General features: G+C 40.4%; 2 protein-coding genes across 3 annotated transcripts; both read right to left on the bottom strand.

The window, feature by feature from the left end:
• Nucleotides 1–9904: 9904 nt before the first annotated feature.
• Nucleotides 9905–12014, bottom strand: GPHB5 (glycoprotein hormone subunit beta 5). Its single transcript, XM_058027011.1, has 2 exons — nucleotides 11805–12014; nucleotides 9905–10093 (listed from the first exon to the last, which is right to left on the bottom strand). The coding sequence occupies exons 1-2, from the start codon at nucleotides 12012–12014 to the stop codon at nucleotides 9905–9907; spliced, it is 399 nt and encodes a 132-aa protein (XP_057882994.1).
• Nucleotides 12015–27748: 15734 nt separating this feature from the next.
• Nucleotides 27749–101224, bottom strand: PPP2R5E (protein phosphatase 2 regulatory subunit B'epsilon). 2 transcript variants are annotated; one of them, XM_058027357.1, is made up of 14 exons: nucleotides 101118–101224; nucleotides 98371–98534; nucleotides 59895–60091; nucleotides 47695–47796; nucleotides 45002–45094; nucleotides 40941–41071; nucleotides 40797–40856; nucleotides 40032–40140; nucleotides 39010–39063; nucleotides 38860–38910; nucleotides 37910–38029; nucleotides 36729–36856; nucleotides 34847–34948; nucleotides 27749–32222 (listed from the first exon to the last, which is right to left on the bottom strand). In XM_058027357.1, exons 2-14 carry the CDS (start codon nucleotides 98525–98527, stop codon nucleotides 32123–32125), a joined length of 1404 nt encoding a protein of 467 aa, XP_057883340.1. In that variant the 5' UTR covers nucleotides 98528–98534; nucleotides 101118–101224; the 3' UTR covers nucleotides 27749–32122. The 2 variants fall into 2 exon arrangements, with proteins under 2 accessions (XP_057883340.1, XP_057883341.1); XM_058027358.1 differs by having other exon boundaries at nucleotides 98371–98531.
• Between the last annotated feature and the right edge of the window lie 3340 nt (nucleotides 101225–104564).

The raw sequence follows: 104564 nt of genomic DNA, 5'->3' as shown, positions 1-104564 counted from the left end.
AAAGATCATCTAATTCCAACCCCAGTTTACCATGGACAGCCACAGAAACCAGCTCTGACACCCCAGAACATTTCCAGGTAGAAATCAACAGTTCTCTCTGACCAAAGCCATCAGACTCGAGGCAAATGCTTTGCTCTTTTTTTACCCAGTGGCTTCCACTCACCATCCCTTTCCCCTTGCACAGAAACATGGATGAAAACACAGTTGAGCCATACCTGAAACAGACAAGTTCCCCTCATTGCTGGTGACTTTTTTGTGCATATCTTCTGTTTGGTTTTAATACTTCAGAGGCCCTGGCTGCTAAATCCCAGCTCATGCCATGCCACAGAGTTTGTGTCCATCCCCAGGCAGAGCAGTGAGTGTTGTCACCTCAACAGGACACTGTCTATCAGCTGAACTATAATGTGTAAAAATATATTAGAGTATGAGGAGAACTAAGCATGGATTAAAAAAATTAATATTTAGGCTTACAACATGACTAGAAGTCCAGTGAAACAACAACAACAAAAAGGCCTTAAACAGATTTCAGGGAAATTATATCTGCACAGTGCTGCCTTTCACTTCAGTGGAAATTAATTAGGATGATTGGTTTAGCTCATGTAGGTTGCTGGAGAGTGATGTATGAGTCTCTGGTGGAAGAAGGTGAAGTCTGGTTTAGCTGAAGCACAATGCAAGGGCTCAGGTTGAAGCTGCCTGGTTTTCTTAGAGCTTCAAAAAATGTGGAAATAGAGGAAATAGAAGATCCAGAGTGACAGCTGAGCTCATCCTAACATAACAAGCACATAACAAGCACACTGGAAAAGTGAAATGGAGCACCCTGGCATGCAGCAGGGAATGCCACAAATAATTAAATTGGGGTTTTTTGCCTGCCACTGAGTACCAGGGGTGATTGTTAATCTTAATAGAATGGCATGGGATCAGCAGTAAAATCAAAAATCAAGTGAGAAGTTGCAGCATTGATGTAACTGCAGTGGTTTGAGGGAAATAACCTACAAAACATATGGTGAGGGAGAAGCTGAAATGCTGCTGCCCTAATGTGTTAAACTGCAGCAACCTGAACAAATCCTTGCATAGAGGAAGCAGATAGAAAAGTGTTAATATATATACAAAAAATGTTAAGGCTAAGCAGGGGTTTCTTTGCACTTACAAAATGGAGCATGTCAAGCTTGTGAGACAGTAAAATTTCAAGTTTTGCAAACTGATTTTGACCAAAATTTGAATTCTGGGAGCTGCAAAAGAGGGACATTAGTTACAATCCACTGAGAAATGGCCTCTGCACTTCATTTATTTTAATTTTTCTTCAAGCAAAAACAAATGTTTTTTGAAAAGCCATGTGTAATGCAGGTCCCATAAACATTCTTATGTTAGGTTATGTACACACACCTGTCCATGAAATGTGGCAAATTCTCCAGGATCTGCCCTGTTACACTATTTTTTTGGGGGGAGGCAGGGGCAGCACAGGCCAAGAGGCTTTAGAAAGGGTTGCAGGCAGATGTAAGGAGAGTCATTGACTATCTGGCAAGTCATATCTAATGCCTTTTTTAAAAGCAGCAGATGGTGTGCAAAAGGCAGTAAAGTTTATTTTCAGAAAAACCACAACAGCAGACATAGTGCAAGTGCAGGCATAAGGCTACAGATATAAACTTCAAGTTATTTTTCAAGCACCATTAGTAATAAGGAAAGAAAATCAATAAAGGACTGCCAGGTGAAAGGGGATGGGTTTACTCACTGTGAGATGAGCTAGAAATCAGATCCCAATTTCACCTTAAAGAAACACTGTTAAGGAGAGTCATAAAGGTTAGAAACCATCCCTGCAACTTATTTGACAACGTCCCCTAAATGCAGCTGATGTCAAAGCCTTTCCTGACAGAGCTGCCTTTGCTAATAGTCTGCTGTCATTTCAAAAGCACTCACAACTTACAGAAAACTTGCTGGATCCTGTAAAACTCATCTCCTTTGGCCTCTTCTGAAACCTTCCTGTTCTACCCAGAGTTCTTAACCTGAAGCTGCTGTTTCAAACAGAGTTCCCAAAGTATTTTCATGCAAACCCCTGCAAGGAGAGATCAGAGGTATTTGAGAGAGATCTCAATTCATCAGAGAGTTGTTATCACATTAAAACCACCTACAGATGCCTCTGCCCTTCAGAGCCCTGTGAAAACACCAGGACAGTCCTGCCACTTCCAGCATGACTTGAAGGACGTCCCACAAAAACTCACAAAGTTTGTCCTGTGCCTCCCAGAGCTCTGAAAAGTTGGGGAGAAGGCAGAAACAAGGCTCTAACCCCACTCAGGTCCATTCCCATTTGTTCAACTGGATATCTACCCTGTGTAGGTACAGAATTCACCCCAAGTCCAGTATGAAAATCAAAACAATCATTTCAGCAGCTGACATTGATATTTGTCATCTTATTTTCTCTTTAAAGCATTCAAAATAGACAAAGAATTAGATATTGTACTTATTGCATCTTAATATGAAATAAAGTTATTCCAAATACTTTTACTAAAGGGACAGATTTTGGCAGTCCTCCTCCTACTGAAGAGAATCTCTTCACAAGGAGCTGTCTCCAAGTTGTTCATGTCTCATTCCATCCCACTGGCACTGCTCAGGTCATGAGGGAGGCTGATTGGTGATCTGTCCTTGCAGTTTAATTACCAGAAAATCTCTGCCAGCTGCTCTAGTGGTGGTGGCCTGTGTTCTTTTGAATCCCTTCAGGATTGGTGACCCAATCACTCCCCTGGGCAGCCTATCTCTGCCTTTCATTCATGTAGGAAAGTTGCCCATCTGCTTTTATACCTTGCTCTGAGCCTTTGACCTTTTCCTGCACCTTTTTTCCCCAAGTGACACAGCAAATTCCTCTTGACTCACCACACAGAAACCTCACCTGGATTAAAAATAATTTGCAGTGGCATCAATCTGTCTCAGGCCAGGATTGTCTAAAAGCACATTTGTCTTCTCCCACAAAGTAATCCATATGCTCACGATGGCCCAGGGACCATTTGAGGGGTCAAAGAGGGAAACATGTAGGAATGTGGGTGCACATGCCTTTCTCCATGGATTTTCTTTTTCCCTGAGGAGGACCTGTGATGTTGTTTTATCCTACATTAAAAAAGGAAAATCTGGAAATAACAGAACATTTTGTTGGTTCACAACTCTATAGGACTGGAGGAGCATCTGCTGTGACAGGAGGTGAGCATGGAGTGACCTACGTCAGATAACTTCTAGTCACATTTGAGCTCTTTGCAAAAATGAAGACAAATTTCCACTGTGAATGTTTATTTTCCTCCTCTTGAATAAAGACCATCTGAAAGCAGGAAAAAGCCTCCCACTGATTTCGGTAGTGGCTTGTGATCTCAGCTATCTTCACCTATCAAAACAAAACAGGAATAGAAATATTTTTGCATCAAAAAGTCAGGACAAAAATCACCAAGTCATGAATGCAACAGAATCACTTCTGCTTCGGGGGAGAGCTGCAAAATCAGGGCCGTGAGCCACAGTTAGTCAGTTTGATCCTGAACCTTGAATTTCATTTTAAGATGTTAAGGGGACACCCATAACTAGAACAGCAACAACAAAAAAATCTTCAAATTCTCTTTTCTTTGTTTCAGTTAAAGCTTTCAGAAACATGGGAACAAAAATCTGTTCTCTTGGGCAGTTCCAGGAGCCACACCATAACAGCAAAAAGAGTCAGAAGCTCATTGTAAGGAGGAAAATTACTTCAGAAACCCAGAGCAACAAGCAAAAACTCATGTGAATTGCTGTCAGTGGTGAAAAATCTCTTCAACTTTTAAAATATGGATCCCCATCCCTTTTCAGATTGTGCAGACCATAATGCAGTGTTTGGCTGCTGCTAACTATAATGGTAGGGTGGGATTTTCAGAGATGCTCTATGTTGACTTCATTTCAATTCTCATTAAGGCAATGGAAAATTTCAATGGGGTTTTCCACATGACTAATGTGGAAAATGCTTGAGAATTTTTATGTTTCCTCCTTTTCTGACCTTTTATTTTGGCTGACCAAGCCTTGAGCACACAGATACACTGAGCCAGGTCCAAGAATCCTCTATACCTTCTGGCTGCTGGTTAAGGACTCCTGAAAGGAGTTGGGGCATCCAAAGACTTTGCTGATGTCACCTTTGGAGGCTGGAGCTGAAATGCCTCAGTTCAACCACTACTGAGCTGAAGATGAAAGTTGCATTTTATTAACAGTGTAATATTCAAGACATATGGTTATCTTTGCTTAAAGACCCTAAACTCATTGCTGTCACTTAATTTCATCTCATGCCGTTCAGAACAACAAGTTTGATGTGGTTTTGGTGAAGACCAGTTTGAACTCTCACTGATACCAACTCTGGTGAACTTTGGTTGGAAGTTAATGAATTCAGAGTAAACAGTTGTCACCAGCCTACAGTTTCCAGATCTTCCAACACAGCATTTTTTTGTATTGATAACATGAAAACTTGGTCTGATGTCTGTCAAAGTAGTTTGTGGGTAAATCATGTCCAGAGTGTGGCTATCATGTTGTCCCTCTCAGTATTTTTTCCCTGAATAGGCAGCTGCTCTGACTGCATCACAGACCTGGCAGGCACTGAACTGCCCCGTCAGCATGGAGATAATGAGCCAAAACTCCCCCCAAGTCTGTAAATATTAATTCCCTGATAAGCAATAACAAAAAGTTATGTGTGAAGGGAAAGACACTGGCAAAGTCTTCTTCACTCACAAGTAGAAGTGACCCAAGCCCAGGGTGCCAGCTGGGAAACGCGACAGAGCAGGACATGGTGTGGTGGCAATGATGCCCCAAAAAATATGGACTGAGGCTGGTGAATGGGCTGGGAGATGCCTCTGTGGAGTCACACCTGGGTACCCGGGGCTCAGCAGCACCTTGAGACTGGGAGGATTCAAAGAAGGCTGCAGAGAGGAGCAGGGAGATGGAGTGTGAGGACAACTGAATCCAGCTTAATGTGTCATGATGTTGATGCACTTCTACAAATACAAGAATTTCACTGCACAGAGATTCTCTGCTACCCCAAGAACACAAAGACAAGGACATTTCATTCCTTTATTTTCATGCTTAATAGTTATACTTAAAATTAATTCTTAAGAAATATTTAAAACTAACAGTTCAACAAGTTATTCTGATTGAATTTGTTAAGCAGATGCAATGACCTCAACACAAATCAGAACCTAACTCATCACCAGTCAGGTCTCAGCTGGTTAGGAGACAGTCACTTACTTGATGTGAGCAACTGAATTTTTCTCAAAAGTTGCTGTGTGCAATATTGCTGGAATATGGGGTTGGTGAAACCAAAGGATGGGCACTAAAGCAGTATGTCTGACTTTTGAGTGGCATGCCTTTTTTCCAAAGATTAACCAAATCTTCAGAATTCAAAGCAAAACAATTTCAAACCAAGGAAATTCAGTTTTTAAGCAAATGTGTTCTGCATAGTTTAAAAATCATGTAAACACTATTAATTTCCTATTTACAGCACATAATTCTGTACTCTTTTGTTTATCATCTTTTAAACATGTAATTATTGTATATTGTAATGCACATTAATAATGCACATTAATATCTTTTATTGTACATAGTTTATTTTAACAAAATAAATGTATTTCAAAGTATTTTGACAGCATCCTTTTGGGGAGGTGTGCTGCTGTGTTTATTTTCCCAGATGCTCATCACATGCACCTTGCAGGACTTTTCAGGTAGGAAAAACACCTACCAACATATTGGCAAGGAAGATGATGAGCTGTGCACCCTGTGGTCCAGCAGCCAGGGCAGGGAGGGTCAGGAGGGAAAGTGAAAGGCTTATGGTGATGAAGAATTTACATGAGGAATGACAGCCCTGCTGGTGTGGAAATAAGAATATGACTGGCTCCAGTCTTCCAGTGCAGCGATGTGGGTATGTTTTTTAAAAAAATAACAAAATTACCAAAAAAAATTTTTTTAAGTGCCTTTGTTACCCAGCTGTTCATTAAAATTCATTTCAAGGCCAGAAGCAATCTCATTGACCAGCTGGTCTGGTCTTCAAGTTAAGCCTAGAAATGCCACCATTCCTGAACATCATCCCTCATCTTGGTTGAACCAAAGCAAGTTTCTCAAGGGGAAGCCTCTTTTCATCTTCCTGCAGCTTGTGAACCTCAGCTTGTGAACCTCAGCCCTGCCTGCAGCACTTGCAGAGAAAAGGCAAAGCATATCAAGGTTTATTCCAAATAAAGAGGCACTACAGCCCAAATCCCTGGCTGCTGTAAATGGATACATCCTCAGAGGAGCCAGGACAATCCAAGAGGGCACAGCATATAGCCTGGAATATATTTTATTCACCTTCCCCAGAGGAAGGTGGCATTACTCACCAGACTTTCCATGGCCTGGTTTTATCTGGGAAGAAGTGGCACGGAGAACCCACATGTTTGGAGTTAACAGCAATGTGCCAAAGGAATCCCCCAGAGCAGAAAATTCCCAAATTGCTGCCAGATAAGGTTGGGTGGATGTAGCCAAGGGAATAATGGAGCCATTAATTTCTACAATAAACCTAATAATTTCTATTTATCCAGCAGGCACTGAGTGCACTGCAGGATACAGATGTGACTGGGCACAAGGTGCCTCACAGCCCATACACTGCAGAACACAATGTAGAGAGGAAAAAAACACCTGTAACATCATTCCCAGCGTCCAAAAGGGAAACTGAGGCACAAAGAAATCCACTGCTTTTTGTGGGAGAGAGAATACCTGAGGTGTCACTGCCCTTGTGACAAAAAAAAAGAAAAACCACTCCTTGCAAACATATACCAAAGACAGACAAGCTGTTCAACTGCTTTGGACAGGTTGGGTGGTGACATCTAAATCCATGGCTTTAAAAAGCATTAAAATGCTCCCAAGGAGGTGACATTTGCCTGGGAAGAAGCTTCTCATGTGGGCTGTATTGACTGCCTACAAATTCTGGGCAGGATGTACCATCCCAGCTGCAGCATTAAGGATGTGAAAACTAAAGACCTGGTCACAGGTTGTGACAGGACAAGGAGCAATGGTTTTAAACAAAAAGAGAGTTGATTTCTACAAGTGTTTTACAGTAAGGATGGTGAAACACTGGCTAGAGAGGTGGTGGATGCCCCATCCCTGGGAACATTCTAGATGAGGTTGGACAGGGCTTTGAGGATTTGGTCTAGTGGAAGATTCTCCTGATCTTTTCAGGCAGGCTGGACTAGAAACAACTCAAACTATTCTGTGATTTTAAGTATAAAAATTGATATGAATTTAACAGAATTAAGACCTACTAGTGTAATAACTTCTGGGGGTAAAGTTCCACATTTACAATATGGTATTGATTGGATTTCTGTCACTCAGGGCATCACACAGCATCTCTTTTTCTCTCCTCCTTGAAAGATCACCATAAAGCATTCTTCTGATTTGGTTGCAGTCAGTACATCCTTCCCACCTCCCCCTTCTGTTCCTCAGGCTGGCTGCATCAGTCAAACCCCTTTTCCCACCCTGCAGTGTTTTGTTCTGATCACTTGCTGAGGTTTCTACTGTCCCACTGTGTCCGGGTACAGCCCTGATTTCCTGCTGGCTGCAAAGGAAGGAAGTTTGCCACTTTCTAACCCTGCCTCTAATCCTGACACTGCAGCACAGCCAGACTCCATCAGAGAAATTCAGTGAAGGAAATGACTTCACACCAAGGAGATGTTTTGCAGGTGTTCACAGCTCTGGCAAAGAGTTTGTAGGAGCTTATAGATATTCTACGTGAGAAATCTCTACACACGGAAAAGGAGGGACACATTGCTTGAAATTGCTTTCATACTACAGCTTTGAGGTTTATTAAGGACACAAAACAATTTGCAGCTTTCCCATAATAACTGTAATGCCAATTGACAATATCAGAGGGATTGTGAGGTGCAATTTGAAACTAAACATGAGGAGTTTTTAAAGGGTAGTTAAACTCTCCATCAGCACAAAAACTGCTCCTGATGCTGTTGGACAGGGCAGTCTCTATTCAGAATTACAGAATGGGTGATCTTCTTAGCCAGTCATAGTACAGCTTTTACAGATAAAAAATATTATATCAGCCAATAAATTAGTGGTTAAATTAAATCTGTCTCAGTGTGGACAGGACACCTGGGGTAGTTTCAAGCATGCATCCCTGTAAATGAAGGTGACTGCATCCAGGAGACAAGGCACTGAGTGGGGGGAGACAGGTGCAGGTATTGCCCTGAGCAGCAATTCTCTCCTAATGGCTATCTGAGAAGGTGTCTTTGTTTTGTGAGCTCCTTTGGGCCTCTCCCACTTGGCAAATCTTCCTTCGTTGGCTGAATTTTCCATTTTGCTCAGGGGAGAAATGAGGGATGAATGTGAGTGTGTCCTCCTGCAGGTGGGAACGAGGGAACAGGGGGCTCCTGTGGCAGCCCCCAGGTGTCCCCCTGGTTTGTAAGGAGTGGGTCTGGGGAGGTGTGAAGTGTCCTGTGGAACATCTGCTCTCTTTCCTGTGCTGGACATGTCTCACCCACCATTATGGACACTGCACAGCTTTCCTGCAGGCACATCTGGCTGTCCCCCAGCCCTGTGTGCACCCTCAGAGGAGCAGGTCTCATGGAGCTGTGGGAACACCCTTCCTTAGCTCCCTCTTTCCCACCACCTCAGCCAGGGGCTTGCAGAAACCAAACCATGATCATTGCATTTTGGCTTGGTCCCTCTGACTCTGGAGATTGTCAGGAGAGATGCCTTGGGCTCTGCAGAGTCTCACTGATTCCACGTGAAGCCATTTCCCCTCCAAATCCCTGGACAAAAGCAGATGGTTCTGCACATAATGTGAATCTCTCTGGTTTTCTCTTTTTTTCAGGAATTGTCCCTTGTGAGGCAATATTTTTTTTTTCAACAAAATAGCTCCAATAAAGAAAAGCACTGAAATACATGCTTAACTGTAAAAGTCCACTGATATTAGGCAAAACACTTAATCATGAGCTTAAGTCCTTGGCTGAGTCAGGGCTGAGTATGCATTCTCCCTAATTTCAAGGTAGTGATCTGAATACTTATTTCCATTTCATTGGCCTTGAGACCTTTTTCTTCGACTGTTACTCCTGAATGACTGCAGGGTAAGATTAACTAATGGAGCTGGGAGGGGGATGTGGTGGAAGTGTTGGTAGCTGCATTTATGTTACTGGGAAGAAGCTAAACCCCAGATGAATCAGGCTGTTGTGGAGGAGGCAATGTTTTTGTGGGGTATTTCCACACCCCAGTGGCTGTTCAGTCCATGTGCAGGGAGAAAGGTCACACAGAGGGAAGGGAAACTGCAACATTTCTTTTTATGGGATTTGCTATTGTAAAGCTGTGGGTTTCTACAGCAATAATGCTTTGAGCAGCATGAGGAGAGTGTGACTGTGTTCACAGGCGTCTTATGTTGAGGGAAGAGACATAGATCTGACTCCATGTTTCAGAAGGCTTCATTTATTATTTTATGACATATATTATATTAAAATTATGCTAAAAGAATAGAAAAAAAGGTTTCATCTCAGAAGGTTAGCTGAGAATAGAATAGAAAGGAATGAATAACAAAGGCAGCTGTCCCAGACTCTGTCCGAGCCAGCTGACTGTGATTGGCCATTAATTAGAAACAACCACATGAGACCAATCACAGATGCACCTGTTGCATCCCACAGCAGCAGATAATCATTGTTTACATTTTGTTCCTGAGGCCTCTCAGCTTCTCAGGAGGAAAAATCCTAAGGAAAGGATTTTCATAAAAAGATGTCTGCGACAAGGGGAGGAGATTAAGCCTCATCTGCCCAGAAAAGTCAGTGAGCAGCAGCATTACAGGAAGAGATCAAATTCTGGGCTGCTTCAGGATGCTGGAGGCACCAAGGGTGTGAAGCTGGGTGAGAATTCATCCCCTGCTTGCCCAGGCTGGGAGGGGAGGTCAGTAGGTCTCACACTCGGTGGTGGCAGTGGAGCAGATGTCACAGTCACAGCGGATGGCCACCGGGTAGGTGTAGAAGGGATCCACGTCAGGGGCACACCTGGGCAGCTTCACCGTCACCATCCTGGTCTCGTTGTAGGTGCAGATCCTGTGGTGGGACTCGATGTAAGGAGGCTCCAGGATTGGTTTCTGCAGGGGAGAAATGCTGGCCTCAGGCAAAAAGCAAGACAAACATCTGGAGCCCCAGTTTCCTCAAGGGGATTTTGTGTGAATAGAGGAGCTACTGGATCAGGTGGAAGGGGCTGTGGAAATAAATTTTAGGCCGCATCCTTCAACACTTGCCTCTTGGAGCCCTGCCATGGAGGGGAGTGGGTGCATGTATGTGTTTCAGTTTGCTTAAAGCATACAGCTCCAATTAAAACCTGCTTGAAGGAAAACAAAAGATTATCCCAAAAGTGGTTTTTAGCAGAGTATGAGTATTTCGACCAAACACTGCCAAAAGCAGCTGCCTTCTTCCAAGAGCATTGATTTTCCATTAAACACATTCTGCTGGAAACTCTTCGCGTGCACAAGCTGCCTAAGAGCAGGGATGCATCCAAGTGCCAAGGGCTGGGTTTTTTCTCAGCCAGACCAGTCCTCCCTGTCAGGCTGCACTTCCCACAAATCCCAATGGCTGCACACTGTGGGGAAAGCTCTCAGCACAGCAGCCAGCAGAGAAGTCTGCAATTCCTCTGGAGAAAATCAGCTTGGCCAGAGACCTCAGCCATCAGAAGATGATGGGAGCCTGAAGGCCTTGAAACCCACCCTGCCATGTGGTGTCACAGTGGCATTGGTTTTGCTGAAATATCAGTTTCTCCTTAACAGGGGCACCCATTTTCCAAAGACTCCAGGAATGGGCAGCACACACAGGAATGGGAGCCCACTGCCTTATACCTCCCAGCCAGGAGACATTTTAATTTCTTTCTTTGCCTCTGTGCTGTACAGAGAGCCCTTCCTGGGAAACAAAAAAGTGGGAGAGAACAAATACAACATTTCAGCAAGAAGATGTGCAAAAACCTTCCCTCTTACAAAGGCCCATCCAAACACATTGTGGTGCCTTCTGGAAGCTGTTGAACCCACAGCCAGGTGTATTCAGCAGGAGAGGCTGCAAGGTCTGATCTTGGGAACAGGGGGAAGCAGGAGTCAAGAGATCCCTCCCAGGCACCTTATGGAATCTGCCACCGGTGGCCTTTTCCCTCATCCCAAAAAGTTTAGAAGAAGGGGAGTCAGGGTTGGCACACAGAGCCTGTTCCATCTCTGGTCACTTATGTAGAGTCCTTGTCTTCATGTGGACAAAATCCCTCTGAGTCACTCGAGGTTTTCTGAATAAATTAAACTGGGATTGGCCCCTTGAGCTCTCCAGTTGCTGAATGGCAAAGACAGTCAGAAAGTTGTTCTCTGTGTGTGGATGAACTTATGCTCCTTCTTTCTCCCTCTGTACACCTCTAAAACTTAAGCACTTCATATTTATACAGGGCTGTGACTTAAAACGGGACCAAATTAGAAACAGAGATTATCTTTGGGATCTGCTTTTTGGAACAAAATATATTACCCATTAATTGGGGCCTCCATCCTAATCTCCAAGGAATACTTTTTTTTTCAAGCAAAGTAATAAAGTCCCCCTCTCCTTAAGTGTTCAAGCTGTAAGAGGCTTTCAGACTGCGTATTAAGAGCATTACATAAGTACTTCATTAATATCATCACACGGCTTCCATTGCCCTCTGGGGCAGGGGCAGGAGGGAGGGGACAACAAACGCTGACAGCGCAGCCAGGGGGCCATGGGCACTGGGGGTGGGTGTCTTCAGAGGGATTTTTTGAGGTACAAACACCAGCCAGGGGTGTCCCTGGGTCACAGCCTCACCTCCCAGGTCTCGCAGCGGCCCCAGCAGGCGTCGGTGGTGACCCGGAGGCCGCGGCAGCCGCGTTTCCTGGCCATGAAGGTGAACTCCCTCACGGCGCAGCCCACGAACGTCCGCAGGTCCGGCGCCGAGGCCGCGGCGGCAGCGGCAGCGGCGGGGCCGGGCGGCAGCAGCACCAGGAGAGCTCCGGGGATCAGCCAGGGCAGCTTCATGCTGAGGGCACAGGGGACGGGAGGGCAGGGCTGGGAGAGCCAGCACAGCCCAGCAGCAAGAAGGGCGAGTGGATGGGCTCGGATGAGGCAGGGGTAGCCCTTCCTCCCTTCAAACCTCATCCTCACTCGGCCTGGGAAAGAGGGGTCGGGGGAGGAATGAGGGCCACTACTCCCAGAAGTGGAAAATCTCAGTAAAAAGGTCTGTCACAGAATGCAGCAGTGTGAAGGCTTTCCCTGCAGAGCAGTGAGAGTTTGCCTGGAGGACATAAAGTCACCAGCCCATGCTTCATCCCCACCCCATATTCTCACACTCCCAATCTCCACTGCACATTTGTTTTGCAGCATATGCCTTTCTACCACCCTGTCCTGAGCTCACAAAAACCCAAGAGCTGCACAGCTGGGAGCCAAGCATCCCTGAATTTATGCTACAATCTCAGCATCTCCCAGAAGTATTACTGGAGAGTAATTGAGTGAAAATAAAGGAGAGTAAAAATCCTGGAGTATTACCAGCACCTAGTGCACTGGCCTGGTGCCATTCCCCTCCCAGGGCTGCAGCCAGAGGGGCTTGGCTGAACCTTCAGCACAGCTCACACCCAGCCCAGGCTGCCAAGGCAGTGACCAGAGCTGGGCAGACGGGGGACATGGCCAGGGTGGCCACAGGAACCCTCAACTCCTCACACCTGAGCAGCCCAGCGCCCACCAAGATCCTCTGATACCTGTTGACCTTCTGTCTCAGCAAAGAACACGGGCAACTTCTCTAGAACAGCTCCTCTATCAAAAAAAAAGAGAGCTAGAAAGTAGCTTTAAGCCATGAGGTCCATTTTACAATTCACATTTTACAATTCACATACTATCATTGCATTTAAACACATCTGTCTTAGAAATCCCAGATTTGACACTGAATTTTGAGAAAGTCATCTACTTCATGGGGCACAGACTAGTGTGTGCTGGGGTCTGTCCTCAGCTGGACAGACCAAAATTAAGTGAGCTGGGACTGCCATTTGCCTGGCTGATGCTTGAGTTTCTAGGCTCCTCTTAAACAAAATGATTTAAATTTGCTAAATCAGAGCTTTATATCAGGACATGGTGTTTGCATCATATATGTCAGCATGTATACACTAGAGTCTTACATGTGATTAGAGTATGATTATATATAACCTTCAACTGGATTTAAAAAAAAGGCTAAAACTCCTTATTTTTAAAAAATATATGTAGAGCAAAATAGACAAACTTCAGAACAAATCAAACATTTATCCTTTGCCACTTCAGCAAATCCTGCTGCTTTATTCATGAGCCAGAGCCATGATAGGGAGCAAACACAGACATGCACTCACCTAACTCGTTGGAGTCAGAATTCCTTTTGCAGTTTTAAATTGCAGATGGTGTTTCAGGGTGTCAGAGTGAGCAGCAGGAGACCTGCACTGCAATCTCTGTCAGCTTTGTGACCAGTAGATCTCCCCAGCAGCTGCTACTGGGATGTCTAATTGCTCAAATTTATAGAAAGGGTCTTGTCAATCAAGGCAGATCCTTACTTGAACCACCCAAGGCATCAAAGCCATTGACTGTAAAGTAAGGCTCCCCTTTCCAGCAGTGATTAGCTTCAAGGGAATTGTTGTTTTTGCAGGTTATTGTTTCATTACCTGATCAAAAAAGGAGTATCTTGGTGAGTGAAATTATGAGCATGCACTGGGGCAAAATGGATCTTCTTTTCCATAATGGAATATCAACACCTTTGTGAAGGAATTGGAAGCTGGCTCTGAAATATTCATTACCTCTAATTTACAAGCCCTAAGTAAACATCCTCAAGGGAGACTTGTCAGATACTTGTACAAAAACTTGTCTGGATTTTTGTCAACTGCAGAAGATCTTTTTTACTTGAGTTCTGTGTACAAGCAAGGGCAAAGGATGGGGGGAGGAGATGTGAAGAAAAGAAAGTGTTCTTCTCTTGGCAAGGCAGGCAGCTGAAACACAGGTGAGCTCCACTGTGAAAGGAAATTTAGAAGTCATTGTCTACTACCTCCACTGTGCAAACCCAATTCTCAGCTGTCCACAGGACAGGGAGCAGCTGAGGAAGTTGGTTCTGTGAAAAACTTGCTGGTCAGTGGGTTCATAAAAGAAGAGTGGGAGAAAGAAGTGAAGCCACAAGCTCACACAGTGGCCTGGAGAAAGTCACCTCCTTTCCTTTCCACCCTGGATGGACAGTGACCTCCCAGCTCCAGAACAATCCAGAAATACAGGGCAAGTGTCAGGGATTATGGACCCCTCAGGATGATGCTGTCAGAGGCAGCCACAGCAATAGAACCCAGCCATGAGAATAGAAAGCACAGGGGAAACCTTGATTCAAACAAAATCCATGCTACAATGTCTTAGAGGGAAAAACAAAATTAGTAGAAATCATAAAAAGAGTAGAGGAAAAAAAACACAACAACCAAGCAAAACAGCATCTGTTGATGTCCAGAAGATGCATCTTATCAAATATGAAGCAGTGATCACTATGAGCTTGTTAATTTACCTTACAAATATCCCATACATACATCTGATGGATTGCATTTCAGCTTTCTGCATCATGAGCTATGGAAAACACAAACTGCCATTGAGGAAATGAGATACTGAACCATTCAGAACCAAACAAGGTACACCACAATGTTGCTCTCCCTTTTTCAGGGTAAATAACCCATGGCTGGAGGTCCTTGTTTCACTGCCAGGGCCAGCAGCCCACATTTGGTGCAGCAGCAGAGCTCCCTCTTGTTCTCAGAGCCCTGGGAACCCCAGAGCACTTGCTGGGTTCCATTGTTCAGCTTGGAGCAGCCACACAAGCTGGAATGCAAAAGGCTGGTTATTTACTCTCAAGGTCTACCTTTTCTGTCTAAATTAGGAAACAGTGATTGGAACAAGTGAAAGAGCGAAGGGACTGTCTGAAAAACACAAAAGCAGCAGGCATTTAGTGCTGTTGCCATATTGCCATCATGACATGGGAAACAACTGCTTCAAACAATTCACTTAACAGACACCAAAAGAATAAAAAAAGAAAGAAGGAAAAGAATTTTTAATAATAAATTTGAAAAGTTAGGAGAGAGGAGTTGTTTAAAATCCATCCCAGTATTCTCCCTCATTATTGTTCCCAGTCTCACTGGCAGTAAATGACTCCAGGTTCAAGTGAAGGATGAGATTTGGAGGTGGAATGTTGAATGGAGGTGTTGTGAATGTCTCCATCAGATCACCAGACAATGTCCCAGACACCTTTTTCCCCCATTGAAACCAAGAGGGAAAAGCAGAAATTCAAAGACAAATGAAATCACAGGGAAGTCAAGAGGATCAGCCAAAGTCCTATCACTGGTCTAAAATGATCACTTTCCACTAAAATAACCCTAAAAGTACTTCTCTGTGATTTTCACTGACCAAAAATAAAGCTAGAAAATAAACTTCTAAAGCTTTTTCAAAAATATACACTTTAAAAGTTCCTGACTTATGGGGAAAGCATGTAAAAGTAAAAATACTGAGCTTAAGTCCCCTTTATTTGATTCTGGAAATGTACCAGCAAAAATGAGCCTGAGATTAGAGGCAGGTACAGGAAATACGTGCCAGATGGCAGATGAACCAGCTTTGACAGATCCCTCTTCTTCTGTGGATTAAAAAACCAGGTGCTGGAGTTTTTGTGTAATTCAGCTTGGTTTCAGTGACTCCAAGCTAAGTAAGATCCTGTTCTCTCATCTCCATTTGTACTGAATGGCCTCTTAGAGTGAAACAAAAGAGAAATTGCAGACTCTCACTTATTCTGTCTCTAGAAAATCCTGTCTGTTTGTGGGACAGACACCAATTCCTGAAGGATTTGCATTGTGTTGTGTGAAAAGCCTGAGTGCTGCCTTTTTCCCACACAGAGTTTTTGCTATCGTACTGTTCTGTGAGTTTATCTCCTTTAAGTTAATCAATAAATACACCAGTAGGATTTCAGATTGGGTTGATCATGAGAAAGGAGCTGAGATGAGCTATTTAATGAGACAGAGCAAGGGAAATACCAATGCTGCACACACAGTAAGCACTGCACAGTGCCATGTAGGCTGTGGCAGGCCAAAAGAACCTGGTGACCATTCAGGCAAGAAAAGTCAGTGACTGGACAGGAGATATTTAATGCACTGCACACAGCAGGGCTTTGGAAAGGTGGGTGTTAGTTCAAAAGCACCACAGAAGGAGAAATGGGTGAGGAATCCAGGTGGTGTGGGATGGCTGGCCAAGTTCACAGGAGGTGGCACCCAAGAGAGATTAGGGTTCAGTTTAGAACAGAGTCATAAAACTATCAGGTAGGATACATAGCTATAAATGTTAGATGTAATTTGATGAACTCACAGAAAAAAATAGCACTAGAATCACTTTTGGAGTCACAAGTTAACATCAGACTTTATGTCAATAGGTTGTTTACTCTTTGCTAGTAGTTTTGAAAAAAAGATAACCTTTATGTCCTGAAAAGCATTTGAAACAAGTGCATTATGATTATTTGATCCCCACAGCTGCTGTGTGTTTGTCTTGGAGAGTGACTTTCTGTCATTTTCTACATTCTGAAAGAATGCAGAGTTGGTTTGTAAAGGGACAGACAAAGCAGGTTTAACCTTGAGAGGGCATGGCTGATCTGTAAATGAAAATCAAAGGCAGCAAGTAAAGCTCCTTGAAAGGCTCTGATAGAAACTGTGCCAAGTGCAAGCAGAGGGAGCAAAATGCAGCCATCAGGAATTGTGTTCCTGGGCAGGAATGAGATAAATGTGGGCTCTCCCTGCTGACAATGGGACACCAGTCCTTGCTGAAGGTCTTGGGCACACAAAGCCACTTCTGCTTTAAAAGACTTTCTGCTCATTTTGCTTCTTGGGCTTAACACAACACGAGCTGGCACCGGCTGAATGAGCATTAGGGGGACAAGAATGCAGTGAGGAAAGAGGATTTCTTGAGGCTGCTGTGGCAGTAAATCACACCACACTCAGTCCTCAGGGGAATGAGCCCTCTTACAGAGGAGATAAACACTTTTTGCAGCTTGTGTGGGTACCTGTGTTAGAAATGGCAGAACAACCCAGTGAGCACACCTGTAAAATCCAGCCCTGCAGATCTGAAGTGCTGGGGAAGAGCTCTGTGCTGACTACAGCAGAATCCCACCTGCTTGAGCACAGACACTGCCTCAGCAGCACAGCTGTTATAAGGAATCTGTCAGACACCATTCTTCTCTTCCTTTTCCATCAGACTTGGAAAATGAAGTCCAAGGGTGAGGCTTAACAGTAACAAAAAACACTAATCCACAGTTTGCTAGAGGCACATCTCTCCCAGAGAGATAACACTCTTCTGCTAAAAAAGGCCTGTAGCTATGATGGATTCAATCCAGAAGAGAACTAATGAAGGTCCTGTCCTGCAGACACTGGAAGAGCTGAAGCTTCTAAAATTTGGCAGTGCACATCTCTAACATACAGGTATTGCACCCTAAACAAGGTAATTCCAATAAATCAATGGCAGAACTGCAGGTTCAGTTCAGAAACTGATCATAACCTGATTTGAAACTATATGGACAAAAACCTGATTTGTTACTATGTGGACAAAAACTATGGTTTGAACACATTTACTAAAATTACTTTTTTTATATGTTTATATACAGGGTACCTCAGAAAAGCTGGTTTCTCAACCCTTAAACTTTGAACAAAATGCTTCGCAAGTAGAAATCAGAAGGAAAAATATAAAGGCAGAAAAGGAAGTAAAGACTCTCCATTGTCAAGAAAATATCCGGTTTGAACAAAATTAATCCTGGCCCCATGGCAAAGAATAGCAAAATTTAAAATAAAAGATGTTTAAAAAAATTAAAATAAAAGATAGACCAGACAGTTTGTCTGATATCTGTCCCAGTCAAACTAGTGCAAATATTGATTCCAGAGTCCTACTCCACATGTGGCTGTAAGTTACATGTTGCAAAGATTAACAGCTGCTGAAGACACATTTCTCAAAAACTGAGTGGCAGGACGGATTTACCTGCAACAGGGGCATTCCTGGGGAGTTCCCTGAGGGTTCAGGGGGTGTGATATACACAATGGTGAGGGGACAAACACAAACCCACATATCCAGAATGGATGAGGAGGAGAGTAAAGGTTCAGCACTGAGCCCAGGCTGTGGAACTCTTTGGCGTGGTCCTTAGGAAAGTAAGGAGACTCTTTTTAAAAGCTGCTCTTGAAAGGTGTATTTGTCAAGCATAGCTCCTGATAGTAAGCAATCAAACACCACTTCACCACACTGTTGTAACATTCTTCTCAGTTTTCTCAGGCACTTTGAGACAACGTGCACCCTCACATTGTCATCAAACACAGCCACATTTTCTTCCCTATGAAACTGTCCCTTCATGGTGATGATGCTCATCACATTCAGCCCAGAATCTGGGTTCAAGAATTCAAATCTAATGGAATTGGCTGAATATTGATGGGAGAGAGAACTGAGGTCTCTAATTGTACACCAGGGAATTGCCTGGAGATTTGATCTGAATTCATTGCAATGTGGAAAAGATTTTTCTAACAAATACAGATGCCATGCAAACTTTATGTGGCTGACAATAACCACTTAACTCAAGTCCCTTCTGCACTCCATAGCTTTCCTTTAATTGTCTTTTTAGAAAAGACATTTTAGTCTTTTAGGACAGACTAATGAGCAATGACACAGCTGCTCTGGGCTCAGAATTTGAAGATGAAGCTTCTTAATCAAAACGACGGAAGTTCAAAGATCCATTACCTTAATTCAATAATTTCCCTACTGTTCAAAGCCAGAACAGACACCTTGTGTGACTCACATCACCCCCAGTGCTAATGCTCCCCTTTTAACATTGCCTTTGTGATGAGTGAAGTTTGCAGATTGGACAAAGCTGGAAATGAAACAAAGCTACTGTGTCTTCCTGTGAATCCTGTCAGAATAACCTGATAGAACTGTTGAACTAATCCTAATCCAGCCAGGGAAACAAACAGGATGAGAGTCCCAAACCCCAGAGAGGCACCTGGCCAAGTCAAACCTCAGCACAGCACAGACACAGACAGTAACAGGCAAAAAGTGTCAGATGTAAATAGAACCAAATCTTCCAGCCTGAACTCTTTTTACCCCCTGGGGAAATGTGGACCTCAGACAACACTTTGAGTCCTCCTATTTCCAGTTCTTCATCCCATTCCCACTGATTTTTACAAGTTCCTTGTGGGTGCAGATTCACCCCATGTCGTGGGACCAGCAGGACTCACAGAGGCCAGGAAGAAAAATATGTTCCAGCAGGCCAGAAACAAATCCCATCACCCTGCAGAGAGAGCTGAGGTACCAGAGGCTGCCCAGGTTTCTCTTGTCTATCTTGAGTCACCAACTTATCAGCAACTGAAGAATTACCAGGGGAGGAAGACAAGAAGAGTGAGAGATAACAAAGATCCGTTTTTCACCTCTGAGCATCACTGCCACAGGCACATCACACTGTAACTGCCTCACCACCCTCTCAGGGAAGAATTTCTTCCCGATTAACATCACTCATTATAGTTTACAGCTTATTTACAAATTCTGATATCACAGTAGTAACGATTTCACCTGAGCTGAAAGTTCAGATCAGAGCCTGCACTCTCCTGCATATGGATTAATCAATAGAGATTAACTGAGAAAAGTACCACAAATTCAATTTTATGGTGCTGATGCTACACACCTCTGCCTTTCTTCAAGCATGCTTTTTATTCTGCAGTCTTTGTAAGCTATGTCTACTTTAATTAGATCAGACAGATAAATCCTGATAAAAACAAAGCACTTTTGTCATTTAAAGACACTTTCAAACCAGACATTAATTTATAAAGATCAGACAAGTCTAACAAGACAAATTTCATGTTTCACAGAGCTTCACACAGTATTTGACTCTGACAATGTCAGCTATTCTCTGGAGTTCAAAGGTCAAATATGTAAATCATGGCTAAGTATAATAATTTCTTGCTTTGCTTGCAGCTGGCATGTGGCAAATAGATGTTGAAATCCAGCTGCTTAAATCCTCCATCATCCATTAAGGTTTTAAGCTAGCAGTAAATGACTAAAAGGTATGTTTGCAGAGGTGTGTGCCAAGCTGTACCCCAGGGATTCCCACTCGACTCAAAGCACTAAAAGACTCTGAACTTCTTGGACATGTAAAGAATACAACATACAGATGTTGCTTTATAAGGAAAATGCATTACAAATGACTCACAGATTAAGCTGAAATGATAATAAAATGCTGGGTTTGAACTCAAAACATAAGGCCAGAAAATTAAATTTAGGTTTTCCCTCTTTAATTAGCAGGAAGGATCAGGTGTCCTGCAGGCTCTAGTTTCTGAACACTTTATAAAGCATCACCCAAGAGCAACAAGCACTGTAGGTTAAATTTACCAGGGTTAGCAATGGCCAAATCTCCCCTGACACTGGAAGGGGAAAACTGCTGGTCTGTATTTCCTATAGAAATCCCTCCTCACAGAGGCTGGCCACAGAATGCCACGAAGACACAGAGCAAACTCCAGAGCCACAACCCAACATTTACTGATCTTCCTGCTTCGGGTGGCATTCCCTGCACAGCATGGAGAGCACTGGTGGAACTGTAATGTGTCTCTAAAGAGACTGGTACCAGTGGCAGTTTCAGGACATTGCACAGCCTTTTTCAACTGAGAAATTGCCTTTTTTTTTTAATCCAAGGACACAGAGTGTTTACAGATAGATTAAAATTATCTAATCTGCTCTCTTCCCCCATTTAAGTTGTTTGAGTGCATGCACAGGACCATGTCCAGGCAAAGGTTTTCCAAACCTTCTAATTAATATATAAGAACAGACAGTGGCTGCAGGCTGAGCAACACAGATTTTGCCTGACCGAAGGGGAATTCTGGAATAAAAAGGATTCTCCTTGTCACAGGAAAGTGAGAACTTCAAAACATGATCCAAGGATGGTTCCCTGCTTTAAGGGTGGTCTTCTTGACATCATTGTCAAGGGGTTTTTATCACCAAAGCCATGGGACACTGAATTTTCATACATTTTTTTAAAAGGCTCAGGGTGTTTCATGCAGACATGGTGTTATTCTGAATCTCTCCTCTGCCAAACCTGTTTGGCACATGTAAATAGGAAATTACTGGAGGCACTGAATACAGCTCCCAACTCCTGTTGCCCTCTCCTCAACACTTGAAGAGAAGGACAACCTCTCTAAGCCCCACACAGAGGTCAGCCTAAAATAGTCACATACAAGGACAGGTAAAATCACAGAATCATTAAGGATGGAAAGATCACTGAGTCCAGCTGTTAATCCAGCACTGCCAAGCCCACCACTAAACCATCTCCCCAAGTGCCACATCTGCAAATCTTTTAAACACCTCCAGGAATGGTGATTTGATGTCCCCAAGCAGCCTCTGCCAATCCTTGACCACTTTTGAGGTGAAGAAATTTTCCCTAATGCCCAATCTAAATGTCCTTTGGCACAACTTGAGGTGGCTTCTCTTGTCCTATTCTTTGTAACTTGGGAAAACAGACTCATCCCCACCTGGCTACAACTTTCCTTCAGGGAATTGTAGAGTGAGAAGGTCTTCCCTGAGCCTCCTTTTCTCCAGGCTGAGCCCCCCCAGCTCCCTCAGATGCTCCTCACAGGACTTGTGCTCCAGACCCTTCTCCAGCTCTGCTGTCCTTCTCTGGACCTGTTCCAACCCCTCAATGTCATTCTTGTGGTGAGGGGCCCAAGACTGAGCCCAGGATCTGAGGTGCAGCCTCAGCAGTGCCCAGCACAGGGGACAGTCACTGCCCTGCTCCTGCTGGCCACACTGCTGCTCACACAGGCCAGGGTTCATTGGCCTTTTTGGCCACCTGGGCACCCCTGGCTCATGCACAGCCATTGTTAACCAGCACCCCCTGGCAGTGAAGAGATCCAGACTGAGCTTTTCACTGACATGGATGAGACGACCCCATCCTGTGAAATCTTCAAAAATGCCTTGTCTCCTTAATTCCTTAAACATCTGATCATCTTTCAAGGCAGATAAATGCTTGAACAGATTTTGACTGGTCTTTTCACCTCACTGTAACACCTCCAGCTTTAAAACTTCATTCCAAACCCACTTTTTTCCTTCTTCTCTCAGGTCAGGGGCAGAGCAGCACATTCCCTGCAATGTCCCTTTTCCCACAGTCTACAAAGTGCTGGTCCACTTCCATTGCAGGGTGCCAAAACAGATGGTACACACCTTGCTTCTCAGCATCTCAGTGACACTTACTGCAGTCCATACAAACACCTCTCCTGGATGCATTTCTCCAAACAAAGCAAGTGAAATTATACTGCTTACTTCCCATTTTTTTTCTCATGTCAAAGAATAGGTTAGCACATTTTTTTTGCAAGACAGTATGTTTTACGTAATTAATAATAATGGAGAGTCTCAGAGGAGAAAATTTTTAGTAACACCATTTATGAAATGACAACTGCACCAGGAAAGGGCAGTTCCCTGCTCCTGAAAGAAAAAAAAATCTTTTCCATTTCCCCAGCAGCAGAATAACATCTTTTGAACAATGAGGCCCTGTTCATAACCAAATTCTTTTGTAGGCAGACATTGTGTCTAGACAGCCTCAGAAAAGCTGCCTCACTTAACATCCCAGGGCTGGGTTCATTACATGTGCTGAAGTGTTTACCTGAATGCCCAGGTACAGATCACAAATTATGCAGCTGACATTTATTCAGGTTTTTTTCTGGAGCTGATGGCTGTCATTGTGAAACAGGCAGGAAGCAAACTGGGATCACCCATTCCCTCTGGAGCTCATATCCATAACAGCTTTCTGGAGGTCACACAGGCAATGTGCACACAATAGTGGGTGATGTGAATGGGATCCATTTACTGCAGGAAGAGGAAATGAGTCCATGTCACCCCTGTTAGTACTGACCACTTTCCCACATAGACACAGCAGATTTGTCCAATCTCCTCACAGATCTTTATTTTACTTTTGGTGACAGCAACGGGGCTTCCATCATTGACTCTGGCAGGAAGAGAATTAAGTCCTGCAGTTTACAGAAGAGCAGTACTTAATCTGTCTCACCCTGTTTCTGTACTTGGAAGAGGCAAGATCTCCATCATTCATGCTCATATTAGTGCAGTCATGGTAAAAATAATGACAATAATCTTTAAAAAGACCCCAAACCTTAGCCTTGGATAGAAAACATCTGATTTATCTTTGAGATTTAAACAAAATCCCCTTCTGCAGAGGGACAAACTCTATTCCAGACTAACACAAACCTTTTTTCTGCATATCCTCCCCTCCAGGCATCTGATCCTCAGGGAAATGTGTGGTGGGATGGAAAACCTAAGGAATGGGGATCCAATGGAGAGTGGGTGAGGGTTCCCCCACAGCCCTCTCCCCTCAGGGAAGGGAAGAACCACACAGGGATGGGGATGTCCTCCCTGCATTGCTCACACTCCCATCCCACTGGCACAGGGATGCCAGAAACCTCCTCCTCCTCCTGTCACCTCCTCAGTCATGGTTCTGAGGGTAAAGAGAGAACAGCCCCAGCTCTGCAGAGAGACACTTCCAGAAGGTGAGACTCTGCTTGGAAAATGTATTAGCATGAATGGCCTGATGGGGAAAATGGATGGGAATGAGAGAATGTGAACACATGGAAAACAATTCAAGGTTTCAGTAAAGGAAAAAACATTTTAAAGCTGTGTTTTAGGGAGTTCATCTGCTGCCAAGTCAGGCAGCACAGAAGGAGACAAGCCAGTGTGGAAGTAAGGTCACCGAAGTTTAACTACCAGCATTTCCATGGCAAGCTTGAAATCACTGCTGCTAAGCCTGACCTGTATTTTGCCCACTCTGGCTACTGAAAAAGAATGTTGTGGTAGAAATGCTTTCTTTTCATCTGATTTTTCTCTTTCTGGTCAATAAAGCACTGGAATATAAAACTGAATCAGTTTTTTCTTTGAACCACACTGCCACAATGAATGAAGGTTGGCCCAGTAGCAATCCAATGACATCAGGCTTATGTTGAAGCAACAACTTAAGCATTGGAAATCAAGTTTTATTTATTGCTGCAAGATTTGGATTCCATGCCCACACTCCCTGCTGCACTGATGATGCAATCAAAACAGGATATTCTACATCAGTGACTAATTGACACCCAAAAAACCACCAAAAAGCCACTATGACATTAAATGGCTTATTTATAGATTCTGTGTTCCTAGACAATTTATTCAAGCATATAAATTTAATTATTAGATTTTAAGTCCTAGTAATAGATTGGATATTGTCCCATGAAATTATGTACAGCATACATATCATTGTCAATGATTTTAGAGGGGATTGGTAAATTAGAATAGGAAGTGAGAAGCTCGATTTTGGATTTAACAGAAATATAAATTATAGAAATTATTATTGGAAGGGGATAGGAAAAATAGTGTGTGTGTGTGTGTATGTTTTTACAGTTTAATTTAGTTAATCTCTTTTCCAAGCAACTGAAATCATAGGTTAAAGGGTGCATTCTGGGCACAGCTGATTCCTGCTGGAAGAATGTTCTCTTGCACCTGAATGCCAGGTTTGGTAAGTCTGAAGCACCTGATGTAAACCAGGGGGATTTTTGTCACTAAAGTGTATTTGAACTGCAGAGAGAGTCACCAACTCACACCCAGTGCAAGAAATCCAGATGAAATGTTCAGAGGGGGGGAAAAACAGCTGAAAAAGTTGGAAGTTGAGGGACTAAAATTCCTTGGGACAGGTGGCCACCTCTGCTCTCTCAAATTCAGACAAAAATCAAGCAAGCAAGGACTCCTGCACATGCTTGGCCTGTCTAAACCATATTAGCAGAAAAATCCAAAATGTTTGTGCAGCCTGTGAGCTTGGGATCTTTGCAGACATTGATCAGAGGACATTTTACAATGCTGTGTAGTGAGAGGACAAGGGGGGATGGCTTCAAACTGATGGGAGGGCATGGTTAGGCAGGATATTGGGAAAAATTCTTTATTGTGAGGGTGCTGAGGCCCTGGCACAGGCTGCCCAGAGCTGTTGTGGCTGCCCCATCCCTGGGAGTGTTCAAGCCAGATTGGATGGGGCTTGGAACAACCTGATCTGGTGGAAGGACCCCTAAAAAAAATCCCATTTCTTTAGCTGACCTCTTGGAAAGGCATTTGCTTGAAAAAGGCTGAAATGCCTCCTGGTCTGTAGTTATGCTCCCCTTATGACAATCTCAACTAGAACAGCACATTTTGCTTAAATTCAGCCCAATACAACTCCTTACCACTTGTGTTTGCAGAACCTAGTGGAGCATAGGAGAAAGTGGGGCCGGAGGCATCACACTGCAGTTGGAAATATTATTTTCTTTGTATTCCTGAGTCATTTTTGTCTGGCCAGAAGTGATGTTTGAAATGTGCATAACCACTAACCGTGACAATTACTGTCTGATGAGTGTCATGGAGAGAAAACAGCAATAATATCCCCTTGTGCTTGTGAAATAGTCTGTGGGCTAACAAACTAATTACCACTGTCTGAGTTCCACATTTCCTTCCTCCAGAAATCAAGAGTGCCCTTCGCCAAGTTGCAGTTTACTCCAAGATCTGGCACCTGCAGACTTGAGCCTGGTGCCTCCAAGATATCTGAAAAGGAAGATTATGTAACACAGATGCCCATGTTGGTTGGAGACAGTTAAATAAATATACAGTGATTTTCCACTCATGCACATCATAAACATTGCCAAATATCTAAAAAAGCAGGGGAGTTGCTGCACAGCCTTTGGGATGAGCATAAGCTGCAACTCCACTCAGCACACTTTGCAGAATTAATAAAAAAACCTAAAACTGAATCAGTTGTCCAGTTTGCTCACTCACATGTGCTGAAGGTTCAAAAGGCAAAGACTCAAACCTGACCCAAGCCTGCTCAGTTCACAAAGGTTTGCAGGTAAGCTCTGCCTTTCCTGAGGGCTGCACAAATCCCTGTGCAAGCACAAGATCTTTCCTCCCTGGCTGTCAGAGCCACTCTGTCCCCAGTGTGCTCGTGCTGTGGCTGGGGCTCCAGGAATATTCACTGCTGGGACACTGCTGCCTCTGCCACGGAAGTGCACAGGCTTCTCACACACAAGGAAAAGCTTGCCAAGTAAGGATTTTGACAAGATTCAGGTGGTGTGTAGAATATTTCAGTTGGTGTGTAGAATATTCTTTTCTCATTCTCTTTTTGGAAGCCCTTCCCAGATGCAGGGATAATGCCAAGTTCCCAGGCACTTTCAGTATGTATGGAAGAATGAACCACTGAATAAAAAACCAGACATTTCTTTAAATGCATCTCAAGCTTTCCAGCCTTCCTGAGTGACCTCCAGCTTCTCACACCTTCACTGACTGAAGGGGGGATGATAATACTGAATAGACAAGATGGACAGGGGAGAAACAAAAACAAACAAACATTAAATATTGCAAAATAAAGTTTTTGTATTACCTATTTTCATGTCATGGAAGCTCCCAGAAGAGCCTGTGGTCACTGCTCACAGTGGGTTGGTACATTTGTTTTCAAGGTATTTACTAACAAATTCAGGGTATTTGCTTCATCTTCAGCTCCAATGTTGAATCTTTAAAACCACAGATCATAATTTGAGACTTTGTATCAGTGTCCAGTTTAAATCCCAAGCTATTCCTTCAGAGAACTGAGGCACTAATTAATGCAGCCTTGGGACCAGCCTGTACCTGCACACAAAACTGCTTTTGTAGGCTACACACTTGTGATCTGAAGTCCAAACTTAATATAAGATAAACCAGACATTCTGCTGCTGCAGGAGAAACCAAAACATCCCTGAGAAGGAAAGACCAAGATGAAAAATTAGCAAAGCAATTATCATTACTGAAAGTAGGAAACTAATTTAAGTTTTTAATTCCAATCCTGTAAAGGTTGATTTCTAACTTGCAAGTAAGAAGACAAATCCTACCCTGGAGGCCAACTTAGTGCATGTTCTCTTTATTTTTTTAACTTCTTTAGAAAATACTTGCCTTGCAATAAGAAAGTGGAGAGACATGGAGTTGTTAAGCTGAATTGCTCTGAATATTGTCTTACAAGTATTTAAAGAGATTTGTGATAATGAGCTCTTCTAACAAAGGCAAGATCCAACTGATTAAAATTAAAGTTGGAAAAAAAAATTGGAAAGAATTAAGGATTAGACTATTGGAACAAATAATGTTAAAAACATGGTATTTAAAAATCAGATGTTTAATAAATATTTCTCATTTTATGGAAGCAACCAGCTCTCCTACACTGCTGCTAAAGCCATCCACCTGCAGTGCCCCTTTCCAGGCTCTCTCCAGAGGTTTCCCCTGATGACCTCCAGCCTTTCCCTTCACCTCCAAACTGCAAGGAGAGCAGCACGAGCACTGAAACTCTGGAATGCTGCCAGAAAGGAACAAATCCCTTCACCAGCTGCACAGGGGAAGGCTCAGAGGGTTCCCAAAGAACTCTGAGTGGCTTTAATGCCTCTTTCCTGCATCCTGACCTCCCTCACAGGGGGGTTGTGGGAGGAACAAGGATACTCACCATCATCAGAAAAAAATTAACTTAATGAAAACCTAGTGTTTGCTATGGTAATTATGGCTGTAATTTAAAATTACCACCTCATTGCTTCATTTTTGGGGATTTCTTCTTCCAGACAAGATTCCTTACATTTGATACATGCAGATGGGCACCTGACTGCTCCAAGTTCACTGCTGAAAAGGTTCATGAAGTTTAGATGGGAGGAGGTGGAAAAAAAAGCCAAGCACCTGGAAAACACTTCATTGCTTCTTTATTTAGATGCACCCACAGTACAGAGCCTCTTGAGCATGTGCAAAAGAGGAAGATAACACATTTATAGCTGGGAGCACCATTGAGTTTGAGTTTCTTTGATACCACTTTTAAGAAAGTAAACTGTTTCCAAAGAATGACATTTGAATCCAAGAGTTTAAGACCTGCTTGTACTTTATCCAGAGGTGGAAGATATTTTTTTTTATTATTGGATGTAGAGTAGAAGACATTTTCACAGTCTGGTTGGACCAGTCTATATATTTTCATATGCACCTTTTAATATATATAAAAAAGTTTCATTTTCCCCCGTACCCACAGATAGTTAGATGCACCTAAGTTTAAAAACAGTAATGGGACCAGAGCATTCCTATGGGGAAAAATGAACTTTTGCTGCCCTCTCCTGCTTAAACAATGAAATGCTAAAATATTAAGATCTATGAATCTAATGCTAACCTTGAAACAAAAAGCATGACAGGTCATTCGCTATACTACAATCAAAAATAGGACAACAACAAGAAATGTATTGGTACTATTTATATTTGAAAACTCCTCATGGCTCCATGAGGTTATGAATACAACATATTTACAGCAGGTGATCCAAGTAACAAAAACTCTTACTCAGAGAGGTTGTGATAAAAAGCACACGCTTCTGTGGATGGGAAGCAACACTTGGATAAAAGTTTTCTACCAAAAGTAGTTCCATTCTCTTTCAAGATGTTGTTTCATAGAGTTCAAAATGGAAAACTGGGCTACATAAAATCTGCTGCACATACCAACTAGGAAGAAGTAATTCATGGCTCACTCCAGAGCTGCTAAGGGAAGCACAGGAGCCAAATTTAAAAAGCTGTAAGTAAATAAAAACATTCTTCAACCTTGAGCATCATCACTCTTGTTTTCTTTAAGGGCAACTGCTTTGGGATAGTGGTGTCACGCAATTAAGAGAAAAGGGCATCTTTGTTTTCAAAGACAGAACTAAAAGGAAATTATGTCAGTTTTACTTGGAGGGAGAAGAATCTCATCCTTCCCACTCCTCACAAAACAATAAAGAGCTTTTTAGAGCTCCTAATGTATTTTCTTTTCCATCGAGTGAGAGAGCCTAAGGCTGCACTTACGCACGTATAATGCAAGTACAGCTGCTGCATTTCTTACTCAAGCAATTCTTGGCTTCAACACCCTCCATTTTTCCATATATGAGAACAGATTAAAAAAAATAAATTAAACCCTTTTACTTATGCTAACAAAACCAAGATTAAATTTACTATAACCCTGCTAGCAAAACGCTCCAATGGCATTAGAATACCTTTATTTAAAGCATTCCAACCTTTGGAAGAGAGACAAAAAACACTCGAAAGCAACGAAAGGAAAACAGTACAGGAGACGTGCAAGATGAAGAAAGCAACATGTGGTCAATTCAGAGTGTATGAGAGGAACTTTACTTGCACAGTTGTTACATCCCCATGCCCCAATGCCCTCGCAGCTCCTTCCCGTGAGCAGCAGTGCCCAACCCTTCCCCTGAGACCAATGTGGCCCAGGACACGCAGGACCACCCAACGCTGCTGCACGAGCAGTCACCAACACTGACACCAACCAAGGTGGCTTGTGGAACTCAAGAAGCAAACAAACAAAAGTGTAATTTATGATGCACTGATCACACTCGGGCCCTCGGGCTGCCTTCCTCTTCCTCCTGGTGCAGCTCCAGCCCTGCGGGGCCGGGCGCGGCGCTGGGGCTGCGGCACACGCGGGGTCCTGGCTGCAGGTGCATCTTCAGGTGCTTCACCCAGCCTTTAGAGTCAAGTGACTTCATGCAACAGCCCATCACCTCCTCCTCCTTGAAGGAACATTCCTTCTCAGAAGTGATAAATCATCTAGGAACAGCAGACACTCCCCGCTGTCCCTGCGGCAGAGGCCACGAAATATTGCAACCCACCAGGGTCTGGTCAGTTTTGTATGATCAAGAGTAGAATGACATGGCAAAACCAAAAATAGTTATGAACAAACAACACTCACCTAAACTCTAAGTACAGGACAAGGTGCTTTTTCTAATTTCACATTGTTGTGTTTTACTCCACCAGGTGAAGAACATCAAGTTTTATTCCTCCGTTCTTTCTCAGTTTTTCACAATGGAACATAGTCTTTGAGCATGAGTTTGAGTCCACCCTCTTGTACTGTGAAATGATCATTTCACACAGAAATCACACTAGCAAGTTTGCTTTCTTGGTAACAGAAATAAAAGACTGTCAAAATCAATGGGCTAAGGGACATGATTTGTTATAAATTTATTTAATCTTCAGTATTTCAGCTTGCACCTTTGCTTCAGCACTTTAAAATAAAATGTTTCAACTATGACAGTAACTGCCTAATTTACATTGAGTCCCAGTCAATGTTCTTAAAAGAAGCTCATAGTAATCCCATTAAATCATGTTGTGTTTGGTGTTGCATATGACTAGTTCCACTTTTTTTTTCTTTCCAGAATTAACAGTGTCAAGTTCTTACAAAGCCTTGAGTTTACAACATTTGTGTGTGCAGACCCAGGAGTACAAACTGTGACCTGATAATCCTGAAACAGTCAGTAGTCTAGGAGGGAATTCTTTTTTACTTTTTTTTTTTTTCCGTGCCTGAAAACAAGAAAACTTCAAATCCTACTGTATATTTAAATGGTAGGAAGAAAAATATACAAGCTTGTATTTATACTGTATTTCTATCAATGGCAACAGGTCATAAATTCATGTTTGCAACTATCACAAAGACTCATGAACACCAATTCATTTTTATACTGTAAATACTGCTGGATTGATGGTTTAGGATTATCAATTCACTGTTGTCATATGTCTATAACAGTTCAAAAGCATCCTGGAGAAAAATCCTGAAACACATACCTTCCGGTATAGAATAATGCAACTGCATTAGCTAAATATATACTGTACAGAAGTCTTATCAGCATTTTACCTACCAAAGATGTAAGATTCCACTTTCAAATACAAAGCAGATAGCCAATAATGTATACTTATAATACAGCCCTCTTCTTTGTTTTTGTATTTTTTTTTCCTCTTTTGTTTTAAACAATTTGGTCACAATGCACCTTTGATATAAAAGCATTTTAAACTTTATTATTAATACTCAGAACATTAGGATTTCCAGAATTTTTTTTCTCAGTAGCATTTGTAGAACCACTTTTGGTAACAAATACAGTAGTTAGGAATGAGCATCCAGATGAGAATGCAGAAGTGTATTATCCAGAATCCTTTCCAGCTAAGACCATAGGGCTGGTACTGTGATGAGTAATAGTACTAGAACCACAAAAACACTAGAGTATGTTTCTTAGAGGCTACATCCTCTTTTGCTGGAACACTTTATAAATACATATTAAAAAGTAAGGCAACAACTCCAAACTGTCCAAACTGCTATCTCAACTCAATTTCCAATTAGATCCATGACCACTGGAGATCAATTTCATGCTTGTGTTGTTTTATTCTTTCAGAATGGTCCAATAAGAACATACTGTAATAATTTAGCAATTGGTGTTTCTAAACCAACTCTGGTTCGTGTGTCCAATGCTGCATCACTAATACTGGTTAGGTACTGAAGTCCAGGGTGTTACCACTGCCCTTTTTTTTATTTTTCCATGGATTGTGGACAGTAATTTGGATTTGCAATAAATAGGTGCACGAATCCAAAGCTCCCTTTCCTACTATGTTTATCACCTACTCATCTTTTAATTCCTAATGTTCAAATTAAGGAAGCACCAGAGACAGCCTGGTACTGAAAAAATGCTCACACCAGTAAACAAAACTTTTATTCAGGACCAATGTTTTTCATGGCCCTGATCTGAATGGACATTCAACTTATGAAGATATGCAAAAGGAAAAGAAAGTCAAATTACAGTAAAGTTATCCAGAGAAGGAGGATGTTACACAAACTCATAAGGAAATGACAGTCTTTTTTTCTCTTTTACTATAAATACACGTAACAGTTTAGCAGAAAGACAAGCTAAATTTTAAGATTGTTCACATTTGAAAGTTGTATTATACTCTCTGCTAACGATAAATAAGGAACAGGTCCTGACAATGGAATCTGACATTGCAATTTTCATCAACAGATCTTTGAAGACTGGTTTTAAAGAAGGGTTAAAACAATGATTATGTTTGCAAAGTTCTGAGAAGTCCATCTGTTGTCCAAACTTTGGATTAAAGTCCTTATTTTTTTCCTTTACTTAGAGACAGGTATATACAGTGCTGTTGTAATAATGAAACAAATGTGAAATCTACTGTAAAGTTGCACAATACAGAAAACTGTTGCTCCATCTTCTACTACATAAATGTGTGACTCCACAGGTTAATAATGCTGTTTTGTATTTTTGTTAAGTTGGAATTATTCCATCACGTCTAAGACCTCTCTTTAATTCCAAATCCTCCAGTTTTTTCCACAGTTCTTCACGCTCTTTCTCTTTCTTCTTCTCACTGACAGATGAAATAAAACAAAGAGTTAGCAGGAGAGAAGACTGAAGATAAATAATATTTATGTTAAAAATATATAGCTGACATTAAATAGCTGCACTAATTTTTGTAAGCACAACTGCAATTTCCCTAATGCATATTTAATTTTTTAAAATATTTTCTTTTTTTTTTTTTTTTTGTTACCTACATAAATTTAATGAAACAAAGCAGTATGTGAAGAGCATAAAATGTAAGCTGAGCAAAGTGACAGTGTTCACAGGCACTAATTTTCAATGAGGAATTAAAAAATGCTGTGGGAACTTTTACTACAGAACTGATCTGTCAAAATTATAAAAATTAACATTTTGGACTAAGTTAGGTAATTATTTTCATGTTTATTTATTTAAGATATGAATAATTTTGTAAATCAGAGCAACTTTCTAGAAAGCATTCCTTGATTCTTTTAGAATCACTGTTTTTACTTACATGACTGCTGGCTTCCCTATAGCTTAGGCACCAGCCAAGGCAAAGTCCAACCTACAAGATCTGCCTTTTGTGCAGTGAGTTACTCTTTTTCCACACCAAATTCCTGCAAGATCTGTGTAGCATTTGCTTTAAAAACAGACTTTAGTGGCTGATTTGAGAAAATTATACAGCAAACCTAACATTTACTTTACCTGCATTGTTTGCTTTCTAAATTTCCTGTCTCTGCCTCAGCTTACTGAGAATAAATCTCCTTGAGACTGCAAGGCACAAAATGCTCTCAAGTTCTATGACATCACCTTGCAGGTTTAGATGAAATGGAAATCTAACAATGACAGAGACACAGATTCTCTGCCAGTCACATTAGAGAAGTTTTGAGAAGTATTTCAAGGGATTAGAAACCTTCCTATACACTTTGATTCACTCAACATATCAACATCTGGCTCATTTGTTGGGAAATTCTGATTTCCCAAGAGGATTTTAAACATATTAAAAAAAAATACAAACAACTTTCAGATAAATCCCTGAAGAACAGTAAAGGGAAAAAAAAGAGCCTTATTGTTACTGGAGAGTATTTAAAATTAAATATAAGAATAAGTGAAATAGCCTTATATTTTCAGGCTACTTACCAATATTTATCTTCTAATCATTAGGAAATACATGCCTGCTTTCCTAAAGGTCTGTTAGAGGATGATCACCTCATCCAACTTACCTATTTGACCTATCCTAGCCATTAATATTGAACATATTTCTCCTCAAGCTTTAAGTGGTATCAAAGCTACCCTCCTTAAAATGTGGTTTTACTAAGATGCTGAAGATTTTCTGAAAACCTAAAGGTAAATATCCTGGGTTTATACATTCAGGTTTAAAATGATAAGAAGCAAATAAAAATGGTGACATGGTTAGCACCAGTCTTGGTAAGAAATACAATGTCAGCAGGTGCAAAAGAAATTCTTTGTGCAGTTCAGCCACTAAAGCTCCCCCATTACCCAGACATGGGACACACCACTACAGTGTCTGCTGCTGTTCAGAGCAAAAGTTCTCATCTTAGGGGCAAAGTGCAACCACAAATGGATTCAGGTCACCAAGCTGCCTCAGTGAATATCTGGATTGGATCATCAGTCCTAAAACTCTCTGCCTTTTTGCTGGGAAACCACAGTTTGTCTCAACTGCACTACATGATTGGCACTTATTTATCAATACATATCAAGAATATCTGGATTCTTAGTTCAAATCTATCTCTAAACAAGTCTCTACTATTAAAATACCCTATTAATGAACTAGCCTGTTATGTGCAGATTTTTTTGGCTATAAAACAAAGAGGAATGAAAGGCCAGTGACTCCAGAAGCCAAAAAACTACAACAGCCAAGAGACTTTCAAGGTTGGACTACCCTAAAAACCTCTGCTGACATGCAGTGCCCTTTGTATTGCCTGGGGGAACCCTGAGTCACAGCCAAAGTATGGCTTAAATGAAGCTGCAACCTGTTCAAAGTTTCTGAAATTTGCTCATTTTTTCACCTAATCTTTGCATAAGGTGAAACTTTAGAGAAAAGATGCTGCACTGTAATGGAGAAATAAAGATTAGGGAAAATGGCAGAAAAGACAGGAAGGCACTGGGGCTGAACTAATGCCTCTATGAGTGGTGTATTTAATGGATCCTGCATGCTGAAAGACTCAGATACAGCAGGACCTCTGAATAAGAAACAAGAAGGCTGAGAGATGTCTCTTTGCTTTAATATCACATCCAGCCAACAAACAGCAGCTTGGAAAATCAAATCTTAGGGGTTTCCCTCACGTCTCTTTCCAAACCTCAGTGTAACTTTGTTTTTTCAGGTCTTTAAGCAAGTGTTACCTTTCAACCCTTGTTTTCCTTTTATCATTGAAGATCTTGATACACTTAAGTGTTTTGGAATGTGGAGTCAAAAAGGAATTGCCAAGGAATGTGGATTCCCAAGCCATGGAATGGATACTGCATTTAATAAAGCCTAAAGAACAACCTGCACACAATCTCACATCCTGCAATGAGAGGCCCAACAAGCAGGCAAGGGCAAAAATGGGGCAGTGTTTATAATGTCTGAGATTCTGCAACTGCACCTGAGTGTAAGGGAGAACTAAACTGCAGGCCATGTGCACAGCTGACAAAAAAAAAGCTTTAAAAAGTTACCGCTGACGATCTGACTTGTAAGTGGCTGTCAGCTCGTCAAACATGGTGCTGTTCATTTCCATAAATGCCTTCAACACATTGTAGACTAAAGCCACAATAGCCCTGTGAAACATGGAAAGAGAAGAAAGAAAGGAATCCATTAGTTTCAAGTGAAATCAAACGTGAAATAAAAAGTGTCTTCTCTTCGCAGCCTTTCTGTGACCAATTCTGTTCCTGCATGTATGGTTATGTAAATTCTTCGATTGCACTGAAACTACTTTGGATTAACATACTTAAAGGTGAGAATCGGCTTTCATGTCCCTACTGACTACTGAAATGGAGCAGGCCAAAACTCTAGGGTGAAAGGCAACAACAGAAAGCTATTACACATAACTACAGTCTCTTCCCTCATGCTGAGGAGCAATTCTGAATGCACCTTCAGAGATTCAAATCATCAATGCTGCCAGAAGGAACAGAATTCAAGCACAAAATGAAAGTGATTCATATTTCCTTATGACTCTTCTATGAAGCTGAATTCACTCCATCCATGCAAAATACAAAGCTGTATTTCAAGAGTGATTTCCTTGTGCTCATGCAGTTCTGATTCATTTTCCCTTCCACAGTTCCTGATCCACTACTCTGGCTGTCATATTCAGACCCAGGGCTGCTTAAGAAGCAGCTCCTCAGCCAGGAGGCAGTGAATCAACAGCACAAGTGCCAGGAACCTTTGGAGCCAATCCTTACAGGACACACAAACCATGTGCCATTTCCCACGCACCCCTGTCTCTCATCTCTTTAAACAAACTTTCATTTTTGTTGCCTACGTGAAAAATTTTCTTATAAATATAAAAAATCTTTAAATAGCTCCTTTAGTTTAGATGTGTCATTACCTGGCTCGTGTAACAAAATTACTATGGGTATGAAAGTCTGAATTGGGATACTGGAATATTCTCATTACCAGAAGCATCTCAGTGCATAATATTAAAAGGCTGGAGACTGGTACTGGAAAGTGTCTTTTTGTGACCAGTGTTAAGTTACAGAGGCTTTCCAGCAGCATTAGATTTGTCATGTAAGCACACAACCCTGAGAGTTTGACTAGGTACAGGACAAAAAGACCAATGTTTGAAAAGATGAAACACTTTACAGTAAGGTCTCAAAGCAACTGGGATCTGAACATAGCACAGCTCATTAAAAATACTGGCTTTACTAAATGCTAATCATCTTCACTTAAAAAAACTTTCCAACTAAAATAAAGGATATATGTCATCTTCCTGCAATAGAATTTTTTATGAAAACACTTTTTACTAGGCCATTCAGTTTAAAATAAAATTGCCTAATTATCACAATATCAACGCTAAGTCACTGCTTAATTATTGTCATAGAAAACAGCTGTATTTAAAAAAATTTAGAAAAAAAACCCCAACCTAAGAATATACTGTCTGTTTCATGGATGTTTAAAAAATGCCAAAATCAAAAGTCTCCCAGAGGTATCAATTGATGATACAGCCACAAAGCTTTATTAATGCCAACTGATATTCTAGACAATTTAGAATCAGGCTTAAGAGCCAACCCGTTTATAAAAAAACTGTGTAGGAGAAACACTTGATGAGCAACATTTTTCCTTCAATAACAATGTAACATTTAATTTCTTCTTTTTTCCAGCTTGTGAGAAGCCTATTTTTATCCTACAAAGTAGTGATTTTTGTACACATACCAGTTAATTAAAAACACTGAGACAAGCTCAAGTGCAGACTAATACATATTGTCATTAACAGAGCTGCACTTGCTCAGAGCAGCTTTGAGTGTGCATCTCTCCCATTCAGATGTTCTGCAGCAGACATTCCCCGAGTTCATCAGTGGGATGTCAAATGCTGAAAGATAAAGTGTAAATGCACAAACTTACGGATTCCAGTGCTCTTTAGAAATCCTGTAAAGGCTGGAAAACATGATGGGAAGTATAACATTTGAGTTCTCCTCTATCAAACTCATGATGTATTCATTATTCCAATAATACAGCGCTCTTTCAGCCACCTTTGAGTCAAAGAAATAAAACAGGAACAGGAATTCAGATAGCTGTAATTTTGTGATTTTCTGAGAGAAAAACAAATCACAGAGAAACTCTACAAAGATGAGCTACCAGGAGTCATTAGTTTTGGAATTAAACTACTCTACATGCATTAATGGAATTAATTTCTATCCTGTAGTTCTGATCCCACAGCACCCACTCTCTATTTCCTGAGCAATGTGTTCTTGCTTACTGAAGACTGGGTGCAGACACAGCATCAATTGAGGAGGGGAAGGAAGAGCAGACAGACTTCCCATCACCCTTTCCCTCAAAATCAGGAAGAGTGCAGTTGGAAAAAACCCAGCAGTGCTGGGATACCAGGGAAAGGAGATAGGGAAAGGCCCAGGAGCTGGGCTGGATAAGGGAGGAGAAATCTTGAGTGTGGGGAAGGAACCAAGGACAGTAATTACCCTGGAGAGGAGCTGAGGGTAGGAAGGAGGATGCTGATCTGAATTATGATTTAAAAAAGGATGTAGTCCAAGGAAGAGCTGAAAAGTCACATCTGTCTTGGTGCCAGGACAGATCACCAGGCTTAATATGGAGACACTACAGGCCATGAACTCTATATCCTCTTCACATATCCATTTACATCCCATGCATTCCCCTTCCTCCCATTACACAATGTGATTAAAACAGGCTGCAGTTTGTGTCACCTCTAACCAGACACGTGGGTACATGGTTAGAAGGAATCAAGCCAGAAAACAGGAACTGCACCAAAACCAGGGAGCAAATCCATCCTCCAGGGTCTATGGGGCCACCACATGCCACCCACAGTGGGAAGGGCTCAAACCTGGACACAGGTTAAGGATTTGTGAGGGGCTCAGAAGGACAAGCTCTGAGCTGTAACCCCAAACACCTCTAACAAGTTATTAATGGAGCTCAGACCTAACCTTCCACCCCAACATAATCCTCTTCCACAGAAGACAAGTACTTAAAAACATAATATTTACATTTGGGGGGAGTTATGTTTGAAACTGAGACTATACATTCCTATATAAACAATAACCTTTAACACTGACCTGAAAATGAGGGCTAGAGACACACTTGGCAATTTGTTTAAACAAAGGTTCCTGGATTTTGACAAATTGTGATGGTTCAATTACATCCAAGATTTCCTCCAGCTCTCCTAGGAACATGACCTAAAGACAAAAAAGAAAGCACTGAATATAAAATCTCCAAATCATCTTGTTCTGAAGAATGCTGGTAAACTCCAAATTCTACTGCTTCAGGAAGAAATGGAAACCTCACTCAGCACAGTGAGACCCTGTCTCAAAAAATGTCATCAGTTCTACCGCTGGCAGCTTTTGGACTCAGTCCCTTAAAAAAAGACAAGTTTCTTCAAGTGCTGCATTTAAAGTATTTTGAATGAAATTCAGAATTGCACCAGTAGAAGCATCCATGCTGAAAACCTTGTCTCACACAAAGATCTGAACAAAGGCTCAAACTTCAGACACTAAGGGGATTCTCATAATTTTACCTCATTTTTGAGAGCAACATTGAAAATAACCGTTTTGCTGTTTCACAAAACCTCACTAGGGAAACTAATTTGCATCTGAAACAAAAATGCACATGTTTAACTGCATCTTTTACATGTTTAGTAGGTAAACACCACAGAAAGTATCTTTCATCCTCACTGGAAAAATACTGTCTTCATATATAAACAATTCCAAATCTAACAGAGTTTTCCAACCTATCCTTAACTATGTTTATTTTCTCCTTTCTAAAATATTCTCTGCAGCAGAACCAGGAATTATTTCGTGAATAGGAACCAGACTTATCAAACTTTGCACAGTCAAAACTGTTTAAAAAACTAGAATTAAAGAATTGAAAAATCATCTACAAGAAATAATACCAAGATTCACCACAGCATGTGCTATCAACCACGAATTAAAGATCCCTGCTTATTATGTTTTAGAGCAAAGTATAAGTATCTCTTTCTTTTTCTTTGTAATATCAGCATATCTCTTACCTCTTTCTGACTGCAGGTTTTTGGCCAGAATTTCATTAAGCCTCTAATGACCTAAATTAGAAGGAAAAAGAAGTTAGGTTTTTTGTTTTTCTCTCTGCAGGGTAAACCGTTCATAGTGAAAAAAAAAAAAAAAATAAAAGAAATATTTACTGGTTCTGTGAGTGAGGGGTCCTTCTCCAGAAACTGTACTATGCAATACGCCAGCTGTGAAGAGGTAACAATTTCCAAAAACAAAATTAGAACATTTCTATAAAGAAACAACAAAACCCCAACCTTTTTAAAAAGAAAAACTTAAGGCAAGATGCTATTCAGCTCTCTCAAACTACATCCAGTTTTAGACTGAGATGCACAGTTTGCACTTTGGAAATCCATTCAAAGTTCAGTTTATAAGAAACAAGTTTATAAGAAACAATGTTCTATAAAAGAACAAAAATCAGAACAACTTGGGAATCTAGATATAGTCATACAAGCAATGTTTTGAAGCTTCTGATACTCTCTTAAAGTGCAACTTTTTACTAATTTTATACAGCAAAGTCATGAGAATTCTTGCAAGATGAGTCGACACAGCTAAAACCTGGAATAACATGTTTAGAAAGCAAAGCTTTGTCACCAAAAGAAATACTGAAAATTTTCACTATCTGAGAATGAGAGAGAAAGGCAACAGGTAGCAGCTATCAGAGGAAAAATTACATCATGAAAACTGAAGGTATAAAAAGATGTATGAGAGCATAAAGGCAGTATTAAGCAATCTGTGAGGGAGAATATTAAATGAAAAAGTGTGGGTATTAGTATTCAGAAGGTTGCCAGGGTGAAGAAGAGCCTTGACAGGACAAGACTAAGGAAACCCAAAAATCCTCTTGGGAGAGAGAATGGGAAAGGCAAACTTGTGAGAATGAGAAAAGAGCAGACAGGAAAACCAAGAGAGCTTAACTAATAATAAAATTTCCAAACTATTACAGAATTATGTTATGCTTTTAGTTATCTAATCAGAACAGAAGCTAGATACTTCTCATACAAAAGATACTGAATTAATTTTGAAAAAAATCAATTGTATTTTTTTCCATTTAGAATTCCCCTCCCCTTTTTATGTGCATGTAATTAAATTTACAAAGCAACCTTTAAAGATATACATATAATTCTTACTGAACAGAAAATATTTTCATAATTTCTACCTGTGCATGGAAGAGTGATAAACTCCTGACTGTGTGTAAAGGGATCAGCACCTTCACCAGAAACTGTTTATGCTCTGCCTTGAGAGGTAAAGCAAAACCATTGATAATACTGGAAATGAGAAAAGAAATATTTGTTAGTGTCATCATCACCACAGATAGCATTACTGAGGTCTGAACAAGCACTTTCTAGATTAAAAGATATTTAGCAGTCAGCAGCTGTTTACAAACAGCACTTGTAAACAGCTGCTGACTTTGGTCCTGCTTTTGGCCCTCCTTTATAAACAGTATTAATTTATATTAGCAGGGCACTGCATATCCAGGTAGCAATCCAGCTCCCATTAGGAACAATCACATAAACAGCTGCACAAACCTGCTGCCAAACAGAGCAGACCTTGTCTACGTGGTCTGTAAATTCATCTGAGCAAGGTGGTCTTGAGTAACTAACCCACCAAAATTAGATTCACTCAAAACATCCCCTCTGCTAAGTGTGCTCAAAAGAAAGCAATCCTCCAGCATGTAAGGATGAAGTGTGCAGTGTTTAATGGACTCACACACATAAAATCAACCCAACACTTTGGCTGTAACTTGTAGTTAGATATTCTTGGCAAAGATGTGACAGAGATTTGCACATGGGCTTAAAGATGAGCATGTGCACACATCTGTTTTCAGAGTCAGGGATTATCATAATACTTTTTCCAAATCTGACACTAGCCTGACGTGTCCAAAGGGAAGTCTGAGTTAGATAATAAATAAAGACTCCTTTACCTTCCTAAAATTTCCAACAGCTCAGCTACGCCATTGAAGTGTTCAGTTTCATAAACAAATCTAAAAAAAGAAAAGTTAAATATAAGCAATATATCAGTTTCCTAAAGGGTTCATAAGTGAAAAGTTCCTTCTTCCACAACTTACCGTAGAAAAATATTATTAATCTGTTTTCGGATAAATGCTCTAAGGCCCAGGAACTTGCCATAAATTCTGTGCAAGACTGTTTTTAGGTAGTCTCGTTCCCGAGGGTCTTCACTGTCAAACAGCTCCAACAGCTGTGTTTAAAGGAAAAAGAGAACTGAAACAGGAGACATTTGACAAGCAGGACACAACAGACTTCTGTATGAAACTGAATTCATGAAAACACATGAGTCAAAGAATGTGACATCCACGGTACCCCAGGAGTAGATAACCAGTATTAAAAATATCTGCTGGAACCTCAGTACAAGATAATGAAACCCAGAAAAATAAATTTGTGATTGCTGCCCATCTTCTCCCCAAAAATAAATATGATAAGACAGTTTGCCTTTTACCATCCACCATCCCCTGACTCTGCAGAACCAGAAGGTCCTCATTTGCTCTAACACTTTGTTCTCACAAGGTTGTGTCAAGGTCACATTTTTCTAATTGCTTGTCATTCATATGATGAGCTCTTAAGCCTTCCTAGCGATTGCATGGCCCTCATGCTGTAGAAAAACTCAACAGGCAAGTCCATGCCAGCACTGGATCTGCTGCTGTGGGATCTCCACCAATTGCCACAAATCAAAAGCATCACAGGGAATTAATCCTCCACTTTGAACAACATGGTGATTTCATTATCAATGCCAATTAAAAAACCAAAACAAAACAATGGAAAAAAAAAAAAAAACAATAGAAAACCCATGTTTACTAAGTAGCTCTTAAATGGTTATGTGAGACTTAGCCAAGAAAGAAGATGTTTTAGTATGGTATTGTACAAAATGTATCCCAAACACTGACACCTGAAGATGCATGAAATGAGCAGCACGAATATCACCTGCAGTTTTTTGTTTTATTCCCCTTGAATCCTCTGCCACAACAGTATGAGCTTTCCCTTAGCCACCCTCCTCATTTTTTTTTTGTGACACCACAACACTGGATATTCTGGTGGATGTTTGGAATAAATGCAGAGGTAAACTTTAAAGCAAAAAGCACAACCAACTGCCACAAATGTGCAGAAACCAGGGAATTTTAGGTAATTTTTAGTAATCATTGGCAACCAGTATCTGTCTTGCATGAAAAAAAGCAACTGAACGAGTACCTGTCTTGCAAGAGAAATAGAGAGATTGTCAAACAGGTCTTACAAATGGGTAAGATGCTGTCAGAAAATCATTACAGGAGTGGCAGAAAACAAAATTATCTTAGATTCACAAACAGATAAATTATAAATACCTATTGCAAGTAGACATGTCAGTGTATGGATGCTACACCTGATCTCTGTTAAGCTGCTATATAACCGTGAAGAGGTGAAAAAAGATAAGAAAAAATATGATTTAAAGTTGCTAGGCTGTCTGGGGTTTTGCTTTCTAACATCCAGGTCTAGGACTGATGCACACATTCTTCCTCATTGTTTGGAACATTTCTGCAGCTTGAAGTGAGAGCTCACTGTATTTTCCTTGCAGTAAGAAAGAATCTGTGGTGGGGATTTCATGAGGGAAGTATGAGGTTTGTCAGCTGCCCTCCAGAGGTTACAAACACATTGCTCTCCTCAATTAGTTCTGGATTTAAATAAATAAATAGTCACCTCATCCTTCCCCAAATAGCACATTTCAGCCTAAGACAGCAAACAGCTGGAAGCACTTAGGTTTTTTGTTTTCTTACTGGATTGAAAAGTATTTATATTTCCAGTTCTCTTATGCAGATCCTCTCTGGAAACATTGCTAAACTAAGTCTCTCATTAAAAAAAAAAATAATAATAAGACTATTATTTTGCTATGTCCAATTGGTTTTCAGGTTTCAACAATAAAGTCTTATTTTTATGAATTAGCAGCAAGACTTCCATAATTTATTTTGACTATTCTAAACATACATAGAAAAAGGAAATTAATTTTCCAAAATAGCAACCTACATAACAGAGACTTGTGGATATATTTGAATAGTATGTCTCTTAGCAACCACTGCCAACCATTTCAAACTGTACATAAGCAGGCTTTAGAAGTGAACAGCTACACTGGTAAATACAGTATTTTATTAAAACATACAGATGAAAGCCAGAACCACAGCTATATTTAATAAAAGAAAGTAAAAAGCAAGTAAACAAGCAAAAAGCTTGAAAAAAGTCCATTAAAAAATGAACATTTTCCCTTTTTTTCATACAGGCATCCTTACTGCCAAGAAACACATCATTAAAATTTAAAAAAAATTAATTTTGAGAAAAAGCTGATTCCAAATACTCCAAAAGTCCCATTTGTGTTGTCAGTGTCACAAGACACCAAAATGCTTCATGTTGTTCAGTCTCAAATTGCTGCCCTGTGTAAGGTATCTGCAGGTACTCAGGAGTTACTCCTGACACAACAAACACAATAGGAAGTGGAAGGACACCCCAATTTCCTACAGCTCACCAAAAAGTAAGTACACACGTGGAAATATAACTATTTATATGTAGTGTGTATATCTGTGTGTATATATATATATATATATGTATGTATGTCTGAATAGAACTTTTTCTAGAAAAATGTGAATTTTAAATTGACACTCTGCACAGCAATATAAAAATGTGCATCACCAAACCCCATAAGAACACAGGAATCCTTAGAACTCCTTTGCCTTCTTAATTGTCGTACCATGTTTTCTGATATGCAGGTTTTAAAATCTCATATTCCCCTCTTTCAGTAGATAATATTCTTCCATTTAGTAGATTTAATGAAAACTAGCACGATTTTTAAAAAAAAATTAAAAATCCTTGGTTTAGACCCATTCTCCTGTGCCAAACTGACAGTTTTGAATGTCTTAAAAGGGTTGAGTGGGATGCTGCCAGTCATGACCAAGTTCAGCAGCACAGAACAGGAGCATCTAAGAATTATTTTTCCTAGATTTTGAAGGAGAGCACATGTATTCATCCTAATGCAATCCTGCTCTATCTAATCAAACCAAAACCAGCCAGAAAAAACCTGTCAGGAGTGATCTGTCATGCATATTCTTTTATCCCCACCAGGTACTGGATGAACACATTGGTGCACCTCCTTGTCAAATCAGTACTGAGATGAACAAAAAGGAAACCACCAGAGGTTTGATCCAGATGAAAAATGCTCTTGTGTTTAGGAGAAGGATACAGGAAAAATTTAAGTATATCCTATTGCCTTTGTAGGATGAAGAAGGTCTTGTGATATCAAGAAGAAAACTGAATTATCTTCTTTGAAACTTTGAATGTAAGGACAGAAATTGCTCTGTTCACTCCATTTTTCAGGTATTCTTCATCCAGACAACACAATGAACAGTAAAAGCACAACTTTTATTGCCTGAGCAGTACAGGGAAAAATAAAAGCTCCATGAGTGATAAGGGGCAAGAGAAAGGTCTTCAAAAATGCCGAGTCTCTCCTGCCAACTCCAAGTTGCTTTTTCATTCAAGTGACAGCCTGCAAGGAAACTCCATTTTCTAACTAAATAGCAATCTTTCTAAATTCCCCTGATTTTCACAAGCAAGCTACAGACAGCATCAAGCACAAAGTTCTTTCTGACTTTGCAGTTACACAGAAACTCACAAAGGGAAAACAAAACCCAAGTCAGGCCTGTTCTCAAATCTGAAGACAAAAAAATGTATCTGTGGAGTGTCCTGGCTTACCCACAAAACAAAAGTATAAACAATACTAAGACACATTAAAACTGGTGTTTAAGTAGTCTCTAGATTGCGAGAAAAGCATTCTGAGACTACTTGGTGGGAAACTTTTCATTTTTCAACAGTTACTGTTTCAGCTCTGTCTCAAAACCAGAAAGTCAAATATTTTGACTGAGGTGTTGAAACTGGATCCAAACCCTCTATTTTATGTATCTATAGTAACAAGCTGACATATAAACACGCACACCTTTTTCCATTTCCTCCATAGATTGAAAACTTTCATTGTAGATGCTGGCTTAGCCTTTTTCTGTTGCAAATAAAGTTATACTTTCAAATTCTAAACTAAATCTTTTTAAAGGATTTTTTTTCCCCAAAAGCAGCACTAAGCCTTAAAGAAAACACACCAGCTTACCTGCAATACAAATTTCTGATCTATGTACTTTTTGGCAATGCTGGGCTGAAATTCTTGGCTTTCCAAAAATCGTATGAAAAACTCATATACAAGCTGCAAAAGAAAAAATAAACAAAACATGGGTTTAATTTATGACTTGATTACTCTTTATATTTTTAGTATTTCCCTAAATTATTTTATTAAAGATTAAGTGCTTATTTTTCCCCAGTACAAAGGGTTTAAAAAATGGAAAAGATTTTTCTCCTTTATTAAGTTACCACCTTTTAGTTAAAATTAATTACATGAGCTTTTTAAGCTGCCTCTGCTTATTTAACTCCAGTCAAAGACATTTCATCACCAAGAACAGGCACTGCCATCTTGTAATGCTTGTTATCATCTTGTAAAGCTTCCCAGAGTAATTGGGAAGCACATTTAAACTGCCCTCTGAACTGCTGAAGTCACATCAAATACAGACATTACAATTCTGAAGGGGTTGGTGAAACAGTTGGAAATATTTAAATTAAATTAGAAACTGCTTAGAGTAGTGTTCTAGTACAACTTGAAACACAGAAGAAGAATACAAACCAGAATTTATTCAGAAGTTCCTAAGTTACTGTAAAGATTAGCCTCAGGGCTGGAGAAAATCTGCTTATTTTCATGCAATTCCATCTCTACCTAAACTCTTCAGTGGGACAGCAAGACTTTTCATTTAGTGGAGAAAAAGAAGACTATAAAAAGCAGGGAACAAGGAAGTGAAGTGAAACAGAGACTGCTGTGGCCTCAAAAGACAGCAACTCTGATCTGTCACTGATAATGAGCTACCAGCCAGCCATTCTCTTTGCAGAACCTTTTCATAAAGAGCAGCCACTGAAAAACTTCTTCCTTTTTGTCTTTAGTAAGTATGAATATTGATACTGAAAGGAGAAAGGAAGCTTAAAAAGTACATTTTAAAATCATTTTAAATTTTTCCATGACAGAAATATGCTGCAAAACTGCTGCTGGTACTTTATATCAGTGTTCTCTGACTTCTCAAAGGAAGCAGTAGGAAATCAAAAAGCAGGAGAGAGGTTTAGAAGTAAGTTGTGGGAAAAGTGACAGCTTACATAACACCAACATTAAATCATCAGGAAATCAATTCCATTGACTTTTCACAAATACTTGGGTGAATTTCTTCTTGACAATGCTAAGTCATCCACTGGATAAGAAATTCCCTCATTTCCATGCAAGTAATGACTTTTTGAACTACAGCACCAGTGTCACTGAATGTGCTGTTTCCAGGCAGGCACAGCTCCTCAGAGCTGCCTTGAAGTTTTGAAGATTCTTATTTTTTGTGAAATTTAAATATAAATGAGGGATGAACCTACATTTCAACAGATTCTGAATTAGAGAGCACAAAAGAGTGGAAAAAAAACCCTCACAGGATTGTGCATGCAACTGTAAAATAGAATCCTCATTTCAGGCTGAGATCAATTCTGCTTCTTTGCTCACAAAAACTCTTAAACTCCACAAACTGTTACTCAAGCACACTTCCTGTAAATTTACCAGTGGTGTGAGTCATTATCCTGACTAACACACACAGCATCTTCATCTATATTTTCTATAAAGGAATTTACTGCATTAGTATCAAGGATATTTTCTGCAGTTTAGTTTATGTTCTTCACTGAAAACTGCAGAACAATGGAATGGTTTGGGTTGGAAAGGACATTAAAGATCACCTCATTCCACCACTCCTGCCATGAGCAGGGACAGCATTCCCAAGACCAGGCTGCTCATCCAACCTGGCCTTCAACACTCCCAGAGATGGAGCAGCCACAGCTTCTCTGGCAACCTCTGTGCCAGGCCCTCAGGCCTCAAGAGCTTCTTAATAAAGTGTAATCTGAATCTCTCCTTGTCCTGTCACCATCTGACCATGTAAAAAGCCACTCTCTCCCTTGTTTTTTTATAATCTCCTTTTCCAAGCACAGGAAGGCTGCAATGGGGTTTCCCTGGAGCCTTCTCCAGGATGAACAACCCCTGCTCTCTCAGTCTGTGCTCACAGGACAGGTGCTCCAGCCCTCTGATCATCTGTGCACCCTCCTCTCTGGACCCACTCCAACAGGCCCACAATTTTCTTGTGCTAATAACCCCAGACCTGGATGCAGTGTTATTCCACATGGGGGTCTCAAAACCCCTTGTTCTGACAAGTGAAATTCAGAGAAAGGGATGCTACTGAGCGAGCTTGATTCCTGCTCCAAACACCTGGGAGCAAACCTTGAGGAGAGGAAGGAGGACTTAGATAGGGATGCAGCTTCTCATTCATTTTTCTGATCAGCTGCCAACACCTGTGCACTTTCCTATGAATATTAACCACCCTCAATAAAGGAAAACTGCCAGCAGTGTCATCCTCACAATGCTCTTGCTGCAGCTGTTGAAAAATACTTGTGCATCAAAGCAGTTGGGAAAGCAAAATAATTTTTAAATCAGTGAAGGAAAACAGGAATATGAGGGACACCATCAATTTAATTTTGAAAGAAAGCTTTAACATTTTAGAAATATCACAAAGTTCTCTCCCTTCTCTTTAGGTACTATATTAGAATCATAAACAGTATTAATAAATGTTAGTGTCTCACAGACTAGTTCTGATTCACAGGTTAAAAAAAAAAAAAAAAGCTGAGAAAATTATTAGATACACCAAACAATGACAAGAATTTCTTCTGAGGTAAATAATCAAAAACCTGTAAGTGCGGCCACGATGCCTCCAAGGTGGGCTCATCTTCTTCTGGATCAAATTCATTGCTGTCACTAGGTGGGAGAGTTCTGAAGATATTGCAAGATACCTGAAAAGGCAAAGAAAGGAGGATGAGATCCATTCTGCAAACAGGTCATAGATTTCAGGACCCTGTATGTCTGTACCTGCTCCATCCTCCATCACTCACACTGTTTCTTTTTCCTGCTGACAAGGATCTTTAGCAGCAGCACAGGGCTAACTAAGGAACCTGACACTTCACAAACCTGCCACCAGCCTTGGCTTTTCTCCTTTCTTCTGATATCCCAGCATTACCCAGCCTGCCACCATGTTCCACCAACATGTAATTCCCAATCCTGATGGGATCAGTGGGAGCCAGGACTGCTTAGGAGTTGTAGGAAATACCATCAACTCGTATTTGTAAGTGTTGTCATACAGCATTTGGTTATTTTTATCTGTACAGAGAAACATTAATGATTAAGGTCTCATCTGTCAGCACTTGCTAGGAGTTGCCAGTGCTACTCACACATTAAATGCTTGGACACCTCATGCCAAGTGCAGAACTTGGTACTAAATGAAAGCAAATAAGAGTATTTGCTCGACACTTAGCCTACATTTTATTTCATGGCTGGCTCGCTTTGCTTAATCTTATTTAGAGGTACTTTGGTGAGACTGCCTGGCTTTGTGAGGTTCATGCTATCAGCACAGACTGAGCCAGAGAGCTTTCCTGGGTTAATTAGAGTGCTGAATGGAGCGTACAGCTTATTATGCAGCAAATCTGATAACTGCAAACATGCTGGAGGGCCCCTCTGCACTCGGAAGGTGATGATGTGCCTTCCCTGCTCTGCTCCTGCGCATCTGACCCAGCCCTAAGCTGGTTAATCAAACAGCTGGGAAAAGCAGCATGTTATCCCCTAATCTATACATGACCCCTTCATAGTAGTTCAGACAAACTAAGCTATTTAAGACACAAAACTAGCATGTTCTTCAGCACCCTTGGTTATTTTTCCAGCCTTTTTGTTCCTGTAAATGTTTTAGTCTGTAAGGAGTATTTTCAGTATGTTGGCAACTTAGTGAGAAGGGCACTTTAAAGTCCACAGTTTAAATACTATCCAAATACTGATAAAACCAGATTTAAATAGGGTGAAGTTTTAGAATTTGCAAGACAAACAGAACAGATTCAGGCACTGCAAGAACAGGAAGATGAAAGAGGCAAGTGCAGGAAAGCACAGGTGGTGCACCTGAGTGAGGGATGTTCACTGAACACAAAAGAGTGAGCAAGGCAAACCAGGGAGCACAGAAAACATGAGGCCACGCTGGTTTGTGCTGGGACTTGTCCCTTCCTGCCACAAGAGGGTGTGTGCCACTGCAGTTCAGTCCTGCAGGCTCCACAGGAGCCCCTCTGTAAAGCTCAGCGCTGCTTTCAGCCTGGAGAGGCTCAGCACTTCCCCCTGCCCTGTGCCACAGCACAGAGTGACTGCCAGCACTCACTAGGAAATGATCTTCTCCTCCCTTCTCCTGCCTCCTCCCCAGCTCATTCACTTCTCTCGAGAGCCCCTCCATGAAGAGACATTTCTAATCTCATGAGAGGTCAAATAACTATTCCAGGAATACATACATGTTTACAGTTCGTCTTTCCTCAAGGATTCCTCAGCTCCTCCTTCTACTATCCCTGATATGAAAACACAGGGAGAGGAGGAGTGATCACAATTAGCAAGACAGAGTTTCTATGGTAGAACAGACAGCCCAAAGGATTCCCAAGTAAAAAGTGGGAAATGTACCTTGAATCCAAAGATCTGCAATTCTAAAATACTTACTCAAGCATTTTTTGTAATGCTTCACAGTCAAAAATCCCAGCTCTCTCAGGATTTGGATCAAAATAAGAAACTAAGAAAATCAAAGGCAGCGCTTTTTTTCCCCCTTTTCTGCTTTAAATTTCATTTGAAACAAAAAAGAAAATTTTCTGCAAATTTAACTCTACATGTATTATTAAAACTTGTACCTACAGATCACTCATCAGCTGTTTTGTTTAGAAACTGGAACAAATACTGAATTTATGGCACAAGTAAAACCTGCAAGGGAAAGTACATACTTTCAGAATGAAGAGCTAAACAAAGACAAATTCCTGTAAGACTCAAATTAAGTCAAACCAAGCCTCAAGCAGTTAGTGCCAGGGCCTTACCAGCATGACAGAAGTATGAGAGGTTCAGCAACAATTAGCTGAGTTCCAGCACAGACACCTAGATCTTGAGCTTGGGACAGAATTAGTATGATCTCTGGAGAGTGCCTATTAAAAAATGCCAGTCTCAAGGCAACCCAAAAGCAGGTTTTTTTGCATAAGAAAATTAACATGCAGGAGTAAATGCAATGCAGGCTAGAATATGGTCCTAGCATGCAGTTTGCTCTCTTTAATTTTCTGGTTTGCATTAGGAGCAAAGATAAGCTATGTGAAGCCAAAATGCAGATATCCTCCTGAGGAGAACAGACAGAACAGGTTATCTTTAAGTGATTTCCCCAGGTTATCATAACTTTAGGAGATAATGTGTGCCATTACAGTTACATTAATCACCACAACACAGCACGATGGCTCATTTACATGCAGTGTCAATTTATAGCAAGCTTATCTGAATCAGTAGCCTCTGGGTGGTTAATGTTTATAAGCCTCTAAGGGAGAACTGAAGACAACAAGTCCTTCCATGCATGAACTGCCCAGCTGTACTTTGGAGACCCTGACAGCCACCACACAACACAGGAACATCAGATCTGGAAAGACTTTTCCTCAGATAGGCATAAGGCAGCTATTTAGAATTGATCCCTGGGCCCAAGCAGCATGCCAAAATTCCTTCAGCTGGATGGCTGAACCATTTCTCTCTCCTGACTTTGCTTGGATCATCAAGGCAGAGGACATGCCTGCCAGCCTGCAGACACAGTCCCCAGGGGATCCTGTCCCAAAGCCAGCACAAATGACCATGGATCAATAGTGACTTCCATCTGCCGCCGATTAGGAACGCCTCCAAGCCCAGATGATCCTTTTGGAAGGCAAACCAGAACTCCACTATTCTAGAAAGTCCTATCAAGACAGATGCCCCCTCTCTGTCCTCAAAAACACCTGCACCCTCTTCTCCATGGCTGTATCTTTCAGAAGCACACACCAAACTGGGTGTGCAAAGTCCACCAGAGCTCCTCCACCAGGCAGAATCTCAACACCCAAGTGCCAGAAACCAACTTAACAAGCAGTTCAATCTATCCACTGGCACTGAACCAAAAACCAGTGCTGAAATGACAGATTTCGAGACTGGAGATGCACAGAAACCTCTGAGCTCTGTGTCAATGAGGCACAAGTCACAGAACCATGGAGTGGTTTGGGTTGGAAGGGACCTTTAAGGTCATCTCCTTCCACCACCCTGCTATGGGCAGGGATGCCACCCACTAGACCAGGCTGCTCCAAACCCCATCCAGGATGGCTTTGAACACTTCCAGAGATGGGCAACCTGTGCCAGTGCTTCACTTGCCCTCTTAATAAAGAATTTCTTCTTAAGATCTGACCTAACACCTAACTCCAGCCAGATGCAAGACCAAAACACTCCCAGGCAATTACAAGTCAATGTCAATTTGTGAAAAAAACAAACAAGGCAGGGAAGGCTGCTCTGTAACCCCTGCCCCCAGAGAGTGAGCTGCAATTTCTGAACAAATCTGATTGCTGCTACCTGGCAATGCACAATCACAAAATTAGGAATATACAGGTAAAAGCATCAAGCTTCAAGATACCTTTATCACCACATTTATATTCGAAATAACTTCTAGAAAAGAAGGTAGTAAGATGCTCAAGTCTGAAGTCAAAATTCGTGTTTTGGGAAGTCCTCTTCTTGTCCCTCACTGGAGTGCTATAAAAGTGACAACACTGTAACAGAAACACTTCACAAATTGAATTGCAGCTGAGCACTTCTACTCTGTGCTGTTTGAAACAAAGATTTTTATCAGTAATAGTCTTCCTGAATGAAAGCTGAAATGAAAACAAACACACACACTGCAAAGTTTAATGTATTCTCTATATAAAAGCAGGGTAAGTGGATACCCATTTAGCTTACAGGGAACACCTGTTCTTCAATTAAAAATATGTGGAATCATCCAAAAAACCCCCATGTACATATAAAATTGAAACCCAGTATCTCTGCTCACAATGTTTAAACTGCTGTGCATAATAATAACAGAGAAGCAATAAAATGTAATTAAGTCATAACATGAAGCCATCTGACCTGGAGACAACACTGGCCCCCAGAAAAGACACTGCACTTGTACTTCTGAAACATATCTGCATATGTGGAGTTTTTCAATATCATTTACAGATTTACATACCCTAGAGCCTGAAGTAAGTACTGCAGTCACTCAGCTGTAATCTTTCTATAAAACCCGCTGAATTGTTCCCAGAAGTTTGACTACAGAACATCTTACAAAATGTAGTATCTAATTTTACCTTAAAAGATTATAAGCTGTTCCACCAGCTCTCTTTTCCTAAAGTTTCACTACTAATTTAGCTACAGCACTGTTTCTGATCTCAAGGTTGAATCTGCCTGATACCCTGTTGGTTCTTGCTAAGGCACCAGATCTCTTTTACACCTGTATATGTATATTTGCATATGCAGTATGTGTCTATCTATAGATAGGTATTTTTATATAGACATGACAACTCTCAACCTCTGTGGCGTCAAATGGAAAAACAAAGCTCCTAAACCCAGGCAGTTGTTGGTTTCTCTGTTTGTTTTTAATCCTGTGATTATTTTTGCTTCCTTCCTTTGACCTCCCACCTGTGCACAAGTGCACTGAGGTATACATAAAAAGCCAGACCATCTCCCTCTTTTCTCCTGCATGTTGCCATATTAATTTATCGACATTCACCTCTTTGAACAGCGCAGCCTACCAGAAATTCATATTAAGATACTCATGATAAGCAATCCACAATGCTCAGGTTCTTTTCTGCACCACTGCTTGCCTGAATACAGTCTTTCAGGGCTTAATATTATGTGCTTTCTTTTGCCCAGAAGCATTGCTTTTGACTTGGCTGCATCAGAATGAACTACACTGGATTGTGAACACAGTCAACAATCCAGATCACAGGCTGGGGGGAAAACAGTTCTTCTCATTTTCCCTTGACCTTTAAGTCTTCTAAAAATTCAATCAATAACTTGCAAGAATTTAGCTCTGGATCTGGGCTCCTAAACTTGTTAGCTTACCCTCACCCACTTCAGTGGTGGTGTCAGCTTCCATCCATACAGATGAGGAAGCAGCAAACCTGAGATCCTTGGGCAATGCTTCTCCTGGCAGAACTACAACAGGAGTGAGTTTGTAGGAGAAAACAGCTGGAGCTCAGGTGCAATGTCCACACCATGTGTGTTTAAAGAGGGAGGAGCTGCTTTCGAGTGATACCTTGCACTGAAAAAATCAGTAGCTATACTCCTGCAGTGGATGCTTTGCCCAAAAGAAACCAAATTTACAAACACCCTGAAACTCCTCACAGAACCACAGAATGGTTTGGGTTGGAAGGGACCTTATAAATCATCTAATTCCAATCTGCCCTGCCACAGGCAGACATTTTCCACTAGACCAGATTGCTTCAAGCCTCATCCAACCAGGCCTTAAACAATTCCTGGGATGGGGCAGTCACAGCTTCTCTGGATAACCTGTGCCAGTGTCTCACCAAGCTAACAGTGAAGAATTCCACCCTAACACGTAATCTGGCCCTGTCCCCATCCAAATTCAAGCCATTATTCTTTGTTCTCCCCTTCCAGTTTAAAGCCACCACCCCTTGTTCTAATCTTGTTCACTCAGACAAGAACCAAGGTGGATTATGACACTTGGATCTGAATTAGAAGTGTTAGCTCAGCCCCAGCCCTGGGTACAACCTCCTCCCTGCTGGGAACTGGAGCTCTGCAATTCCACTCTGGGTCACCCAGACCCAAACTATATCTGGGTACCCTACCAGTAACTCCATTCATCACTATCTCCCTGTAACTAAGTTTTCAGATGATTCAATGGAAGAATTATTTACTTAATATGTGCCAATGTAATTCTATAATACAGTCTGAAAAATCACAGCAGTAGCTAAGTACCTCAGCACCAGCAGAAAGAGCCCCTCACCTCTAGAGCAGGCAGGAGACCAAGTGAAAGCCTGCCAATGAATGAACTTGAACTCTAGACAGCATTGCAAAACTCATGCTGTCCTGGACTCCAAACTAAAGAACAAAACATACAATTCAAAACTCAGGAAAACAATCCCTCAGAAGCAGATTAACACTGTGCTTGTCTGTAGACAAAATGCTTTAAAGGCTGACACAGCCAAAATAGGGTGTGGGGATGTAAAGATCCTTTAAGTAAATAAATAAATAAATACAGCTCAAGTGTTTCTTGAACAAGAAAAGTGTTTTCCCAGTTTATTTCTCTCCTTCAGACCCAGTCACTGCACTGTTATGCAGACAGAGCCTGACAGATGCAAGGCCCATGTAACCAACCACAGCAATAATGGATCCAGGTAAATGTAATAACAGACTGTCCAGAAAAATTATTAGGGACAACTGCTGCAAGAGGAGCTGCCTCCAACTGATTTTTTGAGAAGGGCACAAAACATCAGAGCCTCTTCTTTTAATAAGCATTGTACATTTAATACGAGCTAGGAGTATAAAGAATGTGAGCAACAAAAACATCTAACAAAAGTATTTAGAAATAATGCACAAAAGGAATCAAAGGTAGATTCTTTTCTTGCTTCTACAGAATTGCTAACCTCCACATTAAAAAAAAGAAGAACAGAATGTAAAATATTATGTGATTTTTACGTGGGTTTTTTTTAACAATAGCATGTTTGCTCCATTATGGCTGCATCTACATGACAATTTTTAATCAAAAAACATTGGGGGGGAAATCAAACGATATTGCATTTTCCTTCCAGCATTTCAGATACCTTCCAAATCTGTTCTACTTCCACTGAGTCAAGTTCAAGATTAATTTTACAGAATTCCTGAACTTATAGAAGATTCTCATTAGAAAGGGATATGATTTGTCAATTCTTGTGAGAGCATATGATTTCATTGTTTTTCCTTAAACTCAAAATGACATTCATTTTCTGTTTTGAAATCTAATGCAAGAATCAACAGGAACATACACACAGGTTTTTTGTTAAATCAAAAAAGGTAAGACTGAATATAGGTGGATCTGCAGAAAAATCTCTATCCAAGAACATTTTAATACAGAAACTCTGAAGATGTCACACTTAGTCACAAGACACAGCTAAAGCTATAGAAAACATAAAAACCATAATGCCTATGAAGTCTAACAGCTAGAACACTTCCTAAAAATAGGTTGCTCAACATACTAAAAAAATCATGGCTTAGCAAGATATTCTTTATGTTTAACGGGTCTGTCACAAACAAACTCCTGAACAGACTCTGCCCTCACATCTGTTGAGACAAACCTGCAGTAAAAACCAATGCAATCTCTCCAGATTTATGTCAGTAGAAAGAGAGGATAAAAAAAAAACAAACCCAAAACCAGAATCTGACCTTTAAAACGCATTTTTTGTGTTTATTTGGGTATTGATTTAACCAAGTTTCTTTCCCTCTGTTGCTTAACACAGCTTCTACACCACATGACATCTCCTGTGATGTTTCACTTGGGCTGAACAGAAATTACAGTCTTATTTTACTCAATTTGCCATTACAGAAAAGATAAAGATGACAATGGGAAGCTAGAGGCATTTCAGCACTTAGAAAAGAGAACAAAGTATCACTACTCCATTCTAAAAGCTGGATCTGAAGAGAGTTTCATTAGCCATCTCCTGTGGGCTGGCAAACACACACTGATGTGTAAACCTCAGGGCCCAGGTCTACAATTTCTAAAGAAGCAAATAGGAGAGCTGAAAAGTTGCTTACCAACAAAGAGATTCATCCAGACATCTCATTTTAACAGCTTGTCAATTTTTTTGTTCATTTTCCAAATTAAATAGATGAGTTTCCTCAATCTATGTCTTAACATCCATAAAGCACAAACAGTCTTACCACATACACCCTTCAGGACACCACAGATAAAAACAAACATTTATTTCCTTCAACTACCACTGCTTAATCTACCAGCAAAAATCAGTATCATTAGTTAAAGCCTCCACATTTTGCTCAGACAGGAATAAATTTTAGATTAAGTATCCAATTATTGGCTCATAAAGTCCTATTACAGGCATTTCCTTCTTAGCAGAGTGTGGCTTAATTGGCAAGGCCATTTTTCCTAAGATTTGCCTAATTCTAAAGAATGTCATCTGCCCTTCTGAACAACACATCAAACTGCAGGGGAAGCATGCTGAGCAATCCCCTCCTGAATAAATCTGTTCAGCTCATGGCCATTACCACAAATCCCAATTCCTCTCCCCATCAACTGATATTGATGACATGGTGAGGCCTCTGCAACTTGCTTTGGTGGTCATTAGGAGATTCTGGTTTATTTTATTTTTTTGAATAGCAAATAACATGCCAGACACTGTATCAAGCTATAGAGAGTGGTTTAAAGAAGCAGATTTGCACACAGGTTGAGAAACAGCCAAGTGGTTTCACATTTAGCTATATACAACATCATATCACATGATCAAGAGAAGAAGATGAAAACATGTGATGTTACAAGCATGGATAAAGCTTTTAATGGCATAAATTTTAGATGGCATGAAAAACATCTCTAAATTATCTGGCTGCCACAAATTACTTTTTCAAACCCTTATATTTTAGAAATCTCAGCTCTTCTAAAGAATTCTACCGGCAACTTTTTCCTAGCCTAGTATGTCTAGAACCAAACAACCTTGGGTCATTAACAGAGATCATTAACATACACATACATTATAAAACCTTAAAACAAAAGAAGTCTCTTCCACATAAATTAATTTTCAAGCATTTTAGATGATTTAGAAAACACTTTAGCTATTAATCCTTCTCTGTGAATATTAGTAACTTTAAAAATACCAGTTTTTGACTGGTACACTTTTTTTCCCTGCTCCTGGATGATGTTAAAACTCACAAAAGAACTTTTTTTCCCTTCACCTCCAAATCACAGTAGCCAAAAGGGACAAGCAGAAAATACTAATTCTCAGATTCATAAACACTAAACACAACAGGGTAGAGATCTTTCAAAGGGACATAAAACAACTGGGCTCAGTTTTGATCAGTTTTAAGATCTTGGTCTTTCAATCAAAACACTCCCATGACAATTGTGGCAGGCAGGCAGTGGGGATGCTAATTTGGTCAGAACACAGATATTGCTGTTTTCTTCACTATCATGACAGGTCTGAGACTGTCAATGTGACAGCTCCCCTGTGAACCCAGCTGGAGACTTTGGTGAAAATCCCCAAAAGCACATGAAGGTGGTAGCTGCACTTGTGAAGTCAACTGTGCACATTTAAGTCTGTCTCAGTGCATGATTATGGGCACAAAACTGCCTGAAACAAGAACATGCATTTACTGCAAAGAGTAACTTACACCAAATAGCAGGGCTTTAGTACAAAGTGACTAATGCCATCTCTTCACCAGGCAGCATGTGCTGAAAACTCCTTCTATAGCATTTTAGAAGAACTACCTTTCCCTCTAGGGCCTGTGTTCTCAAAGTGGTGAAGAAGTCTTGCTTTTATAGGCAAAGACCAGCAGGAAAAAACAGCATTTTTACCAGATAGTCCATCTACAAAAAACAAAACACCTGCAAGCCTCAAAAGCCCTGGTGATGTGGGTTAGCAGAAACACAGCAACAGCATTCACTGGGACCATCAACAGGAATCATTCGTGCATCTGCTAAGGGTTCACCCCCACAAATTCAGCATCACAGCACTGCATCCTGCTCCCATGGAACACAACCACCAAAGTGGTTTTCCAGCACCCAAAACACCACTGGTTGTGACAGGCACAATCAGGGGAGTCCAGCTTTCAGCTGCTTACACCTTCACCAAAGCTCAGGCGGCTGTTGCAGGCTGGAGCTTCACCCAAAATCTAAATTACAATTTACAATTATATTTACTTCAAATTTCCTCAGGAAATTCTTAAGGAATAAAAACATGTTCACTTCTTTAAATACTTAAATAATAGGCATCTTTTTAGTTGTTAAAAAAAAAGTCAGATTTGGGCAGTCAGGGGCCACTGGGTAGCCAGACAGAGGACATGAGAATATTCAGAGTTCTCCCCTGCTTCAGTATCCCAGCACTGAAGAGGGAACAGCCTGGGTTCAGCAGCACAAATGCAAAGGAGAAGAAAGCAGAATGAAGAAGGGCATGATGCCATGGAAGGAAAAGATGAGAGAACAGATTTCTATCAAAAAGGATCTAAGTGAAACTGGAATTTCTTAAGCACCGTTAGTAAATATCTGTGAAATCCACTGGAAATATTCAGGCTGTGTCTTTATTTCCAATAGATACTCCATACCATAAATACAGACTATATTTAAGGAAATTATTCAAAACCATGCTTTTCAAACTCTTTAGGCAATATATAGTTTCCTTAAGTTAAAACCTGTTGTGTGAATCAATAAAAGTGACTGCAGGGACAGCAGGACACAATACAAAAGGGGTTTTACTTTACTGTTTCATAGATTATTATTTATGATTCAAATTGAACCTCATAAACAACTACAAATCAAATTCTTCTTGCTTCCTGAGGCCCAAGCTAAGGCAACACTAACTTTGAGAGTTTTTATTCAAGAGATGTTGCTGCAGTAAAAAACTATAACCAGTGTCAACCCAAGAATACAACCTCAGTAACAGAAATGCTATAAAAATTACCAAATTCTTGGGGGGGGATGAGTTTGGAGGCATCTGCTACACACAGAAAAAGCCCCCCATTTTATTGAAGTTATCTGTGCATCAACATCCCTTCTGGGCAAAGGGTGTGATATACTTTGCTCATCACAAGGGGTACACATCAGATCAAACTAACACATGCAAACCATTTAGATACCACAGTGCAGCACCAGCAGAAAAACTGAGAAGAAAAAAAAGCCATTCTGTATTCTGCCTGGTAGGTGAATGGTGCATGAGTTCACATTGTGAAGAAATAACACAGCAAGCAGTTCATTCACAAGACTGGTCCGGTGCAGAAAGGGGCAGGAGAGGGTGAGGGAGAAGGGAAAGAATCTGAACTCATAATTACAGGCTTTCTGACAATGCATACACACAAAGAAGACATATTAAGATTTTTTCATATGCCCTTAATTCTGTTTTTTTTCCTTCATGATTAACTGCTTGATGGTTCTGTCACAATTTACAGCTATTTTTAAATACTACAGACAAGCAACACAGCATGAATCTGTGTGTCAAAAAAGAAGCAAGGAGCATACACAATGCAATGCAAAAACTATTCATGTTTTTCTTCTTACAGCACATAGCTAGTGGATCCCACAATCACACAGTACTGTTAGGAAACTGTCAAGACCAAATCTATATTTAATTAATTGCTTTCTCATTTAGAGAACAGGTTATAAGGGTTCTGTTCAGCAGCACAGAACAAACATTTTAAAGCAGTGACTGATTTTGCCAGTTGTAATGAACATTCTTCACCATAGAGCATCTGGTACTGTTTCCATTTTTACAATTAAACACCATTATTTAACAATTTATACATAGAAGGTGTGGCTTTATAGTTGAGCAATCTTGCTCACTCTCACAGCCCCTGCAATGAATCCACATAACCCAACCAGGAAATTGACACAACAATCCTGTACAACATTTTTAGCATTTATTATTTTAAAATTATTATCCATGCATGCTTTAAGGTATCTGTACCTGAGGCAGACACCCAAGAACTTGGAGAAAGTTCAAAGAAAGATAAGAAACTTGCAAAAATTATTCCACTATTTACACTGGGAGGAGAGGGAAGATAGATTGGAGGAAACATGAGGGACTGTGATTTAATGGCTGCTGGCTTTCTCTATCAGGAAACAATCCAGGTTTCCTTTCATAATTTGTGACACTATAATAAACATAATCTACTTGACTTATATATTTAAAATATATAAAAATTAATATTTTTGTCATTGGAGAATTATCCCCAAGAAATGTCTATCAATAAATCCAAGCCAAAGGCATCATTTAATCCACCTACCCCAGGTGTCAATTTTGCCCACAGGGTGTAAATGGAAGTGCAAGTGGGTTTGAAAAGAGACCATGAGAAAGAAAGAACTCACCATTCTAACTACTTCAGGGTAAGTCTGCTCTGTCAAACAGCCTCTGCTTATTGTAATGTAGTCCACCAGTTCATTAAGAGTGGAGCGCTTGTATTCTTTCATTTTAAGGTCTGAAAGCGTGTCCATGAAGTCAAAAATGACACAGCACTGTTGAAGTTTCTTTAGGAACAGTTCAGGCTGCTCTGAAGATGGAACGTCTATGAAACAAGAAAGGAAATCTTTGTGAGTCTGGCATCTTATTATACAAAACAGGATTTCTTTTTGAAGATCAATTTCAAAGGAAAGCAGCATTCAAACAATTCTTGTAAAACAGAGCTCAGATTAACAAATGAACCACTTACAGGAACTGTATTGCTATTGTGTGTTTGAGATCTTGAGCATATTGTAGAAGGCATTTAATCATCAACTGCCATGAGGAAAATAAAGTTCACCAAGAAAGTCCAGGCTGAAGTAGAGAATGGACACACACCAGCATTTAAGACTTAATTTTACAATAAACAACTACTTTGACTGGAGGCTGGTTTTTACCATCATTAACTTCAACTCCAAAGAAGGATGAAAGAAGCGTCAAACACATCAAGCTTGATTAATTTGTATTTCTAAAAACACCACGTCATTTATAGCCCTGTATGAATATACATGAATACATATATATGAACACACAGCAAGGCCATAATTCCATAAACAAGTTCTGAGTTTCAATCATTATCCCCATATTGACACTTCCCATAGCAAAATCAATTTCACTGAAACACAGTGAGGATTTTTTCTCTGTACTGTGAACACATAACATGCATCAATAGGAACATTTTCACAAAAAACAGTATGTGCTTGACCAATAAAGTAAGCAGAACTCACTACTTTTGTTCCATTTTCTTAATTCACAGCAAATGAAAAGACTTAATACAATAATAAAAGGAATGTCAACTTCTTAGTTGTTGGTTACTTTACCAAATGCTTCAAAAGAATACAGAGGCAGCTTCATTTATCCAATGTTCATGTACACAAGAGGATAGCAATAGCAGAAAGTTGTAGAGATGAAATTCCACATTTTTACTCTGAAGGTCTGTCCTCAGACTAGGGAGCTTCCTTTCAACTACCTGGTTTTATTTAGGCACCAATGCCTGCCTCAGCACCAAAATCCACTGGTTGACCTTCCTGATCTCACTTTAAAAAAAGCTTCAGTAGTAGAGAATTTGTGTTTATTTCTTAAAACCTGGACTTCTCAAAGGCCAATCTAAATGGAACTTCTCATTGCTGACAAAGAATAAGTCATAGTAAGGAATACCTGGCAAATGCTGGGAGCTGTTAGTAATTGTATGGTACTTTTAAATAGTTTTAAGACTTAAGCGCCACAAATCTGTTTTGCTTAAACACAGTGCTTCAATTTAATTAAAACCAGTGCTTAAACACTAAAAAGAATAAACGTGATCGCAGTACAAATAAAGATGCAACAGTTTCTTCAACCTGGTTTTGTTTACAGCACTGAAGTAGTGACAGGATTCAACAGGGAATCTACATGGCAGGAGAATCCTCCTTCTAGAAACACCTCTGGAACCCTGAAGGTCCCAAAACCAGGCACCCTGAAACCATTCCACTGGCCAGGTGTCTCTCACACACTCAAACACCTCAGAGGAGGCAGAGCTGAAACCCAAAATGAGCCAAGGAGACAGAGAAACTCATTAGCCTTCACCCACAACAAAAAAGATCATTTCTATACATGACCTTTCTAAGGTTACAGCCCTACAGGACATAAAGGGCCTGGGGAAGCAGAGTTCTGTGACTGCTCTCTTGACTACCTGCCTTCAAATAACAGAGATGAATGGACTTCAGAATTCACTGTTTTTAACAAGCAGGCAACAGTTAAATGATGAAACATTTCTTCCAAAGACAGCCTTATACTGTCAAGACAGCCTTATAGTGAAAAACAAAAGAAAAAGAAAGTGCAATTGGTTTCTTTTCAAAAGCTTTGTTTTTAAAACTTGCACTCTTTCTTCTTTATTACACCTATAATGCACCACAGACCTTGAAAATATTTAAAAGGTATCAATACAATCAATGTTGCTACATGACCATCATGGGGTTTGGTTGCACTGTTCTCCATGACTTCTACATGTTTGTTTTGACCAACAAGGACATTACAGCTAAAGAAAAACAAGTTGAAATCAAGTGGAATCCATTAGGATACAATTCAGCACAAGTTAAAACCAGACTCATATATATGACTCAAGATTACACTCATTTTAAGCAGGGTTCATAGTAAATAAAAATTTTTAAATTACTAAAGCATTAAAATAAGTCATAAAAGTTTTTCTTTCTCCAGTTAAGTATCTGGAGGTGTGGGAATAAAACAAAAAATATAATTACATTCTTCTCAAGAAAAACCACTCTAAAACCCTTCATGAAATTCATGCCAGTCTGACTGCATCAACAGGACATATGAACCATAGGGGAAACTAAGAAAAACCAAACCACAGCCAAGCAAAAAACCTCTAAACAAACAACAAAAAAACCTCAAAGCCCCACAGAATAAAACCCCACAAACCAATTGTTCTGGTCATATCTGCTTTTCTTTATTAAGTAAGTTGCCACTCACACTAGGGAATACAACTCTAAGAAGTTTCACTCAGTAATTTTTCTCAATGTTCCTGGGAATTTGGGGTGCCTTGGGAACAGGGGGAACCTAATGCCAGGGGGGTTTTGTACTTGGAAACAGGGCAAGTATATGAGAGTTAATATGCTTGAAAAATGAGGGGGTCCTAAGCCAAGAAAAGGGTGGCACAAATAAATAAAAGCAGTATTCCATGTTCCCAGCCTTCCCACACAGACCATGGTATAGGCTGGTTTGAGATTTTGGGGTGGGGGTTCTTTTTCTGCTCTTTGGGGCACACACCTACAGACCCCAGAGCAGAACTCCTGAACTCCCTCATGCAGCAGCTTGGAATGAACACACAGCTCCTTACAGATGTTCACAGCTGGCTGAGGAATGACAGCAAACCCTTTATTCTCAGCAGATACTCAGAGCTTTCAATGAATTTACTCCCATGCCAACACAGTCACACATTTAGGCCCCAAAATTTAATAACCTGCAATATTACCATTGTATCTACTTTCACATAAAAGTAGAAAATTGAGCAAGCACTCTAATAAATCTGTGTAAATACTCATAACACTTTAATAACCTATAAAATAAAATTAAAGTGACAGTATTAAGTAGCATGTGTGATTTATGTCAAATACACAGAGGAGTATACATTTATTAAAACCAAAATTTAAAGCAAGATAAATTTCTGTTTGGGTGACTGTGAGAACTCTCCTCATTTTCAGGTCTTTGCTACAATTTAATTTTCAGGCTTGTCAGTTTTCTCCTCAGCCATTTAAAACTGTTCAGAGCTTTTGAAATACAGTGAGTATTCACAGACTCAAAGGAAATCGGCTTAGTGAAAGCATGTACTAGGACATCTGAATGCTGATTATCAAGACAGAATCAGAGCTTTAAAGTCAAGTTTTTATAAAGTTATCAGAAAAACTGACAGAAAGTGCTATAATTTTTTTTAGACATGGACCAACACTTTTTACTGCAAAGGCTGAAATAGTAAAATGGCTAAAGCAATTCTGTTTTTCTCTTAATAGCCTTTTCCCAAAATAATCCTAATCCAACCAGCCCATCCCTTCTCATCAGTCTCTGCCTTCTGCATCCTTTTATCAACTAAAGACATAAAAATCTGATGGCAGACTTTTATTGCAATTCTCCAACATCCATAAAAACATATTAACGTTTATACTACATTCAGGTTTTAATTAAAAGTCATTTACAAGTAACTCATTTTGGATTATGGGAAACAAACTGTGCACCAGAGAAACTGCATGCAGGGAAGTGAGCTCTGCCTCTCCTCTCCCTGGCAAGTGAACACCAGATGGGGAGAACCTGGATCAGTTCCCTCCTGCCCCTAATTCTGCAGTGAAGGATACAATGCTGGGAAGTGAAGAAGTGAAGGTGTAGGAAGGAATTGAGCTGCTCAAAGCAGCATGGCAACTGAGGAAAAGCCATGGACTGCAGACACAGGGCAGCAAAAATCAGAATGAAACAAGACCAAATGTTCAGATTACATATGAAGTATTCAGCAGAACTAGAGGATGCAAGGGAGATGCAAGTTAGAATTAAGAAGGAAGTATTTTACAGAAAGAGTGGTCAGATACTGGAATCATCTACCCAGTGAGGTGGTGGAGTCATCATCCCTCGAAGAGTTCAAAAAAAGACTGGATGTGGCACTTGGTGCCATGATCTAGTTGAATTGTTAGAACATGGGTTGGACTTGATGATCTTACAGGTCTCTTCCAGCCTTGAATTTCTGTGATTCTGTGATGCTCACACATGCTACCCTTCACCCACATATGCACTATCAGAACATTTATGAATCATTAAAATCAAAATGCTTTCAGAATAAGTACTGCTTCCAGTATATACATTAATGGTATTCATTACCCTGAAGATGACATTTGCATAGAGAATTACCATCATCTTCTTGTATGATAGTAAAAGCAAACACCACATTAAACACAAAAAATAAAAACACATACTAAAACCAAAGTAAGCCCAAAATGGGGAAGAGAGACTAATAGTAACATTTTTATTCACATTAATTTTAAGAACTTCCTTATAATGTCCCAACATCTGAGAACTCTGCATTCGCTCCACCTCTGAGATTTCCTCTTTCAATTGAGTTGCAAAATTTCAACTTTTCCTTTTGACTTACTAGCAAAATAATTCCTCAACTCTTCTTTAATTTTCATATCTTCCAGTTACTAAGTAAACCTAGCACAATATTTTTCTACTTAAACAAAATCTCCTTGTGAAAAAAAAAAATCTTCCAAACCCCAAACAGCTCCCACTTTGCTGCCACTCACCAAATCACATTAAATACAACCAAGCACTGCATCAAGACCTACCTGCACAAAGGAGGCATAAAACTGCTACAGCTCACCCTCACAAATCACTGTGAAGATTTTATTATGGAAGAAGTTACCTTTCTAGTCTTCATTCCAATAAAACTGGCAAATTTGAATTTGAAAGCCTTTTGGTTTTCTTTGAGAAGGTGACACCCAGCTCAGAGCTTTCCCTAACTTACAGTCCTGAAATACAGAACAACCACGTGTCTATAGGTCACTTTGCACAGCAGAATATTGCTCTTAACATTCCAAAAAGTACAAATGTTTGCCCTCTTTTTCTTACACAAACACTTCTTGAGAAAAATAATCACTATCCTGATTGCATTGATTTAATTTTCCTAACTGGCTGTCAATATTAAGAATGCTTTGCCAAGTCGGTAATCATTCATTTATAAGAGGTGCTTTTCTCAAAGCTGTTTTCCCAACCCATTCTCTAGACTTAATAATTACACAGGCAGGGCAGCAGTCAGGCACTGTGTTCCAAATATGTAAAATCTAACCAGTACAATTATTCACACAGCAATAAATACAGTGGGACAAACTCAAGCTGACTTTCCTGAGTGAAAACACTCAGCAAGAAAAAGCACAACATTACCATAGCATTTCCAGCACATTCAAACTGCATGATTAGAAATGCAACACAGGACATAATCCACCAATTTCCTGATAATCACTGCCTCTTCAGCTAATCTGTCACAAAATTGAGAATTATTTCCCTGGCCATAAATTTGCCCCGACTCAAACTGAGCAAATTCTCACCAAGTGGGATTTTCCTGGGTAGTTCCACAGGGATCCTGGATCCACAAGTGTCTCCACTGCTTATAACACTCCCCAATCATTTAACAGATATTCAACAAACATCATTTACTGGGGTGGGTATTATAAACTCAGTGTAGATCTAACATATCATTCGAGTGGGGCAGCATTACAAACAACACAGGGTTGTGTTGTGTACTCATTAAAAGATGTATTCTTAGTCATATAAACTGCCCAAATTTTGTAATGTAGATATATTAATCAAAATTCTGCCTTTACTCACATATGTGGTACCTCAGGTTTCAGCCCCTGAATAGAATAATAGGTGAATGAAGTGCTATAAATTGACAATAAAAAGAATTTAATAACGCATATTTTTCAAAATTATGCTTTTACACTTTATGAAGTTGAACCTTTTGCCCATTTCCACAGCAGGCACAGTGCAGGCAATAATATAATTTAATTTAATTTCTCTTCATTTTCATACAGCTCAATCCAGAGCCACAGCAAAGTTTCAAGGAAAAGCCTCCTCTGGGCTATGGTTCATTAACCTGTGATCAACACTTGCCCATTCTCACCAGTGATGTCTGTGCTGTGAACATCTTTCAACTTGGAAGTGAACCAAGACAAGAAGCCTGGTTGTCAAAGCCATTTATGAGCCATAACAAAACATTATTCCATGAACACTGGCTGCAAAAGGTCTGTATTAGTGCAAACTGGCATTGATGATGTGCACCCCAAGTGAGCAGAGAGACTCTAAGGGAGCTGAGGTTTTACAAGATTGGGTGCTCTCACTCATCACTGACCTACACAAGGAATCTGTTATGAAATAGTTACATCAAACATCTCAGATAATGACATGTAATCAAGGAAATACGTGATGGATAGTGAGAATTCCTGAGCAATTAATGGAAGACAAGACTACCAGGGTATTTTGGTGCACCAACTGGTGTCCCACAAAAATAGCCTCACGAGATATTTGGTCTGTACATTATCAGTGCTTATGCTTGGACTGATAATCACCACTCAGCAGAACTGTGTCTCTTCATAATCAGGCAGCAATATCTTCATTTTTTAGGTAAACTGACAATATTTTCAGCATTTCCCCATTAGTTCTTCAAGAACTGGGATGAGTTTAATGAAATAACCCCAAGACAGTCAAGGTTTACCTATTCTACATGCAAGTCCATTCACTCCAAAAACGATCCAGGCCAAAGAAGGTAAAAGAGAAGGCAAGGAAAATTATTCAAATGACAAGATTTCAGAGCAAAATTGATGGAAAAAGAGCAAGTAGATGAGTGTACAAAAAAATTTCAGCAGAGATGGAAGAACAGCAAAGAGGCTGTGAATATTATAAAGAAGGTAGAGAGAAGTTACAGAAGGCAGGGAAACAACATAAATTATTAAAAGATCAGGAGAGAGAGAATGAGGTAGAGCAGGAGACTTGGAAGATGGAGGGAAAAAATGTTTGGAGAATATGTACACAAGGAAAGTAGAATATTTTAAAGGGGAAAAAAAGTAGTAGCTCCAAGTGGTTAAGCAAAGCAAGAATGAAGGAGTTAGAGGTTAGGGGCTGGATTTGATTAAACAGCCACATTTCTGGAGGTTCTTGACACTCTGACATCTTTAATATATCCAATTACATTACTTGGGGTGAGTTTGCCTGGACATCAAATTAACACACTTGAGCCCCAGGCTGATCAAAGGTTTTGTAGGTTCCTTTTGCTCTCTCTCCCCCACCCCAGTTTTTACCAATATTTCAAAAACAATTATTAGTCAATTCTTTTTTTTCCAGGAAAGCAAGAAGGCTGGCAAAAATACACATAAATATGATTTCAATTCTCTAAATTGAACACATGGCATAAAGTTCCAAAAGAAGACAAAAATACTTTGCTGAAACACTGAGAGTTACTGTGGCCAGCTTCTTGGACTGACTCAAGTTTCTCTTACACTGGCTCAGAAAACTCATGCCAGTTGTTTTAAGTAGGTTTTTACTGAATTGCACTTTCAAAGTACAAGCTACCCTTCACTCAGCTAAGTCACTGAGTTTGCTGAACAGTCACCAGAAAAACCTGGTGCCAGTGTCTGTCCTGCCACTTGAAAACACTGACCTGAGGTGGTGAACAAGTTATCAGGATACCTTTGCCACACACTTTCTGCCCTATACCATACAGCATTACACATGAAACACTTAAATATTACTTTTCAAAGTCTTCTCCAAGAAGGGGAAAAAGAGCACAATGGGTTGTAAATGTTCTTTATTAAAAGAAAAAAAAAAAAAAAAACAAAAACATCCCCACTGTTTCTTTTCTAAATTCTACATGTATATAAACATAAGCATCTTTCAGTTTGGTTTTTTGGATGGTTTATTGCTTCTGGTTTTTTTCTGACTCTAACCTTTTAATTAGCCAGATGTATTAGAAGAAACCCAACCTGGGAGACAGCCCTAAAACACAGTAAACTCAGCTCATGCCTTGCAACTCCCTGAGCTGTTAGAACATTCTCAGTGTAAGAATGGAAATACCACAAACTCAGAAGATCTCTTGGATTTTAGCACCATGCTTGGTTAAAAACACAAGACTGACTCTTCATGGGGAATCCTTGCAGCTGGGGAGGCTCCAGGATCAGTCCCCAAGTGTTATTCCTTCCACCTTTGCTGAGCCCCCCACTTGCTCCTCCCAGCCCTGACCAGCAGCAGCTGCACACCAGAATTAGTCAGGTTTTTCTGTAGACATTTGAATAGCAAAAGCTACAGATAGAGTAAATGCAAAGTAAACTGAACTCACCTATGTGCTCAACTGCTCTGCCCTAAATCACCTCCCAAAGAGCAGAGGCAGGAACACCATAGACATAAAGCCACCTTGTTTTCCAAGGGATTTCTCAAACATCCAATATAGAGCAAGCTGCACAATGGCAGCTTAGTGCTCCATGGCAATCACCCTTTCCTTTAAAATCCCTAACAGTTCTTCCAGGTGCTTTTCAGAGTATTTTTAATTGCCCAGCTGGTCTCTAGGACCCTGCCATCCTACATCCATTCCAAAGTTCTGAGTAGAGCACTGGAACCCAAAACATCAATAGAAACGCCAAGTCTCAGCTCATTATTTCAACTTGGTCAAGCTATGCTCAAATTTTATTTCATACTTGTTTTCTGTTGATTTTAGAGAGCATGATGGATTGCATTACAGCTTCAGCTTTATCCTGGTACAATGTATACAATTTTTTTTCCATTGTAAATTACTGGCAATATTATGGCAAGAGCAGCCATTTATAATGAACAGGACCTTGTTTACAGGTTTCTTAGATGGCAAAAAAATTTAAAATGTTTACAACTTCCAGGACACTAAGAAAACAAACCTTTGCACAAAACCCCATGATGGCCTCCTGACCTAAGACAGAAGAATCCTTAAGAGGATTATTGTCTTTCTTTTGATAAGATTCTTACCAGATCACAATTTTTTTTCTGCATGACATGAGAGGCCTGTGCTCTGTAATGATCATTAAATATAAGAACACAAACACAGCAATCTTACAGTTAACTTCCACCCTGAATGCAGTCACAAGGCAGTGCAGGATTTGCATTGCAATTCATTTCTTCAGTGCATTAAGTGCATAATGAAATAATGATAAAATTATACATCTGTACATGCTTCCTGTAAGAATGCAAAAATTGTATCTTGCTTAGGAAGTGCTCTGAAACTGCCATCTGTCCAAATAAAATATGCAATATTCATTTTGCTTCAACTACAGAGCTGCTCTATGAAATTTATACAGAAATGCCCAGACACTTGCAAAAAAGCTTGAACCAAGAGCACAGGAAATCCAACTCATAACTCTTATCCAAGCAGGCTCAGAGCAAGTGCCAGAATTGCTGCTTTGCTTGATACTGACCCACTAATTTATCCCAGAAGTTACAGGAATTCATTCTCGAGTGAAACAAATAATTATGTGAGAGCTGCTCTACATACATAACCCAATGTCTAAGAGCTCAGGCTTATATTTTAAAATATTCACATTTATTAGCTTAAATAATATACATACATATAAAATATACATTTCTATAACCCTGTTTATACATTGAGAAGAGTTTAATTGAACCCTGAAAACATGATTTCCATTCTCTTCTCATTTGGCAGTATAAATTTAGTCAGCAACATATTCTACTTCATGCTAATTTACCACAACAGTCTCCCAACATTTTCCAGTAATGCACTACACAACCCAACTGTTTGCTCTCTCACTCCCTCCACAGAGGGGACAAACGTGTGTAATGGAGTAAAGATTTTATGGAACTGCACATCTGTGACAGCGTTCACAGGGGTCTTGGGATGAGGGAGGAGATGAGGATCATGTTTCAGAAAGCTTTATTGTTTTATGATATATATTATATTAAAACGATACTAAAAGAATAAAAGAAAGGATTTCATCAGAAGGCTGGCTAAGAATAGAAAAAGAATTAAATGAATAACAAAGGCTTGTGTCTCAGACAGAGTCTGAGCCAGCTGACTGTGATTGGCCATTAATTAGCAACAACCACATGAGACCAATCACAGATGCACCTGTTGCATTCCACAGCAGCAGATAATCAATGTTTACATTTTGTTCCTGAGGCCTCTCAGCTTCTCAGGAGGAAAAATCCTAAGGAAAGGATTTTTCAGAAAATATGTCTGTGACACACACCATTAAAGTACTATGTTTGTGTAAGAAAAGAATCCAGTATTTAGTAAACATACCCCAAAACTGCAGAAACAAGCTGGGAAATCACTACAAAGTGCCCAAATGGACACAGCGAAAGCTCAACTTCTTACACATTCTTATTCTTATCTTGTCTTTCTCACTCTTTGTTAAGAGTAAGAGATATTCTTACTTCCTTCTTTTCTGTATATGCTCCAGCACGACACAACAACAAAATCATGGGTTTAGCCTTCATTATACATTTAGTTGTTTTTAATTCTAGTTTCAGCCTACTGAGATGTCCAAGATGAGAATCAACAAGCTGGACTCAACGTTATGCCAAAAGCCAGCTGGGGTTGCAGGGATGATTGACTGTGTCACAGACATCTTTTATGGAAAATCCTTTCCTTAGGATTTTTCCTCCTGAGAAGCTGTGAGGCCTCAGGAAGAAAATGTAAACAATGATTATCTGCTGCTGTGGAATGCAACAGGTGCATCTGTGATTGGTCTCATGTTGGTTGTTTCTAATTAATGGCCAATCACAGTCAGCTGGCTCGGACAGAGAGTCTGAGCCACAAACCTTTGTTATCATTCTTTGCTATTCTTTTCTTAGCCAGCCTTCTGATGAAATCCTTTCTTCTATTCTTTTAGTATAGTTTTAATGTAATATATATCATAAAATAATAAATCAAGCCTTCTGAAGCATGGAGTCAGATCCTTGTCTCTTCCCTCACCCTGAGCCCCCTGTGAACACGGTCACACCACTGCAGCAGCAAATCCCTCAGGGACAGCATCCCCCGTGTTTGCTGAGCACAAGAACAGAACCCCTGCTACACCCCAGCCACGGCCAACACGGGAAAACCTGCAGGTACAGCTGGGATAACAGCTCCTGGGCAGCTGAGGAGCTCCAAAGCATTGCTCAGAAGGTGCTGGGTGAGGATTCTGCAGCAGGAGCAGCCCAGGCAGTTTCCCTGCAGGAAGGCAGCTCCCGCTCCGCGCACTCCCTGCAGGGCTCAGCCCCAGGCACGGTCACCGGTGAGCCTCACACGCTGCTATTCAACACCTTGTGACAATAACTCAAATAACTCACAGGGAACACCCTTTTCATACTGCCAAGCCCAGTGCATATGTCTAAATGACAGAAAATAAATATATAAATGGACTTTATTTTGCTTTTGCAATTGCTGTAGAGTTCTCTCACATTCCCTGGTGCACAGAAACACATTGCCATTCTATGCCACTTCTACAGCAACTTTTTGATCTTCAGATTATTCAGGATCTGGAGCAACTCAGCAATAGAAGGGAAAAACATGACATTTATATAATACTCATCTATAACCTGTCAAGTTAATATGTGCTGTGCTGGGTATTTTATGTTATTATGTATTATCATTACATATGTCTAAGTAAAAATAACAGCTATGCCTTTAGAAATAGCATCTTGTCCATCACAGAATGGCTCAGCTCAATTTCAAAGGTATGTAAATGAGAGTCATTTACTAGTAATTATCCACCTTTAGAGTCTATTGCTCTGTTATACCTAAACCAGGTATTTTAGCAAAAACTTGCAAAATTGACTGACACAGACTATTAGGCCACTTTTCTCTCTTCTGAACAGAAACTTTTTATTCTGCTTCTTGAACCCTTAATGGGGATAGGCATTTTATCTCCCTTAAACCTTATGGTTCTAGAAAGCAAAGATCTAATTTCAGAATATTTATAACTGTCTAAAGAACAACCTTTATCATGACCTCGCACTAGCATGATGCACATGGACCTTCTTTCACAAGATCTTTACCTCTCACCTCCTCAAAAACACTGAAGAAAATAATCCAGGATTTTTTAGACGGAACATTCTCTACCTGCTTGTGTGCAAATCCATCACAGGGGGTTCTGTCCCTCATAAATGCTGTCTGCTCCTGGACAGACAAATATATCTGATGACCACTGGGCCTTGGCACCTGAATTTCTATAGAAATTGTGTAAACTCTCTGCAATATCACTATCAGTGTACAACAGCACATTGCTGTTAAAAATAAATATTTGACCCATAATAAATTAGAAGTTTTGTATTAAATTCTTAAGAATAAGTCTGAGAAAATTAGAAATTTTACAGACAAGGTTATGCCATGCAATTAACACAACCAAAGGCACAGCTCTGCTGGGCTTAGAGTCACTTTGCAAAGCCTTCTTAGTTTAGACTGTTACAAATATTAACCAGACATAACAGTTTAGGCATTAAATATAATTAAGGCACTTCCTCTGTGGTTACCAAACAATACCCTTCATCATCAACTGCTACCCTCTCCACCTCTTCCAAGCTACTCATTAGTTCAGCTGCCTCTCTGTTGAAGATGATAAACTGAAATTAGATTTCCAGCAATATTTATGCCCAGCTGTGCTGTGGTCACAAACTTCATCTTGAAGGTGGTACCCTGGCCAAACTGAAGTCAAGGAGTGTGACTCTGGTTCATTACAACTGTGATTACACCTTTCCTCTAATTGGCAGAAAGCTCATTGCTTACTAATGAATAATAAAAAAAATTTTTAAAAAAAAGGAAGAGCAATCACATCAGTTATGTATTCCACAACAAATTAATGGAGAAAAACTCAGCAGGAAAAATGTGTGCTCTGCAGGTTTATACAAATACAGGTAACTCTAAAAGTGAGGTGATCCAAATACACTACTGGTGAATTAGCATAACATTCTGCAATCATTTTTATAGAGTTTTTGCAGGTACAGATCAGCAAACATGCTTTGTATCTGTCCAAAGGAATACACAGATCACACCTTCCCTGGCTTGCACTTTCCAGAAAGCAGCCAGCTCACTACTACACCACTAGTAAGAAATCTTTAACTTACACCCTTTGTATTTAAAAGACAGGACTTCAAGTGTATCCCTCATGCCTTCTCTTTCTTCCATGAAGTATCAAATTCACTAATACATTATTAAATGCTGAGTGAAGCCAGCCATTCACAATAAAATTGAGTATTTTAAGTAATTGCCTCCCCTGGACTGAGGTTTATCCAGAGAAGGCAGACAGCAGCCTGGGTTCTCTTTGCACTCAGCCTGTACCAGTGGGCACATACACAGATGGCCCTTTCCCAATCCAATAGCTAACATGCAGCCAAAGTAGGTCAGGGGGCAACAAAAGAGTTTTTAACTATCCTAATCCAGCAGCTTCAGTATCCTGTGGAAACAACAGGGCAGGACCATCAAAGCTGCCGTGGTCCCAGGACTAAGTTGTAACAGTAAAGGCTGGAAAGCAAAATCCCAGCCCATCCAGCTCTCCCCCCTGTCCCCACATGGTAGTTAATTATTTAGTCTCAGAGATGCCAGCAGTAGCCAGCTAATTGCCTGCAAGCAAATCAGCTGAAGCATCGCTGGTGTGTGACTTACTCCTGCCTCTGACTGAGGCATTAATGTATCAATCCTGAACAGAAGAGCTAACAATCTAGCGAGCTCTACACCCACACCTCTGGTTCCTGTCATTTTCAGAGGATGCTACAGCTTGTTTCATTTTCATATCAATGCCAGCCTTATGCTCTCGTCAAATGGAAGTATGAGCCCAGCTCAGGAGCTCCTGTGGCAGCAGAGGCCTGCTGGTTTCAGGCTCTAATTTGGCATTGCTTTTTGCCATTCCTCTGGGCTGCTCATGGAATTCTCACAGTGCTGCACTACTCCTTGCTGAAGGGTGCCTCTTTCCCTTGTTTCTCTCAGTCTAGAGCTGAAGCCCTCCTCCAAATGCCATCTATTTTTACCGAGGCGCTGCCGCCTCATCCGGATGCTGCTAATTGGCCCCTTAGTCACAACTGGAAAAGTAACCTGGCTGAGTAACTCCTCCTCAGCTGCTCACATTCATTCACACAGGGAAGCTTCCAGTAAATTTGTTCCAGGGTTTAACACAAATTAACCAGAATTTAGTTTCTAAGATTTTACAGCAGTGTCACACACACTTTTTTTTTTAAAATAATAGCCTTCCTGCACAAGATGCTTAAAGTTCAAAATCCTTAAGGAAGCACCATATAAAACTGCAGCACAAAAGATCAACTTCACCCTGCCTATTCACCAGGGATTTTTTTCCCCTCAAACTACCTACATCAATGTGCAAACTTGCAAGGGTTACTCAAAAGAAATAACAAAAATAATGCAAATTTTGAGTTTTGAAGACTGAAACAAGCAAAGACAATACACACATAAAAGCAACCCATTCTGAGGGGGTGCTTTTCCACAGGGACTTCTTTCTTATGTTATGTGACACAGCCCAGCTTGCTACACAGCTACAAAATGATGTTTCAGACATCTGAGTGAACCCTCCTTGTTTCCCAATCACTTTGCTAATGAAAAGTTGAAACATCTTGTAATTTCCTCCCAACTATTCTGCTTCTGTATAGTTATCAACCAAATTGGTACAAACAGCAAAAACAGACCATGAGAAAGACAGACTAGTTAGGCAGCTTTTACCAGGAAAACACTGGGAAAAACAAATAACTAAATTATCTGAATGCATCCTAAAACATTTGACAGCCTTTGTAATACTTCATTATTCCACTAAAAAGCCAAATTTAAATGCTTGGTACTTAAAAGCCATTACTTTAGAAATATAGCACATAATTAGAAAATTACCATTTTATTAAGATAACCTGACTCATTTTTACTAATAGAGACTGGAATAATTTAATATTAACATAACTAATTCCTTCTAGAAATTCTGATGTTACCACAGACAAATACATCATGTGTTTTTGACAACATGAATGCAACTCTTAGATATCCTGAATATCATCTGTAGTAACTAAAAGCAGAGTTTTGACAGGTTAGTAATTGTGGATTCAGTTCAATACTGGCAGGATTAATACTATTTCCTAGGACCAAAGAGAGAGTCTGTTCCACCTTATGAAGACAGCTCAGGCTGCCAAGAGTAAAGGGAAGGACCTTCAGCTGTGGATCATTAAGAAACAGCCATTTTAAAAAACCTGATGTTTTGGAGAACACAGCATCCAGTAAAACGATGGAACACTTTTTCCATGCTGGACTCAAGAGAACTTAAAATCATTTATTCTGCAAATGAGAAACTGAATGCTTCTGTGATGGTTTGTTTTGCTGAGAAAGGAACTCCTTTTCACTTGAAATGAAGGCTAAAACAATCTGCTTTAAATGTGATTTTGCTGAAAAGAAAGAACACATACAACAGACTGCAAAATCCTTGCCCAGCAAACCACTACCACCCCATTAGCTGGCACATCCCTGCTTCCCACTCTCCCATTAGTGTGGTTTGGCTGGGGTTGTTTCTCTCTCTGAAGGAACAGTTCCATATGGCTGTGCACAGCCCTGGTCCTGACTGAGGGTTTGAGTCAATTACAGAATGGGTGTGCACATCTTTTTGGGTTCAAGCACATGGAGGTACCTCAAAACCAATGAGGAATCCCATGACAGCACTGTGAGGGACATCAGTGCCTGCAGAGAGCAAGGAGTGAGCAGAGGGAGAACAAGACCCCACAGGACACTCAGAGCCCATCACAAGAGCACCAGGGAACCTGAGCCCCAGAATCCAGCTCAAGAGCATCCCTCTCACTCCTCCTCCAACTCACAGACCTGATGCTGGGAAAACCATTTTGGAGTTTCTAGCTGTGGACATGGTCACCCCTAGTTACATACCCCAACCATCCAACAAATGGTTCAGGCACACCCAAGTAGTCTTTGCCCTGATGATCTTCTCATTATTTCACAGGAGACTCCTCTCATGCAATCTCTGAGACAGACCTCTCTCACTGCACACAGCCTCACCTGGGCACCCAGGCTGCCTTGGCCCAATGCAAGGTTTCAATCAGGATTCAGCAAGGCAGAGGAAATTAAAAAGGCTGTTTGTGTAACGAAGAGGAAAATGACAGGTTCTTCTGCTTTGGGCACTACTCTTCCCACTGTGAGATAATCCTTCCTTGAAGCACCTGCACCACTTTAGGGCACTCACGGGGCAAGTATTTACTCTTGGCCCTCCCTTCAACAGCTCAGATACTTGAGAAAAAAAAAAATCAAATTATTCCAAAATTCAACCAATTGATAGACAGATGTAAGCTCACACATAGTGATTTTGATTGAATAATAAGTAAGTATGGCAAACAAAGCTGTATTATTATACAGTAGCGTACTATTGTACAGAACTTTACCTGTTCAGGAATAAAATCTTATCATTTCTCCACATCCTCACTATCTCCAAAAAACAGCACATCAAGCCAGCCATGAACAAAGTGCTCAGGCTTTAACAGGCTGGGGGAAGTGGCTGAGCTCTGCCAGCAGCAGTTTGGCAGGAGCAGCACTCAGCCCCTCTCGGTGCAGAATGAAGGGCTGGGGCAGAGCTCCCTGTGCTCCCTGCCCTGCCCCTGACAGCTCCTCCCACACAACAGGTCTGGCCAGTTCCTCTCTGCTCCCCATTCTGGGACTGAGCAACAACCTCCCTCCCTGGCTGTTCCCCCTTCCCCGATCATCCCACCTTTTCCCTGGCACCCCCTCGCAAGCTGCCTTTAACCCTTACATTTTGGGTAGCTCTAAGATAACAATCTTCGGTCGTTTTCTGGTTTTCTGCTTCCTGAGCTCTTAAAGCAAACAAAAAACAACCAACAACAAAAAAAACAGGAAGTTTATTTTCTCATTGTAAGTAAGGAACTCATTGAAATCTGTAGGAAGAAGAAGTTTAGAACTATTTGAAAATGTTTAGGGGGGACAAAAGAAAAACAAAACCACGCTGTGACCACAGTAAATGTCTTATTTACAGTACTTGAAACCCCTAATGTTTTCTTAATGTCCATGGGGGAGAATACACAGGAGGTGTATGAAATTCCCACTAGACTGCTATTTTTAAACTAAGCTACTTTTTTATTATGCCTAATAAGCAATGCTGATGTCCTTTCTCAAACCAAACTGAAACACAGTATTTCATTCCTATGAAAAATATTTAAGAACACATTACTGGTACAAAAACTTCTGGATTTATAATTTTCACATAAAAACTTTGAAAACTCTAGTTCAAGTTTATTTTTATAAGTAAATTTTACCTTTATTCTGAGCAAAATTCTCTGCCTCCAACTAGAGGAGAACCAACTCAGGCCCTGGCATGCTCAACAACAACTTCAGCAAAAAGATGGGCAAAAAATAAACTGAAAAATCTCTTTTGGCTTAGAATACAAACACAGTCCCTCTTAATATCTTAAACACAATGATCAGCCCTTGCTTTATTAAAATGTTACCACAAAACATACCAGCCAGAGTAACACAAACATTAACACTCATCTTCCTTCACCTTTCAAATACTGAACCTGATTCAGCAATCCTTAATCAGGCAAAGTGCTAATATATCCAAATAAGAATTATTCCTGAGCATCACAAAAACTGGTCTGAATTCTGAAATGCAGGAAAAACTGTTACAATGTGGGGACTGATCCTACGCTTTCAGATTTGGGTCTCACCAGCCTAGGAGAACTCTGTAGCTAGGATCAGGTTTTATGTTGATTTGATTTCTAACCACTGTCTCAAAGCTCTAAAAACCACAAACAAAAGCATAATTTTAAAAAAGTAAGGATCAGCTTTCCTCTGACTCAACTGCTTTGTTAGGGCAAGCAAAGACAAAATATTCTTAAATGATATCAGCTGCTAAAGTAGTCAAGTTATAAATCAAACCAAAAAGCATCCTACTTGAAACTTAGAGCCCAGAACAAACTTCTAGAAAAAGCAAATAAAACAACATCTCACCAAAAAGGAAACCCTAACACCTTTGTTTACACATGAAAACTTCACAGTCAAAACTGTATTTCAGAAAATACACCTTTTAACTACATAAGAAACTATAATAAAAATTTCTTATTTTTACAGACCTCTCCAAATTGAAGAGCATTGCCTTCATTACATCCACAAGATGAATATTTCCACAAGGTGAGTATGAAATTTCCCTCAACAAAGCACTCCAAGTAACCTCCCTCCTTTTGACCTGAGTGTTTACTGAAGGTATGTTTAGAAGTCCAGCACTAACCTACAGTCTAATTCACTTGTCTAACGAGTGAATTATATTCATAACTGGATGGTGATTAACACCAAACAACCCAACACTCACACAAACAGCACAGCAAATCATTCTTTTCAAGCTGCCAATCGCTGAGGTCAAAACATTCATGCTTTTAAGTCAAACTACAATCAACTTCCTCCCCACCCATTCTATTATTTCTTATTCATGCATTGACAAGAGCATGGAAGCCACTTCACAAAAAATCATGGGTCTCTTGAAAGAACCTACACTATTTAAAGATCAAACTATTTAAAAACCAAAAGAGGGAAAGCACTTCTTGATTTTTAAAAATAAAACAAAAGAAAAAAACAAAAACAACCAAACAAAACCCAATCCAATTTAGTTTCCCCTTTGATTTGTTTCAGATACTTCCTTGTATTCTCTCATCATTTTATCCTTTAAAGGATAAAATGATGACAGAATACAAGGATCCAACCTTTAGGATATATAAAGGTTGGATCCTCAACTATAAAGGATCCAACCTTTAGGATCAAGCCAAGCATTTGTTTTCTACTCCACATTTATTTCAGAAGTTTTCCTGACTAATACAGCAACACTTTGAATTACAAGCAATTCACAGGGCTCAGTTCTGGTCTCTGAGGAAATGTCAGGTTCAGAAAAAATTAAGAGGAAATATTAAAAATAATTTTCTTTTCTGTTGGAATTCATGCTAGAGCCCCTCTTTACCTTCCAAAACTACATTAACATAAGTATTTTCCAACAAAATATTATCAACCTCCTTGAAACACCACTTCTGACAGCAGCAAGAGCACAGGGAAGACAACAGTGGCAAGGGCTTGAGAGAGCTGGAGTTTCTGCTCGCAGCAAAGCTGCTGACACAGGTTTCTGCTTACCCAGCCTGGATCCTCAGCAAAGCTGTGACGAGGCAGGCACAGCCATGGGCTGGCACACGAGGTGCTCCTCACTCTGCTCCTGCCTGCTGCAGCTTCTCCCCAGCTTTCCTGGATAAACCCACGCCGGGCAGCGCTTTCATCATCTGCACAATCCCAGCCTCTCCGATTGCTGCACTCTAACACACCAGTGCCCCAGTGAGTTTGCTTTCTTGAGTTATGGCCACGTACAACATGACCAGGGGTGTGCCAAACAAGATGATTAAGCAGCAAAATACGACGAGGCATGAGTTATATTATTAATATTCCTATCTAGCACCAGCCACAGAGATGAGGGGTTTGTGCAGCCAATAGCAGCTGAGCACAAAGCAAGCTCCTCCACTCTGACTCGCTTTCAAAATAAGAGCAACTATTTCTTTTGAGCAATTTTACTCTTTGGTTGCTTTGACACTGAGCTCTATTTCAGCAGTTTATAAACTGCTTCCTTTTTCAAACTCTACCTTGAGACAGCATTGGAGGGAACTCTCAAAAAGGCAGTCTCGAATTACAAGCCTTTATTTTCAGAGAACATGAGCATAATCATTTTTCAACAAGATATATTGAATAGCAATTCACTGATATAAACATTTCATATATTTAAGAATAGATAAGATATATATCAAATCTCCATAAATTTCAGATTCATCAGCACACTGTTTCATGTTTCCAAATTTATTAAAAAATAAACCAAAAAGCAAGTTTTAAGGAGTTCAGATAAAGTAATAAAATATCCAGGAAACCTTATTTAACCTTATTTTGCTTTCCTTTTTTTTTTCGGATCTATTAATATGTAACACATGACAATAAATTACTTCATGCTCCACTACCAAATTAGTAGAATAAACACTGAAAGCTCACACAGATGAAATTTTTGATGCCATAAAAGATCACTTCCCAGGGCAGGGATGTGCTGTTCAATATTCCCTAAGACAAAGCGTTTGCTAATAAACTCCTTGAGCTGACAATGAGGATCTCCAATGCATGGGGTATCAGCCCTGTCCTCAGCTGTAAACAAAAGAGGGGAGAAAGGGCAGGCAAAGATAGCTGTGCTCAGTCAGGAAGTGAGAAAATAGAAGAGCTTAAGCAGGATCCCAGTTTAAAATTATTTTAACACTATGGCCTTTCTTTAACCTGGTGAGCCTTGCTAAAATGTGCTTAGGATAGGAAAAATATCCAGTGAAGCAACAAAACAGACTATGGATTTCAGTTTAAAATTTTTTAAAACCCTAGGAGTACACTACTCTTAGGAAAAAAAATTAATTTTGTATAATAAAATCAGGAATTACTGCATTGTATAAAAAAACAAGAATAATTAATTTTAAAATTTTATTCCTAAAGAAAAATATAATCTGATTGAAAAGCAAAAGACTTCATGCTCAAAATGAACCAATGAAGCAACACTGCTCCAGTCTGGATACTTGAATTTCACTAGGCACTTCATCACCTCTAATCAAGACTTTTTAAAATGTTTGTGACAGTCACATTTTTGAAAAGAAAAACAGAAATAATTCAATCAGATTTGTTTCTATTAAAATAAAATTAGAGCAATCTTTCAGTTACTTAGCTGTAATAAAAGCAGTGAATCTCAAAGAGTTAGCATAATGCTGTATGGAATTTTTATGTTGTTTTTCCTCAAAGCTGACAATAATATTTTTTTAAAAGACTGTCATTTTTATGCTGTATTACTCACAAGATACCAATGTAAAAGAATGCTGAGAAATAAAAAGACTCAGATTAAAAGCACCCATTAATTCACAATGCTCAACTGGAGACATCCTGATTTCTCTGGATGTTTACTTAGCACTCACTGTGAGATGCTCAGGAGCAGCTGCCACCAAGTTCACCTGCACTTTGAGTCATCCTGCATGGAGTAAATCAATCACCCCCTCGTGTCTCAGGCCGAGCAGCAGGGACAGAAAGGAGCAGAGATTCACCCAAGAGACAAAGAGCAGAGCAAAGAATAGAGGCTAATTCCTCCAAGGGAACATCCCACTAGTCTAACTCATGAAAACCTCACTTTTCTTCCCAAATTCCTTGCTGTGTTTCCATCAACATTGACAGCTTCACAAGGGAGAGAAGATGGGGTCTTTGAGCTGCAGATTTAGGAGACTGCAAGCTGGAAGAGGCTACCAAAGCAGGTCATCTACCCTAAATGAAAACAGTCCCTAAGATATCCTACAGAAGCAACCCTCCACGAATTAACCTGGCAATATGTGCTCAACTACAACTTCTCAAATCAAAACTCATGACTTGTAGCAAACACAGAGAATTTATCATCCATTTAAAGAGCTCCTGCCAGCACAGACTTTCCCTCACTATTAAAACCACATGGATCCTGCTTTAGCTGACAGCATCAGTTCTTCTATTTAAGCAGTATTTCCTCCCCATAAGACACTATGAACACATCTGCTCATGAGCCTTTTAATAAACTATTCAAAATTATTTTTTAACTGTATTGCATAAGGCATTTTCTCTGGGTTTTCCATCATTTAATGGGGCTACATCTCTCTTCTCCTACAAGTTTGGCCATGATGCATCCTCACATTGATCTTACTGAGCCCCAGCCAGATCTAACAGTGATGCCTCCATCACACCTCAGAGGAAACAATCAGTCTCAGCTGCTCCATGAGGATGACACACCTACACCTTGGTTAATAACATGCTAAAATGCCTGGGCATTCTTAATTATGATAGCCCTATCTAGCTGTTACACACAGAGTCATCTGCTGTCTCAGAATTCAGCCAGTTTTGGGCTGGTGTTCACAGACAAGGCAAAAAGCTGACCTAGGGCATAAACACCACTCCTGACTAATAGCAAGGGACCCCTGGCAGAGTTTTAAAGCACCATTTAGAAATACACTTTTATAAACTCTGAAAAACACCCCTAAAATTTAAGAAACTGTATATAGCACTTTTAGCCACATTACTATATAGTGTAGTAGCAAAAAAAAAAAAGTAATCAAACAACCAAGAACATGTTTATGAAAACTGAAAACTGCTTTCTCTCAAAAGAAGAACTAGCAGGCAAGACAGATCAACACAGACCCTCTGAAAAGTCTCTTGTCATTTTCTTTGCCTCACTTTAAAAGTGAATAATATCTTTTTTCTTTCCTGTAATTTTGACAAAGTCTCCTAGGTTTTAGTTAAATCTGCCTACAATGAAATGATCATTTCTAGAATAAGTAGGCCACGGAAAACTCCATTTTCCATTTAGATTCAAACAAGAGACTGTCACTCATTTGGATATTTTGTGGCTCAATGTGAACTTTGAGTGCAACATGCTGAAAAGATAATGTTTTCCCCTGGTTTCTATAGCACCTGCTAGAAGCTTCAGGCACACAAAAAATCAAACCTATTCCAAAGGTACAAAACATTAATCACCTCTTTTGACATTTTGCAGGTTAAGTTTCAAACGTGCTCTACTGGAAACGCTTTGTTACCCACACGTGTGCAAACTTATTCTTCAGAAGCAAAACTATCTCCCTTGAAGTTAACTATTTAATAACCTGCCACAGAGATCCTCTCATCAACTCTCCCCATGGGACAGGTCATAAAAGAAACCCCACTTGGAAATAGAAGTTCATCCTCCCTGTTAAATCAACTGAGCAGTGGATTCCTTCGGTCTTTTCTCTCTGTTTACTCAGGCTGCACAGCACCTTCACACTACTTTTATCTCCCCTCTCCATCTCTAAAAGAGAAAATAGCAAACAATGCTGGGATACCTCATTTCATGTGTCCTGCACAGCATCTCACAGGTCAGAAATGAAATGGCTAAAGAGCCTTTAAACTCTGGCTCAGCAACAAGGTGAGAAACCCTGGCAGATCCCAGAACTATCCAACCTCAAGGATGGATGATGCTCATGCAGGGATGAAGAAAACTTCCCCTCTTGGATCATCCATGAAGCTCCACACACACCCAGCAGAAAGCCAAGCCCAGTCCCACCACCTCACTAATGATGCTTATGGTGCTCCCAAAGGCTTCAGCACAAAATAAACCCTTAAGGTAAATTTTCATTGTGTTATGGCATAGAAAAATATTAATAGTAACACTGAGCTTTCTGAAAACTTCAGAAAATAACACTCCACAGCTTTCAGCTTAACTTACATAATCATAATCAGAAACAGTATTGTTCCCTTTGAAAATGAAGTTCAAAATGTTGCATAAACTGACATAATTAAAAAAAAAAAAGTTAAGACAGGTAGGAAGAGAAAGGGCTTGGGGTTGGATTTTTTCTGCCCTCCCATCAAGATTAGCAAAATATTTGTAGCTGAACTCTTTTTAATTCAACATGAACAGCAGATCACATCCACACAGTAAGTACCTTCTTAAACTGCAACTCCTTTGTCATATTTGTCCCACTAATTCTTCCAGTCATTAAATGTCTCTTTTTTTAGGCAAACCTACAAAACAGCTCCCTAATATTTTCAAGTAGTTTTGGTCCAGGTAGCATCTGCCAACCTCTGAGCTACATTTAGCATCCTCCCACAGCTGAAGCCTAACAGACTTCTCTATTGAGACTTATATCAGCAGCCTCTTTGTCTCCATGCAACTGCTCTTTTACTGAAAATGGTATGGCAGCACAGAGAGCACAACACGAATTTAAGCACTGAAGCTGGGAGAAAACTTCTTGTTGTCTGAAAGGGGGGGAAAAAAAAGAGTGAAATCCCACTTACTTCCTCACTGGAAAAAATAAAATGCAGGCCCTCCCTCCTTGCAGCCATATGGATGCCACCATTGTGGCAAAAGAGACATTTCAGTGGTCAGAAACACTCACTGCCCTGTCAGCCAGCTCCCATCCCTCCCAGGGAATAATTTTTAAGGGTCTGTACCAGACAAAGCCATGTTTTACATGGTAGCTTTATTTTTCCATAAAGGAAATCTCTACTCATGTAAATAAGCTTCTCTGCAATTTGCATCTCCTCAAGACTGTCCTAAATTTTACAAGTACAGTATGCTGAAATTCCACACTAACTTTTTTCTTATGTTTAGTATTAGAAGCATGTGGTTTTTTTCAGTATTATGCATGTTGTTGTAAGAACAAATATTAGGACTGATGAGCCAGATTTACTTAACATTGCTGATCATCTTGCTTCTTCTAAAATATGAAATCAGGATTATTTGTGGAAAGCACCAACTTAAAACAAAATAAATACTTGTGGACTTTGAACCCAGGCCTGCCATGCAGTGTGCCTTCCTTAACAAATCCTGTGCTGTGCAAACCTGCCATTTGACATGATCATTATCCTCATTCCCCAAACACCTTATAAAATCAGATTATTTATCACTAGATGAAATTACAAATCCATCATCCCCTAACAAATGATACCTAATGCCTTTATTAGACAAACACAGACACCTGACCTTTGACAGCTTGTTTTATTTAAGGATTAAAAAAAGGAGGTTTTTTCCCAGGAGTTTTCCTCCTTCCATTTCTCTAAGGAAGCAACCCCACAGAAGCACTTTGTGCAATCCTTAGCAAAGCCAGCACCCCAAAGTGTTAAAGCACCCTAAACAATCCCAGGACAAGCTCATTTCACCCAGGACAGACTTCAGGACACGTGTGTGGATGCACACACCTTCTCCTTGAAGCCAAGGTTAAATTGGTTCACATTAATGCATCCACTCACTCCCAAGTGGTCAGTGCTCAAAAATGCACTCTGCTTTCTGCCTTAGTCATGCACACGAAGGTAAACATTTTGAAGTTCAATTCAACTTCACACAAGAAAAATAAAGCAGAAAATAAATCAATTCCTTTTCCTTATCACTGTAGGAGATGCTTAATATTGGCCAAGTGGGAAATTTCATCTTTAATTTTATCTTATTTCTAGAGATGAAATTTTGTTACCTCTTTGTTACCTATTATTTGTTTATTCCATAGGCATGAAGATTGGAGTAGTGTTTATTTTTTTACTAGTCATTTATTTTATCTGTTATTTGCCAAAATCTATCAATCTGACCTCAGAAGTAAATTTAATCTTCCCAAACTTTATAACCTTAGATACCATCTATCACACTATATTCCCCCCAATTCCAAAGATTTAGTTCTGTAGGAGATAAAGTGGATTAAAGACATATTGAGGATTATAGATTATGTAGTTAGAACAAACACAGGCAAGTATTTCAAATAGCTGACCCTACAGAAAGGAATCACATTCTGTTCTCAAGATGATATACAAAAATAGAAAGCACATTCCACTAGGAAAATATTTACTTAATAATTTATCATTTAAGAACTACTACTGTACAAGTGAAAGTACAAAAGACAGCATATTGAAATCCATGTGAAAATACACATGTAGTGATTACAACACATCTTCAGTTTCAATTGTGATTGGATTTACAAAGTTTACTCTATTCCAGCATGAATCACACTTCAGTTTTCCCTCAAAGTCCTACGTTTAAAGCAGATTCCAATTTTTTTGGATGGAAGAGGCTGACACACACAGTGCTGCCAAAAAGTCTAGAATTAAAAGGATAAAAATCTCCAAGTATCCAACTGGAAAGAAATGCCAGTGAGATATAAGAATCAATTTAGTCCAGACATTAATAACTTCCTTAATGATCTAATGATTAAAATAGCATATAGATAACATCTTCAGAGGATATTAAATAGAGAACTTTGAGTAGCAGTAAAGTCAGAAATAATACAAAGGAACCTAAGCACATTCCTAACACAGCTAGAAAATAATGTGAAATTCGGTTTGGAAAAACATCAGCTAATACATCTGGGAAAAATAATCCCAAATATAGATATTCAATATGGACAAGAAACCTGGGAAACAACAATGCAGAAAAACTGCATTAACCACAAAAGCATCATGAGCAAAAAATAAAAAAATAAGAAAGAGGGAGGGAGTGTCTGTCCAGCCACTGAACATGGGAATGGGGAAAAGGCTGAATTAATTCCCTTTCACCCATCTGACAACTCTCCCAACATGAAGCACACACAAGTGGGTGCTTTATCCACTCCTTGTTGCAGCTCTGGACATGAGACAGGTCCTGTTCCTTCAGACATTTGAAACTACCTAGGCAAAAAACACCATCAACTACTGAGTGCTTTAGCTTAAAAGACCAAGTGGAATGAAAAACAGGCTGTGAATTTTTTATTGTATATGATGTGGTGATTTAGAGCTTTTTTGTTATATTTGATATATCAGAACACTTTAATCCAGAAGTATAATACTTCTCCAAAAGCAAATAAACATGAAAATATGCTCATTTCCAAACCATTTGCTTTTTATTGACCATGAAGTTTTGGCACATCTCACCACAACTGAAATTACTTTGAAGATTTTGGCTCTCAAATGAATTTTTGCCATAGTGTAATGCCTGTTCATGTTGGGAACAACTGCACAAAACAAGGGAAGACAAACCAATGCTGCACTTGTGTCAAATGAGGTCGCCTTAGAATCTATATGAAGGGCATGGCAATCCTCCTCTCTACAAAGTCCTTGATTAAGAAAGTTTCTGCAAGAGGAATGATTGCTCCTTACCAAGCAGGAAATAAGAGAAACTTGCTTAGAGATACTCAAAGCCTGCTTCTAACTATTTTTTTTCCTAGGTATTACAGCATTCTTTCATTAGGAGAATATCCCAAAAACTAAGAAAAATAGATTTACATTGATAATGAAAATTAGCATGTCCCCAATTCCCTTACACTCAGAATCAGATCAGACACATATACAGAAATTCTAAAGTATTTTGGAGGTTTTGTAGTTTGTTTTTTCTGCTGTGAGGGTGGGATGTTCACCTCAAGAGTGTTAACTGGAAGATTTTATCCCATTTGAGATTATGGGATACCTGAACCAAAGCTTATACCTGGCCCATGAAGCAAGAGCTCCAAATGCTGTTTATTGAACTTGACTGTGCACATTATGGATGTGGTAGTTTAGGGACAAACAGGACAGTAAAAGAACAGGAAGAGAAACAGACTTGTCCTGAGAAATTCAACACATTTCTCTTGCCACTGGAATTTCCTACAGTTAAAGAGACAAAATATTTAAAAAGAGATTCTGACAAGATCATCGACTCTGTGGTTGTCTTTTTAGAAAAAAACAGAATCTTTTTTATTTATTATTTGGGACACTTGTTTGTTCTTCCTGAAATTAAAGAAGAGTGAGAAATTTCACTCTGTGACCTGGAATTTCACAGTTAATAGGAGGATGGAGTAAACATAACCTCAAGTACTTTGTTCCTCTCTCCCTCCTCGCCACGATTCCCGCTGACTCATGGCAATGAAGTGTTCAGAATTTTTCCAGGAGCCTTTTCACTGCCTGGCTTATGCCTAACCCACAGTACAGAGCTCATTTGCTCATTCCTCTAATATTAGGAGACTCACAGCAGCTCTTTTTACTTGTGACTGCAGAGATTTCATCTGGCAGCTCAGATCATATTCCAAAGCAATTTACAGCAATGGACAATTCTTCTGAGATTATGGCATCCAAAATACAGGACAACAACCACCCTGACATGTTGACTTCTTCTTGAAGGTCACCTAAAAAGCCCTGCATCCCAACCCTCTCCCACATATATAATGGATCTGCTCCCACATCTTTGTCATCCAGCCACACCACAACACTTTTCCAAGAGCCAAGCCCAGGTGCCAGAACTCCAGTCAAGGTCTCCATCACTTAAGGCACACAATTTTGGAACTGCTCTTGTCCCAGGGACTAAGAACCACTTACTTCCATCAGCCTTCCTAGCCCTAAAAAGAATAACTAAAGCAGCATCTAGTCCTGAGTAAAATACTGGTTCAAGACTGGGTACAGTCAAAAACAGATAGAAATTTTCACTAAGATTCCCTATTAAAGACAAATCACAAGAGTGGCTATTTTCCTCCTTCTCTCTGCCTCACCTTTTCATTCTTTATGCATTTTTTAAAGATGAATAGAAATTTCAACCACTGCAGTTTCACAGGACCAGTGAAGGAGGAGGTTTTGTATCCTATTAAACAGGAGAGGGAGGGGAAAAGGTAAGAAATACAAGAGTGCATGGGGGAGAAAGGAAAAGGAAAACTATTGCACGAATAACAGATATGAAAGACTGTCTTGCAGCAAGGCCTGATTACTGCAAGAGAGGCAGGATAGAGCTGGCATGTTCTTCCCAGGGTGGATCTCCATCCTGACAGGTCTGGTCTTGCCTCCAGAAGTGCACACAAACAACCACTGCAACACATGGATGGAGCTGAAGGTGAGCAGACTACTTTTCTGTATAACTACAGCTAATTTTATTCTATTGAGTTTGTCAATAACCTCTGCAATCCCCTCCACCTGGAGTGCTCCTTTTAACACGTGTGAGTGTTATCACCCTCTTGTGGAAAAATATGTTATCGTATCCATCAGAGGGTGCAGGAAGAAAAAAGAAGTGGGAGTAAGGAAGGCAGTGATAAGGAACAAGCACAGGAGAAAACAGGAGAATAAAGGGAAAGTGAAGGAGAACCAAGATGACACTGTACCACCTCAACTTCTTCAAAAAGCTATCCCAAAAATGTTATTTGAAAACATCAACAGAGCAAGCTGCCAAATTTACTCTCCCTTGGTAACACTGACAATATTCAACCAATAAGTTTTGTTCTCAACAGCAAATCAAGTACTGTCTCAGCTGTAATCACCACCTTTTGCATTTCTGTTTACACATAGATGGGAAAGCATATTCTCTATAAACAGCTTTGAACAGTTAATCTTATGTGAAAGCAGAAAATACTAAATAGACTTTCTAATTTATACAGAGACTGCATATAACATCCATGTCCTGCTGTTGGAATGTGAAAGAGGAGAGCACATGAGCAGAACTTGCCAGGAAAACTAATGCAAGCTTATGCATTCACACTACATCCTACTGGGTAACATAAAGGAAAAATAAGAATATTTAATTCCTCTAAAATCTGAAATCATCCTTCCCTCAGTTTCTGACTATCCATAGTATCAATTTGTAATAGGAGAAATTTAACTTGCAGTAGATTTCCTTTGCAGCATAATCCATATGACAAAAGCAGTGAAAGCAACAAACAAATTTTCTACCACCTACACTGTAAAATTTGAAAATCCAAGTTCAGTATAAGCACATGGAAAAAACACCAAGGAAGTCATAATAACATTACACTCATGACACTGCAAAGAAGCACAGAAATCCCAAACAACAAAAGCTCAACTCAGACTAGGCAGCTACATCATGAGCATTATGAAAAAAATACATCACACAAAACACATCCCTAAAACTTCCTGAAAACCTTCCAGGAATCCCACAGAAAACTCAGACCACATCCAACTACAGTTACTACAATTCTTAATGACACTAAACTTTTTTTCTGATACTCCTCAAAGAGTTAGAAACTCACTAACAATTCTAATGGCAGATCTCCTTAACATTATGATAAAAGAATACCCAAAGAAATGCTTCCCCCAATACCCAAACTACATTTTTGCCCAGCCAGCCTTCACAGTGAAAAATATAAAACAGATATAAGTTGCATGGTTATCTGTTTCATTTTTTAAATCAAAATCTGACAGCAAAGAACTCCAGACAACACACATTTCAACTTAACTTTATTGTTCATGATGGTATCTGATTTTTCAGAATAAAAATTGTTGTCACTGAGTAGTTTATCATATCTCCTGCTGGGGATCAAGTTCTCAAACTGATACTTTTAACCAGCAGGGCCACAAAGGTGTCAGCATTCACTCATCACCCCTGAGATACCACTGATGGTTTACTTCAACTTCTGCAAAATGCCATCAAGTAAGGACAGCTGAATCTGTGACTGGTGTTTGGCAGGAGATGCACCTTTTAAAGTAACTCATAACAATCTTCAGAAATACCCCAATTATGCACAAACTTCTGTAATCAGAAGAGCAGGCTGCTGTCTGCTCTCTCCACATCTCCTGTAACTCGGGCAGCTCTGCAGTCCAACACTGAGCTATCAGAACAAACTCAGGAACACGAGAAACTGCTGTCACAGAAGGGCTGGCACCATGTCCAACCCTGTAAAACACACTTTACAGCAATCTGATATTCTAATTTTTCTTTTGGGAAGCTACCCAGAAATGAGCCATTTCACTTATTTTTTTTTCTTTCAGCCCATTTAAGCAGGTACAGCAATTCTGCTGTATTGTTTTCCTCCTCTGTCCCAGACTCTGGAAGGACCTTGCATTCCACACACAAGGCAAATATTACTGTCTAAGATCTGTCATACATACTGGAATGGAAGAAGAGTGGAAAAATCAACAAAGAGAATAAACACAAAATAATAATAATTTTTATAAAATATATTTAAAATGCTAAAGTGTTTTAAAATAAAATCTTAAATACTTTGCTTTCAAGCAAAAAAAAAATTGTTAATGTCAGACATACTGTGACTTGAAAAATAAACTTCCTACAGGAAATTCAAAAGTAAAATGATACTGACATGTATAATTTTCAAAATGCATGTACTCTTAGATTTGTTTAATATAACAATTAGAAAAAAAACTACTGGTGAAAAACCTGCCATTACTGTGGATCATTATTACTCCTTATCAAACTGATTCCTCTTTGGTCTGATTACAAGACTTCGTTGAAAACAGACAAAATTTTCAATCAAGTGCAACAACTAAGGGCAGAAAAGTATTTTACACTGATTCTTTGGACATCTGCCTTATCTTTTGGAATGCCTGATAAAGATCCTCAGACTGTAGCTGCACTGTTCTTTCCTTTAAGCAGAAAACCACAGACACAGAAACTACCAACCCTGCATAAATACCCACCAGCATTTCAGATTAGCTCAATTAACTGTTTGAGAGGACACAGGATCAAGCACATCACTAAAATCAGGAGGAGGTGGAATGTTTTTAACAATCTGTTTTACTCTGTGGCCCTCAGACACTTTTCTCAGCAGATGAGAGGCCACACTTGGCTCCAGAACTTCTCAAAGTTTTGCCACCAGAAAAAAAAACCTTCCTGTCACTGCACCTGCAACCAGAATGACATGACCAGGGAGGTTTCAAAGGAAGATTTTAGTATTTTTCTAACAGATTTGCCTTAACCTCTTATGCAGCAAAGTGAGCCCATCTGCTGATACTTGTGAGTTATACAGTTATCAAGAGTACAGTAATCCATAAATACCCATCCTACCAAAACTCCCTGAACTCCCCAAGTCCCCTCCTCTGTTACCAAGGATTTTTGCCTGATTGAGGCAAAGAAACAGTAATAACTTGAATGAAAAACTGTAGGTGAAAGGAAGTTACCCTGAACCTAAAAATAGTTGTGTGTCCTCCTCCCACTCCCCAGAAAGCATTAATGAAAGTGCTCTTTTCTCAGGGAGGCAGTAGCTTACAATGGATGAATGTGAAAGGACTGCTGCCTTACTATAAAGCTACACCAATGAACAGAAGTACTATCCCATTTGAAAAACAGAAAATTAAATAAACTCAAAATATAAACTTTGTATAAGACATGAAATATGTCTATAGCTTATTTATATACACTTCTATATTATACACATGTAATATACACAAACACAGATTTTATAAATACACACATAATTCCAGAGATATGGAGAATGTGTTCTTTCACAACAGTAAAGCTCCATAACATAATCAATTATAAAGGCAGCACTATACTTCAACAAGCATGTGCACTATATAGAAATAATAGCCTGGCTGAAGCAGAACTTGTATTTGTTGAAGGTACTTCAGGGAAGGAATATAAAGGAGGTACTTATTACAGAAACAGGAGGTTTTATTACAGACCCCCAGAGCTACACTTGGGCACAGAAAAGAAAATGGCAATATTATTAGCGAGATAAGTATTACTGGGAACATTATAAAGACATACTGTACAAGTACAGACTGAAACCAAAAGTTCTTCATGATGATGGCCAGGCTGGATGGAGCTTTGAGCAACCTGGTCTGTGGAAGCTGACCCTGTCCATGGCAGGGGGCTGGAATGAGATGATCTTTAAGGTCCCTTCCAACCCAAACTGCTCTGTGATTCTATGATAAAGTCTAAACACCCTGCAGAAAATTATCAAGATTTTAGACTTAATCTTGTGAAGAGTACAGAAACACATTTTATATAATTACAACTTACTTCACATTAAAAATTATTAAAAAAGAAAAAAAGGAAAAGGTGGGAATCATCATCACTAAACACTTCCAGAAGCCAGGCTGAGAAATTCCGGAAGTAAAACAATTACACTGGAGGCTTCAAAAGCAAAGCAAAGCAAAACAAAACGAAACCAAACCACCTTCCCCCAAAAAACAAAAAATAACCCACCACCACTCTGGCCATAGGAAAACTGCCAGCCCTAGAGAGACTCAGAAATGAACACAGAGAACTGACTGGAAACATTGGAAGATTGTGGGTAAGCTGACAGAATTCCACACCAACTGCATTTTCACCCATGCACTGTTGAGATAAGAGGGTATTTCTTCTACTTAACCTGCCCATTATCTACAAATGTTGTCCTCCAAAAATACATTCCCAATGTGGGAGACAGTAACAAGCAATCAAAAGAATAAAAAATAAAACAAAAAAAAAATCAAAAAACCAGAATGTAATTAGTGTATTGAAACACCCAGAAACCTTTAAGATTACAGGAAAAAATTTTCTACAATCAACAGATGTAAACAGGTTATAAAGAAGGTTAAGTGCATATTCAAAATCCAACTGACAAGAGCACAAAGAAAGAGAAGAAATTTATTACTTATGACTAGAACATTATACATATTCATAAAAAAATATACTAAATGGGCTAAGTCCATCTTCCTTTTGAGATTGTGGCCCTGTTCCCAAATCTTACACAGACATGGCCTATTATGTCCAGATTTATATCAACCAGAATGGGCATAAAATTCCTAGAAGCAGTTCCAGGATTCATCCCAGATTATGTACATGCAGCTCAAATCAAGTTCCAGTGTTTCTTCCATGCAATAAATTAGGAGTCCTAAGATCTATTTCTAATTCTGTAAATAAGGCTGAATTTTATTTTGGGAAATCATAACCACTATGACCCTAAATTCCTGTTTATTTATGAGAAGAGAGCATTTAGCTCAGTGATTTTATTAACAGTTTACTGATATTTGTATATCTGATATCTGTAAAACATTCCAAATGTCTCAAATGAAGAGCAGCACAGACAAGATAAGCAGGCATCTCCCATGGAAGCCAACAGAAAACAAACTCTGTCTTTCTTCTTCTACAACTCAAATCATAACTATTTCTCATATTACAAGTTTTAGGTGGCATCCATAGGTCTGCAAAGGCCTGGATACTTTTTTTATGCTAAAGGAATATTTTAAAAATTCAAAAGTAACTGCATTTGAACAAAAAGGTGCACATCTTGCAGTTCTCAGTTGAGAGTCTTTTCAAATTGTTAGAATTTTTTACTCTTTAGGAATCTCAGCATTTGACCAATAGATAAGATTCACAAGAAAAGCTTATAATAAAATCTCAGCTATAGGGACATAATTTAATGATCAAAAGCAAATAGCAAGTGGAAAGAGATTTTTCCCTTTTTGACTATGCAATGCTCTTTTGTTGCCACTACACCAATTCTTTAATGCCATGGAAACTATCTGATAAATGTATTAGAAGCTCAAAAAATTTCATAATATTGAGGTAGCAAAGCAATTGGTACTGTTGACAGAGAACTTTTGCTCTGAGTGCTTATTTTAAGGAGGAAAAACCATCTAAAAATAAAAATCATACTTTGAAATATTTTCAACAAAAATATACAATAGTTGCAGAGAACATGAAAGTAACCTTCACTAATTACATTAAATCATTGGAAAATGTGGAAGGATGACAGGAAAAAAAACACACCCTGAATTGGAAAAATGGGATACAAATGATTTAACAATTAACAGTCTGGCTTTTGGATGGTTTGCTTTGCCTAACTTCTGTATTTGTAATGAGGACAAGGGGGGTGGCAATGATGCTGTGAGCTGCATGCAAGTTCTCTGTGCAATTTCTCAGGGTGCTAAATGTGCATTTGTAAGACACATGATGTTTTTAATCATCTCTGTGTAAGCTTTCATTCTCTGAACACTCCTCCACCTCTACAGACACCAGGCAGAAACACAAATGAGCTCCCCCTCCCCCTTTTGCAGGTAATACTGAAATTGCTCTGTTTTCACATGTCCAGCACTTACAGTATACTCTTTTTCCAGCCAAATGCTTTCTAACATTGCACTCCTGCTGTTCCACCTCTAGAGACTTCTAAGTAAAAAGAGCAGCTATACAAAATGAAAGCAAAATAGTCCTCCAATAAATAATACACCTATCCAATGCAGCTACAATCCTATTTTCCTCTACAGAACAAGCTCGATTGGAGGCACACCACAAACCTGGTTAGCAGACCTGGGAGGGGATTTCAGGCACACAGATGGAATTACTCAATCCCAAAAAAAGGGCCCTTCACCAGGACTGCTCTGTCACAAGCCAGTTACACCTAAGGCACCTGTCAGCCTGGCTAACACCAGCAGCCTCTTCAAAGGACAGCCAAAATCCATCATGCACTGCGAGATCCACCAGGGAAAAGCATGCAACCTTCAAAAAATCCATGTGAGAAACTACAGGGGAGCACACACAGGCAGAATGCACCTGTGCCACAACTCCCAGGTGCACCTCCCTTCCCATTCCTCCACACTTCAAACAAAGGAGAAAACACTGGGCTTAAAGTGTAATGTTGGACAATAGTCAGATTTTTAAAGATAACTTCAAATTAGATTAAGTCACAATGCAATAAATAAAAATATAATTAAATCATCTAGAAATTTAAGTCTTTACTCTAGGCAAACAGAAGTTTTTTGACTTAGGGCTTTTGAAAGCCTGAACTCAGCCCAGCAGGGCCTCAGAAGGAACACCTTGTTTTCCAAATACATTAAATGTTTGTTTGCAAACTGATACCATCCACACACTTTTTAAAAAAATATGAGAGTAACAACTTCATTTCTGTATACATTTTTTTCCCTGAAATGAGCAACACTGAAAATTCCAGTTGTTCTTATTCCATTTCCTAAATAGCAGCTTATCCTTCAGACTTGTACAGAGCATCAAAACACAGCATCCCCCTTATTTTTCTTTCCCAAAATATTTTTATTACCGAAGAACAACAAGAAGGCTGGTGTATCTATCTGTTTTTGCAATACAGGCGTGTAAGCTCACAGAAGGCAACAGACTGCATTAAAACACTAGCAAAACAAGCCATTTCACTCTATGTGACTCTGCCCCTAGGGAGAGGAAGGAGAGCAGATAAGATGTGACAGATGTGTAGTCACGTCACTTAATACACTACTGGAAGGTGCTCAGATCATTATGGTGACAGGCAGAGTATAAAAACTTGCAAGGAATGGACCAAGCAGTTACCCACTTTTCTGCATACATGATTCTTGTAATCACAGAAGATACTGAAGGCCATACAGTGCTGTTTGAGATAAAGCAGCCTGTCAATGGCAATATGCAATATATCCACAAAAAAAAAATTTAAAAATAAAAATAATAGAAGGGAGCACAGCATGTATATTTGTGTAAGCAAGACCCCTCCATGATGCATATGAAATACATCTGAGGAATATGAATTTGAGGTCTGTCCTCTAAAAAGTTCCCATACTGAAAATTTCTGAAGACATTTAATTAAACCTGAAATGTACTCAAACCAGGAAGCTTATCAACTGCACATCTCCAAACTAAGTTCAGTTTTCTGAGACTTTAAAAAGCTACTTTGCTGGTATCTCTTCTCTATTTGGGTTTAAAAGAAAATTTTCCAGGATAAAACTGGAAATCATACAGTTACTGAACAGAAGGAATAGGACTGGTCACTTGTTGGAAGGTGAATGTAACCATGAGAGTTAAAAAATAATCAGGACATTGATGGAATTGGTCAAGAAAAGGATGAACAACACAGGAGAAAATTTCCTCACTTCCTGCCGACTTAACAACCCTGAATGTTACAAATATTAATGTAGGTCAAGAATATTTCCAAACAGCAGCATGATTTTTAGCTGCCAGTGTCCCTTCTGCAGGGACCAATAGCTCTGCTGTTCAGAGAGACTGTTGGGCCCAAATCCCACAAATTAATCTGCACAGGTAGATCCCTGCACCTCTGGGAATACGCATTAAGGCAAAGAGGGAAAAGCAACTCCCAGGATCACATTCTTCATTTGAAGCTGGACCACTGTAACTCATTATGACACTAATCATAAATGCCTCACCAACACTCTCTGCTCCCCATCTGTTTGTTTTATCTTATTACAGTTTTATATCTCAATCCTCAGGACTGGCTGCAGCAGTCACATGAAGCACCTGGACACGCCTGTGTTTCTGCAAGGCGAGGTCTCACTGTTTTACTCATGCCCATGCCTGCTTTACTCCCTGAATGGGACTACAGAATAGAGAGAAATAATTACAACATCAATTTCTCCATTTGTACAAATACAAATCTCAATGTTTTCCACTAATCCCATCATTTAAGCCAAAGGATAAACTCCAGTCACCTTCCAAAATGTAGCAACTGGCATGAAATAACCTGCATATCAAAAATCACCTGAAAAAGTGTAAAACTGAGCATTAAAATTATTTGAAAGAAGTAATTGCTTCTTTATCATATTTTCACCAAACAACAAAAGAGTTCAACAACAAAGAGAAAAAAAATTTTTAGAATCGCAGAATAACCTGAGTTGAAAGAAACCCACAGGATCATTGAAGTCCAACTGCTGGCCCTGCACAGGATCTCCCAAAGTATCACCAATAATATTCACTGCAGACCACAAAGTCAAATCCAGTGGCACCAACCAACCCTAAACTGAGAAATACTGGATAAAAGTCACCACCAGGCACAGTGCAGGGGAGCTGGGTGCATATTTAGTTTGACTCAGGATATTCCATTTGTGCATTCTTACAGGGAGCCACAGGAAGAAGCCCACAATATTGCAATGACAGCTCCACTGGAACTAATCCTGCTCCTGTAAAAGAATCCTACTTTTAATTAAATTTAGAAACACACATTAAGGTGTGAGATTTTTGGGGGGCTTGTTGAGGTTTGTTTTTTTTTGCAACTACTGTATCCTTATGAAGTGCGGTTGAGAACCAACCAAAGTGCAGTTCCACCTTTGTTACATATTTAAATACCCTGATTAACAAATTTGTCAAACAAGTTAGATGAGAGAATATGGGGAATATACTTGCCCAAAAAGGAAAAGGGACGGACACAGTATTAAACCTAATAAACCTCCTATTTTCCAGAATTACCAGCACCAGCCATGCCTCTTTTCACTACTTAAGGCAGAAATGAGGAATAGCAATGAAAAAAAATACACAGAAGTAAATAAATCATTTGAGAAGTCGGTGTTGAAGACTTCTGAAAGGTGATTTCCCCTTCCTCACCAGGCAGACATTCTGAGAGGTGCTTCTGACCCCTGGATTTGTACTGAAATTCAGTGACAACTAAAATTATGGAGAAGCAGTCAAAGTATCACAGAGATATTGACATGCTTTTAAGAGCAGTATGCTGGATAATATTTTTCCTTCTCAAATGAGAGGTTAAATCTGCCAGCAGAAACTCAACCAGCACTGGGATATGCAAGATCTCAAAACTGCAGGGCCTTGCCTAAGAGCAGATTGGCAGCATCTTTCCCCTGGGGAGGCTGCAGCTCATGGGACCTTTCCATTTCAAAATCCAGCAGAAGGCAGGAACCTGGGAGCTACCCATGCACAAATGGTAAGAGAGGGGATCCCACCTCCTCTCTTGCTGTAGGGGCTGCAGTTGGCACCACTGTCACAGGGAGCAGATCCACACACCAAGGAAAGACACTAAAAACCAGTTTCCTTCAGCTCACAAGTCCATTTACCCTTACCAAAATTACTGCTGATTTATGTCAGCTGCTGAGGATTCACAAACCAAAACACTCCTGCACAAAGCCTGAGAGCCTTGAAAATTCAAGTCGTGGTAGGGGTTAACATCAGCATTTAAAACTTCCAAAAGTATTGCAAACAATTACCACACCCTCAAGTCACAGATAAAATATTTTGTAGAGCTTAAACACATATACATCTGGCATGAAACGTTTCTCAATGCCTGCAAAACTTCCCTGCAATTCCTGACAATACTTTGATTTTCTAAGTTGGCTGTAGAGCAAAAATTGTTTGATTTATTAAAAACTGTGTTTGATCTTACCTTTTAGCAGAGGCAGGGGAGTTAACTCGATAGGCTTGCCCTGAGACCTGAACTGGGAGGAGCTTTGTGACCTCTTCTGTCTGGCTTTTCTGACGGACTTCCGAGAAAATCCGTCTACTTTATCCACTGATGGAGGAGTAGTTGGTGCTGAGGACATATCCCTACTGAAGGAAAGCATGTGTTAAAAATGTGTCCCAAATGAGTGAAACAGGTAAAAATTCATCTAAACTTTCCAAATATCTTCTTCCTGTTGACAACTCACATAGATAAACTGTTGAAAGGTCTAACCCATCTTATGGATGGAATAAACTTAATTATTAGTGTAGTAATTCCTCTTGCTTACTTTTTTATCAGTGTCTCCTATTTGCCAAAAATTTCAGCCCTAATGCTGACATCACTGCATTCAGAACTTCATCAGAACACAACTTCACACACCTGCAGACCTGACTGTAGTTTTAAATTATGCATTCCTTGGGATGAAGTCATTTCAACTTACTCTGCTCAAGAATGGGTACACAAAAAGGCACAGATGGTTTTTTGGCATTAAGGACAAAAAACACAGGACAGAACAAAAACTCCATTTATTTGCCACACCTACATACAAGATTTTAATGAAATTTAGGAAACTATAGTAAAAAGTACTGCTACGCTTCACAATTTCACTAACACTGACACAAATTGTGCACATTACTTCTTTATTCTCCACTTCAGAAACACTCAGTTGTTTTCCTGTGAGTGCCTTTACATGTGGTTATTCCATGTCCTGGCATTTCTGGACGACTGGCAGTGTGGCAGCAGTAACTGCTCTAAGGACACGAGACAGACAAGGTTTGCAGGGAGAGGCAAAGAGCCAAAAAAGGCTTCTGCAAGCAAAAGTTTGTTTGTTTCCCAACTTCAGCCGGCCTAGGCAATAGGCATTTGCTTCTTCCTACAAAACCTGCCGTGGTGGTACTCCTGCAGCTGATTCTGTACCTCTAGCAAACACCGAATTAATGCATCCAGCTATTTTATTTACCAGTCTGGTCCTGCCTGTTAAAAAGGCCCATCACAGCTTGATGAAATCCATGAGTAATACTCAAGGCAGAGGAGACAGGAGGAATTCAGGCCTACACGTTACAAGCAGCAGCAGCTCGGTGCACAGTTCACTCCAGCAGCCTCATCTGCATTCATTAATTAACACGACCATTAACGAGGGCAGCTCTGGCCATTTCGGCCAGGACAGGCACCCGTGCAAAGTTAAGCATCAGCGTAAGCACTCGCAGGATCAGGGTCTTAGAGCACGTCCTTGGAAAGCATTACTCATCCCCAATGTCTGTTGACTTCAATTACCAAAGTGACTCCTCGTGTGCTACAAGAAGTTGATTCCACAACATACAGAACGCTTTCGAGTACTTATTATTGTTATTGAAATGATCTGGTCACTCGTGTGCTTGGTAGATTACTAAATCCACTGAAACAGGCATTATTTGTGTTTGTCTTTTGTAAGAAAAGCTTTCGAAAGCAAGATTTGTTGCAACAGTGTAAACAAGCTCCAAAAGATAAGAACTGTTTAATGCAAAATTACATATAGGTGCAGTGAATCTATCAAAAATGGAGTATAAACTCCATAGCTTCTTCAAGGAAGCATGTGCAGCACCCAGAAGCTGAACTGTGCAGCTTGCATTGCAATAATGAAAAAAACCCTATTCCATCTTTTTGATTTCTCCTGAGGTATTCTTTCACTACCAGCTTAGGCTTTCTAAATATAATATACTATCAGCAACATGAACCCGTACCTTAAACTGGTCTTGTTTATCACCCAGGCAAAAAAAAAAAAAAAAAAAAGCCACCATCACCAGGGCATTCAGGCCCCAGCCAAGATTAATAAATAAAAAAGTCAGATAAACTGGAATAGAATGGCCTGTACTTTAGTAACCCACTTCTAAGATTTCAACAGTCCGCCAAAAAACACACAAAGTTACCTGTTACATAAACCAAATTCTGAATATATCAGCAAAAATATATTCCCTAAACGTGAATCGGTTTGGCCCCATCTCATCTCATCAGAAAGCTTCCCCTCCTCATCACGTGCATCATTAAAGTGTAACCATCCCTGCAGAAATGTTTGCACGCTCTCTCCAAATTAAATTACGAAAAATAATAAAAATAGTAATAATGGACAGCGACTAAAGTAGATCACTTAAACTGCAGGATCATTGTGTCAGCAAGGAGCATTACTGACACTTCTCTGCTGTAAATTTAGTAACAGTTTCCCTAACCTGCTTTATAAATTATTAAAATCTAATTCTAATTCAACAAGACTACATCCAGCCTAACAACCTTACAGTAAACACTGATCTTTTTTTTCGCCTCTCCAAATGAACATTCGCTGCCCTGCATACACTATCACAGGGAAATACTCTGTTTCCACCAACAGTGGGGGGGAGGGGGGGAATAAAGCCCGAGATTATTTATTGTGTGCGAGGGGGAAAAGCTGCAAACCCGGCCACGGCTCCCCGCTTCCTCCGCTCCATTCCCCGAGTATTTTGGTAAATACGAAGCCACGCTCATCAGATCCGCCGGTCCCGGGGGTGGGGGGGTGGGGGGGGAAGTGAAAATACCGACGGCTATCGGCGGGGAAGGGAGCAGAGGCGCAATTATCCGCTCTCGGCTGTCATTTCCAGATGGGATCTCCGCAGCTGGAACATGTCCTCCCGCAGCCCCCCGCGCCTCCTCCTCCCGCACCGCCGGGCCGCCGATGGAGTTACCTTGGCGCTCCCGGTAGAGAAGCCGGAGACGGAGGGAGGCGGCGGCGGCCTTGGCGGAGCGCGGCCGATGCCTGGCGGCGGCGGCGGCCCGAGTGCGGTTCTCGCCGGGCTCGGTCGCTGCCGCGGCGGCGCAGGAGCCCTGTAGGCCTCGGCCTCGGCGGCAGCGCGGCCTCCCCGGCGCAGGGCGGCGTCGGCGGCGGGTTCAGGCGCGGGCGGCTCCGCTCAGTCCCGTGCACTCCCCGCTGCCTGCGGTGCTGCTGCCTCTTCACATTCCCGGAGAAGGGCCCTGCGAGGCGGGAGGGAGCCGAGCCGAGCCGAGCCGAGGGGGAGCGGCGGGCGCGGGGGGGGGCAGTGCCGGGCAGGGCGGGGAGCGCTGCTGTTCCGCCGGCGGCTGGCGCGGGGGAGAGCGAGCGGAGGGTCCCGGTGGGCGTCGGGGTCTCGCTCCTATTGTGGCTCTCAGCGGGCTCCGGCCATGGCACTCGCTCGCACGCACTCGCTCTCGCTCACAACCGAGCGCGCTGCTGCCACCGCCCCCCGCCCGCGGACCGCCCCCGACCGCCCACCGGAGCCGCCGCCGGGACGCGCCGCCTCAGTGGCGCCCGGAGCCGCCTTGGCCGCCGGGAGCGCCGGGAAAGGGCCGCCCCCTCGCCCGGCAGCGCGGCCCCGCAGCCCCGCGCGTCCCTCGCCTCTCTCGGCTCTCTCGGCCGCGCGTCGCCCGCATCCCTGTGCCGGGCGAGCGGCGGGGCCCGTCGGCTGAGCAGTAAAACCCGGCGCTGCTGAGGGGAGACCGCGCTCAGGCTGAGGTAAAGCCCCGTGGGAGCCTCTCGGGGGGCGCAGAGCCGCTGCCCGGGTAGGACTGCGGGCGAGGGGCCGCGCTGGGTGCAGCCGGAGGGACCGAGCCGGCGGGTCCCTGCTTTGGGAAGCAGCCGCTGCACCCCTTACTCCCCTCACTCTTCTCTGCTGCAGCTCTGCACCCTTGGGTTTCTCAGCCCAGTGTGTGATCGCTGCCTGCATCGCTTTTTTTCTTTTTTTTTTTTTTTTTTGCCCCCCAAGTATATTTATATATACTTAGAACCAGGGACCAGCACCATGACTGCTTGTAGATGCCATAGTTAAATATCATAAATTTCGGTTAAATTTATCTACCCGATGGCTTGATGTTTGATGGTTTTGGTTGGTTTGTTTTTGCCGGATTTTTTTTCCAAAATACATCTAATGGCTGCAGGGGTAACGAAGCTGGGCAGGGATCTGCAGCACCAAGTCCTGTGAGGAGCAGCCGAGGGAGCTGGGGATGTTTAGTCTGGAGAAGAGGAGGCTCAGGGGTGATTTTAGTGCTCTGCAACTCCCTGAAAGGCGGGTGTAGCCAGGGTTCAGTCTCTTCTCTCTCAGACAAGTGACAGAAATAAAGGGACAAAGTAAGGGATGTCAGGGAACATCCCTGCTGAGCCAGGGGAGGGCTGGGTTGGACATTGGAAAGAATTCCTGTACAGGGAGGGTAATTAGACATGGAATGGGCTGCCCAGGGAGATCGGTGGAGTTACTGTCCCTGGAGGTGTTTAAGGAAAGACTGGTGTGCCATGATCTGGTTGACCAGGTGCTGTTCAGTCCTAGATCTCAGAGCTCTCTTCCAGCCTGACTGATTGTGAGATTCTGTAATGGTGTTAATATCAATGTTATGTTTTTTAGAAAGTTGACATTTATGAGTAGCAGCCCTCCTATGTTGATATGACCAAATCCTTCTGACATACAGTCTTTTTTTTTTTAGGAAATTAGCTCAAAGGCAGTTTGAGAGCTGGTTGCTTTGGTGGGTCAGCCACATCCCTGGTGTTTGTGCAGGTACTGAATCCCCTCAACATTACTAACCCTGCAAAGGATATCTAGCTGTTGTCCTACTCAGCTTCCTGACTCAGCTTTTGGCATAACGGAGGAAGTGAGACTGTGTCAGACTTGATTCAAAGTCATTTAAGCTGTTGTCAAACTGCTTTCAAAACTGCTAATTTTCAGCCAGTTCCCTGGTCCAGCTCCCACTGAGGAACCTGCAGCACTAGTTATAAGCTCATGGCCACTGAAGTATAACTGTAATGGATGTGAGTGGTTTTGCTTCTCATAGCTCAAAATCCATCTTTATATCTTAAGATAAATGTCTCCCCTATATTTTTTTACCTACAGACAAAGCAATTTCGCTTCCTTTCAATCCTTCCTGGTGTGGCACAGGTTTAAACCTATTAAGATGCTTATGTTTTCTCCTTGTGTTGTCTCAAAATCATTCACATATTTATTTGTTTTTAACAGTAGTGCCCAAGACTGGACATTACTAAAATTAAGGCCTCAGCAAGGCCAGCATCTGCTGTCCTGCCTGTCACAGACCCCACTCCTGTTCACACCTGCCAATACAAATGCTTTTGAGTCAGTCTGATCTATTCACAATCCTGCTGACCTGTTTTACCCTCGCATCCATTTCTGCTGACCTCCCAAGCCAGGTATTTCTCCCTCAAGTAGACAGTAATGCTGCTTGAGAAATTATTTCCTGCCTAATGCCATGCCTTCATTTTTATTTTATAATCAAGCAGTCAAGACATCTTTTAAGATGAAATTCCATGTGATGTTAAGTCAGAGAACTGTAGGATTTGTCATCCTCTGTAAATCGATTGCACTTCTCAGAAGGATTGTATTTAAAAAAGCAAAACTAAGATTGAACTGTGCCACAGTTACAGAAGGGTTGTGTAACTCTAAGTTTAGAAGAGTTATTTGTATGCATTTGTAGACATTTAAAACTTTAAATTTTCTTAAACTAAACCAGCTAAAATAGTCTAAATGCAACCAAGGGTGGATAACAACATGGGTTGGAGTTATACCAATACAAGGTAAAATATGGCAAAACCAGTGCAATGTCCCATTAGTGAGGGACAGAACCTGCATTTGTGTGTGTTGTGCTGTTCCATGTGCTTAATTCTGTTAATTCAGAATTGCTCAGTTCTGCTCACTGTCCTGTGTGCTGCTTTTGATGGGAGCAGTGCAATGAGCAGCTCATAAAGCTACTGGCAGCACTCTGCAGAAGGGAGGTTCTAGCACAGCCTGATGGCTACACTGGCACTTCAGGTGCAGTTGAGCAAGTCATTTTACATGATTGTACTTCAGTTTTCCTAGTATGGGATTCATCCATCTTTTTAAAACATCAAATATCTAAAACTGAAGCCTGTGATGGGGCATCTATTAAAATAACTGCCATAGAAGGGATAAAAATCAACAGTGCTGTCCAAGTGCACTGTCCAGTGCACACAGATGTTTTTACTCTTCATTCTGACTTTGTATAATAACTACAGAATTAGTTCTACAGTACAGCTGAACAAGCTGGTAAATAATGCATTCAGCTAATTCATTTCTTAGATGGTCCATGTAGTCTGGTTGGTCCATTTTGGCTGTGTAAAGCATTTTTATGATGTGTTT

Source organism: Melospiza georgiana, chromosome 6, assembly GCF_028018845.1.
Source record: "Melospiza georgiana isolate bMelGeo1 chromosome 6, bMelGeo1.pri, whole genome shotgun sequence".
Classification (NCBI taxonomy): Eukaryota; Metazoa; Chordata; class Aves; order Passeriformes; family Passerellidae; genus Melospiza; species Melospiza georgiana.
This window is presented reverse-complemented; position numbering and strand designations above follow the sequence as displayed.

Excerpts from the sequence above, each read along its gene's own strand:
- GPHB5 (XM_058027011.1), bottom strand. The coding sequence starts at position 12,014 with ATGAAGCTGCCCTGGCTGATCCCCGGAGCTCTCCTGGTGCTGCTGCCG. Across the intron at positions 10,094-11,804 it reads GCCGCTGCGAGACCTGGGAG|AAACCAATCCTGGAGCCTCC; the intron begins GTGAGGCTGTGA and ends TCTCCCCTGCAG.
- PPP2R5E (XM_058027357.1), bottom strand. The coding sequence starts at position 98,527 with ATGTCCTCAGCACCAACTACTCCTCCATCAGTGGATAAAGTAGACGGA. Across the intron at positions 39,064-40,031 it reads TATCACTCTTCCATGCACAG|CTGGCGTATTGCATAGTACA; the intron begins GTAGAAATTATG and ends ACCTCTTCACAG. Across the intron at positions 38,030-38,859 it reads AAACCTGCAGTCAGAAAGAG|GTCATGTTCCTAGGAGAGCT; the intron begins GTAAGAGATATG and ends TTTTGTCTTTAG.